The sequence below is a fragment of the Danio rerio genome, chromosome 1 (genome assembly GCF_052040795.2).
Source record: "Danio rerio strain M-AB ecotype USA chromosome 1, GRCz13ab, whole genome shotgun sequence".
Classification (NCBI taxonomy): Eukaryota; Metazoa; Chordata; class Actinopteri; order Cypriniformes; family Danionidae; genus Danio; species Danio rerio.
The window spans coordinates 35,903,856-36,011,093 of NC_141021.1; the positions used below are offsets into that span (position 1 = coordinate 35,903,856).

General features: G+C 36.3%; 1 protein-coding gene and 1 long non-coding RNA gene across 3 annotated transcripts; both read left to right on the forward strand.

Moving 5' to 3' along the window:
• The first annotated feature begins 2,876 nt into the window (after positions 1–2,876).
• On the forward strand, positions 2,877–4,749 carry LOC147846903 (uncharacterized). Its single transcript, XR_015476672.1, has 4 exons — positions 2,877–2,925; positions 3,024–3,130; positions 3,642–3,732; positions 3,851–4,749. It is a non-coding gene; the product is annotated as an uncharacterized LOC147846903 (long non-coding RNA).
• An 817-nt stretch (positions 4,750–5,566) lies between these two features.
• Positions 5,567–67,903, forward strand: prkx (protein kinase X-linked). Of its 2 annotated transcripts, none has more exons than XR_015476661.1 (8): positions 5,567–6,256; positions 27,438–27,606; positions 30,084–30,347; positions 41,044–41,227; positions 52,572–52,701; positions 57,943–58,000; positions 61,575–61,652; positions 64,525–66,189. XR_015476661.1 is itself a non-coding variant. In XM_087237322.1 (8 exons), exons 1-8 carry the CDS (start codon positions 6,094–6,096, stop codon positions 64,648–64,650), a joined length of 1,074 nt encoding a protein of 357 aa, XP_087093448.1. In that variant the 5' UTR covers positions 5,567–6,093; the 3' UTR covers positions 64,651–67,903. The 2 variants fall into 2 exon arrangements, 1 of the variants encoding a protein (XP_087093448.1); XM_087237322.1 differs by having other exon boundaries at positions 41,044–41,163; positions 52,606–52,701; positions 64,525–67,903.
• The last annotated feature ends 39,335 nt before the right edge of the window (positions 67,904–107,238 follow it).

Consider the following 107,238-nt stretch of genomic DNA (forward strand, 5'->3'; position numbering starts at 1 on the left):
TTAATGGAGTTCTGCAAGCTAACCATGCAAGCCAACAGTCTATTTCCTCCCCCAATGACGGCTGAATGATATGACATTGCATTACTTGCTACACGGAAAAGACTCAATCATCGTTAGGTTACAAAATACATACATCAGAAAGACTGAAAAATATGGTTAGTAGCTTATGAGCCTTATAGCTGAAGACGTGCTCCACTTTGATCTGGAGGGGAAAGGTAGTGTAACAGCTTTCACAGAACCCATCTATAATAAAAATACATTGAATTGGCTTGAGTTTCTGTGCTTGAGAGAGCATAAAAGTCACTTTGCCTATAGGATACAAAATGCCCAGAGAATGAAAAATGTTCAGAAAAGGTCATAAAAGGTGAACACTTCTCAGAAAAATATATAAATACTGAGAACATGGAAGCAGATTATTTACTTTTATTTTCTATTGACGAAAAGAACAGAAAATGTCACAGTTTGAGATAATATTGATTCTAATATTTTTATATACATTTTATTTAACTAAAATATATTAGTTGTTCTAGGGTGAATATTGAATTTTAACATAATATAATAGTATAACCAAAATTTGAGATTGTAAATAAAATAATAAATAAAAAAACTTTTGTTACTAAACGAATTAGATTTTACAAAAAATAAAAAAATTAAACTACTTTTTACATTAAGCTTTCAATCATATTATTTTCACATTTACATTATGTTTACATTTGTGAAAAGGTTTTGAGATGATTATGTACATTTTTTTTTTTTTTTTTTGCTTTGTATATTAATTTAAAAAGCATTTTAAACATGCAAGGACAAAAGTTCATAAAGGTGCCTTTAAACTAGCTTAGATCATCTCCCTTAGGTCAGAGAGTACAAAACATAAATAGCCACTTAAGGTTTAAGCATGGGTCAGTGAGCCTATAAGAGTAAGTGTGTGAGCCAGTCTAGCCATAATGTGTGTGGGTTGCAAGATTCTGAGGAGACTTTAACAGCTGCCTGATTTTTTTTTTTTTAAGCGTCTATGACTTTAAAGGCTTCTCTGTCTTTACAATCTCCATTTTTATTAAATTTTACATTTTGTATAGATTATTCAAAAAACAGCATGGCCAGTTGTGGCTATCTAGAGGCAAATATTTCTCATTTTTTTTTAGTCGATTTGTCCAATGCAAAAAAATTTATTACATGGTGGTTACACGGTGGCTCAGTGGTTAGCACTGTCACCTCACAGCAAGAAGGTCACTGGTTCGAGCCCTAGCTGGGTCAGTTGGCATTTCTGTGTGGAGTTTCCTTGTTCTCCCCGTGTTGAAGTGAGTTTTCTCCAGGTGCTCCGGTTCCCTCCACGGTCCAAAGATGTAGTTTATGTGAATTTAATAAATTAAATTGGCCGAATATGTATGTGTGTGCATATGAGAGTGTATGGGTGTTTTTCTGGGTTGCAGCTGGAAGAGCATTTGCTGTGTAAATACTGGATAAGTTCATCCCGCTGTGGTGACCCCTGATAAATAAAGGGACTAAGCCGAAGGAAAATGAATGAACAAATAAATGCATTTGGCTTTTGGAAATTATTTTTTGTGATTTTTAGTGAATCTATCAACTTTTTTTTTTTTTAACTTCTAAACATTATTTCACTGTATCTGCAAGCCATCATATCCAAAATGCTTCATTCATTAATCAAAAAAAAAAAGATTAAATTGGCTAGTGGCAATATACTAAATGGAATTAATAAATTATTCAATAGCTATCATATGCTGTTTTATTGTTTCATTTGCAAGTTTAACTTTTGAAATATTAATTAAAAGTTTTGGATCAGCTGATGTATTTTGAAGACATGAAATTGTGTTTCAGCAAAGCTGCGAACTTGAAGTTTCAAGAATGTGAACTTTTTTTTTTATGTGCCAAATAATTGATAAAAAATGTGTCCAATTAATTGATACAGTTTTACAAGTTTATAAGATAATCAAGAACTTAATTTGCACTTCATACCATACTCATTATAGTTTTCTGTGTTTAATATTCACTGGCTCCATCTTTATTATTATAGGCTTCCTAAAAGCTCTAAATTGTACTAAAAATTTTGATTTTTAAAAATGTATGAATTCATCATGGGCAGCACTGTGGCACAGTGGGTAGCGCTGTTGCCTCACAGCAAGAAGGTCGCTGGTTTGAGCCTCGGCTGGGTCAGTTGGCATTTCTGTGTGGAGTTTGCATGTTCTCCTTATTTTGGGGTAGGTTTCCTCCGGGTGCTCCAGTTTCCCCCACATTCTAAAGACATGTGCTATTGGTGAATTGAATAAACTAAATTGTCCATAGTGGATGTGTGTGAACGGGAGTGTATGAGTGTTTCCCAGTGATGGGATGCGGCTGAAAGGGCATCTGCTGCGTAAAATATGCGATATAAGTTGGCGGTTCATTCTGCAGTGGTGACCTCAGATTAATAAAGGGACTAAGCTGAAAAGAAAATGAATTAATTAATTTATCATTACCAATATATTTAATGTCACACTGTAAAAAGTCATTTTGTGGCCTTGTAGATTTCATTAACATTAATATGTACACTTTATTTAATGAAATTATTTTCCTGATTTTAGGGCATGTTTTTGCTTTGAAATTAATTAAAAAATGTCTGTAATAAAATCAAATCAATTTTATTATAAAAAATTTAGCTGTTATTTTTGAAAAATTTCAAAAAGAGAAAATATTAATTAAATCCAACGTGATTTTATTAGAAGAATTTAGCTGTTATTTTTGAATAGTTTCAGAAGAGAAAATAATAATTAAATCCAACGTGATTAAAATGAGCATTTTCAGATTAGCCAGGGGCACACAAGTCGCCGAGGACCAGCTGCCCTCGCCGGAGACACGAGTGATGAGCGCTCGTCAATGCTGTTTCAGCACAGCATTGAGTTAAAGTGACCACAGAATAAAGTAAGCAAGGTAAGCACTGGCCTTCACTTCATTATGAACCCCATTATCAAACCAAAACAAAAATGGTACTGTCTAACACTATTTACTAATTACAACTTTTTGTATAGTGTCAGAGGCAGAGGAGACACATCAACCAGCAAGTGTGTAACTTATCAGGAAAATGACTGACTGAATGGATGACTGTCTAGGTTGCAAGCAGGACATACTTGTTACAGTTAAGTATTTCAGCTACAACATACTGTTAAATCACAATAACCATCTTGCCATTAATTGTAACTTCACAGTAAAGTATAGTTAATTCTACAAGAGAATAAGGTGAAATCACAGAAATGGGCCTTACTATATACCTTGAAGTCACATATGGCTGTAATTTCACTGTAAGTAAGTGTAAAACAAATCACAGTGGCTTACTGTGAAAGAATTACAATTATCAGTCAGTAATTTACTGTTAATTAAGGGTCAAATATTTTACAATGTATCAATAAAACTCATGTAAACATTTTTTTTATTTATTATTAGGGGTTTTCACCTTTATTTTTAAAAGGACAGTAGAGAGAATTGACAGGAAAGCATGAAGAGCAGAGAGAGGGGAAGGATCGGCATAGGACCGCGAGGCGGAATCAAACCCGGGTCGCCGCGAGCACCTGAGTCGATGCACTAACCACTACACCACTGGCGCTGACAAAACTCATGTAAACATTTTGTCTGTCATTCTGTTGTTTAAGGTGAGCGCTGAATTGGAGAAGCCACTGTGTACCATGAATCTTTACAGCTGCTGAGGAGCTCTTGGAGTAAGACAGAGATCTGAGACTAAAGGTAGAGTTTATGATGTTTATCATGTTTACAGTTTCTGACTGTATGTCATAACATGATAACAGATTATTAACATATTTTCTCTTTTATTCATTTTTGTTCTTACTGTTGCTCAATGGAGTTGGACAATGAAGAACCGACAAGAACTGAACGGCTTGTGAGGGCAGTAATGTTGACCTGAGCAGGGGCCTTCTACAGGGGACCGCCTAAAGATACTGGCATCATCATCATCATCATTGAAGGTGTTAAAGTTCTTATAGACCTCATCTTTACCAGACTCAGGCAAACTCTGCTTTCACTCTGCCCAAAGCCCCAGCTGGACTGTTTTGGCCCAGGGTATCCGATCAGGCCCCGGAAGTGACTGTGGAAACTTGACTGGCCCTGGCTCGCATTGGCACGCTAACTTAAGTCACGAGAGTGAAAACATGGCTCTTGACTACATTCCTAGAGCTTGTGTCCACCTGGGTTTGACCTATGCATTTTGACTGTGACAAAGAATGTTGTTTTTACAAGTGACTGTCTGGTTAACACTGAAAGATATTATAGGGTAGTATTCCCAAACTGTGGTGTCCTCTTTGCTTCAATGAATCTGCATTATTCTGGCAAATAATACCTTTCATGCATTAAATCACATACATTTCACTCTGAGTCTATTGTTTTAAATAATATTGTTTAATGTCCAGTTGTTTGAAACTGTTGTTTAAAAAAAGATGATCAAAGTCCTTGTTAAGATGATCAGTTTGTTTAAATGTACATGTTTTATTGTGTATTATATGACGTATTGTCTATTGTGAGATTGTTGTTAATCTGTATTGTGGCTCCACACTGCTGAACAGGCTCCTTTAATTTGAGCTAAATTTAATTACATTTTACTCAATCCATACTTGTTGAGTTTAATTAATATTATTGCTTGTAATCTGTTGCCTCAATTTTATTGTGTAAATATAAAGCAATATTTTCTAGAGCTGATGACCAGGCTCCACACTTTTTATGTTAAATCTAAATAAAAACATTGAGTAGTTTTTATTAACATTGTGTCAGTTTTTCTGTTCAATTTAATTAATATTTTTGTTTAAAATTTGCTAATTTCTTTAAGTACTTTTTGCTTAATTTAAATTACTAATTTTAAATAAGCTAATTTGATGAATTGTTACTCAATCCATATATGTGGAATTTAATTAAAAATATTGCTTGTAATCTGTTGCCTCAAATTTATTGAGTAGATATGGGGTATTATTTTTTACACTGCAGTTGTCTAACACAATATCTTGGCTAGCTAGCTTAGTATTTTTGTTCATGATTTCAACTCACCAAAAAATGGCCGTGGCCTGCAGTGTTTAACGCAGTTTAATAAAAATTTATAATAAATGAAGCTATTTACTGTGGTACTTGTAGACACTCAGTCCAGGTGACTTCTCAGAAGGCCTACCATTATTAGGCTATGACATTTCTAAAATAAACCACATTTCAAACAGGCATGCAACATAGCTCAATGGTATAAGATGGTCCAGAGGGAAATTTGTTTTTTTTTTAAATACATATATTTAAGGCCTGCAACTTGTCTGAAAGGTGAAAATTCTCCTGTCAGAAAGGCTCAGACAACGTGTCTTCCTCCCTTGAAATAGTATCCACTATCCAGAACCCAAGGCGTGGCGTTGTCTACGTAGTGCCTACATGTGCTACAAACCACAGGGAGAAATACATGCAGTCAGGCTGTCGGTCAAACAGTGCCCCGCCTTTTCAATCATATGATTGGACGTCGCAGCAAGTGCGCCGCATGCGATTGGTGGACGCCGCTGTCTGTTAGTTTTGAAGCGCTGTCTGCTTCCTTGCCGCTGTGTGTGATGTTTTGAAGGGGAAATGGGTTCAGATTTCTTGATGGGGACGGAAGAGGGAAGTAAATAATTTAAATGTCACTGATATCCGGCATTATACATTAGGGGGACCGTCAACCAACGTTCACACAGTATCCTTGCTCCTGAAAAAAATCGTCTGGATAACCTTCTGAATTCGTAAGGCTGAAGTTTGAGTCCTGTAGCACTCCTGTCTTTGTTACCGTACAGTAGTCGCATAAGGGACGTCCGTAATAAAGTAGCGAATAAATGACAGTCTCATTAACATGAATCGCTTGCTTTTTTAATCACTTGCTGTTTATCATTTTTACTGTCCTGGTCATTATCTGGTTACCTAGCGATGGTAAGCAGAGGGTCTTCATCTGCTTTGTGCGAACAAAGGACATGTTAACTTGACCAAAACAGATCAATGCTGTTATTATCAATAGCGCGTTTTCCTAAAGCGGAAATTCTGGACTTGTTACCTTGAAGTGCCCTTTGATGTGGCAAGAGTCCGAAAATCATACGGAAGATGGCATCAACTAAAGGAAAAGCTGGCATAAATAATGAAAGCAGTTCTGGTCGGGATAGCGGCAGGACAGAAGCTGGCAGCCCCACGTTACCCGCAGGGGCCGCATCCCTGACCACCAACCGGACCTACACACTAGATGACCTGGATACAATTGCCACCGTTGGTGAGTTAACGTTAAGTTAGTCCTGGATTCAATTAAAACACTATAAATGTGTTGCCAAATTTCTTTATGAACAACAAAGTATGTACAGCCTGGTTTATCCCATCAAATTACTTCATTTTAAGATTTGTTTTATTCGTATTCCTACGATAACAGTTTAACATGCCGAATTATAGATATAGATACAAGCCAGAGCTTTATAGCAGCATAATAATTTGCCCTGGGAATGCCAATGGGACTGACTCCAGTAATGGCCTCTCAAGTACACCTGCATCCTTGCCTTGCTCTGAACAGCAATACATAATAAATATACGTTAGGCTATTTCAAAGTTATACTTTTTATAATTTGTCATTTGATTGGAATTTGCATTTGATTGAGGTAAAAAAATTAACTGCCACTTTGAAAGTCACAGGTGGGATACTTAGTAAGTAAAGGTAAACAAACAACACTATATAAAACAAAAAGATCCTGAGCAAATTAATCAGCAATGTTCAATCTATGGATGAATACACCTAGACGTTTTGTTAAAATGTAGCCTGTTTAAAATGTTTAAAATCAGTTGAATTTTCAACCAGTTACACAAATGTACAACTTTGAGTGCAGGTGTCTCTCAGGCTTATTTTTGTACTGACCATGAGTAATGTACTGCTATGAACATTTCCATATATATATATATATATATATATATATATATATATATATATATATATATATATATATATATATACTTGCAAAAATCACAATATTGAACTTGTAATATTGCATAAATATTTTTTTTATTTAGTTTTTCTTTTCTAATACAATGCTAGTGGACATTATCATTGGTCATTGGTAGTTACTAAGTCAATACATAGAGTCATTTTTTTGGAGAACTTTGTGTATATGTTTTAAAATTTGATTTTTTTTTCCTTTTTTAAATTTACATTTTTTTGTCAATAAACCAAATGTAAAATATTAATATAAGGATTAGACATCGGCCGGTATAATATTTTGATGGTATGATGATAACCTTGCATAAAAATATCACTGTTTTACGGTATTGTGATTACTGCTCAGAAATATAATCTTTTTAACTGTCTGGGTAAAAAAACAAACGCCCTTTTCCCTATTTGAACACAATATATTTTATTTTGACAAACATTTAAAATATTTTGGAGCAGCAAACATGTCGTGCTCAATAACTCAAATGTATCAGTGACGTCTGTCTTTATTCATTTCAAAAACCCTGATTTCTTCACAATTTTAAACGACATCTTTGGATATCTTTTCTGCAGGAGGTACTGTTGTCCTAAAAAAAAAATTGTATTTAAAAAAGAAAATTGACTATTCAAAAACTCAAATAGGTTACATTTTAAAACTAATTAAGGTATAATATTTAAGATAAACTGTATTGTTTTATCACAAAATTACTGGTTTTACTATGGTAAATCAAAAAGTGGCTTCTTAAAAAACAATAAAAATAATAATCTCACCCACCCAAAGCTTTCAGAAATTGAGTGTATATCATATCATATGATATCATATTAAGGGCCAATCCCAATTCTATTTTTGTACCCCTACCCTTTCCCCTTGGACCTTGAAACAGAGTGTGAAGGGGAAGGGCTTCAAAATTTACCTCTAAGAAATAGGACACCACTACAGCACCTGCACACAACATCATATGTCATCGCGATCTCTTGCTTCTTATGAGATCTACGGTCATGACTGCTGTTGTTATTCCAGATGCGTTATTTTTTGGCATTTTACTTCAGGAAATCACTGAAGACAACGATATCATGTTATCATAATGATATAATGCGTTAATAAGTTCATAACTGTACTGTGTATTTACACCATGGCCATAATTATCTATGTAAACACACAGAAACAACATTAACATTATAACAGACACTAAAAAGGTCGTTGCCAGCCACTAAACTTTTCTGACAGGGTATCCGAGGGTCATCGAGTATCACAATGTTGTGAGACTACTATACAGGATTTATTATTAGAGTTTATATAGCAAAATTTAGCATTTTTTACTTTAGCTTTTTTTTTTTTTTTTAAGCATATCGGTAAAACACGAACGGCGTCATAAGTTTATTAAAACATGCTTGTTTGTTGTAAAATTTTGTAATAGTGACAAAGAGTACAAGTTTTTGCACTTCCTTTCTTGTGTGTGCAGCCATGGTGCAGTTGTAGATGGTGAGTTTTGGAAAATTTTCACTACTTAAAAATGGTTACATATATTAAAGGTCTACCCACTCAGCAGTTCAAATCTACAATTTATAGACCAGCCTGCAGAATTTCACTTACATCCATGCAATACTAATGAAAAAACTAATGTGTAATTTAATTGTTTATTTATGGTTTTGTTTTCTTAGATTTTTTTATACATAACACAAAGAGAATAATCAATGGCATGCTTTATTTGTTCTTCATTTTTTTTACGCCCCTGAAGACATCTCTCTTATAGTTCACTCACACCTCAAACACATTTTAATTAGTTTCATTACACACCTTCTCCTCTACTCCCACATTCGACAGTGAAACATAATTCAAGTATATACGTGCTGTGCACACAAATAGAATAAGGCCTATCTGACGAGGTGTAAATCTCATGTGACTAAATCGTATCTGTTAATAGAATGCTGAGTTTCTAAATAAGCCCCTATATTTATATTGAATTACACGGCAAGAATGTTACCTCCTTTCTGAGCACCAAGTACTTCCTGATTAGTATTAGCAGCATGTGATTTCAGGCAGAAACTGATAGGATTATTACTCAAGCTGCAGAACAATCATCATGACTAATAATTGAACAACCTAAATATATATTTTTTTATCATACATTTTATTTTTCTGCACACCATTTTAGTGGTTAAATTCAGTAAACAAAGCATGTCCAATAAATTTACATCATTAAACGTATTAACATCAGTCTATTTCAGATTTTAAAAGTCTATTTCTATTTTCAGATTATAATTTATAGAAATAATATTGAAATGGTTATTTGTTTTTTTTCCCCCTCAAAGTCTGTTTGTTCTCATGTCATTAACTAATTAGCACATGAATAAATACAGTTTATTTATTGCATTAAAATGATTTACTGATACTTTATTTACTGAAAAAAAAAAAAAATAGTAATAATAATAATAATCTTAAAAACAACAACAATAATAATAATAATAATTAGCAGTGTTTCGTGAATTTTGCATCTGAACTCTTCATTTGTTTTATCACAGTTCAGAAATCAAAGTGCTATACATGTTGCATAAAATAATTAATTTATTGCAAGGCAAAGGGCAACACAGCTTATATTAGTTCTGCTTTTTTATGAACTGGGGCTGTATTCGCAAAACATCCGTTTAAAGTTAAGGCTAAAAGTAACTCATAATCTGCTTTTTAGGAGAAAATATTAAATATAATGGTTGTATTAGTCTTAAATTTAAAGCTTCTATATTCTTGCTTTAAGAGTATATCATAAAGTGTTTTAGAGCTGATTCTAGCTCCTAAACTTGTGAAACTTTCTAAGTTTCTAGAGAAGTCACTAAGACCAAACCACAAACTATTTCTAAATGGCTGCTGCTAAAAACAAAATAAGCATTGCAGAAACATTTGTCCCTAATGAGCTTAAAAAAACCTCTTAACCTCTTAAATGCAGTGCTATGCCCAAGCAGTAAAAATGTGTTTTAAAATATATATCTTAAATTTATTTCAAAATACACCAAAAAATTGACCAATTAAATTTTCAAAAATACAGTTATGCAAATATATGTATCTACATGTACTCTATCTATTTATCTCATGCAGTGTATCTATAAATAACATTTTGGCACACAATGCTGCTCTCTGTGAACACAGATGGAAAATTGATAGAAAGCGCATGTACACGTTTAGAACGCATTGACGTTAGACATCTACTCTGTCCAATCAGAACATTCTAATGCAGATGACGTGTTCACATCTGCGCTGTTTTATGAAAATAAAAGCCTTTGAATCCTTGTCTAGACACATTTAGCTGCTGCTTGTTTGTCAGATAACATTTCTATTTTCCTTAATGCCATTTATGGAGAAAAAAATAAATAAATCAATAAAATGCTTATAATAAACCACTGTGAGCTTACCTTCAAGCTCTGTTTAGCTGTCTGATGTGCATGCACATGAAGGAGTGCTCCAGGTAGTCCGATTTTGTTAAAAATAGTAGTCTTTTGTTATAAAGAGCATCTCTCAAGCTGTAGCACAAACTCAAATGTACATCTTGACATAGGTATATGATCCTCCCATATTTCTTCATCAAAATTGTTCACAATATTTATCTATCTTCGGAATTCTGAATTCAGAATTAATTTCATAAGATTTTTAATTTTGAGCTTAAAGTTAAACAAAACTTTTTTTGCAAAAGGACTGACCCCTGTGTACAAACACAAGCACAGCTGTTTAGAGCTCATTTACGGTTAATTTTTTAATTTTTATTTGCTTGTTTATTTTACAGGGACAATACACTTGACATTGTTATACAAAGATTACCGATGTTGTGTACATAGGGCATATAGCATAAAGCTAATTTGCAGCCCTCGTCCCTGGTTAGGCTTTACATTAAAAAAAATAATAATATAAAAAAACAGTCAAGAATAAAACACAATACAGCAAACATGTACAATATTTACAGAGCCATAAACATAAGATGCAAGTCAATATAGATAAAGAGAAATGTAAATGGGACCAAACTGAAAGAATAATGCTTAATGTTCACATTGCTGTAAAGATTTCAACCTTTCTTTCAGCTTTAAAGAAAAAACTCGGAGTTCTGATTGTAACTTTAAATGAACAGGCATGGCATTCCACATGTGAACCTTTTACTGAAAAGGATGACTGACCCACAGCAGTTCTGCATCTGCTGATTCTACAATTCCCACTTACTGCCCCTCTAGTCTTCGCCCCATCACTGCTGAATTTATTTATTAACTCACAAACTACTTTAGGAGGAAGACCATGTATACACTTAAACATGTTTTTTAAAAACGAAAACTTTAAAAAACTATCAAAACTTAACAAATTATATTTTTTGAGAATTTGACAATGGTGCCATCTTATTGGCCATGATGTCAGTGTTTACTGTTATTTTGAAATTGATGTGTAAATGGTGCATTTCCGACAAAATTTTGCAACGTCCTTGTGTGTGAGAACAGTGCTTTTTTGAATTTATTGGTAAAATATTTGCAGAAATGTTCTGGACATTTACCGTATCATTTACATTTAAATTTAGTCATTTAGCAGACGCTTTTATCCAAAGCGACTTACAAATGAGGACAAGGAAGCAATTTACACAACCAAGAGCAACAAGGAATAAGTGCTATAGGCAAGTTTCAGGTCTGTAAAGTCTAAGAAGGGAAGTATTAGTATTTTTTTTTTATTTTTTGTTTTTGGTACAGTTAGTGTGATATTCAGAGAGGCAATTGCAGATTAGGAAGTGTAGTGGAGACTAAATAGTTGAGTTTTTAGTCGTTTCTTGAAAGTAGCGAGTGACTCTGCTGTTCTGATGCAGTTAGGGAGTTCATTCCACCAACTGGGCAGATTGAGCGTGAGCGTGAGCGAAAGTGATTTCTTCCCTCTTTGGGATGGAACCACGAGGCGACGTTCATTCACAGAACGCAAGTTTCTGGAGGGCACATAGATCTGCAGAAGCGAGAGCAGATAAGAAGGAGCAAGGCCAGAAGTCACTTTGTAGGCAAACATCAGAGTATCACTGTGTGTAAGAGGCTAATATTGGCTATTGGTTACCATAATGGCTATTGGTTATAACATGCTTTAAATGGCCCATATACTGCATTGATTCAATGCGTTAAATAGTTCTGTGATAACATAGTTCACTACAAAAATGGTTTTAGCTGCTTGTTCAAACTATTAAAATGAGTTAAATCAACGCATTTCTTGTATTTTTTTTTTGTTGTTGTTTCTAAATTTTCATATTCAATTCACTTTAATATTGTGAAAACAATTAACTTTACTTAATCGATTGAGTTTCAACTACATGTAGGATTTGTGTGGAACCCAGATTTTTCGTCAGTGTTGACTATGTGGCTTAGGTAAGTTCAAAAATTCTCAAGAAATGCTTTTGTGCTCATTTATTACCCCATAAAATAACCCAAGAATCAAAAGGTCCTTGTTGACCAATTTTGTAATGTTCATGAACATTAATGATCTCTGCTCTGGCTGCTCTCAGTGCTTGCTCTCTCACTCTCTTGGCTTGTACACACCGGGATGCTTTTCGTTTGCATTTATCGTCAGCGTTTTTCCAAGACGTTTTTCCGGATTCAAACCCAAGTGATTTTCACTGGCGTCGAGCAGAAGAGCATGCAAAATCACTCCTTGACGTTAGATGGCGTTACACAACTTTAAGCTTCTGACACCCGCTTGTAACAAAGAAGAAGAAGACAAAGTTGTCACGCTTGAGCGAATGGTTCAAGTAGCAGCTCCAGCTCTAGCGATGAAGAAATTATTATTGTTCACCAGTGCAATAAGCAGCTCCACGTTCACCTCTCTTCTTCAATGTGTGCTCGCATTTACAATTTAGGACTTGAGAGCCTCCAAGAACTGTTTACGGTAACTTCAGCAGCTCCGTGCACATGAACAAAAGTTGCCAACTTGATTGGTGGAGAAGGTTTCGACGCAGCGTGTCAAAACAAACAACAAAAACTTGAGCATGAGGCGTTTTTTTTTTTTTTTAAATGATGCTTTTACACCTGCCGTTTTGTGCGTTGGTGTGCATGATTGCATTGACCTCCTTTATTTAGTCTTATTTATGACTTAATTTGTCATAAAAGTAGATGCCCTGTTAAATATTTTTGACTCTCTACTTAAATAGTGAAAAGGTTTATTTTAGCATAGAGTGAGTGTTTGAGCTATTTAATATAATCCCCCAGAGTAATCCAAAATTAAATAAAGGTTAGCTAATTTAAAATTAAACACGGCAAAAGAGACAGATAGATATGTATTTTATTTTATAATGTAAAAGTAGACACAGCCAGGAATTAATATCAACCTCTGTATAAACTAATGACATTTAATTAAGTCAAGTGTATTGCTATTCTTTCACTCCAGAGAAATCGCAGTAAGAGAGTGATAAGACACAATGCTCAGTTGTGCATTAAACACAATACTGAGTAGTTTACTTTTTTTTTTTTTTTACCTCAAATTACAAACATATCTGGAAAATTCCTCACTAAACAAGATAAATTAACTAATTAAACATACCTTATACCTCTTCAGGATGGTGCTGAATAAATGTATAATCTTTATGTCCCATAATTTGCATTACGGTGAGTTCTGTCTATGGGAGTTGTTCCTTATTAACGAATAGAAAAAAAAAAAAAAAAACGATGCGGATGGCTTTGCTTTTGCTGTGTCTCCCATTTTTAAAATGAAAGTCCCACATACATGTTAAATTTCATATAAATTTTGATAAACTTAAAAATCTGTCAGAATACACTTTTACACTTGTGGATTTTACTTGGGAAACAATGAATCAGTGGTGTTTGAGGCTCAAGATATTGCCATTTCCATGTACTGAACTATGCCAAGGTACCCTCTATGCCTTTGTATACCCATATTGTTACACATGGCACTTTTAAAATGTCTTATTATGTGTCCAACATAAAAAAGAAGCACAAGCATTTTTCAAAAAATGGAAAGTATGTTAATAAAGAATTTTATTTTTGTGTGTGCGCGAACTATCTCTTATAGTGCCTTAGGGTGAGGAGGAGAGAAGTTCAAGTCTGGGAAATAACCAGGTCATGTGTCAGCAAGTTTTTTTTTTTTTTTTTTGGTAGTTGTCACCCTGCATTTTGATTACAGTTATTAAATGTTACTTGCTCTTTTTCCTTGCATGGTCACAGTAAAAACAAATAAATAATTTCCAGTGTCATTTTATGTTGTAGCCTCAATTTTTTTAGGGGGGAAGTATTGCACTGACATATTGCCAACCATGAACGTTTGGCCAATTATTTATATATTTGTTTGGTTTTGGTTTGGCTTTGGTTGAAACTGGCATTCTTTTATCACTTCCTCTGTGGCTTGTAATAACTGTTTAAGCATCAAATTTGTGTGCACCATGTGCGTAAGTTACAGTAAAACATTAGCAGTATGGAACATTTGTTGGTCATAGTGCATAAGTAAATGAGGAAAATTCAACTATTCTACATTCTAAAACCATTCAAACTTTACAACTCATTCTCAGTCCCTCAATTGAGTCCCTTATGAGGTTCTGTTTTCTAAAAAAATAACCTTGTCATGCTGGATTCTTGTAGGAAGCTAGTAGCAATCCAGTTTACAGTGTATTTAGACATGTACAACTGTTTCATGTATGTTTGTTGAACAAACTGAAAAAGGTAGTTATTTTGGGAATGTTCAATGATTTAAAAAAAAACTAATGTACTTGAATGTTTACGTCTCCAGAAAAAATAAAAAATAAATAAAATAAATGTATCCTTTGCAGTAAAGCAAGATATGTATGGTGGCTTGAGAAAGCCAACATACTGTTATACTACTTAAACTTATTATTCTTTCGTCTTCTTAGACTATTTTAAGAACGCATCTCCTCCTAGACCAGGGGTCACCAATCGTGTTCCTTGAGGTCCGGTGCCCTGCAGGGTTTAGCTCTAACTTGCCTCAACACAGTTGCCTGGGTGTTTTAAGTATACCTAGTAAGACCTTGGTTAGCTTGTTCAGGTGTTTTTGATTAGAGTAGGAGCAAAAATCTGCAGGACCCCGGACCTCCAGGAACAAGTTTGGTGATCCCTGTCCTAGACCGTTCATACTACAGCCACAAAACTAACTTTAAACCTCCAAACTAAACTGAATTAAGTTGCAATATCTTGTCCAACTGATCCGACTTGCGGTTTTCTGAAAACTGACCTGGAAAATTCGGAAAAGTCCCATTGACTTAACATTGGACCAAACTTTATGACCTTATAATCTTCCGCCAGACTGTTAAACAGACTTAAGGCTGGTCTCATTTAACTCAGACTACCAATCTGCCAAGCACTGATGACCTTTCAACTTACTAGTCATGCCCTAGCAACCACTTACGGCACCCTAGCAACTGTCCCATAGACTTTATAAAAACTGCCATTGACTTACATTGGACACACAAACAACATGCTAATTTGTATATATTAATCCATACTAGAAACACACTAATGACATAATAACACACTAATCATACTAGAAACATACTAACAATATACCAATACCAATCTATTCCATACTAAAAACATTCTAACAAACATACTAATTATACTAGCAACATGCTAATTCATACTATAAACATACTAACAACATGCTAATAAATATAAATTTATGCTGTAAACATGCTAATTTTTGTTAGAAACAGACGAGTGCATGACGGTATGTGTGCGTGTGTGTATCTGTGTGTATCTGTGTGTGTCTGTGTGTGTCTGTGTGTGTCTGTGTGTATGTGGTCACGTGATGTGCATTTTCAGCAAGTGGTACTTGTATCGAGTGGACAGAGGGCTGTCTCGAAATGCTAGATAAACGCCAGAGTATATGTGGATCGTTTTCATTCTAAAATGCCACTTTAAAACTAAGATGTATGAGTGTAAATGGGACCTAATTTTGTATTTTTTGTGAGCGGGTTTGCGAAAGGGGCGGGGTTAAGGATTGCGATGCCAGCTCAGCATCGTGACTTCTATCGGCCATCTGCGATGGACGATGGCATCGTCTGTCGACCTACCCCTAAGCCTCACAGTGATTTATTTATGCATTTATTTTGGGGAGCTTATATTAGTGCTGTTTCCAAGAAACAACAGTATTAGTCATGTCTGTGATTTACTGTAAAAGGAAATTGTATTGTGGTTTAGAGCTAAATGTTACTCATAGCATTTTGAGAGGCAAACTTCTGTATAAAAATGGATGGCTGGATCCGAAGTGTATACTATAGCATTAGGCCCAGCATAAATAATCCAATTTGCAGAGCTTTTTGCAGGATGGTGGAGATTTACAGCCTTTGATGAACGGTTTAAGCTTCTATCTAAATGCTCTTATCATTAAATTGTCATTAAAATAATGAGAAAATCATTGGCGGAGCTTACTTTTTTCTTAGGTTTTGCTCTGATTTGATTCACTGCTGAAGAGAGGCTGAATGTATAAAATGCAGCACAAGTATTCTTTGGTTAAGGGCAAATACTGCTTGGAACATTTGCTAGTGATTTTTAGGCATTTGATATTACAGCAAAGCTAAATGAGGCTCAGTTAAGGTCATTCCTGCCCACTAGTATAAAGTCAAATGTAATGCCAGACAAAGTTTTTGTCATGAAAAACTGAAAATATACTTTACAGAGACTCTATTTTACAGCAGTTTGATCATGTAAACACCATGGAGAGATCATGTACCACAACTAATCCATTAAAAACAATACCATCAATGGCTTAATTAAGGCATTCATTACTGATTTAAAATAAGGTCAGTTTCCCATAATCATTAAAATCACACCGTAATGGGTAAGGTTGATAATTGAAATGTTAAGGCTTTGATAAGATCTGCCTATTTAAAGAATGTAAGTATATTTATTCATATTTATTTATTGTGAACTGATTGTTGAATGTGTATACTAATTATTATTAACTGTGTAACTTAGGGGCTGCTCGATTATGGGAAAATCATAATCACGATTATTTTGGTCATAATTGTAATCACGATTATTCAAAACGATTATCAGTTGAAGTCAAAATTATTCATCCTCCAGTCAATTTATTTTTATATATAAATATTTCCCAAATGATGTTTTTTTTTTTACAGTATTTCCTATAAATTTTTCTTCTGGAGAAAAGCATATTTGTTTTATTTCAGCTAGAATAAAAGCAGGTTTGAATATTTTGAAACCTATAATAGCTCTATATTATCAGCCCCTTTAAGCAGTATATATGTTTGATTGTGTGCAGAAGAAACTACTGTTATACAATGACTTATCTATTTACCCAAATTAAGCCTTTGAATGTCACTGAATACTAGTATCTTGAATATCTATAAATATAATGTGTAAAATATAATGTGCTGTCATCATAGCGAAGATAAAAGTAATCAGATTTTAGAAATGAGTTATTAAATCTGTTGTTTAAACTGTGCTTTGAGCATCTTCACTGTGTTTTTGATTTCATTATTGATTAATAATAAAAACAGTCGGCAGCAGCAGGAATATCGCACGCTGTCTTTTTGAGAATAGTGCGGCTCTGATATGGTTTCTCTTTCACGTGTCTTTTGATTCTCAACTTGTTTGTTTATTACACAAATGGGGGTTAATATGAATAATCAATAAACACCGCGCTCTGACACAAATGTGCATGTATTTGACCATTAAAGCGCTCACATTAAGATCGCGTTAGAGGCCAGACACGGCGCGCACACACACAACAGCACGTGCTCTTTTGCGCTTTTAAAATTATGAATGATGCGCATCCCGTGCTGCAAAAGTTACAGTACAGCACATACTTTTAGTCATTTTCACGTGGAACTGAGCTTTGCAGAGGCAAAGAGTTTTCACACGTGTACAACTGAAAAGGGGGCGGTACGTGATGGAATAATCGTTTATCTCGATTAATGGTTTTTCATAATCGTTAAAAGCCAAAATCGAAATCGGATTTTCGATAAATTGCACAGCCCTAGTGTAACTAAGTAATCTTAAAATGTGAATGCTAACAACCAACAGAATGGAATTCTTGCTGACATTGAAATATACATACTCTTTTGATCTGATCATATGAACCAAATGTTTACACTACCTGACAAAGATCTTGTCGTCGATCCCCGTTGTAATAGCAATACACAACAACTTGACTTCTAGTTGATAATTTGGAAAAGTGGCAGACGTTAGATTTTTTCCAATGATTCATCTGTTGAATTGCATCCCAATCATCACAAATACTGCAGAAGACCTTTTGGAACCTGCATGGATCTTCAGATGACTTTATTATTGTAATTTGAGTCATTGCAGAGATGTATGGATGCAGTCGTCCAAGCTCATGGGAGTTATACACAACTTTTCACAGAACAATGACTTTATAGTCTATACTGTACATTATTTCTATTAAGTGACAAGACTTTTGTCTAACCAAAGTCAGACCTTACTGTCTTAATTAAATATTTAAAAATCAAGGAATGCTATTTTGTTAAAATAAGCGTAATCTAGAGGCCTTTGCCTTTCATTTAAGCCACTTATGATACCAAATGATCAACTAGAAGTCAAGTTATTATTTGTTATACCTAAAACTTTGATAGGCGACAAGACATTGGTCAAGTAGTGTATGTTTAAGAGTCATGAGCTTGTACTTTATTTTGTCACAAGCTTTTTTTCAATCCGAAAACCAATGGAATTACCCTTGGACATTTTTTTGTGGGAACCAGGGTGAAAATTTATCATCCCACCAACTGTTTTTTAGACCAATGAGGTACATGGAAAAATTAGTTGTTATTATTTTAATTAAATATAATACTTTTTGACCATTTATTATCCTATTGTGGCTTTGTCAAAGTTTGTCAAAGTTAGTTTGGTCATACAATCACTGTAACAAAGTCAAACTTACAGATTGAGTTTCACATTGCAGACTGCATTGTGAGAACGCAGATACAAATTATGTGCTGAGAATGTCAAATATTCACTAAGCTCCTCCCTCACAACACCCAACCCCCCCTCCCACACCCACCCCAAACTCTCTCACACACACACACACACACACACACACACACACACACACACACACACACACACACACACACACACACACACGCACACACACATGCACACATTATTTACTGACAGCAGGAAGTATAATCTGTAAATCTAAATACTATCACAAAGTGCATTTGCTCTAAAGCCATGTGTGGTTTAATTTAGAAGAATGGGAGTGGAGCGAAAGCTAATGCATCTTGTTTTATTATTGTTTTCAGAGCTTCACCCTGACTGTATCGATCATTCAAAGCTCCAAAGATTTCAATAGCCTGTAAAAAAAAATAAAAATAAGTAAAATTAAAAGTAAATTACCAACATTAAATATGCAGTTTTGCACATGGTGGTATAATATGCCCCCATGCTTCTCTGCTATCTGAGCTTCTGAAATACATTTGTTTTATGTGCCAACTTTTTTTTTTTTATTTACAAATTAATTCATGTCATTTTTGTGAGTTAAAGCTGTACGTAAATGAAAAATCTAAAAGTTTTGTTTAACATAGAAATTACGAATAGACACACACAGACCACACAATTTAGCCATGCATGTAATCGTTTCTGAAAGAAAAAAATAATAATTCGTGCAATTTGTTTAGCATATGTACATTGAATTCATTTGAATAAAGTTGAATAAAGTATACAGGCTTAACTTGTTCCATAGACATTAGTTTTTTTTTTTTATGCACATTTGTAATTATGTGATTATTAATATTTATTTAGTAACTTTTTGTACAGTATAATAACTGTACAGTTTGGCTGAAAGACTAAAGCTTTTTTTTAATTGTACATTTGTTCAGCTGTTCTCTCTTTGTGTCAGCAATGTGAATGTCCTTTTACGTCATTTTTAAATCAAGATTCTATCCGGCAGCTTTATTGTAATACATGATACAAAAGAGGCATTTTAAATTCATTCATTCATTTTTTTCATTTATTTTCTTTTTGGCTTAGTCCCTTTATTAATTTGGGGTTGCCACAGTGGAATCTAGTTGTTTACATGCTCTTATTTTCATCAATCCTATTAAATTCAAACTGAATACAGTTTTCCAATGATTTGAACTGTATGAATGTACCTCTATCACAGCATTCAGAATTGAGTGAAGCCTCATTTGTAATGTCATTGGAATTACCATCAGAGCATTTATTTATTTATTTATTTATTTAATTTATTTAATTTTATTTAATTTAATTTTTGGAGTTATTTAAATATAAATAAATACATGTAAGGCAAATGGTCCTTAAACAAATGTGCATTTGTAAGAAATATTACAGGACTGCTTGAAAATATTCACAGAATAGCCTGATAAATGGTATAATAAAGGATGTGAGGGATGGTAGAATTTTGCGAACAGGACACTAATTATTTTCATTTGGTTTAATCCCTTTAGCTAACTCACTAGTGTTGCAAAGATCTGCATATTTTGACTGTGCATTTGCTAACTATTGTTTAATGTTCAAAAATCAGGACAGGAACATCACGGTCAGTGTAATGGTTTATTATTATGTTTTGTTTATAAACTAAACAAACTATTACGAATGCTAATCAAGTATCGATACGTTTTACAAAGGTTAAATTGTTGTTGTGAAAACTGCATTTTCATTCTTGGTTTTGTCCCATTGATTCAATTATTTCATGTCTGCATCACCCACTTTCAATCCAATCGAAATTTCATTTGGATCAAGCAACGTTTGATTGACCGAGGTGTCCAGTTACTAATGGATTATTTGGGTGTGTGAGTGTAAATGTATTGAGTACGCCTGAGCTATAAGAAGGTGTTTGAGAACAGAAGCATGCACTGTGTCTGTCTCTCTGCCGTACTGTTGTTTTCTTTAATACTTTGGTTTGTAGTTTCACAATAACAGCTTCAACTCAGCTGAGTAAGATTCCACTGTAACAGGCAGGAAACATGATCTAATAATGTGTCATCAAGTGTCTTACTTCACCTTACAAATTCTGTCTCCTCCCCTCTGACATCTAGGCTTTTGTTTTGTTCAGCACTTGTGTAACCATGACAGTTCAGTGGTCTCTGAACAAAGATTCCTTGTGTGAGGTAAACGTGTTAAATGCCAACATTCCATGTCAGTTATTCCGTCAGTGTCGTTAGCTTATCACAATGGGAGAGGCAAGGAAATGTAGGTTTTCTAATACTGCCCTGTTACAAAATCTAAGAGCAGAGCTTAATACAGTGTTCAAACAGTAATATTTAATAGTAATATTTAGGCCTGTCACGATATTGATTTTTAGTTTTACGATATATTGCACCAAAATATATTATTGTCATTTTATCACCATTTCATGCCACTGATTATATGATGCCAGAATGACGATATAATAGCATCATAATGGAAGTCTTCCAAAGAACACATCTTAAGAATATTCATTCAATTATAGTAATTTTAACTATTTAATAATAATTAGAATGTTAAAAAAACATGTATCATAAACAAATAAAATATATAATCATAAATGTTAACAAAGGGGCGAGGCAGTGGCGCAGGAGGTAGTGCTGTTGCCTCACAGCAAGAAGGTCGCTGGTTCGAACCTCGGCTCAGTTGGCGTTTCTGTGTGGAGTTTGCTCTTCCGGGTGCTCTGGTTTCCCCCTCAGTCCAAAGACATGCGGGACAGGTGAATTGGGTAGGCTAAATTGTCCGTAGTGTATGGGTGTGTGTGGATGTGTGTGTGGATGTTTCCCAGAGATGGGTTGCGGCTGGAAGGGCATCCGCTGCGTAAAAAACTTGCTGGATGAGTTGGCGGTTCATTTCACTGTGGCGACCCCGGATTAATAAAGGGACTAAGCTGACAAGAAAATGAATGAATGAAATGTTAACAAAGAAGTGCAAGGTAAAAAGTAACAGAGGCTGCGATATCTGCATTTATTTATTGCAAATGTCACGTCCATAACGCTGGAATCAGCCACTGTATTTGTGTCTGTGTGTGTGTTTGTCTAAATTTACCTTCATAACGTAACATTGGGTATGATATTTCTATTGAATTTCCAAATTTATTAACTTTATTTATTTATTATACACTATTATATTTAATACTTTCTTATTTTATTTTTTATTTAATAAATTCGATTTATTTCATTATTATTATTATTTAGCATTTTGTGAAGGGGAGTAACAATACATACATATGGATCGACACATTAATACAAACGACAACAATATTTTGATTCTTCACGTAAAATATTGTTATACATTTATTTTAAAGGAAGTTTATTTTGATACTCTCCACATATTCTTTTAAGTCTATGCATTTCCCAAGTTTATGAGCATGGGTACTTATTTGCTTGTAATAACATTACAGTAGCTAAAAAAAAAAAAAAAAAACTGACAGAGAAAATGTTGGGTCATATTTAATATACTATGCAAAATAGCATGTGGAAATTTCTGAGCTTCTGACAATTTGGGAATAAAAGCACCCACATGAAGGGTCATTTATATTGTCTAATGCAGTCCATAATCCTTATCAAATTGGGTTGCAAACAAGCATGACCAATCATAATGCGTGTCGTCAACTAACAGCACAGGCACAAATTCAGTTCATATATACTGTAGGTTTAGAATAATGGTGTAAATACCAGTAAACTGGCTACTAGAGACTTGGGTAAGTCAAATTGCGTGATGACTTGAATATAAAAATAGGGTCAGTGGGAAAGCTAATGCCTTCTCTGTGCTATTGTTTCATTGTGTCTGTAGTAAATCCTTTAATTTTTTTTAATGCCAAAATAGGATTTCCCCAGATGCAAGCTGTTGTCATATCTGGCTCTGCTGTCTAATGCAAATCATGGATTTGAAAATATGTGTTATTTGAGAAAACAGTTGTACACAGCCACAAATCTTAAAGCAAAGAAAACTATGAATGCATCTATAAAGAAATCATTCAATGAAATTCTTTTTGTTTGATGTTTTTCAGCTTTAATAAAAATCTACAGTGATTTATACAGAGGGTGACAGTTCAATAGGACCATTACCGCCGCACTTGATGCTGCGGCAAGACTAATGGTTTATAAAAAAGTGTTTTTAGGTGTAACAGCAGTTTGCAACTATGCCACCAGGGGGTACAAAAGAACAGGATGCGAATGAACAGAAATATACAGTAGCTGTAAATACCCTGCTACTTGTAAATAAAGATAAAATAGCGAAACTAAGCATTTTAACTCCTTCATCAATCTTTAAAAAGCTTTACTATTGTAAAATTAAGTGCAATGGGGATTCAACTTGTAAATAAAAGCAAAATAAATGAAAGATAACTAAAATAAAAGTACAAACATAAAAAAGCAGTGTTTTAGTGTTTTATAGAGATGTACACTATTTGTTATTTTCAAAATCATAGAACTAAGACTGGCAATAAATAAGCATGTCATATAGGCTACCTTTTCATTTACCTTGTCTTTGTTGCTTATTTGGGTTTAGTAATAGATGTATTTATTTAGACATATTAATGAATGTGATTTTAACAGGATTCACAAAGATCGATTCTTTTTTTTTTTTGAAGGGCCTGTGTTGTGCGAGTTTACAGTAAGCTAAATGTAACATACTACACTGACACTTTCATTTTAGAAATAAATACTTAAATACTAAATATTTAAAAAAATCTATTTTAAGTCTTAATTAATGAACATATTGAAGTCTTAACATCTGTAGATGCAGATTGTGTTATCAATTTTCATTTAGTTCAGTTAAATGTTCATCATTTTAGTTCCTTTTTGTGACTTAATAAGCATGCAGAATAGGCCTCTAATAAATTGATCGATACTTGGCGATTAAATCATTTCATAATAATAGATTTATTTATTTATTTAAATTTTTACATCATTCAGAATGTCAGGCTTGTTTGTTCTATCTCAGGTGTGTAGGCATTCTCCTTTAAGAAGTCTTTCAGAAGTCGCTGCTGGTTTATACAAATAAAACACAAGTCTCTCTGCGCCATCTCACAGCTCCTTGATCCACTTCATGCCCTTTAAACTGCCACTCCACAACTGCGGTTTCCAGCCCCGTGACCTGAGTACTAATAGTGCCCGCAGAGAAGAACGTTACCACACATACACATTACCAGCAGATTTTTTTTTCTCTCCCTACAACCGTTTAAGGTTATGTTTGTTTTATCATCAAGGATAAGTAGCATTTAGTGTGAACCTTAAATCTGAGAGCATATAATAGGATGATATCCGCTGGGCATTGACCTGTCAGGTTTGTAACAGTGGCCTGGTGAGACTGAGTAGCCTGTAATTTGGTGGGCGGTTCAAGGTGCCCTGCTCTTTCAGCTCGATAGCTCTCTCCGTCACCGTTGATCATATGTGTGCAGTGTAAGATCTATTACCCACTGAAACTCATGTCACTGTACAGTACAATTCAAAGACAGTTTTTGAGACAGCTTGTCTTTCAGAGTTTTACTCTCTCTGCTTCGATTGCCATTCATTGCTGGAGAAAAGAGATCTCTGTGTGGGGACCAAACACAAACATGCTTTTATAGTTGTGATATTGGAAAAAGGTGTTTAAAAGTAGCATATTAAGGCCTGCTAAATCTATTTTATACCCCTACTTCAACACCTATATTGACTCTTGAAAGACAGTGTAAAGGGAGTGGAAATATTCTCCTAAGAAATGGAACAGCACTTCTACACTGACAAAAGTCTTGTCGCCTATCCAAGTTTTAGGAACAACAAATAATAACTTGACTTCTAGTTGATATCTGAAAGACTTATATAAAAGGCAAAGGCCTCTAGATTATGCTTATTTTACCAAAATAAAATATGATCATGCCTTGATTTTTAATTATTTAATTAGGAAAGTAAGGTCTGACTTTGCTTAGACAAAAGTCTTGTCACTTAACAGAAATAATGCACAGTATAGACTATAAAGTCATGGTGCAGTGGAAAAAGAATTAGTATGGTGAATGACTCCTATGAGCTTGGAGGACTGCATCCATACATCTCTGCAATGATCCAAATAACTTGTTAATAAAGTCATCTGAAATAGCAAAGAAAGCATTATTGCAGGACTTCCAGAGTTCATCAAGATTCTTTGGATTCATCTTCAATGCCTGTAATCCCATCTTTTCCAAATGATCAACTAGAAGTCAAATTATCATTGTTGCTCTTACAACTGGGATCGACAACAAGACTTCTGTCAGGCAGTGTACACAAACACACACACACACATTTAACAGGTTTCTCATTTACAAAGTGTTTTTGCACTGTTCGGACAAACGCTGCTCATTTTCATCTCTGAACGCATACTAGCCTCCGGGTTTCCAGAGCTGCACAAAACTGTACTGTGTATTTACATAGTGTTCATGGATGTAACCACGAGAAAACAACAATATTGTTGTACCAGACCTACTGTCAAAAGCTAATTCATTATCAGCAGACTTTTCAGACAGGGTGGCCTATTTTGTCATTTCATTCGGCAAGATTTTTGAATTTAAGATGTGGTGGAAAATTTTACAGATTATAAAAGACTATCGTTAGTTAGCTGATTTTGGCTAGAGTGGATAATACATACAAATTCATACAATTTAAAGTGAGGAAAAATGTACAATTGTTAAGAGATTTGACCCCAACCCCCACCCATAAACCAAGTCATCATAGGGTGATGAACAAATAGTACTAAATTGTGTTTATGAGATCATACAAATTTATATAAATTAGCCACTAAACCAAAAATGTAGTAAATGTATTGTGACAAACAATCACCCCTTCCATACTGTAGTCAAGCGAATTTCTAATTTATAGTAAGTAAGTTATGTGGATTTATATAGCGCATTTATTGTGTATGGCCATACACCCAAAGCGCTTCACAATCATGAGGAGTCTCTCCAAAACAACCACCAGTGTGCAGCATTCACTGGACAGTGGTGCCAGTGCACTCACCACACACCAGCTATTGGTGGAGTGGAGAGACAGTGATGTAGCCAATTCGGTGGATGGGGATAATTGTGAGGGTCAATGGAGGGAATTTGGCCTGGACAGCGGGGTCACACTTTACAATAATGTTTCATTAGTTAATTTTATTTAATGTATTTACTAACATTAACCAAGAATGAAAAATATATGTACAATAGTGTACATTTTTTATTAATCATAGTTTAACATTTACTAATGCCTTATTAAAATTGGAATTCATGCTTGATACCTTTAGTTGATGCACCGTGAGTTAACATGAAGAAAGAATAAAGAACTGGATTTTCATCAGCCAACATTAACAAGCATGAACAAATGCTGTAATAAGTGTTTTGTTCATTGTTTGATTATTTGATCTTTGGACTGGAAATGAAACAAAACAAAAATAAAGTATACATTTTTTTGTATTTTGGTTATTTAAATTCTCTACCTGAATATTGTTAGACTCCCCAGAAAAATAGTCAAATAGAGCTATTCAAACCATCTTGTGAAACTGTATTCATATCACAATATTTATCACAGAAAAATAAAATATGGCAATATCTGATTTTTCCAGTGTTGTGCAGCCCTTATGGTAATGCTTTTTCATCATTTAGATGACCAAACTGGTCATATATATATATATATATATATATATATTTTTTGCATGTTATTTATCAATACTCTATGCAGGCACTGCAATAATTCGTTTTTAAAAGTGTTTAATGTTTCTTGTTATATTTTTACATTCTTAATTGAACGTTTGCACAGAATAAAGAAAGATAATTATATATGAAAGAGTACATATTTGAGTATATACTTTAAAATGTCAAAAAGACATGGTTATTTCCATACACTTAATAATAACTAATTGAATATATTGTGCATATACAGTTGAAGTCCGAAATATTAGCCTCCCTGAATTATTAGGTCCCCTGCTTATTTTTTTCCAAAATTCTGTTTAAGGGAGAGAATATTTTTTTTCAACACATTTCTAAACATGGTAGTTTTAATAACTCATTTCTAATAACTGATTTATTTTATCTTTGCCATGATGACAGTAAATAATATTTGACTAGATATTTTTCAAGACACTTCTATACAGCCTAAAGTGACATTTTAAAAGCTTAATTAGGTAAACCAGGCAGGATAGTGTAATTAGGCACGTGATTGTATAACGATGGTTTGTTCTGTAGAACAATATGTGTCTTGCTCCTTGGTGCATTCTAATTAAACATAAACATAATCATGATAGAACATTGAGAAGAACTTTCTAAACATGAATAGTTTAAGCCTATACACAACTGGAAGCTATCTGACTGTAGATATACTGTGAGTCAATGGCTATACATGAGAATTATAAATAATGCACATGCACTGTGCAAAAGGGATATTTTTAAGGCAAGCAGTGCGAAGTACAAGATGATTTGAATTGCATTGGCCAAGCGCTTTGTAGCAGCAAGTGTTTCTAAAAGTGACTAATGCATGTGTAGCAAAAAAAAGAGTGTCACTGCAGGTGTTGGATTCTGTGAGATTTCAAAGTTTTGCATTCTTTCTTGTGTTTTATGTACTTTTAGGTACAGGAACTTTTGGGAGGGTGTTTCTGGTGAAGGATAAAAAGACTAGAGGATTCTTTGCTCTGAAGGCAATGAAGATCCCGGATGTCATTCGTCTAAAGCAGGAGCAGCACGTACATAATGAAAAAGAGGTTTTGACGGAGGTGAACCATCCTTTCCTTGTCAGACTGTGAGTAGACATTACACAACATCAACATTTTAAATCTGTTTATGTCTTGTTAGTTCATAATGTTAAAAACTTAAAGTAGGTTATCTGTGTTAATATTTCAGTATCCTGTTTAAACAGTTCAAAACATGCTGTGAGAGCACGTCGTTTCACCAATCCAGTCAATTCAGAGCTTTTTATTTATTGTAGCATTTATTAGACATTATAAAATACTGATCCGTATTATGCTATTTACTAGGGGTGTAACGGATCATGGTTGAATGAATGATGAACAATAAATGATAATGATTTCCAAATGTTTTTTAATCTTTCAAATCGCTGCATTGAAATCTGCATTTGATCAAGAGAGGTTCAGTTTTTACACTTTTTCAGTTAGTTACAAACAATTACATAACACAGAAGTACTGGCATAACAGCTTATAGTTCAGATATAAACATTGATATTTATGGTAAAGATTAAAATCACCCTTTTAATGAAACTTGACGCTGGCGAGTGTTGTTGCAGTTACATTGTTTCACCAAAGGGTTAAACAACCATCATAATTATGTCACTGAATAGGTTTCCAAAAATGATGCACCTATAATGAAACATGAAGTGTTATAAATTAAAGTTAAATTAATTTCTAAGTTCTGTTTGTTAAAACCAATGTTTTTTTGTAGTAATAATTTTGTATAAATGGAAAGTAAATGACATTTGTCTGCTCTCTTTTTTTGCTGATCCGAAAAATGGTCCGATCAGTGACTGAAAAACCATAGCGTGATCCGAACCATGAGATTTGTGGTCTGTTACACTACTACTAGTGATTCTCAACCTAGGAGATTTAGGGAGCGTCTCAATTAGTTCCATTGTTTAGTAGTCAGGGCACTGATCGGGGAGTCAGCCATTTTATGGGCTGTCTCAATCGCAAAAATCTTTTAGTGCACTGAAACTTTTGCTCCATGAAAATCAGGAAGCATTTATGCTCTCTCTGGTCCCTTGACAGTTTTGAAGCATGAATTATGAATCAAATAATTCACAGATAAAAACAAATCACCAAACATAACAAATGAAAGACAAAGGCATATTTCTAAAAAGGAACAAACAATGATACAGAACAATCTAGCAGAATTTAAGCATAAACCATCACTCTGCCATGTTACTGAGGTTGACCTCATTTATTATTGGGTGGAACTTGTGAAATAAAATTGTGTACATAATTGGTCGTCTGATCGCACAGGCTATAGTATCTTCTAACCAGGCTACTAACACGTAACACCAGACTTGGTGAAATACAATCAAAAAAGTAAAAAAATAATAATAATAATAAATATATATATATATATATATATATATATATATATATATATATATATATATATATATATATATATATATATATATATATATATATATATATATATATATATATATATATACCGGGCACTTTATTAGGTACACCTTACTAGTACCAGGTTGTACCTCCTTTTGCCTTTAGAACTGCCTTAAACCTTCGTAACATAGACTATACTGGAATTTTTCCTCTTAAATTTTGGTCTATCCCATTTCACCACATCCCAAAGATGCTCTATTGGATTGAGATCTGGTGACTGTGGAGGCCATTTGAGTACAGTGAACCTATTTTCATGTTAAAGAAACCAGACTGAGATGATTTGTGCTTTATGACATGGTGAGTTATCCTTTTGGAAGTAGCCATCAGAAGATCAGTACACTGTGGGCTTAAAGGCTTGGACATGGTCAGCAACAATATTCGTATAGGTCTTTCTATCAGCTGGAACCAGTCTGGCCATTCTCCTCTGACCTCTGGCATCAGTAAGGTATTTGCGCCCACAGAAGTGTATCTCACTGGATATTTTCTATTTGTCAAACCATTCTCTGTAAACCCTGGAGACGGTTGAAAATCCCAGTAGATCAGCTGTTTCTGAAATACCCAGACCAGCTTGTCTGGCACCAACAACCATGTTCAATGTCACTTAAATCACCTTTCTTCCCCATTATGATGCTCAGTTTGAATCACAGCAGATCATCTTGACCACGTATACTGTACATGCCTAATTGAGTTGCTGACGTGTGATGGCCATGTGATATTTGTGTTAACCAGCAATTGGACAGGTGTACCTAATATAGTGGCCAGTCAGTGTTTATTGAACAATGCAGATATCATGAATTGAGATTATAGTTTGTGGCATGATAGGAATTTGAACAGCAGACACCGAATGAGAAGCGCCTTACAGCATTGCAGCTTTAAAATTCTTAACTTTGTTTTTCTTAGTCTAAATCAAGCAAATTCAGCAGGATAAATCCATGCGCCTGTCATTGCTTATTATTTTTCTGTTTCTAGCTTGTGACTACACATGGGCCCGTATCATTGTGGTCTAATTTCAATACAGAATTGATTTGGAACATTTGAGAATTGATTCAGAAGCGCTAGAAAAGGAATCATTTATATTTCTCATATAAATTTTATGTGAACCTTTCTCAGGTTCTGGACGCACCATGATGATCGCTTCCTCTACATGTTGATGGAATATGTGAATGGCGGTGAACTCTTCAGCTATTTACGCAGCCGAGGACATTTCAGCAACAGTACGGGAATGTTTTATTCAGCTGAAATTGTGTGCGCCATTGAATACCTTCACTCCAAAGAAATCGTCTACAGAGACCTGAAGCCAGAGAATATATTGCTGGACAGTGAGGGGCACATTCGACTGACAGATTTCGGGTTTGCTAAAAAGCTCTCCGAAAGGTATGTTGCTATTGTTTATCCACTAAAACATTGTAATAGCTTAAAGGGTCACGAAACACCAAAACACATTTTTTGAGATGTCAAATGTCATTTATGTGTCCCACGGTGCTAAAAATCACTATTAGAATATATTTTACATATTTTTTTACAAAAAAGTGAAAATTGGTTGTTTTGGGGTTATTTTAAGAAAATTTGTTCTTCTGGTTTGAAAAGAAGTTTTGAAGCAACACAAATGGCCCTGAGATCCTTGTGTAAATTCATTGTAGACTGGATGTCTGTACAGACTAGTTCTCAGCATTAATTCATGTGAAATACTTGGTTCGAAGAAGAGCTTGCTTTGTGCCGGAACAAGCCGGATCTGGATCTGGCACCACTGAAGTCTGATCCGGCACCTCATTTTACCAATCCCACTCATCACACGCACCCCCACCCTGCTCCCTCCTCAACCCGCCCTGCTCAAGCCCCACCCCCCCCCCCCCCTTTTTTTTTGTCCGCAACTTTCATTTGTCAAAATGATTTAGTTACTGCATTTATGGTAATAGCACTACAACATTATGGACTGAAAGATTCACTGCATTTCGTGAAAGGAAAGTCTATACACACAGCTGTTTGACACTATTCTCTGCACCTACCGAGTCTCTGCATCTACAGAGAAATGCTGAGGGTTTTTTTTTCTCCCGTATGGCATGCGGTATAAAAAATTGCATGAAAACAACACTCCTCCGGCTGTTCCTCACATCCAATATCTTGTTTGTCACAAGCGGGGGCATGCGTAAAATGTTCCTGAATGAAAGTGAAAGTGCCAAACTGCAGTTAAAGTCGACAACTCAAGAATGAAACATCCAAAATTACATGACACAATGACGTTAATTGAATTATGTGCTATAAAATTTAAAACGGGATCATGAAAGGAACATTCAAAAAGTAACTCGTGAACACCTTAATAATATTATTGAGATTAAGGCAAATTATTAGATTACTAATGTCCATGTAAACATAGTCACTGTCTATCTTTCCTGTGTCTGTGTTTGTGTTGCCACTTTGAAATCACAGCATGAAATTAGCGCGTACATTACTGTAACTTCCCTTTTAAAGCAAACCCTTCTCTCTTTCACCACTTGACATTCCCACCTCAACAAAGCTAAACACCTTCCTGATTTTTTTTATAAATAGGTATAGGTGAATTAAGTAAACAAAATTGGCTATAGTGTGTGTGTGTGTGTGTGTGTGTGTGTGTGTGTGTGTGTGTGTGTGGGGGGGGGGGGGGGGGGGGTGTGTGTGTGTGTGTGTGTGTGTGTGTGTGTGTGTTTCTCAGTACTGGATTGCAAGAAAGGGCATCCACTGTTTAAAACACATGCTGGAATAGTTGGCAGTAGGTCTTTGTGTTTAATTGAAATCGAATCGTTATCCCAATTTAAAACGTCGCGATTAACTAATTGCAAGAAGCTGTGATATGAAATATATATGTATTACTTAATTTTCCCAGCCTAGAGCAAGTGCGTGACTGTCGTTTGTGTGTGATAGTCTTACTAGACAATTGAGTGAGCACACTTTTGTTCTGCCCAATCTGAATTGCGCAACCGCGGAATTGCAGAACGCCCACAAAAAAACAAAAAAAAAAACATAGGGAAAGTGCGGACAATTGGGATAATGGCATCTGCTGCTTCTGAAGCAGTAATAGACAAATTAATATCAAAGAAAAAAAGGACATTGGTAATATGAGAAAATTTTGGTTTCAAAGTCAAAGACACCAAACAAAAACAGGTCATTTTTAAGAGCGGTCGCAGAATTGTTGCCACGGATTACAGATTATTGACCGGAAGCTTGAATTAAAAATGTAATTACAAATCAAATCTCAATCGCAATATCTGTCAGAAAAATCACAATTCGATATTTTCCCCAAACCGCACAATCTTAGTTGGCAGTTTATTCCGCTGTGGAAACCCCTGATAAATAAGGGACTAAGACGAAAAAAATGTATGAATGAATGAATTTCCTAATTAATCCCATTAATTAACTTCAATAGCACTAGTAAATAGACATGTGTTTATACATGCTTTTTATTTTAGTATCAAGAATATGTCCAACTTTTCTTGTCAAAGTGCTTAAGAATCAGAAAAAAATGCTGTGAAAGATTGGCATTGCAGACAGTTGCACATTCTTATATTTAATCTCTAAAAATGTCATTGGCACATTCCTAGTCTAACAGACATGATGGAATTTGACTGCAGAATTCACACTTTTTCTGTCTGCTGTTGATGTCTTCTCGGATGATATATTGGTACACTGAAGTATACTCATTACTCCTTAACGCACTCCTAAATAGGTCTGTTGATTTTGTGAAATCTTTTGAAGTTATTTTTAAGTACATAAACCAAGGTAAGAGAGAGATGGAGTGCAGTTATCTGAAGTGAGTTTCTTTGATGATTTAAATTGATTTTAGCATTAGGCATGCTCTAGACGTTTACCTTAATTCCATGGCATTTTAGCATTCGCCGTGTTTTCATTGTCAAATAAAAAGAGATTGTTCATTCAAGAAGAAAGTCTTGCTTCAGCTTCTTTTTCTCAGTGAATTATTAAGGCAGGTTTTTAGCTGAAACTGTTCTTGGTGGTTCATAAAAACATTGTCTGCTTGCTCTTAGAAAGTCAAAAATCATAATGAAGCAAAACAATGATCTGTCCAATAAGCAGCATTATTACTTTAATTCACAGCTTTTACAAATAGTCCTGAGCACATATGCAGCTGAAAGCTTGTGCTGCAGATAGCTGTGAACTTGTTCAGGACCATTTGCCATGACTTTGGGAAAGAGGTAATTATGTTGTAAATAATGTTATGTTTCTTGCACAGACTAAACTTTTTGCTTCATAAAGTCTCAATTTATCGTCAGGAGCCACATGTGCTTATTTGGTTGTGCCCATATTTTTCTTTTTTTCTTCTTCTACTCACTCATTGACTCTCAAAGTTTTGACTTGCAGTTATAAATTATGAATCAACAAGGTAAATTATTTCAGATTAGAACCATATTAATTTGTTATATTATATTTGCCATGAACTTACTGACCTTAAAACTGAATATTCAGCAAAAGAGACAGGGTGTGTTTCTTAATTGTCTAAGAAAATGGAAAGAGGCAGTTGTTATTGGCTCAGTTTTTTTTATTAATTATGCATACAGTTAAGATGACAGTCATATAAATATGCAGCTATATGACACCTCAACATTTTTAGTGTTCGTTAAGTTAATATCTAAGTGAAAATAGGCAGTAAAGTAGCCTACACTGTTCCCTTTGAAGATTTACCCGATGTGTCCTCTGGAGTTTGTTTTCCATATCAAACTTGCGAAGTCTGGACTTAAGGAAACAGTGTGCAAGACTGAACTTTGTGCACTTAATATTGAGAAAAACTCCAATCAGATGTCTCCGTTTTTCCCCATTCCCACGGACACAGAGCAGCAGCGTTTTAAATTGAAAACCGCCTCTTCAGCATTTTCAAAGAGCTTAGTTTTCAGTGCTCAAAAACTCTTGCAAAGTGAGGGCGGAAGGCGTAACCGTAGCAAAATGTATGTGTTTTAAAACTAAAACGTATTAATGTAAACAGGACCTTGCATACAAGAGGCTTATTGAAGCTCTCATTACCCCAAAAATAATAAGTACATTTCATTAGTTTAGTACTTTTTCCTCGTGTCATTCCATTGTTATTAATCATGTTTTGTTTCATCTTTATGGTTGAATTGTTTAGGGTTTTACCAAAATCTGGTACAATGTCATGTCAACTTCTCCTTTAGAAATGTATTCAACAGAAAACAAAAATCAGAACATGGTCAATTCTTATATTCCCTGCTGGCTTGTTTCATAAATATTCACTAAATGTCCTACTATAAATATATAAAATATTTTTATTAGCAGTATGCATTGCTAAGTACTTAATTTATTCAACTATATAGGGGATTTTTTTTTTTTTACCTTCAGGTTACAGATTTTAAATAGTTGTATCTTAGTTAAATATTGTTATATTCTAACAAAGAATATGTAATTGGGAATCTTATTCAGCTGTCATGTGATGGATAAATCCACAAACAAAAAACAAAAGGAAACTTCTGGTTTTGTTTTCCAGGGTCACATATGTGGTTTACCTACCCCTTTAAATGTGAACCATTGCACCTACATTGCTAAACCTTAAAAAATCTATACATGATCAAAGTCAGTTTAGCATTTTGTGAAGTTTGATCTGTAATATTAATAATGCAGAACAGGCTCACATCACTCTTTGTCCTTCAAAACATCTGACTGAATTGCTTTGTTTACTCTTTACTCAAACAGTGTGACTCCCTGTACAAAAGACATAAAGAATTGCTTTACTGCGGGTATTAAAGCAGTCTAATACATGTGCCTCTTTAACAAAAAAGGCAGCTTTGTTTGGCCCCCAGAGCATCCATCAACCCAGCATTATTAATTCTGCATAAGAACGGTATGGATGAAGCAATTTTAGAGTAACCTTGCAGAAATTGAAAATTCCTCTGGTTGTGCCTTGTTATAGTATCATTCAAATATAAAAAAAATATATATATATATATATATATATATATATATGTGAATAAATATAGTTGTGTGTTTGTATGGTGCATATTCGTCTGCAGTTTAAAGTACCGCATTGCTTTTTTCAGAGCAAGCCATGACCCCTCTGATGTGGAAGCATAATGGGTTATGATTCTGTTCTCTGCGCATGAGGAAGGAGCCCTCAACGATGGTAGTCTGGCTGATATGCAAGTGACCCACATATAGAAACTAAAAGCAGAGCCTCTGGTCCAATAGAGAAGACAACTGTCCCTCCAAGCAACAGCTTTGGCTTTTCCAGTTGGAATAGAAAACGTCTGCATAGTTTGTCATGTGGCAACATTGCCATCTGGTGGCTGTAAATACATTTGCCATAACAGACTGTGATATTTCCCTTTTGCCTTGATCAATGGCCATTTGAGCTGCTTGTGTTGTTATATGAGGACAAGAATGCTAGAAGCTTTGGATATCTTGTCCCAGATCAGGCACCAAGCTTTTTTCCTATTTTCCTTTAGATAGCATTAGGGCATTTTTCATCTGTTATTCTTTTGTCATCATGTCAGAGCATCTGCTGAAGATGAGGGCTTATTATTGTGTCACAGTCGCTGATGTATTGCAGGGCTCTTATTGTGGTTGTGTTTGGGGGCGAAGGAGGCACAGCTTCAAGTGGCCAATCAAAACAAAAAAGCATAAAAGGGAATTATGAGAAAAGGCACCTTCAGCACAACAGTGTTGACATTCTAAAGGTGCTTTTTGAAAAAAAAAATCTGACTGGGTTTTGAGATGTTTACACAGTTGTTACAGCAATGTCAAACTCGTCAGCCGTCAGAGCACAGAGTAACAGTTAAATACAACAGACTGACAGGCTTACTTTTCTACCCTTGTTCAGATACACACACACACACACACACACACACACACATACACACCCAAGAATAGGCATACGGATGAACATAGGTGCAGTATGTAAGTTTGACACCCAGAGGTTGAACTAGGTATTGTATTCCTGGATAAAAACAAATGCAAGCGCAGGTTACTAGGTTGATGACATCAACAGGAGTGAGGCTCAAGTCTAAAAGGCTGATTTAAGTTGTTTGTTGTGGAATATTGTCCATATTGTTATATTTTCCGGGTTTTTGTCCTAACCAACATCTCAAATTGATACATTAGAAAAGACTTCTATTTCTCACAGGTGAAAGGTACACCTCAGGTACACCTCATGTGCATTATTCAGCATTAAATGCTAATAATGTGAGTTCGAATGCCATTTTCGTGACATTTATTGCCATACTACTAAAAGCAGCAGCAGATAGTTCACTTAAGATCTTGAATATAAAATAAACCATTTGAAATTGTACTTTAGAACTGTGAAATAATGCAAACCAACTAGAGATGCTCCAATAACTATTTTTGCAGCCAATACTGAGTACCGATTCTTTGTCTCGGTGATCAGCCGATACTGAGTACCGATTCTAATGCTTCAATCTTATAATTATAGAAATTATAATTACATATAATAAAATGACACAGATATAAAAATTGGTCATAAAAAAATGACAAACAATGCAATTTGGAAACATTGCGAATGATGAAAGAATAATGTCTCAATCAAAAAAATATTTGGAGCGCATATTTGATGCATAATGCTGCGTTCACACCAGACGCGGAAGAAGCGCCAAGTGTGAGTATTTTACATGTTAAGTCAATGCAAAGATGCGATTAGACATCCTCTGGCGCGATATGAGGGAATGAGGTGGCGCGAATAACACGATATTGACCTGTGAATCGCTCAAGTTGGAAGTCTGAACTTCAGCAGACATTCGTGCCGCGTTAACCAATCCGCATCTCTTGTAGGGCAGTGATTATGACATAGCGCCTGTTGGTGTCCCTAGGGAAATCCTCATGCCGACACCGGACAACAGTTCATCAAACTGGACTCGGCTCAGTTAAAAAAAGCACTGCAGACAGCTTCCATCATCTGAGTGCACCTCAGAATGGATCTAGTGGGCTCAGGCACAGCTCCAAACGAATCGACACTGTTTAGCAGGCTTTCTGAAGTACATAAACAGCTATTCTATCAAAAAAAATACATGTTAGCCATTTAGCAATGAATCTAAAGTGACTGGGCAGACAGAAGCCCTGCTCATTATGCACATCTGCGTCTGTTGTGAAGTGAATTTGAAGGTGAATGAAGCGAGTAAACTCAAAATGTTCAGGGGTCTATTTATGTGCGAATAGCACGATTAATCTGCCTGTATCGCGTCTGGTGTGAACACAGTATAAGAAGTTAAACTGCATACCCATAAATCACTGCTTCTTTACTAAAAGGTAATAGGTCTATAAACTACTGTTTATTGCAATAAGTATATTAAAAGAAGTTATATTATTAACTAATCAAACCCCTGTGATCAGCCAGATTGGTGGGTACCGATCGAGTCATTAAATGTAATTTTCGGCCGATCGATCGGAGCAGCCCTAAACCATTAATTATCGATGATTAAAAAAACACATTTAATAATGTTAAAGAGGTTTAATATGTATTAATTAGATTATAAGCATTACTATTTCGTAAGTGAGTGCTTATTCTGTGCTTTTGAATGGCTGTATTAAATTCCTGTCGTGTTTTGTCTGGTGTTAACAGCCAAATTGCTTATTACTGCAAATCTTATTGCGTAGCATGTTGTCAGGACACAGGGTTACAATGTAACCTGATTACCTAATGTTTACAGTTGTAATATTTATATTATTTACTAATTAATAAACTCATGTGGATCTCTGAATCTGCGTTTCATTTCGGAGTCTGCTATTGTTCACAGGAGGTCACATTTCGGTCACGGACACATGCTTTGAGAGCCTTCCTGATTAAATGAATGACTGAAAGAAATACATGGTTTTCCACAAAAGCAACCCACGGTGCTGAAATATAATTGGCTAAACTGGCAGTGGGCAGGTTTAAAGAACCAAAACAAAGACAATGTTCCAGCACATTTTCAAAGCAAAATATCTTACTTCAGCATTGTTTTTCAGATAAACAAGAATGTTTACTAAGCCTGTTCCTTAAATATCTGCAAACATATAATGGCATTGTTATGCTTTAGAGAGTCAAACACTTACATACAGCACCTTTAAGTGAGTCATCAGGTGTGCTGTTCTTAATTTCAGGAACTGATCTTGATAACAGGATCAGTTTCATCACAGCTCCCATTAGCGTGCAGTCTGATATAATTAGTGTAAACATAAATCATCAGAGCCAATTGAAAAGCATGTCACATGAAATGCAGTGTATTTGAATGCTGTTGTGAACTGACACTGAGAGGCTTCAGTTAACACAGGAAAGACTAATCCTCTATATTACAGAGAGTAGAACTAAAGCCAGACAGCTGAGCAGAGAAAGATAAAGAAAGAAACTGAAATGGAGAGCAAGAAAAAGAAGGAACGGAAATAATGTGAGAGACATGCAATCAAGCTGTTCCAGACTCCCTTTATGCAAGTTCACTGTTATTGTTGTATAAGCTTTAACATGCACTAGTGAGGTTATATATTTAAGAATAAAAGTGGGGCAAGTGCTGAGCCATAAGGTTACCCCAGATATATATATAGTCTCTGGTGTATCACTTGTGTTTTCTTCTTTCTGTTGGCAGGTTACAAGTATTTCTATGGGAACCAGATCAGAACCTAAAACCTTTTTTTGCATATATCTCATTCTTTCCTAATTGACATTCTGGTTTCAACAGATACAGTTTTATAATTCTGTTAGAAAACCATGTCCAGACAGAGAAGCAAAGGGCAGCCGTTTGCTGAAGGACAGGTCAACAGACTCATTTATCGACCGGCCCCTTGGCCCCAAACAAACACAGATTTGTCATTTCACCCCATGAAGCTGCTGCTACTCCGTGTAATCAGAAACCCTCTACTACAAATAAAACACAGTGTAGCGGGCTTTCACTCTGCCTTCTAGCTCAATATACAGTTACGCTCATAAGTATCCTTGGCTTGAAGTGGATATACTGATATACTGTCTCTACCCTAGACCAGCCGATACAATCCTGTTCAGATAGCCAGCTGTCACTATGTGCACTGTAATTACACCTCACTGTGTGCCATATATATATATATAAACAGTGGTAAAGTGTGGACTGAGATCTTTTTAGAAATGCTAGATAAAATGCCAGTGTGGACAAAAGTCGTCTTTATTCTAAAATGCCATTTTAAAACTAAGACGTATTAGTGTAAATGGGGCCTAAGTGTGTGTTTTATTTGTTTATTTTATTTATTTATTTATTTTTTTTGTGCGGGTTGTTGCTGCAACATGGGCGGGGCGAAGGATCGCGATGCCGGCACAGCATCGTGACGTCTATCGGTCATCGGCGATAGATAATAGCATCGACTATCGACCCAATCCTAGTGTCTTTATTTTTAGAAATTTAGATTTAAATGTAGCTTACACAGTAAAAATGGTGAATACACATTGTCACATCACACACCTGCAGCACTTCAAGAAAACATAATTAAATGATATCCACTTTATATGCTACATGATGTTTTACGTGAATTAAAGTGGGGAAAAAAGTAATAAACAGTTAAAAAAAAGAAAATGGCCACAAATTCCAACAAAAACTAAAGTTTTTTTGCAGCAATATTACTGTTGTGTTGACTATGACTACAGCAGGACAAAACCCAGCGATTGCATAGTTTTGTGACATATTCATAACATTATTTCACCGTTGGATGTAAATCAGTGGTCACCAAACTTGTTCCTGAAGGGCCGGTGTCCAGCAGATTTTAGCTCCAACCCTAATCAAACACACCTGAACAAGCTAATCAAGGTCTAACTAGGTATACTTAAAACATACAGGCAGGTGTGTTGAGGCAAGATAGAGCTAAACCCTGCAGGGACACCGGGCCTCCAGGACCAGGATTGGTGACCCATGATGTAAATGCTTAACAAATTCAAGTCAGACATACTTCTCAGTGTACAGTTAAAGTCAGTTAAAGTATATATATATATATATATATATATATATATATATATATATATATATATATATATATATATATATATATATATATATATATATATATATATATATATATATATATATATATATAGCTTAAAGGGGCTAATAATTTTGACCCTAAAATGGTTTTTAAAAAAATAAAAACTGCTTTAATTCTAGCTGAAATAAAACAAATAAGACTTTCTTAAGAAAAAATGACATACTGTGAAAATGTCCTTGCTCTTTAAAATCATTTGGGAAATATTTAAAAAAGAAAAAGAAAAATTCTAAGGGGGACTAATATTTCTGACTTTAACTGTATATTGGCTATTGAGCACTTTTGAAAATTCTCCAAATTGGTACAAACCATGGTTTGAAATTAAGTTGCCACATGCAAAAAAAAAAGTGCAATGTAGTTGAAGTACTTTTTTTTTTTTTTTTTAACAATTGTTTAGTAAGCAAATTTTACATTTGTGAATATAGGGGAAAAAAAAATTGTTGTAGAGTATTTAAGGTTTTTAACACTCAATTTTTACTGATATGCTTAGTTTTACAGACCAAGCTGATTGTTTATCTTTGAAAACATAAAAATGCTTAAGTTTCTTTTTTATTGATTTACTTCTAATTAGTCAACATTCTTTCAGTCAGCAGTTAATGGTTAACTACAGTCATCTCTAATTTCTCATCATTACCTGACTAATGACTGTCATCCTGGCGTGAACTCAATATTGGATAAAACTATGGATCAATGTTATCCAGCTCGATTTGTGGATGTCTGATCATGTGGATATGTTTAATAACAGCAAGAGAGTCTGACATTTTAATTAAACATGGTCATTGTTAATGTATATAGTCATTTCAAACCAACCTTGCATATGATGTAAGTACTAAATTGCAATTTGGAGTCTTCATATGAAAGAATATCAAACAGGTTTGTTGGTACTTGAGGCAAACCTGCATGAGTGAGGGATGACAGATCTTTCATTTTTGGGGCGAACATGTCATAGATATCATTTTAGCTTCAAAGTCTTAAAACATTCACTTTATTTCCAGGTTTTTATCCTAGAGTCTAAGGCTTGGAAGCCCTGTGGGATTTTGTGCTCTCTTTCTTTCCATTGCTAATGCATTCATTCTTTCTTATTTTCAAGGACATGGACTCTGTGCGGCACTCCTGAGTATTTGGCCCCAGAGGTGATTCAGAGTAAAGGTCATGGGCGAGCTGTGGACTGGTGGGCTCTGGGTGTGCTCATCTTTGAAATGCTGGCAGGGTAAGACTGCACTACATTTATCTACTGCAGAACATTTTACACCAGAGATTTCAACGAGAAGGCTGTATACTGCAAGTTTGTAAGTTACTGCAGGGCATCCACAAAGATGTAAAGCAAAATTATCTTATTTTCCTATTAATATATGTATTTAATAATAATAATATTAAAGCCATGCCTCCTAAAGCCATGGGCCACATAAAATAGACAACACAATATAACAGTTAATCATGAGTCATACACCAGTTAGAAAACTTCATAGTACTGTAAATACTTTATAAGGGTGGCACAGTGGGTAGCACAATCCCCTCACAGCAAGAAGGTCAATGGTTCAAGCCTCGGCTGGGTCAGTTGGCATTTCTGTGTGGAGTTTGTATGTTCTCCCTGTGTTCGCGTGAGACTCCTCCAGGTGGTCCGGTTTCCCCCACAAGTCCATAGACATGCGCTATAAGTGAATTGGTTAAGCTAAATTGGCCGTAGTGTATGTGTGTGATTAAGTGCGGATGGGTGTTTTCCCAGTGATGGGTTGCAGCTGGAAGGGCATCCGTTACTTAAAACATAAGTTCGATAAGTTGGCGGTTCATTCCGCTGTGGCGACCCCACATCAATAATGGGACCAAGCCTAAAAGAAATTGAATGAATGAATGAATATACTTTGTGATACTACAATTCTAAACTTAAAATGCTTTTGAAAAAGATTTTTCACAATGACAGAGTGATTGACTCGTTAAAATCTATCGAAGGCTGGAGGGGTTCCTGAATTGCCAATTACATGTGGTTTTTAACTACCATGCCGAACAGTCTGATACCTTTGATCAATCATGCCAATACGAAGTCAGTTCCAGTAGTGCCAGCAGCGAAAATCTTGGGCTGTGGACAATGTAAAACATGTATTTTTCTCTAATGAGTCCACCTTCACTGTCATTGCCACATTCGGGAGAGTTACTGTGTGGAGAAGCCTCAAAGAAGCACACCACCCAGACTGTTGCTGCAATATCATGGCATCCCCTAGGCCCAATAGTTGTGTTAGATGGGCATGTCACTGCCAAGGACTGACGTACCATTCTCGAGGACCATGTACACCCAATAGTTAAAACATTGTATCCTGAAGACGGTGCGTGCATCACGATGATAATGCACCAATACACACAGCAAGACTGGTGACAGAGTGGTTTGATGAACATTGTTCAATTCATGCTTATTTATATAGCGCTTTTACAATGTAGAATGTGAAAAAAAGCAGCTTAACATAGAAGTTCTAGTAAGTTGTAGTCCAATTGAAGTTCAGTGCAGTGTGGTTTAAACTTCACTGCTGAAAGTCCAAACACTGAAGAGCAAATCCATCGATGCGCAGCTCCACAAGTCTCATAAAAAGGAAGTTCCACAGTCACCAGATCTAAATATTATTAAGTCAGACATGTCGGGAAACGTTTTCCTCCACCAGCATCACATATTGACCTGACCACTCTTCTATTATTATTTCTATTATTTATTTATTTATTTATTTATTTGTCAAAATGTAATTTGTGGTGGGTCAAAAATGAGAATAACGAAAAGCATTTTTTTTTTACAGTAATATAATTCATTGCTTGAATTTCCATTCTCTAAAACTAAACCACTTTCAGTTTTTTCTATTATATAAAATCTATTTTTCCATTTTGAATTTAACATCCCTTTAGTAGAAGAATGCTTGACCAAAACCAGTGATGAATAAATGCATTGAAGAAGTTGGCAGTTGGCATTTCATCCTGTACAGCTCAGACTGTATTCACATTTGCCTGTGCAGAGAAGAGCTATTGTCAAACATACGGCACTAGAGGGCAGCAGTGGAATATTAGACACTGAGCTTTACAACGGGCCCAAAACTCCATGTGCATGTCTCACAGATGGCCGCTGCTGTCTTGATATTTATCCTTATTATGATATTTATCCTTATTTGCCTAGATGTTTATCCCTGCAGCCTATATGCAGTGTGCACATACTGGCATATTTAATATGCACATGGATAATCTGCTTGCGTTTACAGTATCTCAGGGGGCGAATGTGTTTCTTGGAATAGATCTTGTTTACAAAAAGATTACATCCAGATTAAACTGTTATTACTAACATATGTGGGCAGAACAACATGCAAAATCTGTAGATAAATTTTGCACAAATTATGCATGATATTTCTGGATCAGTCATTTTCATGCTGCTAAAGAAGCCCCAGTACACGAGGTGAAGTTCTTCTTTGTTCCTTGCTTTGAAATACATTGTCAGCAGTATGGCGCCCACACATCTGGAAGTGGCAATTAGAGAAATATGTTAAAATGTGCTGCGTGCATTGCACTCAATAACAAAATAAACACAATAAAAAAATAAATAAATAAATAAAATAAAAATAAACATATATATATATATTATAATCTTTTTTTGGAGAACAAATATGGTTTAAATGTGAATTTGCATTGATTCACTAAGTAATTTATTTATTTAACAGTAATTAATATAGCAACTATAACAATAAGAAATATGAACAACCTGCTTTGTCATAGCAAAAAAGGTGGTGTTTTGTTAAAATTTTTTTTTAGAGGGATGCAACAAGCAGACAGTTTAGAGAGCACACACTGTGACCACTTGTGCAATGGAGGAGGAAAAACAAATAACTGCATGGCGAAGTACGCTTTCTCTGGAATTTGTAAACCGGGGGGTGTTTGAGAAAGCAAGGTTAACATATTATCACTTATACCTTACCTAAGACTTACTGACTCTCAAGCCAGACTTATTCTCTGCTGAACAGCAAATCCTCAAGGGACAATCAAATGAATATCAAATACTAACTACTTCGGTTATTTTTAAGGCATATTGCCACCTATTGGTGGCTTGTTATTGCAGTTTCTTTTTAATGATGCGTTTAATTTTTCACATTTAAAAAATATGCAAGGAAGGAAGTAAATAATTACTGTAAATTGATACTTTAACTATTTACTTTACATAAAAATAAATTTAAAATCACTTGCCCTAAAATCAACAAGTTAACTTTACTTAAAACTTCGTAACTTGGACACTGTTAAGTTGATTTAACTTAATTCTTAATATTAGGCACATACTTCAGAGAATTCATCGCTCCAAGCTAAATGAAAATGATTGTTTTAGATTTATAATTTCTACAATATGATGAAAACACATTTCTATTTCATATAAAGTAGTCACAAAATGATTCAAATTTGGTATTTTAACTAACAAAATTGCACAAAATGCATAAAACTACCGCCTATGCATTTATATTAGCACATTTCTTGACATGAGTTGTTCAAATGATGTTTTGATGCACATGTGTCAAACTCAGTTTGAGCCCCTGGAGGGCCGCAGCTCTGCACAGTTTAGTTTTAACTCTAATTAAACCCACCTGATCAAACTAATGGAGTGCTTTAGGTTTGTTTGATACCTACATTAATGTGTTGAAGCAGGGCTCGAACTAAACTTTGCAGGACTGCAGCCCTCCAGGAGTGGAGTTTGATACCACTTTTTAAAAAGAGCTTACCTGCCTACACGAGGAAACAAACAATGGGCAAAACAGAATGTCTGCAGGGGGTAGATTGAAGTTAAAGACCAGAATATAACTCTGATCATTTTCACCAAAACAAAGTGGTGTCTTACTTTATTTAATGTAAGTTAAGAGTAAATGCAGACTAACACAGTTAATTAACACTTCTGATTTTACTGTGCACTTGAATTTTGAATAGTGATGTACCAACAGATTCCTGTTAGTGACGTGCATACATTTGCACAAGCTATTTGCATGCTACCTTTGATTAAAGATTATCTAAGCTTTTTTTTTTATTTATTATTAATCGTCACTTTAAGACTAACAATGCATGTTTGTGAAGTAAAAATTGTATATTAATTAAATGGGGACTTTAATGTAAATTTGATTAAGAATTTTAACTTTAATTTCTATTTAAAGCAGCTCTCCAGTGTGTTGTGTTGTATGTAACTTGTGTATGTCTGACTTACCGTCTACTTATAACATAATCTTCACATAGTAATAATTAGGCGGTGTCTATCAGGTCTATAAAATGTATTTTTCGCCTGATTTTAATCAAAATTACATCACTTAAATCTTTGCTTTAATGGGTTATATGCACAGGGACTTTTAATTTTAATCAGCCAACCCCGATCATTACTGCCTGGCTGAGACACAATATGAAGCGGTTTATCAGACCAAACAAGAAGCACTGAATTCAATTATATTTTTCTGCACTATGACTTTAAAACATGGAAATTAATTTTACCCCAGTATTTTTAATGGTAATTTAGTGCTAGCATGCTTCTAATGATGACGCCTGTATATAAACAGTCTTTTGTGTCTTTTTAAGTTTTAACAATTAAATGGATGCTTGCGTCTTTTTAACTCATTATATTTGAATTACATTACAACCTCGATGCTGTAAAAGGAACCTTATAAAATTGAAAATAGTCACATAAAGCTTTCAATGGAAGTTAATCATGGGCTGAAAAACACTAGCTGTGCATATACTGTAGCCCATTCAAAGTATATTGCAGCTTTAAAGACAGAAACTGCACTTTCTAAATGATCTCGGTCTCACACAAGAAAATGTGTTCTTTTTGTCACACGGAATCCAAAGCCAGTGTGAAAATAAACTTCTTCCCTCTTGGTATAAATTTGGATGGAACAGTGTATATTCGGTCCAAATTGCTCCATTCTCCCACCTGCGTGTTGCTGAATCTAGAGTCTGCCTGGAGCTTTCACAGGCTCTCGTGTGGAGGAAAAAGTGACCCACCCTCTTCATTCATCCCAGACTTCTTTTGAAGTTTTGGCTCCTGCAAGAGAGTGAGAGAAAGAGACCTGGTCCCTTACGTATTTTTCTCAGCTAGTCCAGACATACAAAAGCTCCCTTCATTTGTCTCTGGAACTGTGTGCTTTTCATTGCGTGTCAAAGGTCACTGGACTCTGCTTTGCAGGAAATGGAACAAATGGCTCCTCTTGGACTTTGACTATATTGGGGTCACAACGCCAATTTAGTGACTGGTTACTGTAAATTTGATGCACATGCCAAAATTTTCGCTGGCTATAAGAATACATTTCTTTTCTTTTCTTTTTTTTGACTATATGTGTTGATTTACTTTAAAGTATGCAATTTTGTTATTACATGAATTTAGATTATGTCTCTTTAAATATCACATAACTGCTGTACAGTAAACAATTAATGCACATATGGTTCACCATAATCATCCTAAAAGGCATATTTGCTCATTAAAGTTGGATTTAATTCCTAACAGCATTGAAATGATTTGGTTCTGCCTTTTTTCTTTCTAATTTAGAACACTTTAAATAACAGCATTTATTTAAATCTTTTCCAACATTATTAATTGAATCATTGTTATCATTTTAATCTATTGGTGTTATCACTATCAATCTATTATGTATGAATAAAATATAAGAAAAAGTATTTAAATTAGCATTGAAAACATTATATTTCATATCATTGCTGGTTTTATTGTAGTGTTTTTGTGAGCAGCAGAGACCTCTTTAGCAAGCTTTAACTGATGCCAAACTTTAAAACAGTGGTTTAAAATGGATTAATATCATTTATAAGACATGTTAGATGAGCACCAAATTATAATATTGAGTTAATAGCAGAAGGATTGTGTTACTAAAAACTGAAGTGATGATAATACTCTCTCACTTGTTCGTTTTTCTTTAGCTTATTTCCTAATTAGGGCTTGCTAGATTAATGAAAACCATAATAATATACCAAATTGAGCTAGTTGCTATAAATATATCAAACTGGGGTTTGGTGATTTCCAAAAAAAGAATTAATTTAGTTAAACTGTTAGAATTAACATATTTTATCCATAACCTACTGAAGAAGAAAGAAAATAGCAGTTAAAACATACATTAAAAAAACAACATGCAAATAAAAATTCATCAGCCTTATACGATTTATTCATTTATTTTTAATAATAATTATATATATATATATATATATATATATATATATATATATATATATATATATATATATATATATATATATATATATATATATATATATATATAATTTTATTTTAATTTTTTTGCAACCGCTGGTTTAATTACGTGATATTAAATGACACAGCAATAATGTTAGATGCAGCACATTGATTTTATGACACCACGTTAAACTTTCTGACATCTTTACAGCCCTCATGTGTATTAAAAATACATACAGGCCACCTCTAAATATGGAGGATGGTTCCCAAGTACCATTCTTTAAAATAATTGTGAATTATAGACTTGGGCATGTTCATATGTCTGTGGCATTATGTGCAAGTATGACCACCTAAGGATATTGGGTTTCGTAAATTACTGGCTTTGTTATTTTGTGGGTCACTGGCTGAAAAGTTTGGGAACCCCTGCTCTAACTTACTTTCCTTTGGCTTATTCCCTGATTAATTGGAGTCGTCACAGCCTAATGTTGTTAATGTGGCCAATTCAGTTTATCCAGTTTATCTATACAATGTCTTTAGACTGTGGTGGAAATCGGAGCACTCAGGGGAAATCCGTACAGACACAAAGAGCACATGCAAAGTACAGTACACAGCAGAAAGGCCTTCTGCTGGTAGTTGAACCAGCAGCCTTCTTGCTGTAAGGCGACAGTGGACAGTCACAATGCCGCCCACAGTATTACATCAAATAAAATACAGCCTTAGTGAGCATAAGATGATTCCTTTGAGAATGTAAAAACAATTTACCATCCCCAAACTTTTTAATTATAAGATATATTAAAAATTGTAAAACGTTTTTGTTTGCTAGGCTCATCTTACAACTTCTCTATATTTGGTTGCGTTATTCAGTAGAGTTTTGCCATATTTTGAATCCATTCAGCCAGTCTCCTGGTCACTTTTAGCTTAGCTTAGCATAGATCATTGAATCAGATTAGACCATTAGCACCTCATGTAAAAATGACAAAAATAGTTTTGATAATTACTCTACCAGACACAACAATATTATTAGCTATCAATATTAACTTTCATCAGTATAACCAACATGACCACCTAGTGTCACTGCACATGGAGCATTTGTGAGAGGCAATTTAGACAATATTAAAAACTATTTTCAAGTTGGGAACAAATGAAGAACTTTTCTGAGCTAATATTTATGAATTGATTCATGATCAATAAAATATGCTGAAACAACATAGATTTATTTTTAATTGTGTCATCAGGTGAATTTAAACGTTTTGTCCCATTTACAGGCTTAGTTATGATACAAGAGTTTATAAGAACCAGCACTTCAATAGGACACTTGTAAAAGCTTGTCATATTCTATTCTTTTTCCTCTTTTTCTCAGTGGAATCTTGGCGACACCTGTGATGTTATGTAAAAGTTTCAGTTTCATAATTCTCCTTTTTCCCCCTGTCACCAGCCACTGCTTACAGTAACACTATAGAGACTAATATGTCTCTTCTGCTCTCTGTCTTTCTCCTTTTCTCTGTCTCTCTTTTCCATCACCCATCAGAAAGAATAGCTGCAAGTTCTGCTCTTCTGGCTCCTCACTCTCTGTTTATGGTTTCCACACTCAGTCAATACTGTCAGTCCTGCTCAATCCATTATGTGGAACCACTTTTTTTTTAGTTCTTTCAGACGGCCACAGCTAGAGATCTTGAAAGACAATTCTGCCATCATTTACTCAGCCTTGTGTCATTTATATGTTTTTTTGGATAAAAACTCAAGTCAGATTTGACTTTTTTATTTAATTTAATATAACTAAATTCAGAAAGTAGCTTCAGAAATACCCCATAAAATCATTGTAATAGTAATAATAATGTATGTTATTGTAATATACACAGTTGAGGAGAAAAATATTAGCCCTTGTGTGAATTTTAACAAATTTTTTTCTAATATTACCCAAGTGCTGTTTAAGGGCTAGCCCTTTTTTTCTGCACAGAGAGATGGTTTGCATTGTATTTTTAAGCTGTAATGTAAATGTAAACCCAGCCAGGAATTAATATCAGTCTCTTTATAAACTGATAACATTTAATAAAAATGTATTGCTATACACTCCAGAAGAATGACAGAAAGAGATGAATGATAAGAAATTATGCTTAAACATTTATTATACTGCAAGGGGTAATACTACTATTCATCAATCTACATGTGTTTGTTGCCTCATTACAAACATATGTGACAAATTTTACATTAAAGACAATAAGTTAACGAAAGATAGAATTAAACATACCTCTTTAAGGTGGAGCTGAATAAGTTTATAATCTGTATATCCTACATTTTGTCTACTGACACGCATGTAAACATGTAAAGTCTCAGACCCATTGCTTAAAATTCCATAGTAAACAATATGATGCAGCTGGCTTTGGCTTTAATTCAAGGGGAGTTTGCTTGTGCCTCCCTCGTCTCACGTACATTATAAGTGTAATATAAACTTAAATAAACTTAAAAATAAGGGAGAAAATATACAACTGCTCTAATCTCTCAAGGAAACATTGTGGCTAGTCAAATGCAGCCAGGGGTGTGCATATTAATGATCCCATGTGCAACATATCAGTCTGTGTTTTGGCTGCTAAACTTCTAATGACCTGGAGTACATGCAATTGTTGAGGGCATCTTAAAGAATAGTGCCATGTACAACACAATAGTATGTATTGTGTTCTGATAGGCCTGTTTTTCACAATGGTTTTACATTTTAAGCATTTACGTTAAAGTGAGGAAGCAATGGTGTACGACTTGAATGAGGCTTATGGTATGGCCATTTCCATGCATTGAACTATTATTATTGGACTATGGTGAGATGTAGCCAGATTTCCTTTATAATGCACATTTAACGTAATCATTAAACTTATAATCTGTTTAGTTAGTTGCCATCATGACAATAAAAAATAAAATAAAATAAAATAAAATAAAAAAGACTCATCACATTTTATTGCCACTGACATTTTTACTGTCAGTCCTAGCGATAAATACCACATTTCATTTAATCTGATATGCAAATAGGTGTGAGGCAGTATACAAATATTGTATTTCTTTTAGTCAAATGGCATTGGGAATACATATTTATCTTACATACGCATTACCCCAGTGCAAAGTAAAATTAAATATTAAATATTAAAATTTAAATAAAAAATGCACATTTAAATAGCAATTTATGCTATTTTCATTAAAGGTCCAGTAGGTGATTGTCTTCAGAAACATTTTGTGTTGTGCTGGTTGAAAGTATCTTCACAGTCCAATAGTAAGGATTACAGTAAATGATCTAAATGTATTTATATGTATTTTTATATTCTGGGTAAAGCATAAAACTAAAAAAATGTTCATCCAATTAAATAGAGTCGGACCGACATCTCCCATAATTCAGATAAGCAGCTCAGACTGTCTGTCTGCAAATATATATTCAGACTTCTGCGCATCTGTTCACGCAGATCCGCCATTAACGCATGCCCGTCTGCATAAGCGGCCGAGCGGTCACGAGACAGACCGGGTGAAAACAAATGCTGATACCTGTTAGACAGGTAATGTTCTGTTTTAAAACTATTTTAGTCAGGCTAGGCTGATGTTAGATTGTGTTCTGTTATGAATGACTTATATGCACAGACATGTTGTTCAGCCACTGAATTCTCCCAGTGAAAGATTGATGTGATTATGGTCCTTTCATATGGTCCTTTTACAGCATCGATAATGTAGATTTATATTAAGTTTAACAACAAAACATCAGTAATTAGCACCATTCCGCCTAACCTGCTTTATTGAGCTGAAGTTGCTTTTATATTCACATTGGGTCAGTTTTGATCAATGACAGCCTTCCTATACTGTTTACCATGCTACTCTGAATATTCACTCTGAAATAGCATGTAAGTGTGGCTAAGTAATGAATTTAATTCCTGCACGGCTCTAACTAACTGGCGAATGACATGAACTAGTGGGTTGTCTGTCGGCTGTTGTGACGCGGTGTGCGTGCTCGCGATTTCAAGGGGTGTGGCTTTGAATCACAGTCCCTCCCCGCCGTCCAAAGATAATATGCTAAGCGGTTAGCATTTTTGCAGATCACCTACTGCACCTTTAACATAGCCAACATTTTTACAAAAATAAAGTGGCAAAAGATTAGTTTCTGATAAAACTAAATATCAAGTCTGTGATTAGTCTGGTATTTTATTTATTTATTTATTATATTTTATATAAAGCTGTAACACATTTGTCCTCTCTTTTGTGTGAATCAGAGCTAATGGCTTGTTCTGTCAATCACTGCAGTGTCTTTCACTCTATAATTTACAGACGTTTGTCTCACCATCATCATCATTTTATTCTTTACTGTCGACACTTGAGCTGTCACTGTCAGTGATCTGTGCCATCATGGGACTTCAGCTGGTATCCTAGTAACAAACTCATTAGCATCTCTCACCTTCCCTGTCCCCATGTTTAATGGCTCTTTTGAGTGCCAGCTGGATGCAGATGATACACACAAGACCATTGCTAGAGAGTAGAAGGATGTTTGATGGCATATTGGTCGAGGCGTAACAGGACAGGTCTGGTAGTCTAATGGAGGAGTAATGGATTACACAGCATGAGCTGGACAATCATTCTAGCAGACATCAGAGGAGACACATCCCATAGTCACAGATGGGTGGATACATCATTAGTCTACTGCAGTCAGTCTAAAGACTAAATAACACATTTAGATATATCAGATAAGTTTACATTTAGCTGGTCATGTAAACGAGCAAAATTTACATTTACAATGTAAGTCATTTAGCAGACGATTTTGTCCAGGGTGACTTACAATAGAGGAGCTATTCAGTGATTCAACAAGAAGAGGTATTGCATAAGTGCTGGTTATTCAAAGTAACTTCTTTGTGTGCAGAGAATTTAGTGCTAGATTATTATTATTATTATTTTATTTATTTTTTTGACTGAGAGAGAAGGAGAAAGAGAGAATGTGCTTCTGTTTTGGTATTATTGACCGGGGTTCAACTGTTCTCTACCAGTGTATCCGCAGTCCGAGTGGGAATGGGAAGATCTTTCCACCAGCAAGGAACATTAAATGAAAAGGTTTTGGAAAGTGACTTAAATGCTTGTGACGCAATGGTTATCACATTGAGCTAGTTGCTCAGCCATGAGCAAATAATGTAAGTCTTTAATTAGATAACTCTGTATTGCATTCGGGAATTCCCATTATTCCTATTTTAGTAATTATTATAATTAGTTTACTACTAAATAAATAAGTAGTCATTTTATTACCTTTTTGACTGTTTGTCATCATGCTATTTTGAATAACTTAATAAAGAGGACTCGGAACGCAATAAAATGTATATAAAAATATAGGAGTGATTTTTAAACTGGATTGGGTATTGGGTAAAGGTTGAGTTTGAATTTGAATGAATCACTGCCTGGATCAAAAAATAAAATGCTTTATTAAGGGTCTGTATTCTTTTTTTCTTCTTTCTGTTTAAGATATCCACCCTTTTTTGATGATAATCCCTTTGGCATCTACCAGAAGATTCTGGCCGGAAAGCTGGAGTTTCCTCGGCATCTGGATTTATATGTAAAGTGAGTTTGATAAGGAAAACACAACCAACTGGCACATGTCATATTTATAGCATGCATAAAAATGTCTAGTGAAATTATATCAGCATCAGCATGAAATAATGTTTGATTTTAAACTTGTGGGGTATCTAATATATATATATATAAGGGGAATTACCACAATAAAGCTGTGTATTTAAGGGGAAAAATACTGTAGTGCTCACACGATGATGAAATTTGGCTGAAAACTAATTGTCAAAGATAATCTAATATGTGGTTAAATATGAATATTGTCACAATCACCAACAATCTAGCATTTGCACATCAAACACATACCACTTCCAGTTCTCTCCCCGATTGCACACACACAGCTGGAAACGAATCATAGACTGATTACATGGACTATATATTCACCCCTCTCTCTCTCTCTCTATCTCTCTCTCTCTCTCTCTCTCTCTCTCTCTCTCTCTCTCTCTCTCTCTCTCTCTCTCTCTCTCTCTCTCTCTCACACACACACACACACACACATGGCTGAGTCTTCTGTAACAGTTATTCAGGTGACAATGAATTGAGGTTCCACGTGCAGCTTTATTTAGAAACGTCAGACAGGCAATGGTCAATCATAGAAGCAAACGGGTATGTACTTGGAAATCCAGAAGCGTAGTTGAGGTTGCAGGCAATAAGATTGATACAGGCAGCAAACAATGAAAAGCTAGTTTGTGTAATAATTGGAGTTCCAGAAACAGGTGTATGTGAGGTGCTTGACAGGATTTGTAGTTCTCAATGTTACAGAATTGTAGTCTGGGTGAGGGTGCATGTTTACCAGCAATCTGCAAGCTGGTGATCATGACAAATATATTCTGTATATATTTGAACATATATGTGCATATTTGTATTTCTAATTATAGAAAATCAATATTTAAACTGCCTTTTTTTCTTTGCAATACTTTGAAAAAATTTAGAAATATGTAGATTTGAATGTATGTACATATTAGGGTCGGGCGATGTTGATTTTAATCTGCCATCGTACAATGTCTATTGTGAAACATTGCTATAAACGATGGCATCGTCGTCGTATGCGGCAGTGAATCAATTATTTATGAATATCTAATTAATTCATTACAAATTAATTATTCATTACAAATTATTGTAGCCTACCGTTTCATCTGCCTGACCCGCATGGTCTTTGTTTAATCTATATTCAAATCATAAATAAATAAAGATAAGTCACACAAAATTACCACCTGTCATTTACTTTTTTTTCGTGGGACTCTGGCATGAATAGGCAGAGTGATCTGCTTCATTCTAATGGCTTTGACAAACTTGGTTGATAAAAAAGGTGCACAGCCTACAGAAACCAACCAACAGTATCTGAGGCTTTTGCTAAAATTATTAAGTAAAAGCGAAAGATTGAAGCTTTGTATTGACACTGTGACACGTTACCTGATAGATAAAAAAAAAAAAAACTGAAGAGTCGTTTGATAGAGACAAGATTAATTAAATTTCACTTTTAACAACAATAGTAAGACTCAATCCAGCGGTACATCCTTAATAAACTGTCTGACTTGCACTGCTCTATGGGGTTTTGGGCTCAAAGCATCCGCTGACTGCTGGAGCTCAGACGCGCGCATACGCTGCAGCATGACAGAGTGTGTGTGTGTGTGTGTGTGGTCACGTGATTGCATTTTCAGTAATACAGTGTGAAAGGAGGTCTTTTCAGAAATGCTTGGTGAAACACAAGTGTGGGCGTGGATTGTTTTTGTTCTAAAATGTAATTTTTTAACTAATACGAATTAGTGTATACAGGGCCGTGTGTTTTTTTCTAAACTGTTTTTTCTAAACCTGACGGGGCAGGGTGGAGGATAGCGATGCCGGCTCACCATCGTGATGTCTATTAGCCATTGGTGATGGACGATGGCATTGTTTATCAACCCAACCCTAGTATTCTGTAGTATCCATTATGAAAAAATCACATTAAACTGGACATACAGTACGTTTATTACAGATTTACTTTGGACAGACTCAGTGAGTTGGCATTGCTGATTTTTGAAGTTTTTAAACTAGATGTTGTTCAAATGCAATTTACATACTTTTTTGCATAAATTTACATTTGATTGTACTTGTATTTTGGTTTTTGTCTGCCCATTGTGGCTATTAAAGGAATTGCAGCAATCTCGGTCATCTGCAACATCTGTGATTAAATAACCGCTATTACAAGGTTATTTCATAATTGCAACAGGCCTAGAAAAAATGCGAAGGCATTTATGACTAAAACATTTAAATCAACTCACTACTTTTATAAGATAATTCAAAACAATAATATGCATTTTATGAATTATTAAAACAGTTTAAAAAATAACAGTAGTAAAAACAAAATCCTTTCTACATTCATTACTTCCTACTAGGGATGTAACAGTATCAGAATTTCACGGTACAGTAATACCTCGGTAACCCCTCTCATTTGGGACTGAGGTTTCTGGGACAGAGAGATATGATTTAGCCAAGGTTGACAGTAGTGGGTAACGTTGTGCATTGTCTTTCCACCACTTGAGAGGACAAGCCATGAGTGAGATAGAGGTCTCTTTGCGGTACAAGTCAATGTCTGCATTAATCCAACAAGTGTGTTGTGTTCTGCAGCCTCCATAACTGTTTTTAGTCGTATTCCCAGACTTATATTTCACCACAGTCTGGCAGTGCCTGCATATTGTTTTTTTCTTTGTCTGTCACCTTTTCTCCTTTTTCGTATCTTTTTAGAAAGAAACCGAAATGCTTCCACACATCCGATTTAAAACTCGCTTTAGGTTTGATCATTTCCAGCTCTTTTTCTTCCCCGCTACTAGCAACACACTCCATTTCCACATTACTGGATCTGTAGAGACCGCAGAGGATGATGGCCACGCCTAGGCTGATGGGAATTGTAGTTCCCGCTACCTCCCGTTCGCTTCATTCGCCTAAGCAAACTTTTCTCAGAAATATAGTTTTATTGAGTCATGCGCCTACGGTAATATTGAAAAAATTACTATTGCGGTATGACGGTATTTAAAATATTGTTACATCCCTACTTTCTACCCTTCTTATAAGATATGTAAAGTAGAATTAAAATGCATGTATTTGAACATCAGCAATTTGAGCATCTAAGTCTAAATCCACTAATATGGTACTGTTCACCTTATTACACCAAACTTTGTAACAATCACACACACACACACACACACACACACACACACACAGTCCATCCAGGGCTCTTAACATGAAAAAAGATTGAAGATCCCTGCCCTGTTTTAGATAGTTTAAAGTTCAAAGAGAGATGCTTATGCATTCCCCTGTGTACACACTTACACACTAACCTGTCCTTTAATGAACCTGTTTACACACGTCAGCTAACCATACTAATGGCTGTAGGAGTGCAGGCGTCATCCAGATTACAGGCAAACGTGTGTCTTTTTTACTCTACACTATCATTTCAGCTACTTTTGAACTACAAGTGTTCAGGATTTAGCAAATTACCAACTGTCCCGTCGTAGTCTTTAAAAACAATCCTTTTAATTGTAAGAGTGGACTAAGAAGTAATTGCAGCTGTACAAACACACACAAAATGACATCACTTCTGCTTTTTCCTTATATGGCGTTTGTCCACTAGAGCATTTTTTTGAATGCTCCGCTAAACCAGCTTGAGGAAGCTCTCAGAAATAGAGACAGACAGTCATCCTCAGGCAAAGCACATCCGGGTTTCCTTTCCACTGGCATGTTTACTCTAGTTACAATTTTGAAAGTATCCAAAACGAAGACTCATGTCAGTAGAGATTTAACAAGCTTGATAAGATAATGGTATCCTGAAGTCAAACACACATGAATGAATAACATCTGCAACAGAGGCTAAGGTCATCCGTTGAAAGCCTGCTTCAGGCTTCTCTCACGATAGAAACATCAACACCACAGCAGTCAACAGCATCATGCGCTTGTGTTCACAGCTTGAAGTGGGGTCGGGTTAAAAGTTACAGATTATTTTTAAAACGAAAATAAATGGTAAAGCAGGTAGATTTTATGTTTGGAGAAATTGAGGCTTTGAAGATACTCTTACAAGAAATGTTGACGCTGACATTGTTATACAAGCTCAATTTTTTCTGCATTCTTTTAACATATAAGGTAATTATTAAAGCATCAATCATCTAATTATTAGTATTTCATCAAAACATAATAACACAAATAAAAAATAATTTGAGAATATGTATATATTACACACTTGTCGTCATTCACAGGTGTAAGAGCAACAACTAATTACTTGACTGGTTGATTATTTGGAAAAGTGGCAAAAGGTCGATTTTTCCGATGAATCATCTGTTGAACTGCATCCCAATCATCACAAACACTGCAGAAGACCTATTGGAACCCGCATAGACCCAAGAGTCTCACAGTAATCAGTCAAGATGGTGAAGGAAAAATCATGGTTTGGGGTTACATTCAGTATGGGAGCGTGCGAGAGATCTGCAGGGTGAATGGCAACATCAACAGCCTGAGGTATCGGGACATTGTGCTGCTCTTTAAATTGCGAAACACAGGAGAGGGCAAATTCTCCAGCATGATAGCGCTTCTTCTCATACTTCAGCCTCCACATCAAAGTTCCTGAAAGAAAAGAAGATCATAGTGCTACTGGAATGGCCAGCCCAGTCAGCATAAATGAACATTATTGAGCATTTCTGGGATAAAATAAAGGAGGAGTCATTGAAAATGAATTCAAAGAATCTCGATGAACTCTGGGAGTCCTGCAAGAACGCTTTCTTTGTCATTTCAGATGACTTTATTAAGTTATTTTGGGTCATTGCAGAGATGTATGGATGCAGTTCTCCATGCTCATGGGAGTCATACACCATATTAATTCTTTTTTCCACTGCACCATGACTTTATATTCTATACTGTAAATTATTTCTGTTTAGTCACAAGATTTTGTCAGACCTTACTGTTCGAATTAAATAATTAAAAATCAAGGCATGATCATTTTTTTTATTTTAGTAAAATATGTGTAATCTAGAAGCCTTTGCCTTTCATATAAGCCACTATTGATGCCAAATGATCAGCTAGATGTCAAGTTATTATTTGTTGTTCATAAAACTTGGATAGGCGATAAGAGCTAAAAATGTGCATCCCTGTTTTTAATGCTTGATTTGTGTGCGTGCGTGCGCGTGTGTGTGTATGTAGTGAATTAATGTTATGTACAATTTCTGGTGTTCATATGGCTTTTTTTATCTTCTTTATTTCATTGTCTAGGGATCTAATAAAGAAGTTTCTCGTGACTGACCGGGAAAGAAGGCTTGGAAACATGAAGGTATGCAAGGTGTTGGTGACCAATAATTTATGTTGTGCTTAAACGTTTGAGCAAAGAATTTTCACAGAAATCCGCATTTTGCATAATTCTTTTTCAAACACTATATCATCTCACATTCAAGGCCACGTTGTTAAATTATTTCTAGATGTTTCAAGGTCAATTTTGCATAATATAAATGAAATAATCTTTTAATAAAGCTGAACATCGGTGCACATAACAAATAATAATGAGTCCTGTGAGAATTTTTTATTTTTTTTTTCCCAAAACGGGCCACATATGTTTCCAGTAATAAAGAGGCAGTCTAGAGGGAATGAGATGAGGCTCTGGAGAAAATCCCTGGATGCTCAGAAAGTGATTCTGACACCAGGCTTCTCTCCCACAATACCTCCCTTTCCAGCCCCCATCAGATTCAGATGGAGATGGATGTTGGGGAAACAACTGCAGATACAGTCTTGGTGCTAATGTTCTTCTTCTCCAGCTTTAGTCATTCAAACAGTTGCGGTTTAATGGCAGTTACATTTCTAAATTGTCCTTTTAGAGGAAATAAGTCAATAACTGGCGCCAGATGAGGTGGCAGAAGTGCGCCAGTGCTGTCATGCATAATGTGATGCATATTATGAAGGTGATGTCATGGGAAGTTTGTAAATGGTTGCGCCTGAGTGTTATTTTCCCATTAGCTAGAGTTTATGCTGTTATAATTTTCCACACGTGATGAATGAGCTCTGCTGAAATTTACATCTCACTGTTTGTTTAGGGCTCTTTCAGTTTAATAAATTGAAGTTATGCCTTCTAAAATCTTTTAATCTTCACTCACTCAAAATGCAGCCTTCGAGCACTTGGAAATGTGAAGTTTGATCATTCCATGATCATAAGGATTTTACCCAAAGCACACTGTTCATGCAAGAAAACTGCAATATACAGTGCACCCGGAAAGAATTTATAGCGCTTCACTTTTGCACAATTTTTTTTTTTAAGTTACAGCCTTATGCCAAAATGGATTAAATTAATGTATTTTCTCAAAATTCTACACACAATACCCCATAATGACAATGTGAAAAAAAGATTATTAAAAATAAAAAACCTGAATAATCACATGTACATAAGTATCCACAGCCTTTGCCGTGAAGCTCTAAATTGAGCTCAGGTACATTCTGCTTCCACTGATCATTCTTGATGTTTCAGCAGCTTAATTGGAGTTCACCTGTGGTAAATTCAGTTGATTGTACATGATTTGAAAGGGCATACAGTACACGTCTATATAAGGTCCCAGGGTTGACTGCATGTCAAAGCACAAACCAAGCATGAAGACAAAGGAATTGTCCGTAGACTACCGAAACAGGATTGTCTCGAGACACTAGGCTGGGGAAGATTACAGAAAAATTCCTGCTGCTCTGAAAGTTCCAATGAGCACAGTGGTCTCCATCATCCGTAAGTGAAAGATTGAAACCAATAGGACTCTTCCTAGAGCTGGCCGGCTATCTGAGTGACCGGGGGAGAAGGACCTTAGTCAGGGAGGTGATCAATAACTCGATGGTCACTCTGTCTTAGCTCAAACATTCTTCAGTGGAGAGAGGAGAACCTTACAGAAGGACAACCATCTGTGCAGCAATCCACCAATCGGGCCTGGTTTAGTGGCCAGACAGAAGCCATTCCCCCCCCCTGGAGTTTGCCAAAAAGCATCTGAAAGACTCTCAGACCATAAGAACCAAAATTCTCTGGTCTGATAAGACTAAAATTGAACTCTTTGGAGTGAATGCCAGACACCACTCATCACCAGGCTAATACCATCCCTACAGTGAAGCATGGTGGTGGCAGCATCATGCTGTGGAGTTGATTTTCAGCAGCAGGAACTGGAAGACTAGTCAGGATAGAGGGAAAGATGAATGCAACAATGTACAGAGGTATCTTGAATGAAAATCTGCTTTAGAGTGCTCATGATCTCAAACTGGGGCAATATTTCATCTTCCAGCAGGACAATGATCCAAAGCACACCACCAAAATATCAATGGGGTGGCTTCACAACTCGGTAAATGTCCTTGAGTGGCCCAGCCAGAGCCCAGACCTAAATTATATTGAACATCTCCGTAGAGACCTGAAAATGGCTGTGCACTGTCACTTCCCATCCAATCTGCTAGAGATTGAGAGGTACTGCAAAGAGGAATGGGCAAAAATTCCCAAATGGGAATTCCCAAAACGATTCCCAATGGGCAAAAATTCCCACATATATATATATATATATATATATATATATATATATATATATATATATATATATATATATATATATATATATATATGTATATATGTATATGTGTGTGTGTATCCTAAATGATGTTTAACAGAGCAAGGAAATTTTCAGTTTGTCTGATAATATTTTTCTGTTGGAGAAAGTCTTATTTGTTTTATTTTGACTAGAATAAAAGCTATTTTTTTATTTTTTAAACACCCATTTAAGAAAATTTTATTTGCCCCTTTAAGCTATATTTTTTCTCGTTAATCTACAGAACAAACCATCGCTATACAATAGCTTGCCTAATTACCCTAACCTGCCTAGTTAACCTAATTAACCTAGTTAAGCCTTTAAATGTCACTTTAAGCTGTATAGAAGTGTCTTGAAAAATATTTAGTCAAATATTATTTACTGTCATCATGGCAAAGAAAAAAAATCAGTTATTAGAAATGAGTTATTGAAACTATTATGTTTAGAAATGTGTTGAAAAAAAAAACGGGGAAAACATAAACAAGTGATTTAATAATTCAGGGAGGTTAATAATTCAGACTTTACTGTATATTTAAATGTATTATTATTTTTTTTTAATTATTTGTTCTTTTTCACTAATTTTAAATCTCTGACTTCTAAAAGTGCTCTAGCAACACATCCTAGAGGCCATGATCTTTAGCCTCTTTGTAAGAACAACCATCTCCCATGCAAAGAATTCCGGTAAGATAACAGATCAGACCGGGTTGGGTGCAGTAGAACCCGTTTTTTGACAAAACTCGAAGACGTTTTGGAGGAAAAATGTCATTTGGGTGGACTTTGCAGACTGGATGCTTCTGTTGTTAATTTAGCACTTCTTTCTTTTCTTCTCTTTTATCCTCTGACTGCAGACAATGAGAGTTTAAGAGCCGGCAGGCCAATCACAGCTGTGTTTGCACTGTTTCCACAGCAAGGCCAGGTCCTGCTGGCAGAGCTCATTCACAAGTGCACATATCTGTTATTCTACTTCAGTCCGTGTGTCTCTTTTTAATCCCACAGTGTGTCTCTCTTATAGTCCCACAGTGCAATACGTGGCCCAAATTCTGAGGTTTATAGAAGGAGACTGCAGTTAGCATTGTTTGACCCACTTTCTGTTCCTTTCGAAGAAACTGACAGTACAGAGAAATACAGTAGAGTTGCATAGTCAAATAAAGTGCATAATGCTAAATGCTTTGATTAGATCTATTCTTTGAAGAACACTGTAATGTGGTTTAAACTGTTGAGGTTTGTTTCAAAATGTAAGACATTAATCTGCTTTTATGTTCATTCAGTCATAGCAATCAATCCCATTACTGCATAATGTTTTTTGTCTTCCAGAATGGAGCCGATGATGTGAAAAAGCACAGATGGTTTAAGTCAGTAAACTGGGAGTCTGTACCCTGTAGAAAGCTGAAGGTGAGCACAACAGCTCTCTCATATAGACATTTACAAAATATTATTTGCCACATTGGATTGATGCTTTCTTACATTTTATTTACTGATCCTGTTTTCACTCTCTATCCAAAACATCTCTAAAGGTTTACTAATGTCTTTAGTAGCTGCAAACCTAAATTATTCACTACAGATCAAAAACAGTTCTGTCAGTCATGTGAACTGTGATGTATTTATTTCTTTAAAAAAATACCGTACATTAAAAGCACAATATATAGTTATCTATGCTTTTTTAAATGACTCCTACAGAATACATATTATTCAGTGTAACAACAGTTTATAAATCCTCTTTGTGGGCATATTTTGAGTGGACTTGAATAAGAGCATATGAGAATAATTGTTTGATGATATAATAAAAGACTTAAAGTGAGGGTTACAGTGCAGCCAACAACGATTAATCGTAATTAATATTCAAATAATTAATTGTAATTTTAAGTTCAAACCATCAGGTTTGACCTATTTTACATCAATAAATGTTTTATTGTTTAAATTATAATATTTAATTTAGTTTTTAGTGTAATTTAGTATTTAGCATGATCACATATTGTCAGAAATAAATCCATTAAGCTGAAAGACAATGGGCTATTTATCCCATGTTTTATTTTCACAAACCATAATTGCATTTAATATGGTTTTGTTGTATATGAATTTTTTTAATTATATTTTGATTATAATATATATATATATATATATATATATATATATATATATATATATATATATATATATATATATATATATATATATATATATATACGATTCACAAAATTCCATTTTGTGACTGCGTTTAATATATATATATATATATATATATATATATATATATATATATATATATATATATATATATATATATATATATATATATATATATATATTAAACGCAGTCACAAAATGGAATTTTGTGAATCGTATTATAATATTTTAAAATAATCATTTTAATCATTCATTAATCATTTTAAATAATACTGTTTAAAATATTCCAAAAATGTAATTTATTCAACAGATGGCAAAACAGACAGTATTCTGTTCCCTAGTGATGCATAATATTTCATTGATCATTGTTTTTAGTGCCCATGAAAGTTTTCTTATTATGATTAGTGATGAAAATTAGATTAGATTAGATTAAATTAGATTCAACTTTATTGTCATTACACATGTACAAGTACAATGCAACGAAATGCAGTTTAGGTCTAATCAGCAGTGCAATAGCAGCAAGTGTAGGATACAGGTATAAGTTATAAAGTGCAGTTATTGAAAAACTATGGTGAGAGAGTCAGTGAGGGGCAGAGTTCAAGAGGGAGACAGCTCTGGGGAAAAAGCTGTTCCTCAGCAGCCAAATATATATCAAGGAGGCAAATCATTGGTATACATATATTTGTGGAAACTGAAATATTATGATAAAAAGATATAAAAGTGTTTATTTATTCATTTTCTTTTTGGCTTAGTCCCTTTATTTATCTGGGTTCCCCATAGTGGAATGAACCGCTAACTTATCCAGCATATGTTTTACGCAGCGGATGCCCTTCCGGCTGCAACCCATTACTGGAAAACACCCATACACACATTCTTACTCACACACACACATATACTACGGACAATTTTAGCTTACCCAATTCACCTATACTGCATGTCTTTGAACTTGTGGGTGAAACCGGAGCACCCAGAGGAAACCCACGTGAGAAAACAGGGAGAATATGCAAACTTTACAAAGAAATACCAGCCGAGACTCGAACCAGCAACCTTCTTGCTGTGAGGCGACAGCACTACCTATTGCGCCATCGTGTTGACCTAAAAGTGTTTATTTAAATTTCAATAATTTGTAACATTATACATATCAATTCTGATTAGTTTAGTGCTTTATAATATTATTGGCTCTATTTTAACAATCTAGGCACAAAGGCACAAAAAGCATTAAGAACGTATCTGAATCCACTTTTGATTTTTTAAGGACGGAAAAATATAGTTGGTGCTGCGGCACATGGTCTATCAGGGTTTTGCTAATTCTCTTAATGAGTTATGGATGTGCTTTGAGAATAAACCAATCAGAGTTTCATCTCCCATTACCTTTAAGGATCAGTTGCGTCGCGCCACGGCGCATTTACTATTTACATGGCAGACTTTGTAAGTGGAAAAACAGTTAAACAGACCATCTGCAGCGTGAGGATAAAGAAAGAGCCTCCTCTGTTCTGCCTTTTTACTTTCTCTTTCTCTTTACTTTTACTCTTTACTCCTATAATTCGTGGATAATGAAATGGTGTTATACGCACTCCACTGAAGAAATTTATTAGTCTACATATTTAGTTTTGTTTGTTATTCGCAAAATTCATTTCAAAACTATTTTTAAATTTAGTTCAAATTCCTAGCAAACCAGTGTAAATGAACAATAATAACACAGTGTGGTCAAAAAACAAGTTACAGTATATCCAAAGACACTTCCTATTGCCCCATGTGGTTCAAAACATGACAGTTTGACAAATCAAAGCTTGTTTTTAATAAAGCAAATATAAATATGCACATAATAAATAATAATTTGAATAATAAAAAGAATAGCTTTATACAAAAGCAAGCTGTCATGAATAAACTGAAAAAAGCACACCCATGAGTCCACAAAGTAGTGTAAATGAATTTGCTATTTAAACAACGTGGTACAAAACGGTAAAATTAGTGTTGTACTAGTATAAAAATAGCATTATTATTGCCTTATTGCCTCAGGTGTATGATAGGGCCCTATAAATCTCTTCTAATCTGCACTTACCTCAAACCACTGAACTGTAGTGTATATTTAACTGCATATGAATGTTTCTTGAACAATTTTCTCCTGGTTGTTCGACAGCCACCCATAGTTCCAAAGGTGTCCCACGAGGGAGACACATCCAACTTTGACTCCTATCCAGATGAGGAGTGGAAGAAGGACACACCGGTACCAGCGAAAGATCTGGAAATTTTTAAGAACTTCTAAAAGGAAAGTCATTTTCAATGCCTAAAAAGACAGGACTGTTAAAAGACAAAGACTCAGAGCTGACATTTAAAGCATTCAGGGGACATTTAATGGTTCTAGTTGCATTATTATATGCATGTTCTTCCTGTCGGTCCCTGAGTTCTGCACACTTGAGAAACCAACAGACTTCTTGTGATCACTATTATCATAATTATCATCATAAAAGAAAATGAGGAAACTGTCTATCACTTCAGCATTATTCAGCACAGCCTGGGTCTCTTTATATTATGCAAATCTAAAGTTTTTAAACATCATTTTATATTAGTAATATCAAAGGTTCCTTTTGCTGGATCAAGATGAGGTCTTCACTTAGACCTGAACATGTATGGTCTTTTTGTTGTTGTTGTTGTGATCTAGATAACTTTATAATTGGAAAAGCTTGCTCTATCAGAGCTTTAAGCTTGGGAAATATTATTTTCTGATCATCTGAACTCGCTGTGTTGATGTTTTCATCCTACATGGTATATATATGACACTTGTGCCTGTTTCACACTGCACGCTTGATTAGACGCAACTCTGTGCTTTTTACACTGGCAGCACTACTGTTACTATTATTAGTGTTTTATTTAATAACAGCCATGCCTTTTTTTACAATTATCAAAGTAAAATATTTCAGATTGTGGTGGGACATATTCAAATATCTACAACAGATGCAAAATAACAAATAAACTGCAAGTCTGTAAATCATCTACTTTAACTTTTTTTTATTTTCACAATAGGTGAATAGTTCATTCTAGGGCTGCACAATATATCGTTTCCTAATCAATAATGTAACGTGTAAATCTGTTATATATAGTTACAGCGCATGTTCATTTACATTTATAATTAAGCGCAAAGCACAGTTCATAACACATGTGATTTGTGAAGTTTAACACTTATAGAGTAAGATCTGCATTTGGACGTGTTTTGAATTTTTGGAGCACACGTTGTTTGAGTTCACGTTTGTAACTTGTAAAGTATTCATACAAGTGCTATTTTTGATTAATCAATTTATGTCAATACTTTTTCAACAGAAAAGTTTTAAAACTTTACCTAAAGCAAAAAGCTGTATTTTGTTTTTATCGTTGTTGTTTTTATTGGTCTGCGCTTGTAATTAGTTTATTTTGGTTTATACAGATGCACTCCAATGTGAAATCATCCCAGTCAGAATAAAATTTGAAATTATTTCAAAATAGAGTTATTTACGTCATCTTGTGTAATTATATATGATTATATATATCGCAATATACATATTTAAGAGTTCCCACTTAGATATGCTTAGCGTTAATAGCAGGTTTGGCATGCTGGGAAAGCACTCTGAGCTCATAATACTTAAGCTTTAAGGCACCCTACTGGTCATTAAGCATTTAGGGGATCCGAGATCCGGTAGGTCTCGATATCTCCTCCTTAGAAAAAAAAGAGAAAAAGGAGGAGATGGGGTGGAAGGTGGGATTCTTCCAAAATGAAGATGAAGCAGTAGGGAAAAAATGATCCATTTGTTGTAAACTTAGATCACTCTGATTGGATTATTACTGAAAACAGATGAACAGCCAGTCGTGCTCAATCATATCACATGCTCCTCTCAAAATTAGTTTATGAAACTTCACTCATACATTACATAACAAAATAACTTTTTTGTTTGATTGTTTTTGTCCCCAATATCATGCAGCCCTAGATCACTCCAGTTTTGTGTGTAATCTGAGCCCATTTCTGTCACATAAAAAAAGAAAAGAAAACAGTCATGGAAAGTTTTTTTTTTTTTTTTTTTTTTTTTTTTTGTCAGGTTTTAATTTATTTATTTATTTTTGGTCATAATTGAGATAAATCTTAACAATTGGATTGTGACATTCATATAATTTCAGGAATTTAATAAAGTAAATATTGGAATATAATTTAATCTATTCTTTGTATAGTCTTTTTATGTGGCACTTTAAGGGATTTCATGGATGTGGGCACCATAATAAATGTGTGCAGTGTGAAACAGGCTAGTACACACAGAATGTTTTTGTGTGTTGTGCTTTGCTGCTTTTTTATTGATTTTCTATGTAAACATGGTGTCTTTGACAGCTCTGCTGTGCCTCGTTTCTTTCTTTTTTTCTTGAACACCTCATTTTTTAAGACACGGTCAACATTTTTAAAAAGGTGTTTCATGACACTGCCTTATTTTCATTCATCGACTTTATTTCAATTATACCATTGTGGCGTTTTGCATTTAGACCACAAAACCATGTTCTGTGTGAAAAGTCCCAAGATTCCAAAGAGCTTTTCAACACATTCCTGCCAGGATGTCAGAATAAGAATACCAGGGAAAGTAGAGGTACAGTAGCACTTACCTAATCAAACTTGACCTCACAATCCTGTAGGTAACTCATAAATCAGCATTAACGCTTGTATTATCACATACTCATTGTTGGTCGTGCTTTACACCGTGCTTTATGTGTTCACTAATTGGTTAAGTGCATAAGACTTAAAGAAAAAAATGCTAGCCAGGTGTTTTCTAAAGTTGCCTTTCGTTGATATGGGGGTGAATTTAGCAAACACAGTTTACATTGCTTTGTACTGCTACTTCTTAATACATGTTTGCCCGATCGAAAGCCTTGCGTAATGGGAAGAGAACTGACTATGGTGTGAAATGCTTTAGAAATGTACTGTAGCTACTGAGTGTATGTTAGAAACAATTCCTGTTTCTTTCTTCTGTTTTTGTGTTAACTGTGCTGTCTTCTTAAGCAGTGATCTATCATCGTATTGTCTACTGAAAGTCATTTCTTGAAATGGCTATTCTTTTCAAAATTGTGGATGCAAATTTATACTAATGAAAGCAATTTGCAGATTTCATAAGGACAGCTGTTACCATCGTGTGGGTTTAGTCTTTTTTTACGTTACTGTTTTTGTTGTTGAACCCTGTGTGAAAAAAAATGTTGTGCTGTATTCTTAATTTTACTGTGTTCTTTTTTTTACAATTGTTTGAAAGAAAAGATTGTATTTTATATTGTTTACAACAGCAAAAAAAAAAGAGTTCTATGAACTTAAAAAAATGGACACAAACCCCAGCATAGGATTTTATACTTTTATTTTTTTCTTATTCAGTAGTTTCCTTTTATTGCCTTCTGAACATTGATGGTGCATTTGAGATGGTACAAAGTGCAATGTTACCTGCAACTAAGCTGTTACGAAAACTTGAGAAAAGTCTGCAATATTCTATATCCATGAAAATAAAACAAACTTTTCATGTGGACTAAGAGATGCTGCTTATTTATTGTTACAACTTTTTCAAACTCTCACCAGGCTTTTTATTCTTTTGAGATGGGTTATCAGCACATTTGATTGTTTTAAAATGTTAAGTGTGAATGCTGCCATCCAAGCCTTTTTGTGAAAAACAAGCAGAAAGCCCTCTCAACAGATAATAGCATCAATTCAGCTGAAGTATGAGTACATGTACCAGGCAGACAACTAAACAAACCAAAATAGAGACATTGTCACAAGACATCCTAAAGTCAATTACATCAATTGGTTTTATAAGGTAAAAATCTTTAATTCAGGTTTTTTTTTTAGTATAAAGTAGAATTTATACCTCACAATAAAGTGTGACTTAATTTTGTAAAAACATGTATCATATGTGGGAGAATCAATGACGTAGAGGTGCATAACTGCCTAATGCACATGAGGAGAATCCTGCAACTATCACTCAGCAGTTGTTATGGTTACTACTAATGTTTGTGAGAAGTGTATTTATTTCAAACTGTGATCAAAACTGACTGGAACCAAAGTCCCTTTAAAGCAAGTCATTTCACTTGGCGGCCATCTTTGAAACGCTTCTTGGGCAGTATACTCAGTCATTTTAAAAGGTTAAATTTTAAATTCTCCAAAACTGTTTACCAAGCTTACGATTACATTACATATTTGCAACCACCAATAAAATTAAACAGCATTCATCATTTCTAAACGTTCGAATCAAACAAAATCAGCTTTGTTTCTGGTTGCCCAAGCTATGCGCACTTGAAATAAACAAGATCACAACACCAACCACATTTATAGACGTTTTACACACCATCCTCTGGAATAATGCTTTGCCAGATCTCGCCGATCTTCTGAATTCACAACTTTGTACTGATGACAAATCTCCTGCAGAAATGACAGCGACTCTTTGTTTACAAGTTTGTGGGCGTTTGAGTATTTGTTGTCATGTGATGTGCGATTGACAGGATGGACTGTACATCGCGTTTGTTTCATACAGATTACAAACCCAAAAAAAAACTTTGATTTCAGGCTTTATGTTGATATATTTCTTATGTCTATGACGAAAGTATTCTCTAAGAATAGTGCTCCTGTACTATTAGGCAGGGCTTCATTCACCATATTTACTGTTTCACTTTTCCCCATTCAAAACTATATGAGTAACATGTCTTGTGTATGCTACAGTCTTTTCTGGAACTAACTGTTCATTTCAAAGGATTTAATGCTCACCCTCCAGCCAATCAAAATCAAGAATTTCAAGTTTGTGTTGAAATTTCAAATGTTGTGTGTGTGTGGATTCACAAATGATACATTTACACCCACATTTATAATGTAATATAAACTTTTGTATTTGATAAGTCACGATTAATCATTAAGCTAGCACTAGAGTTAAGTTCAGGCATCAAAAATGGTGTCATCTTGCAGCAGGTCTTCATGACTGTGAGGGAAAGATCTAACTTTTTTTTTTTTTTTTTTTTATGGTCCGTTTATTGAATTTAAGTTACATTGTATCTACATGTCAACTAATTCTCATTAGATTATAAGCAGACTGTTAGGTTGGGGTTAGGGTTGTTGTAAATTGACATCTACTTGCAAAGTTTCTTATAGTCAGTTAAATGTCTGTTGAAGAAGCAGTATCAACAGATATTAAGCAGACAGTCTACTAATGCTCAAATGAACCATCCCAATAAAGTGTTACCATTGTTTTCCTAATTCCGGAAATACTAGAATTCTATAATTATTAGTATTGAATTATTAAAACTTTATTTATTCAGAAATGGCTGCCTTGGTAGTGTAAAAATCACCATTACACACATATACACACATACATCAATCACATTTAGCAGAATTTAAACTTGTGTTCTTTAATATGTTAACTTTCAGACTTAAATAACTGAAAAATATATACAATTTCAATCCAAACTGACAATGTCTGTTTTAGTTTGTGGCCAAAACCACCAAAAATAACGACTAGTGTAAACACACTTTCAGTCTGATGACACCAAGCCATATACTCATTCCTCAGAAACCTTTAAAACTACCAAACATGCATAATGGAAATGATTAAACCTTTTATTGTGATATAATGTTCCTATATACCCACAGTTAAGTGTTTCAATTTGATATGCTCCTATTTCCCTCAGCTAGTCCCTTTATAGTTTATTTTGCTTAAGTATTAACATTAAAAGTACATAAGCAGTTAACAGAACGAATTAGCATCACTCCTTCCCAGCAAAAGCAGATGAATGATCTCATCCATTGAGACTATTGCATTTTTAAGAGGTTATTTCACTCTCTTGCCCCTGTGGTTTGACTTCAGCCGTAGTCAAATGTTCAAACATAACTTTCTTTCTTCGCTCTGCTCCTTGTAAAATCTGACTACAGTTTAAACATTTTAATGACGTTTAGTCCTGTCAGACACACCGCTGGGACAGACTAATTGAACTTAATAGTTCCCTTACGGTCCTCTAAATGGCTGCACGATGGATCTGTCCCCAACCTGGTGTAGGAAATTCTTTTAATGTATGGTATAGTATTTGTGTTCACCTCCGCACTTTGGCGGTTCTGCATAATATATTTCCACGTGACAGGAAAGCATAAAAACGCTTTAGTTTTAAGACATAAATGACATTTCCATTTAAAGAGATAGTTCACCCAAAACTTCAAATCCAGTCATCAGCTACATTATGTTTCCATCCACCCATTTTTATGCACATTTTAGAATATTTCAAATAAATTATAATACAGACAACTGAGTAGGATAAACTTTTTTTTTTTTTTCGATAAGAAAAAAGTGCATAAACTATTATGAAAATAATAATAAATATGGTTGCAAGCAGCAATTATTGGGGCCAAGCAGCCGAGCGGCCACATCGTAAACGAGCTCAACAACAAGCTACAGAGCAACTGGAAAATTATGACTTTTTGGCAGAATGGTCTAAGCCAAATTTGGTAGAAATTGGACTAACAATCTATGGTGAGTTCAAAATAACAGATTTTCAAACTAATGAAAATGGTGAACAGGAAGTCGTGTCGATTAGGGAGTAAATTATATCAATGTTCTCTGGAGCTGAGTCCCAAATGGCACACCATACACTATGCAGTCATGCACTATGTACTTTTGGACTTACACACTCAACTGCATAGTATATGTATGTAGTGTCGTCCCAAATGCAACACTAATGTTTTTTCACTAAGCGAAAATTTAACCCGTTTCCCTGATGATGTTTGGCGGTTGCCAAATTAGTGAAATAAATTAACAAAGTACCAAATAATACCTGCTGCGAGTATTACCGCATTCACCATCGGGCGGCGCTATAATCTCTCGTAGGAGAATTTCGCTTTCACATTGCAAAAAAAATAAAGAAAAAAAAAACATTTGCGCCTGATAGTTCCGTCCCTTTCGCTACGTGAACAAAGCAGTGGTCGTTGAGTGCGTGAAGTGTCCATCATTACACACTTACTTATACCGGTCGAATGAGTGCATCATCCGGGTTATTAATGTGCACTAACTATTTTAAGAGTTTTCAACGCACTACTTACACTATTTATACTACAAAATGGCATAGAATAGTGCATAAGTTTGCGATTTGGGATGCAGCTTGTATAATACAAGGAATCTGCAAAACCAGTCTCATAACACTAGACAAAACTATTCAAAAGTCATTTGAGAAATTTCGGATTATTTCTATTGATAGAATTTATTTATTCATTCATTTATTTTCTTTTCGGCTTAGTCCCTTTATTAATCTGGGGTCGCCACAGCAGATTGAACCGACAACTTATCCAGCATGTTTTTACCTCGCGGGTGCTCTCCCAGCCGCAACAAATTACTGGGAAACATCCATTCACACTCATTCACACACATACACTACGGACAATTTAGCTTACCCATTTCACCTGTACCACATGTCTTTGGACTGTGGGGGAAACCGGAGCACCCGGAGGAAACCCATGCGAACACAGGTGCATACTCCACACAGAAATGCCTACTAAACCAAACATCATTCAACTTGCCATGCTCTGTCGGATGTAAAAAGACCAATCTTATAAGTTTTGAACAAAGGGTTGAGACGTAATAAGCAAAAAAAAAAAAAAAAACTTTTTGTATCATCAGACCACTAGGAGGCAGTGCGCCAAAACGCTGCAGCTAACTTCAGACCATGGTTGTGATAACACACACCAAGTTTGGTGTACATCAATACGTCAATGCATTATGGAAAAACACCTTAAGTCAATTTTCACAAGCTCTACGTAAAATTTGTTTGCAAGTTAATCGAAAATGGTTTGTCTAATCAACTTGATTTTCATAACTTTTAGAACAGTTTAGAACGAGTTTGTTTAAATAGGATTTACAAAAAATTCTAAATAGCGAAAACATTTTCATGATGGAAAATGTCGTCATAGGGTGCATTTAAATCGACTTGAGCCAAGGAATTAGCCCATTCAGTTATAAAGTTATAAAGATAAACATAAGTGAAATTTTGGACAAGTGGTGGTATATATGTGATCATGCGCATGGTGAGACACAAGCGATCCTGACGTACTGATGGGGGCTTCAATTTTGCGTGCATAGCTGATGTGTTTAAAAGTTTCAAAAAGAAACGGTTCCTTGCGCAAAGTATCCGTGCCTGAAAACAGAACTGGTGTGATTGGTTCTGTTTGAAATAGCCTGGACCAAAAAATAAAAAATACAGACGCTCGTGCTCGTCCTGCTGCTCTCAAAAGTTTGAAATTCTTTTACATTTTATTTTTTTTTTGTCAGTGGATTTCATTTTTCTTCAAAATATCTTCTTTAGTGTTCAACTGAAGAAAAAAGTCCTCAGTGTATGTTTGGTTTGCTCAAATCCAACCCAATTTGGAGACGTCGCCTGTTGAAAGATGTTCTGCGATGTGAAAACTTGCAGCTGCTGTTTTAATTCTTAATATGTCGACACAGCACTCACCTATGATGACACTTTTTGGCAGAGTCAGCAGCGCTGAATGATGTTCTGTAATCTCCTTTTTGTCCCGAAGTGGAATTGTGGATCAAGAAGACTGATTTTGTTCGTTCATTGCATCAGAGTTATACTTTATTTATGAGAGAAAGAAATTACAGGGTCAGTGCTGCTGTGTTGGAAACAAACCTGATGTGAATTTGCAGCTTGGAGCGAAGAACCTTGAAAGCTGCTGAGTGTGTTAAGAGTCTACTTCATAAAAAAGCAAACCTACCATTACTCCCTTGTGCACCTACCTGTACATAGTGCTTAACCCTTCACCTCCCGTAAACAGGTAAAGAATGAAAGAAACACAATTTAGAAAGAACCATGGGGCGACACCTCTGATTGACACGTAACAACAGTGGCTAATGCAGGAAATGGCTTTAGGTTGTGATGACATCAAAGGGTCCTGTCATCAGACCACCTCTACAGACACAACGGGATATCATCATGGAGGAAACTCCACCCTTCAAACAGCTACACCTCATGTTGCCTTCACTTGCTATTGGGCATTAATGAGCACTCATAAGTCAACCGGGATGCTAAACATGATTGATGACAGAACTATAGGCCCTGTTTACACCTGGCTCACTTTTAAAATGCTGGGTTGTATACAATTCCTTCATGTTGCCCCAACACAAATCGATTAAGTTAACTACTGGTAAATTGTTTGTACAATTTTAAGTGGATCGAACAGAAAAATATAAGCTGCCCCGACAAAAACCTCAAGAATTGTTTTGATTCAGCTCATTTGAAATTTGTAATTTGAACAGGTGGTAGAAATCATTTTTGAATGAAGTAGTCAATGATAGTTTACCTAAACATTTAATTCTGTCATCGTTTGTTCATCATTTGACTTTTTTCTTCTTCTTTTCTTCTACAAAGTAAGATATCCTAAAGAACATTGAGGGCAAATAAAACAGCCCTTGGCTTTCATTGTATTTTTGTTCTTGGATGTCAGTCGCTGCTTTTTTTCAACATTCTTCAGAATATCTTCCTTTTAGTTCAACACAAGAAAAATTTCTTAAAGTTTTAAACCACAAAATGTTGGTTTTTGAGCTAACTATTCTTTCAAGATGTATTTTGTCAATATGATGGTTTTGAATACAGACATCAATGTCTAAAATAGTCTAGAATGTTTTGAGCTTATTCACTTTTATTAGCCTATTTGATCAGGTTGCATTCATAGTGTTAACACAAGTGCTCTATTGTGTTTCTATTACTGTAACATAATTGTATTCTGAGAAAACCAAAACGTGGATTATGACTGAAAATGTACCTGCCATCAACATCTATTACAAATGTATAACAACAAATGGAAACAGGGAAATGGAGTGCAAAAATAAAATATTTCACAAGTATGTATGAATGAATGAATAAAAGCCAAAGGAAAATAAATGAATGGATAGATAAATAATATGAAAAAAAATCCACGGGCAAATCTAATTTAACTTAAACTCTTAATTGCAATTCCACACATGCTGTCAAAAATGCAGGGTTTTAGACAATTCATTAACGCTGTCCCAGCACAAATAGATTAAACTAACTTTACAAATTTGAGTGGTTTGAACATAAAACAATTTTCTTTTCAAAAAAATAAAATCTCGAGAATTGTTTTGTTTAAGCTCACTTTAAATAAGTAGTTTAAATAAGCAGCAAAATCGCTTTTAGCATAGTTGTGGATAGGCAATCTCAGCTAAAATGCTAATAAATCATAAATATATAGGATTTCAAGAGTTCACACTTAGCTGATGATTGATTATAAAGCTTGTTTGGCATGCTGTCCCAGGAGAGAGCCTTAAGCTCACAAGATCCTCAGGCCTGGGGCTTCATGCCGTTTGCAAGGCGAGAGGGGAGTTTGAGCTCAGGTAGATCTCGAGAGCTCCCCTGCTGTAGTAGCTAATGAACAGATAGTGATTGCACTTAAGAGATGCCAACTACTAGGAGCATGTCTATGGTGGCAATTTGGATTTGTCAATTGATTTAAGTTGCATGTTTTTGGATGATTGGAGGAACCCGGGGAAACCCATGTGAGCACGGGGAGAAAATGTAAACTCCACACAGGAATGTCAGCTGGCTTGGTAAGGACTAGAACCACTGATGTTGTAGCTGTGAGGCTACAGTGCTAACCACTGGGCCACCATGCCACCCATCTAGCAAAGGAGGAGGAGTAGGGGTGGAAGGGGAATTCTTCAAAATGAAGATGGCTGTTATATGAAACGTAGGGTATTTATAGTGGCTTAGAAATCGTCAGATTGGTGAATCATAAATTGAATAATGCGGGACCGGCTGCAAGCAATCATACGCATGTCATTCTCTCAAAAAAATTTATAAATAAACTTCACTTAAGATCTCTTTTTTAAACAAAACACTCAGCATATTATTGCTGTAGTGAAAGAATTTAGGAAAATGAAGTCTGCTGTTAAAGGGAAGGTACTGTAATTGTATTTTTAGTATAGTTATTTAATGAATATTTTGACATTTAAAAAAATACCAAAGCCAAATGTCTAAATTATTTATATTTCAAATTTGAAGTTCAATTCACAAAAAAAATAAATAAATAAATAAAAAATGGCTGCAGTTTAACCCTCCTGCTGTCTTAGAATTATACTGTTTGCCGTTCTTTATTTTTAATTATTTATTTATTTTTCAAATTTTATTTTACTAATAGAATTTACATTTTAGAAAAAGTGACCAAACTTCAGATAAATTAAACATTGTTTTTTACAATTGTATTTATTTATTTATTTATTTATTTATTTTGCTGTTAAATGGTCGGCGGGGTTCCGCAGTAGTGCTGTCACCTCACAGCAGTTTGCATGTTCTCTTCATGTTTGTGTGGGTTTCCTCCGAGTGCTGTGGTTTCCCCCACAAGTCCAAAGACAAGCACTATAGGAGAATTGGGTAAGCTAAATTGTCCGTAGAGTATGTGTGTGAATGAGAGGGTATGGGTGTTTTCCAGTGATGGGTTGCAGCTGGATGGGCATCCGCTGTGTGAAATGATTGATAAAGGGACTATAGCTGAAAAGAAAAATGAATAAATAAATATCTGTTGGGAAATCAACTGCAATTCCCCATACACTGTAAATAAAAATACAGGGTTCCAGACATTTCATTCATGTTGTTCCAGCATAAATAGATTAAATTAATGCAATGCTGGTTAATCATAAATAGCTACAGATTTAAGATCTCTTTTTGAAATGAAACCATCATCATATTATTGCTGAAGTGAAAGGATTTAGGAAAATTAAGGTTACTATCGGTGACGCAGTTGCGCTGTGGGTAGCACGTTCACCTCACAGCAAGAAGGTCGCTGGTTCGAGCCTCGGATCAGTTGGCGTTTCTGTGTGGAGTTTGCATGTTCTCCCTGTGTTCTTGTGGGTTTCCTCCGGGTGCTCCGGTTTCCCCCCACAGTCCAAAGACATGCGGTACAGGTGAATTGGGTAGGCTAAATTGTCCGTAGTGTATGAGTGTGTGTGTGAATGTGTGTGTGAATGATTCCCAGAGATGGGTTGTGGCTGGAAGGGCATAAAAACTTGCTGGATAAGTTGGCGGTTCATTCCGCCATTCATTCCCCGGATTAATAAAGGGACTAAGCCGACAAGAAAATGAATGAATGAAGGTTACTATCCCCTGTGTTGGTGTGGGGGGTACCTCAGGGTGCTCCAGTTTCCCCCAAAGTCCAAAGACATGTGCTATAGGGGAATTAATTAAACTGAATTGGCCGTAGTGTATGAGTATGTGTGAATGTGAGAGAGTGTATGGGTGTTTCCCAGTATTGGGTTGCAGCTGGAAGTGCATCAGTTGTGTAAAACATATGATGGATTAATTGGTGGTTCATTCCTCTGTGACAACCCTTGATGAATAAAGGGATTAAGCCAAAGCAAAATTAATGAATGAAGTTCACTGTTAAAGGGAAGGTGCTGTATTTCGTAGAATATAAATATTTCAGAAATATTTTAAAATCTGAAATTGCTGTAGGACCAAATCCAAATTTCTAAACAGTTATATATATATATATATATATATATATATATATATATATATATATATATATATATATATATATATATATATATATATATATATATATATATAACAATAATAATACTTATTATTTTATATTTTATTTTTATTTTAGGGTCAAACAAAGAAAAGACAAATGAAACGTTGTTTGTTTTTTCCTGCTGTTAAATGGTGGCCACATACAAGTTGTAGTTATATGTAGTGTGTAGAATGAAATATGGAATTTAACTGTACTTTAGAAATACATTTTTATTGTACCCTTTTTTTTTAAATGGCAACCTCAGCTGCCATTTTTATGAATATTTTTAGATTTTTTTAAGAGTAAAAATATTTGAAAAAGAATTTGGCTAATCATTTTATCTTTAACTCTACAGCAGCTTTTAGTGATCTACACCAAGAAATGCCCTTCTTTTTAAAGAGAAAAATGTTTGAATATGTATTTGAGCTGCTCTCACACACTGGACTTGGTTTGCATTTGACTCATTGAACTTTTTTAGAATTATCATATGGATGTCTTTCTGTTATACGCACCTGTTAGTACTTAGGAAGGGAAACTCGCCGTCTGAGAGTTTGTGTCTCGGTCAATAGAAAAACAGTGATGGTTTATTCCAGATCTGGCTCACAGTCCGTCTCCTCGAGGAGCTTTGCATTGTTCAGATCCAGCACTATCAGCACGCAGGCCTGCATCTGCTACATTTAGTGTACTTAATTATTTTCTTTTTCAATTCTATTAAATGCAAGTTCCAGGTTGATATTTGTCCTATATTACAACATCATACAGTATTACTTAGGACCTGTAATGTAAAAAAAATATGAAATGTAATGTATTAATTACTTTGATTATTATAATGTTTACATCTTTACTGTTTTTTGTTTAGTAGTTAGAACGGATGCTTCTACAGTATATTGAATAATCTGAAAAGTACGTGTCTACCTTGATACTAAACTAGTTCAAGAATTGCATTTACAAGTTTTACTGTATTTGACATGTACAGTTACTGTGCTTTTGTTGTGAATCAAATTCATCTAGAATATTTGTGCATGCCTTTTTTTTTCAAATAAATAATCATTGTTGTCGCTTTATTTTGCTTAAAACGATGGTGTGTTTTGGTGTATGAATAGGTTTAGGTCCATAATAAAGTCCATATGTTCAGTCTATGCTTAATGTATCTGATTTGTTGTACTATTTAGAAAATCTCATTATATGCAAATAATGAAATGTGTAATATATAATAATCATCTTAAATATCATCAGTACATTTGAAATAAATAGGGTTTTGAACTGAATATGATGGATTTCTTTGCCACATAGTTTGACAGACCCTAAAGGGGTCTTTTTGGTGTCTGTGTCATGTTGACATGCATTTGTGTCGACTTACTGGAAAATACTGGACAGCTTTGGATTAGAACAACAAGATCTTGGCAAAGCAAGTAAATATACTAAGCAAGTAAATATCCCTTTTAAGTTTTAATAAGGGCTCATTTACTAGTCCTTTAAGTGCACTTATCCACTTCTTCTTGGCAATTCAAAAAGTGCTGTACTCAATTTCTGCCATTTTACCTCCACCTAACTTTAATTACATGCTCTAGGCTTTCAAGACTTGTCAACAAACCCACAAATGATTCACAAAACCAAAAACAACTTGCAGCACTTTTTAATACGATAAATGCTTTTTTAAATGCATCATTCATTATATAACATTCAGAATTATTCAATATTTTCCCTTTAAATGGCTCACCCAAACTGAAAAGTGACTAAATAAGTGACTTGTTGTGTAAATAAGTAAGTTGTTGTTGTTGTTGTTGTTGTTGTTGTTTATACTGTTTACTGTTTTACAAAATAAGATATTTTGAAGAATGTGGATTGGTTATAAAATAATACTTAAATATTATTTACAGTAATCATTTAGAATAAATCATTCTAATAAATATGTATTAAAACATACCAAAAAGGAAGTTGAAGGTAAACAAACCAAACATTTTATTTCATTATTATTTAAATATATATATATATTTTTTTTACAAGAGGTTCCTTTTATATATTGTGTTCCTGACATTTTGACCGCCTGCTGCAATTCACATTTTTGACAGACACCTGATAAACAAAAAATCAAATCTGAGCACAACAAAAAAGTAAAACATCACATGCTCCAGCACCAAAATAGCTGATGCATTGGTTGCCTAGCAACATAAAAAGTCCAGTGCATTGTACTTTTCTAAAGACAACTGAAAAGGCAGTGCATCTTGCATTGTCAAAGCAGAAAAGTGTATGTGATTGGGTCCAAGGCTGCTGGTTTTCCAGCACTTTTCAAAACATCTGATTTTGTATCCAACAACAAAAGAAGGTTCCCCTTCGGGGGGAACTTCAGCACTATAAGTGGATTTGATTGTTAAAATCCACGTATGGGAGATTCGGTTCAGAAGCTACTCGTCTGAAAGAGTATTGAACGGGCCAATTAAGAATGAATTGGCAGCGCAAGCCTGCGCAGGTGAGCGGCATAAGCAATCAACTGAGTATATAAGCTTACCTGGCGCCAGCAGACGCTATCCTTTTCGCTTCAGAGACTTTTCTGATCGAGCTTCATGAGGGTTCCTCCTGCTGTCTACAGCCACTTCGAGCGAACGAGTGTCTCCTGGTCCAGAGCGAGTCCACGCAGCGGCAGATGGTCGAGCTGGGTTTCTCCCTTGCCTGGCGTCCCTTTGGGTCCGGTCCTCCAGAGCGGTGCGTATTGTTGCAAAGCATCCTAAAAGAGCAACACAGTCGTGCAGCACGTCCTTTTCAGGACGGCGCTCCGACTGTGCGTTTCTGGTTGCGGGGGTTTCCTGGCTCCGGATGATGGGCACGATCACTGCATTACATGTTTGGGGGTCCAGCATGTTAATGTGGTGCTCGGGGGCGGTTCATGTCGTCACTACGATGCCATGACCGTCGCGCAGTTGAGATCGCGGCAAACTCTCGTGAGAGAGCAAGCCGCCCCAGTCGCCTCCTGTTCTGCAGCGGGCGCTCGGGCAGATCTGAGGGTTCCAGCGAGAGATAATCCGCCGCCTAAGGGCTCGCGGACCTCTCGCTCCTCCAAGCGCTCCATCCAAGCTTCGGGCGCTGGGAGTGATCCGTCTAATCAGATGGTAGCTCTCATGCTCGCTGTCACCGGAGATCAGATGTCCTCCGCGGCATCGGAGGGTGGGCTTTCATTGTCCGACGATGATCCGGACCCGCTCGCCCCCTTCGGGCAGGTGAGCGCTGTCAAAACGGATACTGAAACGGACGTGTTAGCCGTGCTTTCCCGGGCTGCTTCGGCCGTGGGTTGGAGATGGTTTATCCCCCAGCTCCGCGGCCGGACCGACTAGAGGGGCGTTCCCTTCTTCCCGGCGACGCACAGTAGGCTCGCGCGGTCTTAAAGAGCACCTTTTTCTGCTCGTGCTGCGTGTCCTTCCACCCTCACCACTCTTGGTGGTGGAGCAGCCAGGGGGTATGTGGCGATTCCTCAGGTTGAGTGTGCTATGGCGGTTAATCCGCACAGCGCCTCTTCTTGGCGGGGTCTGCTTTGTCTCCCATCCAAAGCCTGTGAGTTTTCGGCTCCCTCGGAGCTAGAGCTTACAAAGCTACGGACCAGGCTGCATCCGCCTTGCATGCGATAGCCACCGTCCAGCGCTACCAAGCGCAGGCGCTGGCTGAGCTGCACGAGGGTGGGTCCAACCCAGGCTTATGAGCTTCGCACCTCAGCCGACTAAGCTCTTCGGACTACTAAGTCCGCTGCGTGTGCTCCGGGGAGGACGATGTCCACACTAGTGGTCCAGAAGCCCCACCTCTAACAAAACTTGGTGATATGCGCGAAGTTGACAAAGTCCGCTTTCTTGACTCGCCCATATCCCAAGCTAGTCGGCGACACAGTCTGCGAATTCACCCAGGAATTCGAGGCAGTGAGAGAGCAGTCCGATGGGTGATGTCTAATCGGCGGCCCCGTAAGCCCGCTCCGCCCGCCGTGCCATCCATACCTGCTCCTCGCCGAAGGCGCCCGCCTACGAGAGCTGCACCGCCCCCGCACTCGCCTCTGGCGAAGCGAGCGCGTCGAGCACCTCGGAAGCAGGCCACTCCCCCTGCCCGGAACGCCGCTAAGTCTGGCAACGGACCGCGAAGCGTCCCTGGGACAGGTCATCTGGAGAGGAGGGAACTTGCTCTTTCCCCGCTGGAGGGCGGGGTGCCATTTCCAACGGCACTTTTTACTGCCATGAAATGAAAGGGCACTTTTCCACTTCTCCAGAGGTGACAGCCCGAAATCTGCCAGTTTGAGCTCAGCTCTCTAGCTCGTAGGTTCGGTGCACTCCGCCAGTGGCTCACGGGCACTGCAGGCCCTGCCAGCCTGGGACGCGCCGCCTCTCAGCTCGCAGGGTCTGCATGCTCCGCCAGCGGCTCACGGGCGCTGGGGGGACGGTCTCCCTTCTCCCAGCCCCCAAGCCCCCCCTCCGGAGTCAGGCTGCGGAGCCAGAGCGAATCGCTCTCCTCCAGCTCTTCTGTGGGACCCTCGCGCTCCCCGGATCAGCACACCCGCTCCTCGCTGCCCCTCCGCGGGTACGTCAACGATTGCTGCGATGACGTCATTAGCGAGGGCTCTGCCTGCCTGGTTAGCGCGGGCCAGCCCCTCGCGGTGGCTCATACGCACGATCAGACTCGGCTACGAACTACAGTTCTCCAAACGGCCTCCCAGGTTTACGGGCGTGTATTTCACCAGGGTCTATCCCCTGTCCGCCCTTGTCTTGCGAGAGGAGATTGCTGCCCTCCTGGCGAAGGTGCAATCGAGCCGGTACCTCCAGCCGAGATGGAGAGCGGGTTTTACAGCCCGTACTTCATCGTACCCAAAAAGAGCGGTGGGTCACGGCCAATCCTAGATCTGCGCGTTTTGAATCGCTGCCTTCACAAGCTGTCGTTCAGAATGCTTACGCAGAGGCGCATCCTCCGATGCGTTCGTCCTCAGGATTGGTTTGCAGCCATAGACCTGAAGGACGCGTATTTCATGTCTCCATTCTTCCACGCCACCGTCAGTTTCTGCGGTTTACGTTCGAAGGTCGAGCATGGCAGTACAAGGTCCTCCCCTTCGGGCTCTCTCTGTCTCCGCGGGTCTTCACCAAACTCGCGGAGGGTGCCCTAGCGCCTCTGCGGCTTGCGGGCATCCGCGTACTCAATTATCTCGACGACTGGCTGATTTTAGCCCACTCTCGGGAGCAATTGACTGCGCACAGAGACGAGGTGCTCCAGCATCTCCGCCTATTGGGGTTGCAGGTCAACTGGGAAAAGAGCTAACTCGCCCCGGTGCAGAGGATCTTTCTCGGGATGGAGCTGGACTCGGTCACCATGATAGCGCGCCTCTCCGGAGAGCGCGCTCGCCTGCTGCTGAACTGTCTGAGGGAGCTCGACAGCAAGTTAGTGGTCCCACTGAAATATTTCAGAGGCTCCTGGGGCATATGGCTTCCGCTGCGGCCGTCACGCCGCTCGGATTGCTCCATATGAGACTACTTCAGCACTGGCTTCAAGATCGAGTTCCGAGACGCGCATGGCATGCGGGCACACACCGAGTCTCTGTTACTGCGCTGTGTCGCCGCACCCTCAGCCCCTGGAACGACCCCTCGTTCCTGCAGGCCGGTGTGCCTCTGGGACAGGCGTCCAGTCATGTTGTTGTTTCGACAGATGCTTCCAGCACAGGCTGGGGAGCCGTGTGTTGCGGGCATGCAGCTGCGGACCTGTGGGTAGGTGCCCAGCTGCAATGGCACATCAATCGCCTAGAGCTGTTGGCAGTGTTCCTTGCACTCCGCTGTTTTTTCCGGCGCTGGGGCAGCAACACGTGCTGGTCAGGACGGACAGTACGGCGGCGGCGGCGTATATCAACCGCATGGGGGGTATGCGCTCTCGCCGCATGTCTCAGCTCGCCCGCCGTCTGCTCCTCTGGAGTCACCCGCGGCTGAAGTCGCTGCGCGCCATTCACATCCCAGGTATGCTCAACCGTGCAGCCGATGTGCTCTCACGGCAGCAGATTCAATCTGGAGAATGGAGACTCCACCCCGAGTCTGTCCAGCTGATATGGGCGCGATTCGAGGAGGCCCAGATCGATCTGTTGCTTCCCCGGAGAGCGCTCATTGCCAGTTGTTTATCCCCTTACCGAGGGCTCTCTCGGCACGGATGCACTGGCCCACAGCTGGCCTCGGGGCGTACGCAAGTATGCGTTTCCCCCAGTGAGCCTGATCGCGCTGTTAATGTGCAAGGTCAGGGAGGACGAGGAGCAGGTTTTGTTAGTTGCGCCCCTCTGGCCCAACCGAACCTGGATATCAGAGCTCTCCCTCCTCGCGACGGCCCTCCCTTGGCAGATCCCTTTGAGAGAGGACCTACTTTCTCAGGGACAAGGCACCGTCTGGCACCCTCGTCCCGATCTCTGGAGCCTCCACGTGTGGTCCATAGACGCGAGGAAGACTTAGGTAACCTGCCGCCCGCGGTGGTTGATACCATCACTCAGGCTAGAGCCCCCTCCACGAGGCGCGCCTACGCCCTGAAGTGGAGTCTATTCACTGAGTGGTGTGTCTCTCGCAGAGAAGAACCCCGATCTTGCCAGATCAGTGTTGTGCTCTCTTTCCTTCAAGAGAAGCTGGACAGCAGGCTGTCGCCCTCCACTCTCAAGGTTTACGTTGCTGCCATCTCCGCTCACCATGACGCGGTGGCTGGCGGCACCGTGGGAAAGCATAACCTCATCATCTGGTTCCTCAGAGGCGCTAGGCGAATTAATCCAACTCGCCCCCCTCTCATGCCCTCTTGGGATCTCGCCCTCACACGAGCCTGCGATTTGATCCCTTCGAGCCACTCGATACAGTATCTTTAAGATTTCTGTCCCTGAAGACAGCTCTGCTGGTCGCGTTGGCCTCCATTAAGAGGGTCGGGGACCTGGAGGCATTTTCGGTCAGTGACTCGTGCCTGGAATTCGGGCCGGGATTCTCACGTTATTCTGAGACCCCGCCCGGGTTATGTGCCCAAAGTTCCTACCACTCCTTTAGAGATCAGGTAGTAACCCTGCAAGCGCTGCCCCCGGAGGAGGCAGACCCAGCCCTGTCCTTACTTTGTCCAGTTCGCGCTCTGCGCATTTATGTGGACCGTACTCAGAACTTTAGATCTTCTGAGCAGCTCTTTGTCGGTTATGGCGGACGGCAGCAGGGAAGTGCCGTGTCTAAACAACGTTTATCCCACTGGATTGTGGAGGCCATTTCATGTGCTTATTTGAGCAGAGGCCAGCCGCGCCCTCCAGGAGTGCATGCGCACTCCACTCGGAGCGTTGCATCCTCTTGGGCGTGTGCGCGTGGCGCCTCTTTAGCAGACATTGTAGAGCTGCGGGCTGGGCGACACCCAACACATTGCAAGATTTTATAATCTGCGAGTGGAGCCGGTTTCCTCAAGGGTGTTAGGTACCTTTGGTGATTAAGGAAACAACTCGGTAGGTGTTGTACACGCTTGCGGTGCCTTTTTTTCCCTAACACGGAGAGATGTGCACCCTCCTGTCTGTCAGTAAAGTTCCCCATTCGGTGAGCCCTGCAGATTCCTTCGAGGCCCCCAGCACTGACTCAGCGGAGGAGTCACTTGCTGGCCCATTACGTAGTAGGTCTGCCCGCTGGTCAGCCCGCGTTTTGGGTATAGGTGCCTGCTATGGCCGATCCCCGCTGGTGATCCCCATATGCTTTTCCGCCACGGTTAAGTTCCCCCCCTGGGCGGACCCGTGCTTTCCCTATCTGCTAACCACCTTCTTATGCGCACTCCCCCTTTTCAGGGTTAGTCCATATGTAATTCCATTTGTTTCCCCCTATTGGGTGCGGATGGTCTCCGCAGCGTCCTCCCTACTGGGATGGCACGCTTCCCAACGTACTGTCGTGTATTCCTAGAATTATCTAGACGCTAGCGACTCCCAAAAAAGATACCTATTCCGTAAAACTTCTTTGAAGTAGGATAAGTTAGGGCCATGGGCACGTTGGAGGACCACGCCTCTCGTGATCTGGGTGCGTCACGCTTGCCTGACCGCTCTCTCATGGTGGGTGTTGGTAAGGTGCAGTCATTATGGCGCTTTCAATGGGCTCCCATACGTGGATTTTAACAATCAAATCCACTTATAGTGCTGAAGTTCCCCCCGAAGGGGAACGTTCGAGGTTACTAAAGTAACCCTTCGTTCCCCGAGGAGGGGAACGGAAGCACTATACTCCGTCGCCATAATGACTGTCCCTTAGCTGTTAAAAGTCTCTTCAGCTTAAAAAGGATAGCGTCTGCTGGCGCCAGGTGAGCTTATATACTCAGTTGATTGCTTATGCCGCTCACCTGCGCAGGCTTGCGCTGCCAATTCATTCTTAATTGGCCCGTTCAATACTCTTTCAGACGAGTAGCTTCTGAACCGAATCTCCCATACGTGGATTTTAACAATCAAATCCACTTTTAGTGCTTCCGTTCCCCTCCTCGGGGAACGAAGGGTTACTTTAGTAACCTCGAACGTTACTAAATGCTTACTAAATAGGTTTACTAATTACTTTAATTATAGTTACTTAATGTTTACAGATTTTTTTATGAAATTTCCACTCAAATGGATTATATTGAACTATACTAACTAATAAAAAAATATCTATAATAAACATTTTATCCCATTTAAAGGTTCATTTGCATGTGAGCAATAAGTTGCAATAAACTTTAATTGATTTTAATGGTCTTCAATGTCTCTAATTACAAAGAATACTGAAACTACAAATTGTCCCATTAAAGGGATAGTTCAGCTAAAAAATTTAAGTTTACTCACTTTTTACCCTCAAGTAATTCCAAAACTTTCTGTGTTTCTTTCTTCTTTTAAACACAACATAAGACATTCTGAAGAAAGCTGAAAACCTGTAACCACTGATCTTCAGTAGGAACAACAAATATATTGTTATGGGTTTACAGCTTTTTCAAAATATCTTCTTTTGTGTTTATCTGAAGAAAGAAACTCATAAAATAGATTGAAAGTTAAGCCTGAGTAAATGGTGTCAGAAGTTTTATTTTTGGATAAACTATCCCTTTAGGTCTAGCTGACTGGATGTTTATTTTCAGAGTCTATTTTAAAGTTTTCCAGTGATTAATTCAATTGTGCACTGCTAGGTAAGAGTTTAAATGAAAGAAATCTGAAAGCAATAAAAACCAATGGAGCAGACAGCAGGCAAATCATAGATAGCTTGAACACTTGATTTTAAGCACAATTGGAAACATACCTTATAGAGATTTGGTTCAAGTAAACAAAGAAAGTAGGCAGCTGGATAGTGTAGTAGGAATCACTCATTCAGAGTGCATCTGTTTCTAAGTCATGCACTAATTGCATTTCTCCGCTCCCATATCCATATGCCTGTATCCTTTAACCAATAAAGGTAAACACATAATCTAATCTAACTGCTTTTGTAGACTTGGAGATACTTTCTGGTCAAAAGAGGACCCACGTGCTAGCCATTAAAGCTGTGTAAAGCTAGTGCATTCATATTTTGATACAGGGAAAAAAAAAAACATTATCATACACCCTTTATAGTCATTTTTTAGCCTTTACACTCTCAGAAATACAGGTACCCGAGCTGTCACTGGAGGTACACATTTGTACCTAAAAGGTTCATATTAATACCCCAAGGGTACATATTAGTAAATAAAAAGTACAAAAGTGTTCTTTTTAAAATCTTTAGGTACTAATACTTTTGAGGAACCAATATGTACCCTTTAAGTGCAAATGTGTACGTTTTGAAAAGGTACCACCCCAGTGACAGCTCGCATACTTTTATTTCTGAGAGTGTAGACAAAATATTAATAAACTAAATAAATTATTTTAGACAATCTTTGAAGTTGATGTTGATTTAGTATCGTATGGATGGATGTAAGATGGATGGATCTTTTTTTCTTTCTTTCTAGTTTATGGATTATCAGGTTTCTTAATTTCAGTTAATGGTCATCTCGGAATGTTTTAGACAATTTATTCACATATTGAATCATTGAGTCATATTTTACTTGCAAAATCAGACATAGTGCATGGTGTTTAGAGTGTATATTTATATTACTTACATTTTATTTTATAAAACAATACATCAGGCTTTGACAATAATGTTGAATGAAACTTAATCAACAAATGTTAAAATCTGTTAACACTTTTATTTATACAACCAGGGTGTAAATTACAGGGGGGTTTAACCCCTCTAATTAATGCTTGACCCCCTGAACCACATCAAAACAAGATGTGCGGGTATCTGCTTTTTTAAATACTGGAAATAATTTGCAGTTACCTGTATCTTAAATAATAATATTGAGGTCAAACTTTATTTTATAGGTCTGTTTGTTGAATTTCAGTTACATTGCATCTACATGTCAACTGATTCTCATTAGACTATAAGCAGACTGTCAGGTTGGGGTTAGGGTTAGTGTAAGTTGACATGAACTTGCAAAGTTTCTTATAGTCAGTTAAATGTCTGTTGAAGGAGCAGTATCACTGATAAAACAAAATACCAATTTGAGAAGAAATTACTTTGTTTTGAATGTAAAGTTTCATTTTGCAGTAGAATGTGAATGGTTTTGCCCAATGTGTGTGTGTGTGTGTGTGTTTTTTTTTTTTTTCATTATTATTATTTGTGTGAAGAGTTCTGACAATGTGAGGCATGCTTTCAGAAAATGTGTGTAAACAATTGGGAAAAATTGTAAGTTGAAAAATCAATTACTCTAATTAAGGTAACATATGTGTACATGACAAAAATCTAAATACTTTATTTCATCACTAATAGACAGCGTTGCTAAGTGTTAAGTAACAAACACAGGGTCTGACCAAGAAATTGAAAATCAACAAGCAAAGCCAAACTGAATAGTAATACAGAATTGTAAGTAATGCTTTACTGTAACAGTTCATGAATAATGACGTGTTAATATGTAAACTAAACATTACTTTATTATGAACTAATAGTCAGTTAAAGCATGTACTAATCATGAACTAACTTTACAACATGAGTCACATGAGTTCATGTGTGAATAACGGCTACTTTGATTACCTGTTAGTACATAATTATTTGTTAATTAATGTATTAATCACCACATTAGTTTATGCTTAATTTAACTATCATGAGCTCATGATATGTTCATGTATAATTATATCATGACTTTACTTGGGAGACACATCATTATTAACCCATATAACTACTCATGAAGTTCTTATGCATGTCCGTCTAGTGCATTTACACTGAATAACAATTGAAAAGTGTTCTGTCAACACCAACAATTGGTAATGGTGATGTGCCCCTCCAAGTAAAGTCATGACATAAATATACTTTAGCAGCACATGAGTTCATGTTGGTTGCATTAAACTCAAATGTTGATCAACACATAAATTAACAACATGAACTAATAAGTAATTAAGGTAGTAATTAATTCAAACATAAACTCATGTGACTCATGTTGTAGCTATAGATTCATGATTAGTGTGTGCCGTAATTAATCATTAACTCATAAAAAAAGTAATGTTTAGTTTACATATTAATACATCATTATTCATGTGCTGTTATTGTAAAATTTTATTGAATGGTGAATTAGGGTATAGAGGCAATTTCAGATACAGCACTAGTGTACCTATAATAGACACCAAAAATGTCCCCACCTCAGACTAGCTAATGATGACAGACATTTTTAGGTGAACCTAGGTGTCAACTGCAGCATGTGGATATCAAGAACAAAACTATGTCAGGACAGCAGGACACTTAAGGTCAGAATATACATGAAGTCCATATCTAGGTCAACCCCGAGTCCCCAGTTTAACACCTGCAATGCTGTAATTTCTTGATTACCCAGCTGTTGAGTGTAACGGCAGCTGAATTTGGAGCAGGCCTCTCCGGTGATGGTCATTCCACAAATATGCTTACTCAGATCTAAACGTCCACTTGAAGAGCCTCTGGGGAAGGGGTAAACTGGAGCTTTCGTGATTGCAGTCTAACGGTCTGATTAGAGGGGACGCCAGGGCACGGAAATGAGAATCAAATTAGAAGGGATCTACATGCACGTAGAACTTAAAGATCTAATTGAATTGATATTACACTGGATCTGTGTTTTTTCCAAGTGGTGGATAAGAGTAATAGAGGAGACTTTTATGTGAACATATATTCATGCTTCATAGCTATAAATGTCAGAATGTATCAGGAAGATCATAATTTAGACTGATCCATAACGCTCAACGCTTATGCTTAATTATATGCTTTTTGTTAGACTTGATGGCTGCCAGATTCCTTGATTGTTTTTGTGAATTTTGACACAAGTTGAAACTAACAAATCATTTTAATGGTTGTTTTCTCAGAGTCATCTTAGAAAACAGCTGCAAGGAACTTTGTATATGTATTGTTTGGTGGTCAAATCTCTATAAACAGACTGAGTCTTCTTAGTTTTTAATCATAATGGGGATCTGGCTTGACATTTGTTATGTCTCATCTTTGTTATTTTTTAGTGAGAAATGGCGTCTAAAGATCTGTATTTGTATGTACACAAAAAAATCTAATCAAGAATGGCTTTGGGCATTGAATTGAACGTATTCAATGCAACGAGTGCCACACTTTCAAGATATCAAGATGTCAAGTTAAAAACAAGAAGTGCCTCGTAAAATTTGTTGCAGACCACTGAATTCTCTTCCATTCCAGTTTGAAGGCAGCAACACATCATGTGAAGTGTGGTTTGGCGAGGTGCATAGTACCAGAAAATGTAAAAATATGAAGGTGGCACTCACTGTATTAATGAAACGTCCTAAATAAAATGAGCATGCTGAAAAAAACTCACATGCTTATGTGGTGCTACTGTATTTTCTGAAGCTGCTTTAACGGCATCAGCAAAAACACTGTACATTCAAGCAACATCTCACATTTACATAATTCAATATTCTTCATATTTTGGTTGTCCAAATCAATCATGCTTTTGGGTTAAAAGTAATGTTATCTGAAGTCACAGAACATCAGATTGGGGAAGAAAGGCAATTCAAGTTACTTTAAATGTGACATGGTTGTAGGTGCCAGTCAGGCTGGTCTGAATATTTCAGAAACTGCTGATCTATTCAATTTTTTCAATATAATTCAATTCAGCTTTATTTGTATAGCGCTTGTACAATGTAGATTGTGTCAAAGCAGCTTCACATATAGGGTCATACTAACTGGATCAGGGTAGTTCAGTTTTTAGTGTTTAAGTCTACTTGGATTTTCATGCACAACCATTTCAGGGTTTTACAGAGAATGGTCCAAAAAAGAGAAAATATTTAGTGAGCAGCAGTTCTGTGGGTGCAAATGTCTTGTTGATGCCAGAGGTCAGAGGAGAATGGCCAGACTGATTTGAGCTAAAAAAAAAAAGGCAACAACAATAACTTAAATAACCTCTCGTTACAACCGAGGTATGCAAAAGAGCATCTCTGAATGCACAACATGTCCAACCTTGAGAAGGATGGGCTACAGCAGCAGAAGACCACACCGGGTGTCACTCCTGTCAGCCAGGAAACTGGGGCTACAATTTGCACAGGCTCACCAAAATTGGACAATAGAAGATTAGAAAAATGTTGCCTAGTCTGATTAGTCTCAATTTCTGCTACGACATTCAAATAGTATGGTCAGAGTTTGGTGTCAACGACATGAAAGCATGGATCCATCCTGCCTTGTATCAACGGTTCAGGCTGCTGTTGGTGGTTTAATGGTGTGAGGAATATTTTTGTGGCACACTTTGGGCTCATTACTACCAATTGTGTATCGTGTCAACACCACAGCCTACCTGAGTATTGTTGCTGACCATGTCCATCCCTTTATGATCACAGTGTACCCATCTTCTGATGGCTACTTCCAGTAGGATAACACACCGTGTCATAAAATGTGAATCATCTCAGACTGATTTCTTGAACATGACAATGAGTTCACTGTACTCAAATTGCCTCCACAGTCACCAGCGCTCAATCCAATAGAGCATCTTTGGAATGTGTTGGAATGGGGGATTCGCATCACAAATGTGAAGCCGACAAATCTGCAGCAACTGCGTGATGATATCATGTCAATATGGACCAAAATATCTGAGAAATATATTTCCCATACCTTGTTGATTTTACAGGTGTAAAATGGATTTACGATGAACCAAGAATGATGGGCCTTTGCTGTGATGTTATTATAGTCCTTTTTTCATCAGAACAACTTGTTGATATGGGCTTTAATCATATATTTTCCATGTGAACTCAACATAGAAACTGATTGAGTGTGGGCAACAAAATCTATTTGAGCAACATCAATATTGCTCAAACTGAGAATAAAATGAACCCTGTGCAATGAACAATTGTTCAATATAATTCAAATTGATCACTGTGTGAATCCAGTGTCCCACATCGCAGCTGTCATTCCTTTTATAAGCCCCTATAAAAGCTACTCAGTCCTTGACACACTGACATACTCAATAGGCACCAGTAGACAAGTGAGTCATGCCCTGGCAGAAATGAAGTGTATTCTGGCATAGTTTCCAGAAGATGTCTTCGTTTTTAGAAAGGAAACATAAAACTGAAGCTCATGGCTGAAAGACAATCCAAAGATTTATCATACCATCAGCACACTGCAAGTTTAAGCACTGCCTGAGGCCTTCCTATCAGCTCATCTTCTTTGCTGAATGCAGTTTCCTTTCAAATCAGTGTAGACATTTCCAGGTCAGTGATAACATGCAGATATTATATTTTTGAACAGATGTACTGTATATGATGATTACTTTCACATTTAATACAAGCATTAGCTGGGTGATGCAGTAACATGCTAAAACGTTGTTGGAGAGATTAACAGAAGAGCTAATAATTAACCTATACCATGAACCCATTGTAACCTTTTTCAAATAAGTAATAGTGCAAACATTGTCTCCCATAAAGGTCGACCCCTGTCATCACCTTGTTATTACTCTCTTGCAGGTAAACTGACATTAGTTCACCATCTCTTCCCCTTTGAAGTGTGACCAAGGACTTCTTATCAAAGCCTTTGCTGTTGTAGGTTCAAACATCAAGGCCATGCCCACACTAATGTTTGTTTTTGTTTTAAAACACATTTAGGCCTTCAGTCCACACTGAGACTGTGTTTTTAAGCAACAAAAATGAATCTTTTTTGAAAATGCTCTCTATAATTGCTCAATTCAAAAATATAAATTCACGTACATTTTTTATAATTATTTTTTTTTTAGCCATGATGCATTTTTAGTCATGACCAATTCAGCTAAAACGATTGAAGACATTGTAAAGCAGTTGTTTTGGATGCTCTTCATTTGGACAGCATTGTAAAAGATTAATTGCAGCTTGTAGATGCTCCAAATTTCTTTTCTCCAAAGGATATGAAATGTTTACTCAGAGCTGGTATTTTGGAACGTCTCCCAGTCAATATTCTCAGTCCCATTTGCAAGTTTATACTTCTATGTTACTGGCTGAAACTACTCCACCTCACAGTTGGTCCACTTTTTTTCTTTTTTTTTTTCCTCTTCATATTGGCACAACATTTCAAAGAGCTGGAAAGTAAATAAACACCTTAACGAATGCACAGTATAGGAATGCAAACTTTTTTAGTAATTTAAGTGTGACCAAAATGATTAAAAATGAGATTGTGGATGCAGAGCAATGTAATCCCTTATGTACTGTCGGCGATGTTTTCATCCACTCTGGGGTGATTTTGTGTCTTATTTTGGCCATAACTTTTTCTGGGTCAGTTAGCGGAATGAGTTTTGGTGACAAATCCCATTTTAACATGTTTTAAGAAAATACTTTGAACTTTTAGTTGCCATAAAAATGCATCAGATAAACTTTTTTTTTTTTTGGCATTAATCTGTTAATCAGCCTCAGTCCTGATCAAAACTACTAAATTGTTTAGAAAATTGTATGATTTTAACTTTTTAATTGCCAAATTCATACATGATGTTTTTGATTTGGTAAAAAAACACATAACAAGTAATTGTGGACTAGATTATTTTACCCTTTAACAAAGTCTTGGACATGTGAAACAGCATTGCCTTGATGCATTATTTTAGGTTAATCTTCCCTTTTGTCTCTCTAATTTACTGTTGGTGTCTGTTTTTGCCCCATTGACTTCCATTATAACCGCATTTTTTTATTGCAAAACCACAACATCATATAATCATGCATTTTTGATTGTTGGTGGTTTTTCCTGTTGGGAAGAGGTATAATTTGTAATTTTTATAACTGTTGATCATCAGTTGACACCATTAACCCTTTAAATAGACATGTGCAAAAAAAGCTTGATTTCTGGATTTTATATAACAGCAAATTAAAGTGTGTGTATGTGTGTCTGTAAGCGTGTGAGAGTGACATTTACACACTTTGGGGTGTCTGAGGAATCAAAATATGCATCTCAGCTCTCAGAACTAAATAATAATAATAATAATAATAATAATAATAATAATAATAATTCCTTAAATTTATATAGAGCTTATCTAGACACTCAAAGCACTTTAAACATTGAGGGGAATCTCCTCATCCACCACCAGTGTGCAGCATCCACCTGGATGACGTGACAGCAGCCATATTGCCCAAGTCCACACACCACACAACAGCTGATTTGTGGAGAGGAGAGAAAGTGACGAAGTCAAATATGAGGCCATGATGGACAGAGGCCAGAGGGCACATTTGGCCAGAATGCTTGGGTTAAACCCATACTCTTTTTTTTAAAGGACATGCTGGGATTTTTAACGACCACAGAGAGTCAGGAACTCAGTTTAACATCTCATCCGAAAGACCGGAGTAATGGAGTAAACAAAAACAAAGACTGTGTATTTATGCACCATCAAATGTGGTTATAATGGAAGTCAACGGGAAAGCCACCAACAGTAAATTAGGGAGAAAAAAAAGAAAATCTAACAATGCATCAAAGCCAATGTTGTTACGAATCGTTCAGATGTCCAAGACCATCATCATTTTTTTTTTTTTTAAATCCAATCCACCATATTACTTTAAATAATGGAAATATGTCATTTTATATGGTTTTTTTTTCACCGAATCGGTGACATCATTTGTGAACTTGTGAATTAAAAAGTTTATCGTTCATGAACCCGATTTCAAATCAAGCATCTGATGAACACGTTCTTCTTTTTTCTCCCTTACATATCTGATTTTTTCTACTCTTCATCACAAGGAAGACAAGTAGGAATCATTATTAAGTGTGTGTATTATGGAGGACTCAGATTCATAGAACTAGATTTGAGAGGTGTTATATCTAAATCATATGCATTATAAGTTTGTAGTTATACATTAAAAATACACATAAATAATTTTTTTAGTACTACTTCAGGGAACTTGAACAAGTATATTAAAATCCATTAATTTTCACTAGTTGTAATAGTATTTTTTTTTTAATCAAAGTGTGCTTTAAATGCTTTATAAATAAGTGAAACCTTTGTAGACTATAAATATATGTACCATATATCGTTCATTCATTCATTTATTTATTAATTAATTAATTAATTCATTCATTCATTCATTTTCTTTTTGGGCTTAGTCTCTTACTGTATATCGTTTATTTTAAAAATGCAGGCAATACATTATAGATTAACAATATTTGAAAAATATTATAATAATCTTATTTTTATAAAAATAAATATTATTATTTTGATATTTATATTATTCTATAGGGGTGCAGCTAGATAGGGGGCCTACAAGAGGGCCTCTGAATTCTTAATCAGAGCCAGATGCAAAAAAATAATAATTATATATATATATATATATATATATATATATTATATTTAATAAAAGTGTTTGAAAAAGTTCTTGTTTGACAAAGGGTGCATGGTGAATAAATCACTGAATCAAGTACAAGTATATTTAAGCCTATAGATTTATGCCATATATATTCACACTGGGTTCGTGTGAGTGTCAGTGGCACAGTGGGTAGCACAATCTCCTCATAGCAAGGAAGTTGCTGGTTCCAGCCCCGGCTGGATCAGGTGGCATTTTTTTGTAAGGGTTTGCATATTCTCCCATTGTTTGCGTGGGCGGTTTTCCCCACAGTTTTCCCCACAGTCCAAACACATGCGGTATAGGTGAATTGAACAAGCTAAGTTGGTTGTAGTGTATTTGTATTAAAACGTTTGTATGGGTGTTTCAGAGTGTTGGGTTGCAGCTGGAGAGGAATCCGGTGCATAAAACATATGCTGGATAAGTTTGCAGTTCATTCTGTGGTGACCCCCGATTAATAAAGGGACTAAGCCGAAAAGAAAATGAATGAATGAATGAATGAATGAATATTCACACTGAGGCATTTTTATAGCAGACAAAAATCACTTTAAGCAGCATTACATCACAAATGTGTGGAAAGTTTTTAGGGTGCCATTTGTTATTGGCCAAGTCCTTGCTGTCTTTCAATTGGAATAAATCCGTCTAGAGGAAATGAAAGTTTTCAACAGCTGATGGATAGTTTTCACTCACCATTTTTGTGCTTGTTTAGTTTTGGTCTCTTACATTCCTTCGGACATCTTACTCTGGAAAGTAATCTTAATGAAGATTTAAGGATTAGTATGTTTAATTTCCTGTAAGCACCACCCACAGTCACAAGTGATGCTCCATTTTAATTCTGCTCTTTCTGTTTTTTTTATTTAATTTTTTATTTTTTCCATATTTGCTCTACACAGATGGATGGTGGATGAAGGTGGATGAGTTTCTGTGCCAGGCAGTTCAATTTTGTTTTGTTTTGTTTTGTTTTAAACAATACATTACAGGCAATATCAGAATTTGATTTCATTATGACAAAATCATTTGTATCATGCAAATAAATGTTTAATGTGTTCTTGCAAGAATGAACTAAACAAAAGTTAGACTAAAACACACCAGACAGACTACATCTGATGGCCAACTAGTGTTTATGTTCTCTGCACTAAACTCTCTTACAGTACAGAACACATGCGCGCACACACACACACACACACACACAATGTAAAGCTAAAGCTAAGACTAACCTACGCTCAAAATTTATCCACCATTGCATCAACTGTCAGCTTGCATTGTCCTTAGCATAACAGACCTGAATAATGCAGCTCACCTACACCGATTATGTTTATATATCAGTCAGACTATGTTATAACCCTATGGCTGTCATGTCTCATCTGTCTCTTTGCTCTGCCTTAAAAACATCTGATTGGCCACTTCAGACTGATTGCTTGCTCATGATTGGCCTACAGTATTTTAAAAGCTGTGACATAACTTCCTTGGCAACCATCTTGTTTTGGTCACTTGCTTTCCCTGCTGAAAATTCCAGCTTAAACCTGCCTAGGCTGGTTGGCTAGTTTTAGCTGGTCGACCAGGCTGGTTTTAGAGGGGTTTCCAGCCATTTCCAGCCTGGTCTTAGCTGGTCAGGCTGGAAAATGACCAGCTAAATCCAGCTAAAACCAACTTGACCAGCCGGGTTTAAGCTGTACATAGCTGGTTTTGGCTAGGCTTCCAGCCTGAGTAGGCTGGTCAAGCTGGTTTAGCTGGTCATGCTAAGACCAGGCGAGAAATGGCTGGAAACCAGCCTGGAAATGGCCAAAACCCCTCTAAAAACAGCCTAGTCGACCAGCTAAAACCAACCAACCAGCCTAGGCTGGTTTGTTTTCTTTAAAATGTTGGTGTGTTGGATAAAGCAGTTTTTGTATGTGTTAAAGTTTGTGACTAGATTTGTGAGTACTGTTTGTGATACTTTTGTTCCACTGCTTACTTTCCCTGCTGAAAAATCCAGCTTAAACCAGCCTAGGCTGGTTGGCTGGTTTTAGCTGGTCGACCAGGCTGGTTTTAGAGGGTCTTAGCTGGTCAGGCTGGAAAATGACCAGCTAAATCCAGCTAAGACCAGCTTGGCCAGCCGGGTTTAAGCTGGACATAGGTGGTTTTGGCTGGCTTCCAGCCTGGCTTGGCTGGTCAAGCTGGTTTAGCTGGTCATGCTAAGACCAGGCGGGAAATGGCTGGAAACCAGCCTGGGAATGGCAATCATTTTTCCATCTGTTTCAAGCTACGAATATTTGAAATTACATGTCAACAGAACAAAACAGAGATGTGATCACAATCTGAGCACTTAGCATCGATATACTTCGCCCGCAGCTGTTTTTCAGTAATTTATATCCCTCATGCCCATGTCAGAGCTACAATTCAATTGTATTTTTGAATTAAATTCAAAAATACAATTGTTTTTTTCAGTCTCTTAGAGATTTAGTCATTGGTGACGACGTTATACCGGCTTAGTGTCTGCTTTTATATTTGGTGTCTAATTAATAAATCACTTCAGCTATTCATACTTTGATTTGCATTTCAATGTATTTATTTTTTCCACTTAACTGCAAATTAGAATAGAAACGGTATAAAAAGCACACAAACTTACTGACAGTTATAGGTCAAATAATAGCATCATTGACCCTAAACCGCCCATTCGTGTTTTCTCGTTGGTTAGTAATGCTATATTTCATTGCAAAGCAATAGTCTATCTGGCTTTTTGGCTAAAAAAGAGAAATCAGTCTTAGCGAAGGGTCAATTCTGATTTACCAACACCTATTTACATTTCTGGAGAGAACAAAATACATGCCAGCAGCTATGTTTTTTTTTTTTTTTTTTTTTTTTTGCAGTCTTTGTTTTTGTGAATCCTCCGCAAGAGGCTGTGTATGCTTTTTCAGATCTCAAACTTCTTTCACGAATGACATTCACGCCCGCTGTTCTCATGTGAATCCACCAAAGGCCGCTGTTGATTGACTGACTGACAGACTGACCAACCGATCAATCCCTCCACACTACTCCAAATTCAACCAGTAGTATTAAAAAAGCACTATTTGACCCACCCACCCTTTCCCTAAACCTAATTCCTGTGTTTTGAAAAGCAATCAAGAAAAAGAAAAGCCCTTGCCTGATTTTTACCATGTTTACAGATTTTTCCACATTCTCACTGTGTTATTTACTTGTTTATTTTATTTTTTTGTCATTTGTTTTTGTCTTACCTGTTTTCTGGAACCCTCCTTCCTTACTCGAACCTCGTCGTCACGGTCAACTCCGCTCTGCATCTCAAATCCGTCGATGTACGTGTCGAGCTACCAGACAAACCAACGCAATCTCAGGGCAATTCGTAACTTTTTTATTTAATGGATAATTTGCATAAATTTGTGCGATCTAATTCATACAATTTAGTGCAATTTGCTCATCACCCAATGATGTTTGGGTTTAGGGGCTGGGTTGGGTGCCACGCCTCTAATTTTTTAAATCGTACATTTTCATACGACTGAACTCGTATACAAATTCATACAAATTAGCCACTAAACTGACAAAATGTAAAAAACGTACGTTTTCTCAAGAGATCAGGCTGTACAAGCTGGTTACAGTGAAAAGCCGTCCACATGCATCTCTAGAAGCGTATATAGGGCTATGTTTTCAGAATGAGCCTATGTTGACTTTTTCACTGCAACAAACTGTATTTCTCATTAAAAGCTTCATTACTGTTTCAAATAAGTTTTAAGAGTGTCAGTAATATTTAATGATAGTTTAATGACAAATTCAGCTTGTACCATTGTAGCTGAGGTAAAATAAATAAATAAATAAATTATGCTGTTATGAAATCATGACATTTATAATGGCTTTATGACAATCATGTTTATGACAGATTTGTGACATGTTTTCTTGTATTGGTAATGTCACGTTGTCATGACAAAGACCAAAACAGGTTGTGAAGTATTTGTTTATGTCAAGCTGTTATAACAAACAATGTCATTTTTGCATTTAAAACGTCATAACTGAGCAAATGACATTTCATGACAGTTAGCTTCATAAGCCGAAATAAAATCTCATTCACATACATGACATGGGTCACTTCATGATTATAAAGGTTTCATAATCTTATAAACACCCCTTCAAGTAAACTGTTACCAAAAACAAAATTATTTTAAATTATAAACGTGATTCCAATGAGCTGGTAACCTAAATGGTCATCATTTATTCTTCAAAACATGTCTTGCTTTCTAACCTAGGAATCTAATCTCATCCCAGAAGCAAAAGGCCAGTATTGTGCAACTGTCTGTCAGTGTAGTGATAAGGCAAACTCATTAATGTCTGCCACAGGAGGAGATAAGAGATAAAACTATTTGAAGGAATTCAGTTCTTATCGTTTAACATCATCTCACAGATGATCTAATGAACAATATATGAAACTAAGATCGCAAACCCTAATTAAATTAATCCCCCGTAGGAGACACTTCTTTAGTGTGTGGATCCTGTCAAGGTTTCATCTTCTGGGGTCATTTTCCCCCTCTCCACACTCTAAACGATCACTGCATTCCTCCAAAGGAGACCATGTGGATTTGTTTAGAGGTGCATCTGTTAAAAACCCTAATGCCCTCATTTACTTTTTGACTTTTGACTTAACACTGTGCACTTGTGCAATATCAATCTTTACAAGTAAGCACTCAGAATTTGGGAGTGCATGTTTATCCTCTAGGGAAACATAGATTCAAAGTTATTCTTGTATAAACAGTTAGCAGTAGTACTAGTCAACCACATCCGGTGCAACCCAAACATATCTAAATATTTCTATCAAAATCAAAGTTTGAAACAACTGTGAAAATAAATCTTACTTTATCACCCTTTGGTGGATGGGCTGGTCTAAAACAGATGTTGAATGATAATAGGTCTGGGATTCATTTAAAAGTGATTCATTTCAGTTGTAAAACACTATTTCCAATATCACTGAAGAAGTTTCCATTGTTTCTGGGGGTGTTTTTTTATTTTTTTTATTTATTTTTTGTTATCCAAGACATTCTTTGAATGTGTTGTACAGCTGTTGAGATAATTATGTGAGCAGGTATGTGTTTTAGTCATTACTGTTGCTACAGGTACTTGTTATATAATCCACACTTACAGTAGAGCAAGTTTATGTGCTTAGCATCTGTTTGTGACCTGAGCCAGACATGTTGAAAATATGCTACACAGTGTAATCTGGAGTTTCTAGTATAATCCTGATTTATATTCTCTCTTTGACCTGAGAAAGTTTCCAGTCACTGGGGTTCAACATTTGCATCATTTAAACCTGATTACCTCAGAAAGTCTTAGCTGTAAAGAAGTTCTCATTCTTTCCAGCTTTATTAGCTGGACTATGCTTGTTATGCTTTTCTTTTTCTGGGATTTTAGTTAATGAGCATTCTAAGCTATTCTCCCTCAAAGGTGACAACCTGGAAAGAAAGGTATTAATTTCAATGCCATTCCACAGATGGTCTTCATTAAAGTGTTTTAAAACCCGTATTTTAATACAAGTTCTGCTTGCATCTCTGAAGGGTAGATTTGTGAGAAAGAAAAATCCCTCTAGAGGATGCAAACTAATGAAAGGTCTAGATAAAGCTGGACAGATTTCCAGCTTCATCTTGTGATGTCTTTAACATGTAAAAAAAGGAAAGGAAAAAGAATGTGCCAGGGCATGTTTGGTTTAGTGTGCAATCACATCCAGTAGTTTCCACATACTCCTGCCATGATTTCTCAGTAATACACACAGTTCTGTGATTTACTGTCAACTTGTATCATAATAATCAAGACCAGGTGTTATGTCGCATCTGACAACATCTGATTTAGCTGTTGCAGGAAGCAGTTCATTAACAAAACTGGGTCAAAATGCATTTGTGAGTAAACTCATATAAAGTCTGCCTGCTGCCAAATGGTTCAGCAAAGGCCCTTGGAGATCTAAATGGTAGCAGTGTGCGAAAGCACTAACCCCAACTATAGTAAATGCATGTAATTTATTAATATTACTTAGTAGTTAAATAAGTAGTCACACTGTAACTCTGTCACCTTAAAATAAAGTTTAACTGAAACTAGCTCTGCAACTCCTGAGGTACTTTTCTTTTTATACTTTATTTGTCTGAAAATCTGAACTCTGATGTTGATTATCAAATAAATTGATACTTGGTCTTAGAAGTCAGTTTGTGCAGAAATGCTGCCACCAGAAACAAGTCCACACCCTAAGATCCAGACGCAGTCATTGTTTTGATGAACTACCGAAAAAACAGAAGACATTTCCTGCCTGCTGGAGACAGATGTGTCAGTGGACAGATCATCTTACCTTGATTTGCAGAGAAATGACCATCTGAGATTTATTCAGTTTTATTATGAAAAAGATTAGCCGTATTAATCTCAAAGGTATGAGGGATATTTATCAAACCAACTCTGTATAACAGATAATCTTGGACACTAAAGGAGTGTACCGCATTTGTCGATGAATCATTTGTGTAAAGCTTCATTACGCGACTTAGATACGCAGTGTTTTCAAGCTGTTTCCTACAGTTTAGCTGGGTAAATATTGACTCAGCTGAAATGCATTATTAGAGCATTTAAGGAACATCAGAACAGCTCAAGCTTTGTCTTCTCTTTAGTCTCAATGCAACTAGCAAATTCATTTCTCAGATATTGCTTAATGTGTTACTTTTATTTTTAGGTACCACTGCTTATTACTGCTTCTTCTTAATAAAAAAAAAATGATAGTTACATGGAGCACGTTTAGCATGTAAAGAACATTTAAGTTTTTTTCAAAAAGGGAAAAAAGTTGTTTATACTAAGAAACAAATAATAATTTTTCCAATACTGTTCATTTAAAAATGAAAAAAGAAAGAAAAAGAGAAAGCCAAAACATCCAAAAAAGAACATTCACTTGTTTAAAACCAATTTAGGTTTAATTCATCTGTTGAACAAAGAAGAAGATAATTTGACAAATGTTGCTAGATGGCACCTTTATCTTCCATAGTATTTTTTTTCTACTATGGAAGTCTGTGGACACCAGCAACCAACTACAAGGAGGCTGAGGCAATGTTAGAATCCATTTGCGGAAGTTTAAGGGCTTGCACATATACATAAATGAGTAAGCAGGCAGCGAGTCTGCAACAGGTGAGAAGTCCAGATTGTACAACAAACACCAGGCAAATCCAACAGACGTAGTGGTAAGGCAGGCAATGGGTAAAGGAGACAACAAACAGTCCAAAACAGATTAAAAAAAGGTTTAAGACAACATGAAGGAGAATAAATTATGAGGTCTTTTTTTCGTATTTTTGGTTGAACTATCACTTTAAAGGAACCCAAAATCCCAGCATAGGCTCATACTGAAAACGTAGCCCTATATACATTTCTGGAGATCACAAATTATGTAGCTAGAAGTACATATGGCTGCATTTTGTTTTTAAAATGAACGCTACAAGGCAGTAAGACGCCATTCCTTTTCGGCTTTCCCACTGTAACCAGTTTGTCCAGTTAGCTCGCCATGTACATCAGCGGACTTGAGATGCAGAGAGGAGTTGACTACGACAACGGGGTTCGCGCCTGCTGAAAAACGGTTCCAGAAAGCAGGTAAGACAAAAACAGAAACCAAAAAATAAAATAAACAAGTAAATAACAGGGTGAGAGAGTGGTAAAATCTGAAAATGTGGTAAAAATCAGGAGAGGACTTTTCTTTTTCTGGATTGCTTAATAAAACTATCGGTTGGGTTAAGGGAAGGGGGTTGGCGGGTCAATCAATGCTTTTGAAAACACTATAGGTTGGGAAAGAAGGAGAGCGGGCCAGTCGATCAATCAGTCATTCAGTATGTCAGTTAGTCAGTCCACAGCGCCCTCTGGTGGATTTACGTTACAGCAGGTGCGAATGGCATTCAGGAGAGAAATTCAAGAAGGATTTGCAAAAACAAATTCTGCAGAAAAACATAGCTCCTGGGATTAATTTGGTGCTCTTCAGAAATGTATATAGTTGTACGTTTTCAGAATGAGCCTGAGTTGTAAAATTCCATAGCATCTTACTTTTTTGAATCCTTCATTTTTAGAGCATATAATGTATTTATAGGTTGATTTTCATAAAGAAAAAGTAGTGATATTGAGTGTCTCAAACAGCTTGCTCAGCTCCATTGAGTCAACCAGAGGGGAACTATTCTAAAAACCTATTTGAAACAGTCAGTTTTTTTCCTATTCCATTTAGTGCAATAATTGAACATTCCAACTTTAAAGTTTATTTAACCATTTCTTTATAGCCTCTCAGTCTGAAGTAACTCTCTGTTGGCTGAGGTGTCCATGGTTTTCTGCTCTTTGTCTGGATTCTAGCAATAGTCCAGCTGCACACAGCAGGGTTGGGAGGCTGTTTATTATACAGTCCCCTCCATGCGGAGGCCCTGGGGATCTAGGCCAGAACGGCAAGACAAAAGCTATGTGAGAATTCAGGGAAATGGCCTATAAACCTGAACGCAACAGTTTAATACTGACACACTGAAAACCACACTGTCTGCTGTACAGAAAAGTGCCAAAAGGCTGAAATTATATCTGTCTTGTCAGCGCTTGCCTTCTAACTGTTTTCTTTTTAAGATGTGGCCTTTAAATGTCCATCAGTGCCTTTTTTCATTAAAGTTGAGATAAGGTTGGAAATATTTAAAGAGTGATGACAGTAGCAGATGCAATCAGATATTTATTTCAGGGCTCAAAGTTTTGTTTCGCGTGCTTTGACAAATCTCCATGTAATATATTTTATTATTACAAATATGACAATGTAAACAAAAGCTACTTTACTCATTATTGGATCATTTATCTTACAGCTATCATTTTAACAAATGTGGTCAGACCACCGGTGAGAATAAACAGGGCTTCATTGTCTAGAGAATGCTGTTTATTATTAGTTGTTTTCTACAGGTCATTCCTCGGACAGATGGTCAAGAGAGAAGTCTGGATAGTGCAGATTGTAGCTCAACTGCTTTTTTGCTAAATCATAGCCAGCTTTGATTTTTTTTTTAGTGGATAACAGAAAGAAACTGATCTGGGAACAATGCAAATGGACGACTGTCAACTTTTGATTAATACAAGGGTAAATGAAAAACACATTTCAATGTCTACATTTAAGAAAAATGGAAATGAAGAAGCTAGTAAAATGTTGTAAATCACTGAGGTTAGTGAGAAGAGGTGCTTAAATGCTGTGCCACTGGTGATGTGAGAGAAAATGTACTCAAAACCATTGTGTCAGCAGTTTAAGAACAGTGTTAACAGTTTGTTTGTTTGTTTGTTTGTTTGTTTGTTTGTTTGTTTGTTTGTTTGTTTAAATAAATCTTATCTATTTTGGGAAGATTTATATTTTTCTCTATTTTTAACTAGGCTGGTGAGTCATTAAAAAGTCTCAGTAAAACACCAACATATGGTATATCTACCACACTGTGTAACAATTAGAATTGTAATTATATAGCAACAAATTGTAACCTTCAAGTTATTCAGTGTAGCAGTTCTCTTTTATGTCGAAACTACTCAATTCAAAAATGATTATGTATACATTCATTCATTTTCCTTCGGCTTAGTCCTATTATCTAACAGGGGTTGCCACACCAGAAAGAACCGCCACCCTATCAAGCATGTTTTACACAGTGGATACCCTTCCAGCCACAACCGAGTACAGGGAAACACCCATACACTCTATTATTGACACACATACACTGTGGGGGAAAACGGATTACGCAGAGGAAACCCACGCCAACAGGGGGAGAACATGGAAACTCCATACAGAGATGCTCAATGACCCAGCCGGGACTCGAACCAGTGACCTTCTAGCTGTGAAGCGACTTTGCTAACCACTGAGCCACGGTGGTGCCCCAAATAGGATACACTGTTACCAATAAAATTTGTTTACAAAACTAACAAAAAGTCATACATGTATTCACACAACATGTTAATTGCTTAATATTTGCTTTTAGTATTGTAGCCTAATAATATTGATTAATGTAATACATATGAATGTATGAATATTTATATTTAGGTATTAATTAATTCATTCATTCATTCATTTTCTTTTCGGCTTAGTCCCTTTATTAATCCGAGGTCGCCACAGCGAAAAACTAATTTTGTACTTCACTTCAATCTCAAAAACCATAAGATATCTAGTAATTATCTTTTTATTATTAAATTTCTCCCTTTATCTTACTCACTGTTCCTGTATAAGAAGATTTTCTTTGATGTAAGTTAGAAAGACAATTAGCATTAGACAATTAGAAGATCAGTTAGCATCACAGACCTATTTTCAGTTTTTATAACAAAAATAGATACAGTAACACTTTACTGACTGTCACGACAATATAATAATAATAATAATAATAATAATTATTATTATTATTATTATTATAATAATGACACATTTCATGAATAAATAGATTTTATGCATGCTTATGACAACTCTCATTAAGTGGCAATTGCTTAGTTATGTCATTTCACACGCAAAAATTACATTGATTGAGATGTCTTTGTTATGATAACCTGACATGAACACATAAAATCACATGACATTACCAAAACAACATAACTGCAGTAAATCCACCATACATATGATTGCTGTGGGGCCTTTATTATTGAGTGATGAATATTTTTTTTTTTTATGATCACCTTTTTCAGTGGAAAAAACTGTCAGTCAGTACTTTGTCAAATAATTTTATAACAGCCTCTTTAATATTTAATGACATTATTATTTTAATGACAAAGTCAATTTGCACCACTGTAATTAAGGTCAAGAAACATATTAATAATGCTGTTATACAATTTATGACATAAATATAATGGCAATCATGTTTATGGAAGATTTATGACAGGTTACATTATGTTGACTAGGTAATGTCAAGTTGTCATGACAAAGACAGTGGCAGTTTATGATGTGTTTGAATTGTCATACAGTGTATCCGGAAAGTATTCATATCGCTTTACTTTTTTTTTTTTTTTTTTACATTTTTTATGTAACATCCTTATTCTAAAATGGAATAAATTAATTTATCCGTCCTTATACTAATGTGCCATGTGCTTGACCATGCTTCAGATTTTGACGCCTTCGGGGTGAGAATGGGTTGGAATACTTTCCGGATGCACTGTAAAGATATTTCATTACATTTGCATTTAAAAGGATACAGCTGTGTGCATGAAACTTAATGACAGTATTTATAAGCAGGCATAATCTAATTTCTATCCATTATGTGTCATTCCTATGAACACCTCTTTCAAGTAAAGTGTTACCCAAAAAGAATAAAATATATAACGATCCTTCATGAATCCTGAAATCTGTTGCTATGGTAAGTATCATTAAGATCTCAACTGCCTGAAACAAAGCTTTTACAACACCTGAAAAGAATTTGCAAGGAGAAAATGCATGGATTAGGTCATTTCCATGTCACAGGAACCACTGCTTAGGGACCACTAGTAACATGTGCTAACCAGGTGGACAGCCCGGCACTGTGGACTGTAGATTTATTGTTGAATGGTAGCTACATTCGCTTTCAAAACAGCGTCTGGAAAAACAGGTGCAAGCTTTGATGCCTCACACTACACCAAAATATTATTAATCCAATGTGAGGTTGTTGGTAAAGAGTGTATACACCCTTCATTTTAAATCATACCAACAGGGATCTTTGATCATAGTCTTAACAAAGCACCTTTGACCTCTCAACCTGTAAATTTGTTACATCTTCAGCCTCCCTGTTATTAAACTGAATTATGTGTCAGACATAACAAATTTACTACAAGCTTAAAAGAAACATCAGTCTTTTTAAAATGTCAAGTGCTCATGTATCAATTGTGGATCTGATGTAGCTTATGAAAAATTGCAGAACTTACAGGACTTTGTAAGTTTTCATTTAAAGTTGCAAGAAACGATAACAAACAATTACAAAGAAATGGCAAATAACACATTCAATAAGTGTAAATGATAATGAAAATTAATAAATCAACAAGACTTGTAAACATAAAACTTTAAAAATATACTCTAATAACCTTGTACGTACAACTTTTGTACATGACCAGCTAGTTTCAACCTGTAGAGTTGATGCAATAAAAAGGTACACATAATGCTACACATAGCTTTATACCTCAGTCATACATTTGGAAAAAAAGCGGTGTAATTATGTCTTATACAGCATGAACAAACAATGTGCATTGTAAATCAAAGATGGAGAATTCTACCAGTTTAGACAGGATTTAGAAAAGTTACTCTTCCATTAACATAATCACAGACCATTAAATGGAAATTAGTTGAGTATTTTGTTTGTTGAAAGTTTTATTTATTTATTTATTTATTTTTTGATTACCTCTTACAATGACTTTTTATGTTTTCTTAACCTTCCAACAATAAAATCTGAACTGTATTTCATAAATCACAATCCAGCACTGTCAAAACACCCTTGAGTTCACGTGATTCCACAAAAATAATTAAAAATACTGTTCACACTATAGGCCTGTAGTTTGAAATCAATATTTTAAGCAGCATAAATATAGTCCTGTATAGCAGTTGTTCTTAATGTAGTCACACATATACTAGACTGAATATG

Excerpts from the sequence above, each read along its gene's own strand:
- prkx (XM_087237322.1), top strand. The coding sequence starts at position 6,094 with ATGGCATCAACTAAAGGAAAAGCTGGCATAAATAATGAAAGCAGTTCT. Across the intron at positions 30,348-41,043 it reads GCTAAAAAGCTCTCCGAAAG|GACATGGACTCTGTGCGGCA; the intron begins GTATGTTGCTAT and ends CTTATTTTCAAG. Across the intron at positions 41,164-52,605 it reads ATCTTTGAAATGCTGGCAGG|ATATCCACCCTTTTTTGATG; the intron begins GTAAGACTGCAC and ends TTTCTGTTTAAG.